Here is a 128367-nt window from a genome sequence, read left to right as displayed (position 1 = left end):
CTCAGCCATGGACAATACAGCCTGTGAGATCTTTCAACATCACTTGAGGTGAAATCATTAAATTCTTGTTGGCGTTTTCTCACCTATAGCTCCAAGTCTTGTAGAGAGAGCAGTCACCAAGAGATAGGTGAGCTGCAGCTGCTGGCGGAAAGGTTACATAGCTTTTAAGTGTATCAGCCTTGTGGTTGTGAATGTGGATACGAGCTGTCTTTGGATGGACAAATGATAACCAGACACCATCTCCTGCATTAGCTGAAAACTCCTCACTAGCTGTCCGCGTGAGACAGGGACTACAGCTGTCAGTTCATGCTTTGTTTTGTTTGCTGAGTGTTTGCTCTTTTATGAGTTTTTTGTGAATGAAGAGAACTCAGTTTCATAGACACTGCTTGGCTATGGGGCACTATACTGGAAAAGAGGCATGGTTGGGGTTTTATGGGTGAACAAAATAATGCACTGTCTACCTGAAAGCCCACCATAAAATGAGAGCAATGTACTATTTCCTCATTTACACACAGGGATACTGAGACGGGTAAAGATGGTTGCCCAGCAATCCTGTGACAGGATGTATTTTATTCCTAATTTTAAGTCAGTTTCAGCCATTAGGTCATTTCTCATTGTACTTGTAGCTCAAAACAGTATTTATTTTAAGGGTGCATGAAATCAACTGTAGAATAAATATGCAGGTGTCCAAAAAGCACTGTCTAAACTCTAAATCTGAGTAAACAGGAAGGTAAAAAACATCACAAGAGAATTAGGATGGATACATTTCTGTCATAGAGGCATTATCTTCTGAAGGGATAATGTTTTCTCACTACATCATTGCTTACAGGACTTTATTTGTTTTATTTTTTTAATTGTCTGATGGTAAATAACACACAAGCTGGCTCTGAGATACTGGAAATGTGACAGGCAAGAAATCACTTTCAGGTGGGCTGTGCTGATGCTTGTTCATGATGCTCCCACCCTGGATTTAATTGTAAAGCTGGAGTCACATGAATGAAGTACATAGATACCACAGGGGCTGACTACTGCTGAGATAAAACATTGTCCTGTTACATGTAGCATTTCATATTATTAATGTAACATTATTTCTCTTCCATCTGGCTCCTGGTCACACTGAGTTCTTCTCCCGTGATTTGCCGTGAGCTGATGGAAATCTGAGCATGAGAAGCTAACGCTTTGATTTTGAATAATGGATGAGAAGTGTCTGCCTTCAATCCCAGCATGTGCAAAGGAGCTGGATCTGGCATTTGTATGAAATGAAACCTAGTTCTCTTCTCAGTCTGCTCTGACTTGATTGCAGATTCCTGCTGATGTCCTTTGGGTACGGACTTTCAAATACTCCTGATCCTACAGACTGGTCCTGCTCCTACTGAAAGCAGCTACAGAACTCAACTTTAACAGGAGGACAGGAGGGTGAGACCCAGCAGAACAGTGGTGCTGTCAGTTCCCCATCTCTAAATTGGATTCACCTCTTTATTATGTTTACTTATTGCCTACAGTATCTGTTTTAGAGAGATATTGTAGAGGGTAATTGTAGAGAACATCGAGAACCAGATGTTGCTTATTTCAATAAGTTACTAGAAACAGCATGAATTACAGCTTTTAAATGCATGTCCTTCTTGTAACTCACGCCAGTTAAGCACAGTTCTGGCACATGAGCAGTCTGTATTGTTCAGATGGGTAACTGCCAAAGGCTGCTCGGTGCAGTGCATATTGCCCTCTGCGATCTTAGCTGCTTGCTTGTGATCCTAGCAGCTTGCTCCCTAGGCCTTTTCTTGAAATCTGTTCCAGTTTTCTTCTCTTCCTTACAGAACTGCACCTCTACATGCTAATTTATAGGGACCCTTAAGAAGGGCTCTTCATATCAAAAGGTGGGTGAGTGTACAAGAACATGCATACGGGCTAAACTCTACAGGTAAACCCATACCTGCCATTTATTGAAAGTTTGTGTGTGTAAGAAATCCTTGCAGAGGGCTGTGAATTTTGCACAAGCTTTCAGAAGGGCCACCAGGACGACCTGTCTTCAGCTGTCCTTGCACGAGATGTATTCATCTGTTCATTCATAGCTTCTTGGCTGTGGAGATAATGCGTAGATCTCTTGCAAGCCATCCAACAATCTCTGCTAGGATGGCAGTAAGACAGTTTGGGTTAATTGAAAACATGGCTACTATTTTAAGAGAATAGTATTATAAATATGCTACAAGTCTCTGACACTCTGAAATGCCACGTTTGTACAAATAAGGTATACCCCATGTTCTGGTGAAAATACAGACATTAACTGAGCTAGTTTGCCTATTCTTTCTCCAAAGCCAGCTTCACTGTAAACCCCATTTTAAAAATTGCAAACTCTTTCTTCATGTTCTTTCTACAGGAATATTCTCCAGCTTTTAGTGGGATGGATTCTTCGTCAATATTTTGTGTTTAGAGGACTTAGGGAATATCTTTCCCTAAGAAAGCAGTTTGGTTATGAAACACAGGCAAGTGGTAGGCTCAGAAAGCACAATGTTGGGGGTTTTTAGATTGCTCTTTTCTTTCTGAAGGGTGGAGAGGATTGGAAAGCAAGCCAAATCCAGTAGCAAGCACTGGCAGGGTTCCTGATATATGTAAATTGTAATATGGAAACATTTATGAAGCATTAGATAGTATCTAAAATGCAAACTTAAAACACAAAAGTATGTTCATCAGCTTCTCAGTGACTGCGAGCCAGTTTTTTTTTTTTTACCATGCTGTTCTTTGTGGTACCTACTTTGTATATTGTTGCATGAAGAAATAAATCAACATATATTGAATGTATGATTTTGCAGGCTCCATACTCGCTGGAAAGTGAGCTGCTATGTGTTGTGATAACTGAACAGAGCCAGCCTTGGCTGTTCTTGTGCTTTGGGTTAAAGCCCAGTTTTGGTACATGTTTTTACTGGGGCATTTAAACCCAAATTAGAAATTTCTCTACTTTCTGCATACCCTGTAGAGTTGCATTTGAATGTGACAGATGCTTGTGCTGGTGGTGGTTTTTATGTAGACCTCATCTGCATCATTTTCTTCAGACTTCAAATTAGGTGGTAATTGCAGGAGCACTAGTCATGCCAGTCTTCCCTTGTTTGTGTTTTGGCTTATCCTCTGATTTTCTTCTTCATCTGCATTTTTTCAAGCTCTAGGCTACTACAGAGAAGGAATACCTTCAGTCCTATGTTTGGTGCCCAGTAGAGAAACTAAGTAAAAAATCTTCCAAACTATTACATGCTTAGGGACATGGTTTAGTGGGTGACTTTGATAGTAGGGTGATGGTTGGACCAGACTATCTTGAAGGTCTTTTCTAACCTTAATGATCCTATGGTTCTATACTGTTGGTTTTAATCCTTCTTACTCTTGCATCTTGCACCCTGTTGTATCTGTTATGTTTACTACTGCCATACTCATTCAAATAACTTTTTTTTCCCTGAGATTTTGTCTGGTAGAGAATGGGTGAAGAGACCAGGTGAAACCAGTGCAGGAGCTGGTAACGCAACATGCTCTGAAATGCAGGAGTCAAGCCAAACCTCTTGGAGAGTTGATTCAGGCCCCTTTTGGCCTGTCATCCTGTATCAGGCACAACTTCACAGTAACTGTGCAATCATGTTCTCTTCAAAACTAAGACCTGGGAAATGTCTCCTCAGGAATTTAGCAGCTGCTGAAGTGCAAGAGAGGTTTCACAAGCACACTCAATACATCAAAACGCACAGAGATACAACGACTGCTGTTGAGTTCCTCGTCCCTTCCATGTATCACTCTCCAAGCAATATATGGAGAACTCTTGAGATTAGAAAAATATGTTGTTCATGCACTTTAGACAGGTTATACAGAGGAAATATGCACTGCATTCACTTCACGGTGGGCTCGGGAGAGTTCAGAAGAATGTAGATACTCATGAGAAAGGCTGGCAAGAAGTGGTCAGAGATTTGCAACCTCCTTGGGGTAAAGGCACCCATTCTTTCTTGCACACACTGCATTTAACAAGTGAGAAATAATTAAAAGTGTAAGCTACCTTTCCATCAGCTCATGGTTTTCTTGGAGCTAAGTTAAGCAGGATTCAGTCAAATTAAGTAGCCAGAGATGGACTCTTGAAGCAAAGCTCCTCGAAATTGTCTTCCTGAAATTAAGATAATTTTCTTCCCTCTCTCTTGAAATTGCAGATTCAGAGCTAGAAGGGAAAGCCCCAGTAAGAGCAAGGTACCATAGCCTGAGCTGTTAAGATTTATATGTGATCTTAACAATCAAATGATTACAATGGTATCAAGGATCTGTGGCCTGGTGTTATTACCAGAGGCTGAGGTTAAATGATAGAAATTGAGCAGATTGCTCTGGGGACACTCCTGGTGCATTTTTAAGTCAGTCTTGTGGGTTGGCAGTCCTGCTGGTTCCTTCCACATGAGATTGTGGGCTATGTGCAAGCTCTCCTCTAGTGCAACACCAGCACAACTGGTTTTCCTGTTGCCGTTTTAATCAATCTGAAAGTGAAGAGTAGGGGACTTGGTTACGTGCTTTGTGAATTATCGCACGTTATGGTGATGGGGACATGAAAAACACTTATGTGAACTGGTTGCATTTAGCTAGAACCTGTCATGTCAGCATGGGAGCTGAGTAAAAGGACCATCCAAGGGCTGGCGAGCAGATACTGAGAGGTTTAAACATCTCTGCACTTCATCTGAGCTGTTCAAGGGAAGTTGCTGGGATTGCTGACTGTGCTGAACATGTCCCAACGACCAGGTGACTTCCTTCCCCAGGACTGCTTGCTGTCTACCTGCTTCTGTGTGTTAAATACACCTTTTTAAAGAAGGAGGTGTGTGCATACGCACAGACATCACTTGAACAGGGAAAAATATTTGATTTTCAAGTCTGCTTTCAGTTTTGAAGTATTGCAGTGCTAACATAAGATTTATCTCTACTCAGTGTGGTGTTCTTGAGCTTAATCAGTCACAAGTCTTTGTTCAGCTAGACAGAGTTTTGGAAAGATTATTTTGTTTTTGAAAGTGTTATTTGTCTTGAGATGATTAGTAAAATGTATTGAAATCCAGTAGGCAGATCTCAAGAAACAGCTGACTTTTATATGCTGATCTTCACAATCTGGATCAGGAATGTTTGGGGTTGGTGGTGTTTGGGGTTGGCAATTTTTTATATTTTGTAGAGCCTTCAAGCAAACACAGCCTGGTGTAGTTCATCTGCTTCTGTTAGAATCACTGACTGATTATAAAGCATTAATGCCTTTTTCTAGCACAGCTTATGTCAGGGGACTTACAGGGTACACACGACAGGGGAAGGGCTGCTTCTCTGTGTAGTATTAATGGCGAAAGCTCAGCTCTCTCTGCTGCTTCTCTTATGGCTGGTGCTTGCTAAAAGTTATTTTCAATCGCATTAATTCTGTTTATGAAAGCCTGAGGACTACTGGTGTCTTGCAAGGCAGGGATACATACAGAGCAAGTACTTGGGGGATGTAGTCTTTCAAGTCCTCCCTGTCTTCGACTTCCCCAAATTTGCAGGTATGCTTGAACCTTATCACTTGCACAGCACTGGAGGCAGACTGTGGGGCTGCTGCCCCCACATTTCCCTTCCCTAGAGAGGCAGTGGTTGTGCATGTTCACAGCATTTTGAGCTCTTCTGAGAAGTCACAATTAGATATTTGACTTTGTAGTACAGGTGCCTTCACCAGCATCCTTTCTTTTTCCTTTCCTATGCGTGTTTTTCTCTCTCTGCTGGTTGCCTTACATTCAGTTGGTTTACACAGGGGATTACTTTGCAGGCTGTAGAATTTCAGCTGTAAGTAGTTTTCTTAAATCCCTCCTGTTTTTATTAGATAGATATCTTTAAGTACTCCCATAAAATATCCCAGTGTTATATATCGTTATTGATGAAGGTAACTTATTAAAGCCTGCATTTTAGCGCTGATAAATTTGTGTAATCCCATTACTTGTATTTCTCTTATTGGTGAATTATATCAAGAAATCTTGCACTAATGAATTCAGACAGTCCATAAAAATAGGCTTCTAGCACAAGAAGGATGATTGTATGCAGGAAATAATCACAGATTTCATCACACCAATAACTGGTTTGAATAAATCCTTGCTACCTTTGATATTTTTCCTTGTACTGTCTGCTTGAACAATGAATCACAAAAATACGATCTTCCTGATTAGTACTTCACTGAAATAATAATCACAACACCACTTAAAAAGATAGCACAGGACTTTGATGCATGACCTTCATTTGCACACGCTGAGACAGTTTGGTTCCTGAGCCTCTGATTGAATCCTTAGGAGGAAGGTGAATAAAATAACATTTGATTGGCATATCAGCCACACTGCTTCTGGGAGATGATCTGTTTGGTATGTTCATATTAAAAAAAAATAAAAAATAAAAAATAAAAAATTTTCCAGGTCTAGGAGACATTCCTTTAACTATATGGATATCTAAATACCCCCTCTGCAGCAAGTACTGCCAGTGGAGTCTGAGCATTGTTGAACATTTATGCCAGCCACCCTCAAAGTCCATCGTAAACCAAACTTCTTAGTTGTGAGGTGTATGGGGATGGTTATGTCACAACAAATCTTGTGTCAGAACTGTCTCGTAGGTAATGCTAAGTCAGACATTCATAAATATATGATGGATTTAATTAACGTCACTATTAGTAATTAGAGCCCCATCCATATCAGCGCATCCTCTGTGTGCTCCAAATCTAATAACACGATCCAGAGTGCTGTGCCAATTCACATTAAATTCACATCTAAATGCCTAGGTAATGAGGCTGCCCTCAACAGACAGGCTGCATTTGAGCTATACTGTGGGCATTTAGTAAAATCCTTCTTGGTATGTTTCTTCATGGTTCAAAGAGCTTACATAGCCTAACCCCCATCGGCTCTTCTCCCGCTCTCCTAAAATCCCCGACTGAAAACCTTTTCTTCTGCAATCTCTTTTCTCTCGCTGATCTAGCAAAGAAGCATTATCCGTGCTCAGTAGCTAGTTAGTAGGGTGATAAATGACTTGACAGGATAAGCTTTTTCAAGACATGTCATAAATGGGATAAGCCTTTGTTCTGGGGAAATTCCAGCCCCTCCAAAACGCAGCCTGTCACCCAGCCCTGCCTGCTCCGTAGGCCGGTCCAATGCAGCATTCCTGCACGGTCCAAAGCCTGCAGTTTTCAAAGCAGACTAAGTGAATTAAGAAATTCAACAAAGTGAATTTTCTGATTCCTTTAAAAAACACGGCAACATACTTTGTTCCCCCCAAAACTGTGCAGCTGTAACAGACAAATCGTTCTGTCCTCTAAATCTCCTGTTTCTCTTGCAGTAGCTGTTTTCAGGAACCTAGAACAGAAGAATGCTGGAAGTGCCTTGCATCACTGCACTGATTTTTTCATGAACTGGCACAAGACTTAGCAAGTATCAGCAGCTTTGCATGTTGCTTTTATGCATATCTGCAGTGCTACTGCTTTGAAAGCATCCAATAATTACTTATACACATGAGAAGTGTGCTATGTATTCACAAATACTGGTGCATGCATCTCTCCTCTACTTTGAGTTAAACTTGCCTCTGTTCTGTGCTACGGAGATTTGTTTCTTTTCTTTTGTTTCAGGGCTAAGGTTGTTCTATGGGTACAAATAACGGGTTCATTTTGTTCTTTGTGTTTATATAAGTGCTTTGGCACTGGTCTACTTGCAAAGATAGAATGCTGATTTGAAAATGCTGATACCATATCTCTGTCACTTGAGATTTCAGTCCATTATGCAGTCTAATGTGTTCCTGTGTTAATTTTTTTTTCTCTTCTTATAAGGGCTAGATGTTAAATGTCTTTATCCCGTACAGAACAGCTATGCAAGCCAGTATGAAGAGCTGAACAGGACAGTAAAACATCTGCCTGCATTACTCTGCCTTCTACTGCTGTGTTCTCCAAGACTTTGGTCAGTCTCTTGTGAGGGTCACTGTTCTCTCCTGCACTTCTGCTCCCTAAAACTGGGCATTTACACTCTGTTACTTCTCCCCAGCCAGCCGCCACCTTTCTCAGCAGATCCTTTAGTCACAAAACAGGACTGTCTGGGCATTAAGAAGACTGTGGCTTTGTGGAATTCATTACAATTCATTTGTATGGTTTCTCAAATCACTCAGATCATCTCTTGCCCATTTTTGTATGATACAGATCATGAAATTTATGAAGGGTAGCTTGGTAAAGAGTGTATTTTAAATCCAAGGCTTTGAATTACAGACTTCAAATGATGGAGAGTCTAGTGCTTTACTTAATAAACTATTTGAATAGCTAAGTATGCTGTATTAAAAATGTTTTAAAAGAATAAACCAAATCTGCTTAATTTCCAGTCTGAATTGGTCCAACTTCAGCTTCTAGCCACAGTGCTCGGTCGAGTCATTGCCTGCCAGCTACTGGATGTCTTCTCTTTGTGTATGTACATACATAGCAAGCTCAGTTCGGCTCTTAATAATTCAGCATAATGGATCATGCACTTTAGGTCTCAGCCATTTCTGGGGTTTGTACTGACTGCGACAGAGCAAGAGGGCTGTCCATTAGTAAAGCCTGCAAGCGAGCTGGTGCCAGAAGCTCTGAGGTGACTGTAAGCTCTGTCCCCAAACACGGACGATGCTGTGACGAAACCGCGGTGGAATTGTTCAGTCTTTCATTAATTATCTGCAAACAAACATAGCATTGATGATTACTGAGGGTGATCTTTTCTTCCAGTTGTTTTGCATTAGGCTTAGGTGCTGTATAAACATTAACTGCTGGGATTTAAACACTTATGCAAGCACCATCCTTGCTGAGTAGAGACCATACATGTCTTCAGGGGAAATGGTTATACTCTCAAGTACTGTACTCACGAGTACCTGTTTGAAATATTTAAAGGTCTACAGAGGGGTGGTGACCCCAGTGAAAATATATTTTATGAGTGTGCCTCAGGGACAGCCTGTCTGGACGTGCTCAGGGGCCAAAAGCTCCTTCCTCACATAACACGGCACTGGACACGAGCATTCAGGTGACTCGGGATTTGCAGGTGTGAGAAGGCAGGGCCATCAGCTGCGCCTGGAACTGTGCTTGCACGCTCACTGTATCTATAGGATGGCTGAGAAGCAGCCCTTGAAATAAAAGATAGGCATACTCTTGTATGTGCGTTACAAGTATGAGGTCCCTGACCCCTGAACCTGAAAAAAATGGTGAAGTCAGCATGCTGCTTTCACAGCATGGAGTTAATTCTTCATATGGCCATTCACAAGTCCTAAGTTTTCTGGCAGGTAAATGTCAGTGTCTGCAGTCTGGCCTTTGTTCATACCATCCAAATAAACTTCAGGTAAAGAAAGAAACAGTTGGAAGAAAAGGTGTAGGGAACATAAACAGCTAGCTTTGTATTTTCCAGCATTTGGGCAGTAACATTTCTAATAACCAAATCCCACACACTCACCCATTACTCAGTGAGTGACTTTAGTTCCAATTGGTATTGACTTGAGATTCATTCATTTTGGGGTGCCCAAGCTGCAAAGCCAAACAATTCCCGTGTTCAGCAGCCCTATGTACAAACACAGATCCTTTATGGATTTGCAGAACAGACATTTTGAAAATCCAGGCTTCTCATCTGGTTTCTCTCTCTTGCAGCAACATTAGAAGAGCCAGGAATCTTGATCACAAAAACCACCTTTACTTCACAAAATACTGATTCACATACACAGTCATTTAACTTAATTGATCATTTGGCATGTTTACAGTGTATGTCACTAATAAAGTGCAAGTCAAGGATTTCTGGTTTGGGATAGTGTAAATCAGTTTTCCTGTACAGTCAGGTAAGCTGTCAAAGAGTAATGTATATTATTAATAATTTACTCTAAATACGTAGCTCAAAGCCTATACCTCACTGATTCCAAAAAGCCATTAGGAAATATTCCAAATATTTATTTAACACTTGATTTAATGCTTACTAAAAGTACCTCATCCTCGGATTAGCCCAGTGGGATGTCAAGGGTGAGAATATTTGTCCTGAGCATCTGATACCAATCTGTATTCCTTACATTTGCCCCAGGTTCCAGAGAAAGCACAGTTCCTTTCTTGCCCTCTTCAGAATAAGCACACTCATATTTCTCAGATCACTCCGTAGTTGTTAAAAAACAGTCACTTTTTGTTGTTGACTGAAATCTGCTGATGACCAATGAAAAATTTCAATCACCTTTTATTTTATATATTTACTTGTGTGACTTAGCTAAAAGTAAAACAACAAACAAATCAAAGTAAGTTTGACATTTGAAAAATTTAGGATTTGGAAAGGGTGAAGGGAAGCTGTATTTCAAAACCAGAAAAACAGTGAAGGAAATTCCAGTCAGCTCTGCTCCTTGGTCCTGTGAGTCTACTTTAATTAGCACTCCAGCTGGCCAGATTGTTGCTAATAAGTTAGTTATAGAGAGCTCAGTCAGAAATCTCAAATATGTTGATACCTCAGGATTTGAGACCCAAACCAGCTTAAATGGAAGAATCTGTTAATTAGATATCAGGACACTTCAGGAATAAGCCCTTTGATTAGAAACATGATAATACTTTTATCAGTTATTTTGCTTTTACTAAAACATTTATACCGAAAGGCTTCGATACTTCACTTTTATTTTTCAAATCACAGTTTACTTCATGATGAGATGTATTAGTTGACAAACAAAGGTAAGAATCTTGACTGATGTTTGAAAGGCTCACTAATCCTTCCCTTGAAAGGTTAATTTAAAAAACAGAAAATGAGCCACCTTCTTCTCTCTTGGTAGTTCTGTAATAAAAGGTTGATTGTTCAAGTGGCAGCATTCAATTATTTTGCTTCTGATGCTATCTATGCATAAAAAAACTTAACTAAGCTGAGATGGTCCCTGCAGGCTTTTCAGTTCTAGCCTTCAGTGCAAGGATGCAAAACAAAAAACAAGAGCCTCAAAGTAAACATTCAAAATGTAAAGGGTTATTCTGTCAAGTTAGAGAATTAAATTTGCTTCATGGAATACGAGCAGTATAGAAAAGCTTCTATAGAGTGTTTGCCTTGTGTGTGTTTTTTTTTCTTTTTAGTGAAACTCATTTGTTGAATATATTTGCTGGAGAAAAAAATGCTAATTAAGGAAGTCAGAGTGGCAGCCAGCGTTCAGAGAAGTTGCCCAGAAATACAGTCCTTCAGTTCTTGTTGAATTAGTCCCAATATTTGACCTCTTCAGCAGACTTTTTAAAAGAGTATGCTATATTAATAGTTTCAATACTGTTGAAAGAGCAAACAAATGCCTCTCTATTTGTATTTCTGTTTTACTTTTCTTCAGAGGACCTGGGATGCTCAAATGATAGACATAAAGACCTAAAGCAATGAAATATCTTAGTCTGATGTGTGGTCAAAAAAGAAACAACACTGAGCTCCAGAAGTTTAGTGAGCACAATATACAGTTTTAGTACTATACATCAAAGTTAAGCCCACTGAATATATGTCCTGGAAACTCATACATGGTAAAATAAATCAGCTCTCAAAAGGAAAGTGATGCGAATTACTCAAACTGTTACCTGTAGGTTCATGCCTGGTGCAGCCCGCCAATAAGCACAGAGTCGGAATCCACACAAAGGTCTTTTAATTAAATAATTATAATTCAATTTACATTACTTAACATTGCTATTAAACATTAATTTAACATGATTATTTAACATTAAATAATCAACATTCTGAAACTCATATTGATTGCTACGGGCATGAATTTTAGCCCCACATTTCCTCACTTACTGATCTTATGGATGAGAAACTGAAAAGACAAGCGTCGTTCGGAGAAATAAAATCAGTGTGTTACAGTGGATCCTCACGAAGAGCAACAGGGGCATCGCAAAGTGGTGTTGGCATTGGAGTGGAGCTTGGCAGCACTGAGCGATCTGATAACACACTTTTTATTTGCAAGCCAGTTGAAGCTAGTCTCTAAGCAGACCAGTGCACAGATGTATTTTTTTTTTCCTTTAACAGAATTGCAGTCAAATGCTCTTATTTACATCTTACTACATCTCAGCTCTTATTTAAAAAAAATGGGTAAAATAGGAGTGCAACCAATCAGAAATGCAAATAACGCCACAATAAAAAAAAAAAATGGTAAAAAGTGTAAAATCTCTTAATCACGACTGGGATGTTATGTTTAAAGGTTTCAGCGTGTGGTTCAGTTAATGGTCTTTCTGTTTTTCCTCCCAAAGCAAGGTACCTCTGTATCATACGCATCTCATTCTGATGGCCTGCAGCTTCTGTTTGCAAATCGCTGCCACATTTTTTCTGGCACCTTAACGCAAAAAAGCCACCAGTGCCCGTGAGTGACACCTTCAAAGAACCCCTGTGGAGCCTGTGTTGTGACACACTTAGGCACAATCACATATGAGCAGCAATCCCTTTGGGTAATTCCTGTTTTCCCTATTGCTGGGAGAAACTCGGCCACCTTCCTCCTCCTTCTCCAGCTGGTTTGCTCCCCTGCTGCAAGGTAATACTGCAAAATCCAGCCTTTGTTAGCCAGCAGGCCAGCAGCAGTAAACAATTCGAGGACAATAGCCACCAGACATATGGAAAACACTTCAGTTTCCCTGAGTTTGCCACATCCAAATGCTTTGCTAATGAGAATTCCTGAAGGTTGAAAGGAACCATAACCTGCTGGCTTGTTGTTAAACACTGTACTGCTCTCTGTGGAGTGAAAGATTGCTCCAGAAGGTCTGAAATGACCCGGAAATGATTTTATTTTATTTTTTAAGGGGATGCTTAGGAGAAAGGTGGAAAGTACTAAAAAAATACAGGTTAGGGAACAGCTCCGCGCTGTCAGGTGGCAGATAAATGACGACCTCATACTTTCCATTTCTACTGTCCTGCAGGGTTTGCCTTTTCTAAAGGGTTTTACGCACTTGAAGACTCTTGTTTTTTGTTGGTATTTTGGTGGAAGATCCCAGCTGCCTCCCTGTTTCACCCCTCAGAGGGTGCAGCACAGCCACCGCCGCGTGTCCCTGCCCACACACGGGTGGGCGACAAGCGTGGCCCCACCAAATGGCGCCCGACCACGGGCTTGTCTCCTCAGGCTGTTCTTCCACAGGCTCTCTCAGCCCATCTCACCCTCTGTGGGACTACAAGCTCCCAAACACCCCACAGTCAGGCGGCTTCAGGCGGCCCCACACACACACAGCCCCCCCTGGGGACCCTCCCCTAGCGCTGGGGTCCCCCCGAGCCCTGCTCCCCCCGGGCCCTGCCTCCTCCCCGCGGCGCCGGGGCCACACAAAGCGGGGCGGCGGCGGCGCCCGTGAGGCGGCCGCCCCTGGCCCCGTGTCCCTGCCCCCGTGTCCCTGTGTCCCTCTCTCCCTCTCCTTGAACCCGTGTCCCTATCTCTGTGTCCCTGTCCCTGCCGCTTGCCCCCGCCCCGCCGCCGGGCTCGGGCTCGGGGCAGCCCCGCGGCGCCCAGCATGGAGCCGCCGCAGCCGCCGCCGCCTCAGGAGCAGCCGCCGCGCCCTCGGTCCCACACGGTGACCACCACCAGCAGCTCCTTCACCGCCAACCTGTCCGCCAGCTCCAGCACCCTCGCCTACGACAGGGAGTTTCTGCGGACCCTGCCCGGGCTCCTCATGGTGGCCGAGATCGTGAGTGGCGCCGGGGAGGGGGGGGCTCCGGGTGTGTGTGTGGGGGACGTGGTTTCGGGTCATCGCTGTAAAATGTTCCTGCCCTGTTTTGTTTTCACCCGGTTCGCCGCCTGGAAGAAACAAAAAATGCGTATAGCAATAAGTAAACAGGCGTTTCAGCGGTGTGGGTGAGGCAGCAGAGGCGGTGGGTGCCCGCAGGTGAGGCGCCTGCGGGGCTGCTCCCTCACAGGGCAGCCCTCCGAGGGAGGCAGCGCTGCCGCCTGCTGAAAATACCTCCACATTTGCGGTGATAACACCTCCAAATTATCGGTGAAAACACCTCCAAATTATCGGTGAAAGCACCTCCAAATTTTCGGTAAAAGCACCTCCAAATTACCAGCCTGTGTACAACTAACACGGGGCGAGCAGCCTGTCGGCTCCTGCAGCCCCTGAGGTACCGTCAGCCCCTGTAGCGGGCAAAATTTGGGCTGATAACTGATTTTTGGAGGCTTTTCTTAATGACATTGATTGTACACGCTTTATAGTTTACGGTGCACTGATAGCTGTGACACGAGAGTTAATTAAGCAACTTATCTTCACTTTGTAGGTCAATAAAAACCATTTCCTTATGCTCCTGGTGATTAGATAGATACACATATGCCAAGAGGGATATGAGCCTTTTGGATGTGTCAATAGTTTTATTTTTTTGCAGGTGCTTTATAAGGTGTGAACGAATACACACACGGGCACACTCTGGGGTTTAGTCGCTTGTCTTCGTGGTAGGTAGCAAAAAATACAGCACCAGGGCTGCTCTGTGGGAATGCCTGCCCCTCAGATCAGTGTGTTAAGCAACAGATACACAGCATCTCTGCTTAAAAACAGTACATCTGTTTTAAGTCAGCTCATCTACACTATTAATAATTAAGGATCTCAAAGAGTCTGCTGCCCCGGCCAGTGTTTTTGAGTTTCCTGTGTGATGCTGTGGGCTTTGATGATGATGGAAATATTACTGACTAGACCAGATTCGTTTCCAAGGCTTGAAAGTATCGAGCTTCACTCCGGCAGTGACATGACTTCTGTTTGCTGGCTTTGAAGTAAAATAACCAAGCAAAGCTTCGGGCTTACGTGCGATACAGAGCCTCCGGCTGGAGCAGTGCCCTTGGAGGGAGGATGCGTGTGACAAGGTGCCCGCTGCTGTGCGGACAAGGAGTGGTGAGCGCGTGAAGGCAGCGTCTGCAGCCAGCTGGAAACTTGTCTGGCAGCATCGCTGGGACTGCTGGCAGTCATTAGTACGTAGTTCATTGTAGGCAGGTTTCAGCTGTTAAATACAGGGGATGCTTTGCTGGCAGGGCTGTGGTGGATCCGTGAATAAAGTGTTAGTTTTCGAAAGAAAAGCTTCTTTCTTTTCTTTTCCAGTTACTAATTGCAACAAAATACTGAACCTGTCTCATCTTTTATCTGAAGAGTGATCCAGACTGTAAATTACGGGAGGGATGCCCCTGTTGGAATACCACACGTTCAGTCTGGCTACAGATGCTATGTCAGCTGTGCTTATGTTGACCTACATGGCCATGAGACATGGGCAGACTCTTGTTGACCATTCCTTGGAAGAGTGTTTTCCAGTCTGGGTTGACAGGCGAGGATATTTGTGTACCTTTCCTTTCCAAACAGAGCAGTGGTGGTTTCTAAAGGTTTTTGTTTCCTATCAGCCATTCCTGACTTGCAGAACTATTGTAAGATGATTCTTCAGCCACCATTTTGAGTGCTTGAGTCCCTCAAATATTGACTCTGAAGGCCAATTTTGGTCTAAATTTCAAAAGTACCTCAGGGAAAACATTTTTACCGGCTTCAGGAAGAACCACAAAGCTACCTGCTTAGCTACACACAAAGCTACTACTTAGGCTAGCGCAGAGTTGTGTCTCCACTGCCAACTTCCTCTTACGTACTTGTATTGACCAACAGCATGAAGACATGCCATCCCTGGCCAACGGAGCCAAGAGAAGTCTCTGAAGTAGCTGAACTTGTCCTGGTTTCTAAAGAAGCATTTGAGAGAATGGAAGACAATTTTAATATAAAAAGCAGTAAGGCAGGCTTTATAGAAGTAGAGTATGGCTAGATACCGTCGTTGAGGAAATAGTGTTGGTTCTTATTTTAATCACTTGGCTTAACCCAGCTTATTTTAGAGCAGGTAGAGTGGATGTTTTGTGAAATTAAAGGAAAATTAATAACGTTTTAATGAGTACTTTTAGATGGAATTAACTTTAGATGGAATGAAACCAGTTATTAAATCAAAGAAATGGCTTTTATATTTACGTATGTATATATTGGGCAGTGGATTTTGGTCAAACATTTTCCACTAGTTCTGCATGTTTCCTCTTTTATGAGAGGAACCGTGCTTTAGCAGAGCATGACTAGCTTTCCACAAGATCTGGATTTCAAAATTGGCCCTGAATCAGCCAGTTCCTGCCTGTTACGATCATCCCATACACCCAAAAGTTATGGCTTGCCTGCAGAGATTGGCTGTGCAGGGTGTTTCTGACCCTCAGCGCTGACTCAGCTGTCAGCACGGTCCTTCTGCTAACAAGTTGTAGACCTGTAAATGGGACGGACTGATGTGCATGTCTGTATTTCAGTCCCAGGAGCTGACAGCCTGATACATGGCTTTCCGTCTGCGCACCAAGCTCTGAGCTGCATCAGCTGTGGTAAATGCAACCTGTGCTTCTGCTGCCCCTGCTCTGGAGACACCTGCTACATGGACCGGGAAGAGGGCTGCTTTTAGGAACTTATTTTAGCCCTGCAGCTACTCATCAGCCAGACCAGACTTTCGTTAGGATGCTATGTTAAAGCTAAGCCAGGGGTTTGGAGCAAATCTCTGCTATTCTCCAGCCAAAGAGAATGGAAAAGCATGAAGTTACCACAGTCAAATCTTCCAGTGCATTAAATGAAAGACCTTGAGCAGGTTTTGCCCCTTTTTCCCCGATTTGGGTGCTGTGAAGATGATGCAGCTGCTGTGTGCGTTTCCAGATGGGTTGCTAACTAGAGGCAGTAAATTCAGAGTTACCCTCTCCTCCAAAGAGGTTCTTTGCAGTGCTGCAAAACGCTGATCTGCCATTGATCCGATCTGCTGCTCCCAATTCGTTCAAAATGAGTTAGCTTTACGAAGACAGGCTTTGCGACGGATGAGGTATTACCTGTCTTTGTGTAGCCGCTTTAAAGCCAGCATAAATCTGGGGTGAAGCTGACCATGGAAACTGAGCAGTAACAGAGCTGTGTACCCAAGCCTGGTTCAGCTGAGCGTTGTAGCCCTGCACACATCCAGCTTGGGTGAACACGGGACTGCAGATTAAAGCGTGGGTTGTAAATCACCTGGTGCTGACAGATTGGCTTTGCCTTTTACATCTGCCTTCGAGTCCAGAGGGCACACAAGGCTTTCCCATCCACAGGGGAAAGAGCTGGGGTCAGTTGATTTCCCTGCAAAGAGCAATAGAAAATGCCACTGGGTTTCTGAGAGAGGCTTTTGGGAACAGGCATAAAGCACAGCTTTGGTGTGTGGAAGTTTATCCACATTAGTTTTGCGTAGAAGTGATGATGTTTGTTGAACAGGGCAGTGGCTTCTGGCTGGGGAAACGTGGATTCACTGGCCTCAGTTGGCCAGGTGGCTCCTGACAGGTGAATGAATCTCTCTGCATCGCCGTAATTTCTCTGAATGACTTTTCTATTTGTAGAATATGGATACAAATCCTGGTGAGGCACACCGAGACCTCCTGGTGAAAAGCAGTGTGTGAGACATAGGGCACGGTACATAAAGTCCCTAATTCAGATGTCGATCGCCTGAGTTAGCACTGCAGTAAAAATACATCCTGTAGAAGGTAAGGGATGCTTATTCCCATAGTGCAACCCCCCCCACCCCCCAAAAAAAAGGGGGATTTATATTTTCAAAGGAAGCAAATACAGCAATTTCCAGAGATGTCTTTTGAGCATTTCTTTCTGTACAATGATGGCCCAGGAAGACCATATATTTGTCTTCCTGGGAATTTTATGGCTAAGATAAATGGTGGCTAGCGGTACCTCCTCAGCGCTTTAAATCAGCTTCTCAAGTCAAGCATTATGGATCACTTTGCAGAAGTGGAGAGTTTTGTGGTTGCTATGGATGTAGTTATAAAAATATTTACTTTCTAGTACAGCGACATTGATTCCTTCAGACTCTTGCTTCACACCAGCGTGTTGCTAGATACGGTGTCTCTCTTAAACTCGCCCGGGTGATTTTAGGGCTTGTGATGGCTATTTGTCCACGGCAAAAACAAATATTACAGAGCTGGAAACGGCTTGGAAGGTTGTTATGCCGCAGCTGCAAGTGAAAGCTTGTGGTGGTGTAATTTTGAGGAAATTGTGATTGCAGTCATGATTCTTTATGCTATTCCATGCGTTATTCTTTGAGTGAAATGCCCAGAAAAAAAATATGTGCTTGAAACAGAAGCCTGATAGGAAGTTATTTACATTATTGGCACCGCCTAAAATTGGGATTCAAACTTACATTTCTGGACAATAAAAATAATTTTGATTGCTGTTTCTTTATTCTTCAAATGAACCCTTGAAGGCTTAATTCAGGAAAGAAATCTTGTATAACTTAATTATTCCAGCAGAGCGGTGAGCCTCAGAATATTAAATAGGCATTGAAAGTCAAGTTAGACTTGAAATACCGAGGTTCCAAAACCAGAACAAATGGTAATTTCCAAGTGTTTGTTCAAAAAATTGTTTTTCTCCCTCAGTAAAAGCCTAAGAGATGCATCAAAACCTTTAGCAGATTTTTGGGTTTTGAACTGTTAGCAATAAAATTATATAAATGTTAGGAAAAACAATACAGTGGGAGCATGTACTGTGAAAAACCTACAAAACAAAAATTGTGTGTATTTCTTAAAGCTCTCCTTGCGTGCTTTTTTTCTGACTGCAGTTCACTTTTCTGCCTGGACACCGTGCTCTTGCACCTCCGGTTCTAGGACAGCCCGCGGAAACACAGAGGGAGAGTCATAAAGCCCCTTCCCTTACCTGAGGAGCAGGAAGACTTTGTCTTCCATCTGGAACAGTAGAGATTTATTTATTTATTTTCCTTTTGCAGTTGATACTGCACTCAAGGCATGTCTGCTTGCAGGAAGGTGACGGCACTGAGGCATCTTCTGATGTGTCGAACAAGTGCTTTGCTTAGAAGAGTCGCGCATACGCGTGCTCTGAAAATGATTCACTTTGAATTACAGTGTTAAAGCTATTTGTAGTCATCTACCACTTCATCCACTAGCTTCATCTTTCTGCACATGAACAAGAAAACAAAAGCCCAGGCTCTATCCTTTGCTCTTGATCAGCTACAACTCTCACTGACGTCGGTTCTCCCTTTTTTTGGGTGCTGTCATTCCACCGCTAACCTGTGCCGTCCTTGGTGTAGTGGATACACACATCCGTGTGATTTCCAGCTTTCTCAAGGATCGTATCACTCTTTCAAGTTCTGTTTCCTAAAGCTCTTTTGTTCCCTGGGTGAGGTCAGGGTGTTTCCTTGGGAGGAGAGAAGTGCTTGGGTGACACACAAGAAAACAGAAGCCTTGGAAGTGGTGTGGAATGTGCTCCAAGCGCAGATAGAAGCGCTATTGGGACTAACGTGGTACGAGGATGAAAATGCCTCTGAAAGTGAGTGCTGATATTTGACAAAAGGTCAGAAATGCAAAATATTCTCCATACCTCAAGGTTAAGGTGAACTATGTGTGAAATGTCATTATCTCTTCATGAGAAGAACACTTTAAGACATACTTAAGCATTGATGTTGTGGTAGGGTAGATAGTAATTATAAATCAGCTCCTTCTCCCTCACCCCTGCTAAACTCTAGAAGTGAACCTTTCTCTACAAAAATTCTCATGTAATCCAACGTTAGTTTTGAATAATTTTTGGCCTCCAGTAGCCTCTGTTTATTTTGGTGTCTGTCTATGTGCAGTCCTCCCACTATTTCTAATGGAATAGGTATGGCTTCCTAGTTGCTGAGATTTAGCATGGTGCTGAGCGTGTCACCCGACAGGTGAGTGAAGACAGTGGGCAGTGGTATTGTCAGATGCAGCAAATGATGGAGATCCTCATGCTGCTTTCTTTCCTAAAATAAATACAAAAACTGTACTTGTCTTTGTCTCTTTTCTATGTATTTGGGGGTTGTTTTCCTTTTCATGTCCCATTCCGGTTTCCCTTTTCTGCACTGGGGCTCCTGCCTTCTCCTCAGAGTGATTTATTTCATGCTGGTAAGACCTCAAGTGAGAGGATCTTAAAGAAGTGTGTGCCTGTCAAAGAAACAGTTTTCCATGCCGTGCATGATGAAGAGGTGCATGTGCTGGCAGGGTGATACACATGCAAGCAGAGAAAGGAAGACAAGGAGGTTAATGGGCTGTGAGTCACACGGGACTCTTGCAAAACCATAAAAGGCCCCCAGGTTTCTAACCCCTGGTCTGAGCCATTAACAAAGTGCTTCTTCCACAGCAACAGCAGGTGCCTTTCGCTCCTTGCCCTAGGATGAGGGAAGCCCTCCTGCCTGCCTGCCCAGCCTGCTCTGTCCTCTATCCCACACCGACAGCACAGCAGCAGGCAGGGTTAAAGCCCTGGTGGCACAAGGATCCTTCTTAAATATTCAGTTCTCAAAACCAAAGAGAAACTCTCACGGGGACTCTGAGCCCTTGCGAGTGGAAAAACCTAGCAGGAATTATGATGCGCTCCCCTCGCTTGGTGAGTGCCTTCTCATTCAGCTTCTTCTCTCCTGGGAATAACGGTGCCATAAATTCAGTTTCTAATGGCCCTGCATATATCTGTGTGATGGTCTTTTTTTAGTTTCTTTTTTTCTTTTGGGTAAAGTACATATAGTAACAGAGATGTATTTCTGCACTCGTTCCCATTTCTGTTCCGAAAAAGCAGTAGAAAGAGCGCCTGCAGGAAGAGCACCGAGCCCTCTTTTCTAGGGCTGAACTGCAAATAAATTTCAGCATCTGTCAGAGCTTTGGCAAGGTGCTTCTGCTCAGCAGTGCTCAGAGCCAATTCCTCTGGAAGGGGCTACGCCGATTCGCCTGCTTCTGGAAGGAGTGGCTGGGGTGTAGGACTGCTAAAACTGCAGAGAGTAATGGAAGAACCAAATGGGAGCTGGGGCTGGGCAAAGGAAGGCTTGGTGCTGACCTTACCAAGTGAAATGAAAGAGCTGGGGCTCGGTTCCTCATCCAAGGCTGGATCCAGGCCTTACCAGATCACTACACAGACTTGGATCTGTCCTGGGCACGACTGCACTTCTCCCAAGCACAAGGATGAGCATTTACACTCTTCATTTGTCCAAGGTACGTGCGTGCGGATGGTGCTGGTGCAACCACAGGTTTGCTGGGATAAAAACCTCCGAGGCAAAACAAAAAGAGTTGCATCAAATTGGTGTGCTTAGAGGGAGGTTGTACGGGCAGTTTGTTCTGGGCAGCCACAATGGTTTTGGGCCAGTCTGAGACGAACTAAAATCAGAGTTTGTAGAACTGAGATTGTCTAAGTAAGCGTGGTGATAAGCAGCAATTTGTTGTCACGGTCTGTGGATGTATCATAATCTGGTTATAAAGAATAAATCTATTAAATATCCTCCCTAGGGCTGGAGGGAGGCCTTTTGGGGAAAGCAGTCTGATCCTCATCTCTGGTAATTGCTGCTTGTGGTTAGTTGGTGGCCTGGTGTGCACAACTTGAAAGGGATCCTGCCAAGAACCTCTGCTCCATACCCAAAACCAGGACTGCTTGGTGTCATCAGCTCCAAATGGGGCTGCTTTGCCCAGGCCTGTGTTTAAATAGATTCACGGTGATTCTGCACAGGCTCCGTTTATTCAGCCTTGAAATGAGACAGCCACTAACAGGGTCTTTTTTTTCCTTTATATGTATGTGTAGCCATTACATTAAAGAGTTTCTTTAACGTGTATTTCAGCAGCATTGTCTCTTTTCTTCAACAATAGCGCTCTTGCCAAGGCTGCAGCTCCTGCAGCAGGTAATAGCTGAGCAAGGCTGAACAGTTTGAAGAGAAGTACGAGAAACTATGCGAGAAACTCAAAAACACGGAGACGTGGAGAGTGCTGCAGGCAGGAATTAAACACCGGGGGGCAGGGGAGCAAACAAAAGAAGCCTCCAACAAAAGGCAAACCTCTGCAAGGTGTCTTTAAAATGGCACTTCAGCTGATAAAATCAGCCTTGGCTGTCTCCAGCTGCAGGGCAGAGCCTGACAAGGATCAGGTGAGGGGAAGGTGACTGTGGTTGGGTGCCTGTTACCACTGATGTAGTTTGAAGGCATAAACAAATGCACAATTGCCTTTTGTAGGCTCAGGGCACAGCCATGATATGTACAGGGGAGGATGGCATTTTTACTTCATCCTCAGCAGGGAAAAACACCCCAAATTGAAGCATCTGCATTGATTTGGTCTTAGTTTAATATTCAATGAGAAAAGATGCTCTCCTGGCTTATAGCTTCCTTGGAAGATCTGACTTTAATCTCCACCGTGTTCCTGTGTGATGCTAAATGAGGTGAGTAAGCCTGGCCTTTCAGTGTGCTCGCTTCTCTCCTTGTTTTCCGGGCCCCTGACTTTGGGTCCGAGGGGTAGAAGAAATGAATATTTGCAGTTGCAGCCAGGCCAGGAAGAGCTGTGCTCTGAAGAGGCAAAACACAGTGCCATGTTAAGTATTGTGGGGGGGAAAAAGCATTTTTCCAGCAAAATTTGGCAAGAAGTGAATACTTTTGACCTTATTTACAGTCTTTAAAATTCGGAGGGCTGCGACCCGTTCTGTTGCTGCATGCAGGTGGTGGTATGGAGAAAGGGAAAGTACGTGGCCGTGTCATTACAGACTGTGCCGTGATGTATATTTAGTAGGGATACAATGAAGATGGATAAAAAACTTAATTTCTTGCAGGGTTTCTTGCTGAATTTCTTGCTGAAGGTTTGCTTCCCAAGGTCTTCATCAGGAGGCTATTGGTGAATTGTTGTGGCACGTTTGGTTCTGGCATTGCTGAAGGTGCTTTCTTTTAAGTAAACCAAATGCTTTTGGCTGAGTTAACCCTAAATGCTCCAGGCACGGGGAAGATTGGACAGACTTGGTTTTCATCAGACCTACCACAATCTTGTGGGAAGACTTTAGAAAAAGGCTAACAGGTTCTTCAATACAAGACATTGGGATATGTGGAAAAGTAGGATTTCTGTTAGAATTTCTGTTTTGAAGCCTCTCTGCATGCATAAGCAATGTTCATTGGGACGTACGTTACAGTCACAACAGCTATGTACTGTTGTAGATTGGTAGTTGACCTCCAAGACAAAAATATTTCTTCTTCCCTATGGCATGACTAAGATGTAGCACGGTACAAATCAGTACGTTATTAGTGTTCTTTTTTTATTTTTTGTCCTAATGCGTAGGAATTCGGCTATTGTCAGAGTCTGGATACCAAATAAAATTCCTACTGGGCGAAAAGATAATTTTCATTGAGAAACACTACATTTAGTTTTGGAAAACCAGAATCCTTACTGTTTTGAGTAAATTCTTGTATTTACTTCACTTTAAAGGACAGTGTGCAAGAAGGAAATAATGAGCCACTTGAAGAGATGGGAGCTCTTGTGGTGTGACTTCTGTTTGAACTATGACTCCATGGAAAGATGTATAAAACCAGTTTTAAAAATGTGACACAGACCTACACCACTATAGTTGAATGATGAGACTTTAAATGAGCGGAATAATGATAACCAGCTTTTCATGCTGGTTATCATTATCATTATCATTCATCACATCTTCTTCATTCCTTTCAGTATATTTAAAGAACTTTCCCTGTTCCTCTTCTCAGCAAAAGTAAGGATGGGAATGTAGAATAAGGTTTCCAAGCATTTTGTTCACTTTGGGGATTTTCTTCTAGACTTTGGCCATCGTGAAACATGACCAGACACTTGTACAAGGAATTTGACATTCTCTTTGTGCAGTAAGAGAGGATCACCTAGCAAATGTTTGCCTGAAGTAAGCAAGTCAAGGCAATGTGTTAAAGATGAGATGGGGAATCTTAGAAAGCGTTTTGCTAGGTCAAGTTACAATTAAACAGAGTACACAGCAATAAATGAGGTGGAATTCTCCAAGCTAGGTTACGTTCAGTTTTCATTTTCTTCCTAAAGTGAATAGAGGAATGCAAGCCCCCAAAAGCCCCAGAACTATGCCCAAAGTCATTTTCACTTCAAAACTGTTTTCTACTGAACTTTTTTTTTTTTTCCTGGAGGATCTCTTCAATTTGGGTCTCATTTAAAACAAAATATTGTAGAGAGCAGCATTTTGGAAGAAGAAGACATAATTCTGACTTGTGGTGGCTGCTGTTTCCTTCACTGTTATATCAGCAGTGTGTGTAAGCAAGAAGATGAGCCTGAGAAGAGGTGCGGAGTCCAGAGGAGTTGATGGGAATGAGATCAGACTAAGATGTAATGCACACAGAGGGTGTTGTTATGAAGAGAAGGTAATAGTGAGTCAGTTCTTGTTACTGTTAAAACCTGCCCTAGATTTCCCCCTGACTCCAGGCATGCCGACGGACCCGGGCGTGACACAAAAACAACATGAAAGCCGAGCTACCCAGAAGGTTGTACGCACTGATCGGCACTCGAATTGTTTGTTGGGCTCTTAAGAAACAGCAACTCCTTTCCGATCCTCATTTCCTACCCACTTGTTAGCATTTGGTGAAGGATCAGCTGCGTTGTTCCTTCCGTTCGGTGCTGAAGAAAAGCATGTGCCCAGAAGCTTTCCTGGAGAGCTTGTTGCTTTTGCCAGCGCTGTGGATTAGTCTAGCACAAGAAATCCCCTCCCTTAAGACTTTCCTCTCCAGTACTGTCAAAGGAGGAATTTACATGGTGCTTTAAAGCTCCCCTATTGTCATGTACCCCACACTACGAGTGAGCATCTTCCTCTGTGATGAAACATTAGTTATTTTGTTAATCCACATCACTGTAACTTCATGATGCTATTAGATCCTAGGCTTCAAAGCAGCTCAGCATCACAGAAGTCAATCCAAACATGTCCCAGCCCAACAAATGAATGTGTCCCATGGCTTTCCTGCCTCATCCCTGGGTTATCAAGCAACATACGCCTTCTGTATCAAAAGCAAATCGCTGTGCACGCTGTGTTCTTCCTTTTCCTTTTGTGTGAACTTGCAAAACTCCCACCTAGTGATGGTTTTAAGTGGCCTAATTGCTTTCTGCTCCCTTGGTTTTATTTGCTAACACAGGTAATATTGTGTGGCCTAGGAAGTTATATCATGTGTCTGTCTGTTCATCATAGCAGGCTGAGTTTTCAACGTGAGCATCTGTGCATTTAGGAATAGTTGGTAGCTTGAAGGAAGGGATATCTCTAAAATACAATTTGTGTTGTTTTTTTTTATTATTATTATTATTTTCCCCCAGTTTTCTAAGGAATTTTCACTCTTCAATTTGAATTTTCCTTCTTTTATTTGAAACTTTTGGGGAAAAATGTACTAAATATCTCTGTCTGCAGGCAAGCTTTCTAAACCAAATGCCGCGGTGTCGCTGTGCGGGCTCCCGGCCTTCCCTTCCCCCTCAGTGGGAAAACAGGAACTTCAGAGCGGGAGGTAAATAGCTGAAATTCTCAGCAAAGAGTATTTGAACAAAGGCTGGTAACACCTCTTCATTCTGCCCGCTCTCTCTCAGAGGTCCAGGGCGGCTGAAAATCCTGGCTAGCAAGCTGTGATCTCAATCTGGGACGAGGGAAAGGGGAAAGGTGTGGAAGTGAGCTAAGTAAATAGCACTTAGGTGGTTGTATATATCGGGGATGTTATAAACAAAACTACAGGAAAAGGCTTAGATTTTTCAGAAGGGCTGTTTGGGTGGGAACGGAGCCTGCTCCTAGACCAGAGCAAGCCCTGTAACCCCCTCGCTCCCTGGGTGTTGCTGTGCTACGTACAGCTCTCTCCCTGACACTTGGCATGCAGGCTGCATCGCTTGCTGTTTCTGAATTGCAGGTCAAATGCAGGCAGCCTTCAGAGTTGGTTGCTGCATTTTTTGGGTATCGGTACCGCCAGGTCGTGACCACCTCCACCCAACCAGTGCCTGACCCCAGCACAGGTCCTGCTGCCTTAACCCGTGATGAGCTGTGAGCCGAGCACAGCAGAGGCAGCTGATGGATGGTAAGCGATTGGAAATTTGGTGCTGAAGGCTGGCAGGGTGACTGCCCTCTGCCTGGCTGACTGCCACGCTGCCCTGCTGAAGGTCGGCAGTGTGCAGGGCCATAACCTTGTCCTCTCTGCACCACAGTTCAGTCTGTGCCTACGCATGAAACCGTGCCCTGAGACACAGCCAGATGTCTTGGCCTTCTGACTCCACTTCTGTAAGGGGTGAGGACCAAGCTCAGTAGGGTGAGATGAAGAGCAAGCAGTGCTTGTGTTTTAGATTGACATTCTGAGCTCAGGCTGAGATTTGCCTGTCTTCTCTAGGACAAAATTCCAGTCTGTGTGAGGGAGGTGGGCCCCCTTTGCTAGATTAATTTGAGAGTTGTACTGCTCTTCGGGCTAACAACCTGCTTGTCTCCCAGAAGAAAGTGCCATGCCTGTAGAGGAGCTAGAAGGAGAATGTGTGGGGAATATCTTTCCACTGCGACTTGGAATTGCTCTAAATGCTTCTCTTCCAGGCATATGACACCTACTAATCCATAGCCCCTGTAGTTTGCAGCAGTTCTGAAGTCTGGGAGCTGTATTGGAAAATAAGCTTTAGAGGCAAAAATGGAGTTGAATATGCATGAAACCCAAAAGCTCTTGTGAGAACAGAGAAGCACAAATGCCTGCAGTGAAAGCAGCAGCCGAGAAGGACTTGTCCTCTCGCTTGTTTCCTGACTTCTTGTTTCATGTACTCCAGGAGGCAAATTCAGAAGCTCTGACTCCAGATCAGTAGCTCTGCAGCGCAGACAGCTGAAAAGGTCTCCATGCCTTGCTGTTCACTGCAGTGCACAGCTCAGGGTATGGTGATAACCCAAGCCAGAGATTTGTTTACCTTGGCCCTGCTGGGCAGCAGAGTGCAGTAGTTCAGGAGCAGATTTGGGAGCTGCTCTTGCAGGGCAGCAACCTCTGACAGAAAAGCAAAGCAGACATCTGAGGGGCGTTAAATCACTTCTGTTCACCTCTTTAAACCTGAAAAAGCCAGTGTCTTCAGGCCTTGATTTTTTTTTCTTAATTGGAAGGTTGTTTTACTTGAATTAGAAAGCTGACATTTGCAGCCAGTTGTTTTGTTCTTTGTTTACACAAGGCCCATTGAAGCAGTTGGGGAACATTATACCCTGGCTCACACGCAGGCATATATACTTAATTTATGACTTGGGTAGTTTGAATTTCAAGTGTCAGGTATCCCATGGAGCTTTTTACTTTGTTCTCTTATGCTGCATGCACCACTCGAGTATTCATCACAAAAAGCTGGCTGCTTGTGGGAAGTCCTTCCAGCTTGTGGGCTTTTTTCTCCAGAACCTTAAAAATACGAAGTTATGGAGCATGATGACAAGCAGTGATCTAAAAGTATATCTCATCCACAGTGTCTGTTACTTGTTTGTCCAGCTAATTTTCTTCCCTTGGCATTAATATTTTCGCTTGTGTACAATCCTTCATCTAAAAATTGCTTTTTCACCCCGAACTACTCTGCAAATATTAATTGTGGAACAGTGGTAACAGCTCTTAAATAGGTCTCTAGTGAAAATTCTCTATTAGCCCTGGTGCTGCTTCCTTCAAAGTAAATCCCTTATACTGCTACTAAAGAAAACAGTTTCTCTCTTCATCAGTTGTGTCTTGTCAACAATTTTTAACACAGGTTTTAGTGCAATCTTTAATACAGCGGTGACAAATGGACGTTTGAGAAAAGGATGTCTGAAAGCTGACTTCAGATGAATTCAGATTAGAAGTGAAGCTGAGGTTTTCAGCAACATGAGCAATTGGCATCCTGGCAGCTTATGTAGAAACAAGGTGAATCCCATCACGTGCTAAAAATCTACACCAAGATGTCACCTCTTTCCAAAAAGCACTCTGTAGGTTGAAGCCTTTGCACGATTGCCCATGTGGCCAAAAGGGGCCTTTCTGACTGTGAAGTCTGTGTACACAAATGCCTCCAGAAAAGTATATGCAAATGTAAGATATTTACAGACATTCTTTGTTGTTGTTACATTAACTGCAAAATGTATTCGAGAAGGAAAACAAGTTTGCCAGATCAGAAAAAAAAATTTCCCATGAATGATGTACTGCTACGAGCATAATGGTTCCTGGGGTTGAACTTTTATATATGGGACTAGATATTGAAGTAGTCAAGAGGTACAATAAGCTTCTAGGTAGGCAGACAACAACAGATCTGGATGCAGTCTCCTTTTCATATGTCTTCTGTTTGTCAGGCAAGAACTGCTTCAACCTTTGATGACTGGAAGGCTTCCTCTCACGGGGAGCAAAAATTTTGTATTGTACAAAACCAATTTCTGTGTGTTCAGCTGGAAATGAAAAGATATTTTCAGTCTAAAAAAAAAATAAATAGAATGAGCATTTAATGTTTTACTCATCTTTAAATGGAAGTAGAATGCAGCAATAGGCTTTCCTATTAGATATTCTCTTCGTTTTTCCCATTCTACCATGCCTAGCTTGATGACTGTGTATTGTAAGTATAGAGTAAAATAAAAGTTATTCCCAAAGAAGTAATGAGTTTTCTGTTGTAATGTAGCAGCAGAGATTTGTGAAACAATACAGTGCGTCCGCTAATTATAGGCATCCCTATTTACATGGCCTAACAGGAAGATGGAAATGTAAAAATAGCAACAAAGAGATGGTGACACTATTAAAAAAGCAGCTGTACACAGCATTGTTCTCTTGAAGAACGTAGACAGCGTTTAAACAAAGTTCACTACATAAATAATCAGTCATAATTCATGAGTAACCATGGCTAGGAATTCTCTTTTAAAAATAGTTCACCTTATTAATGTACAAATGATGGCAGAATGACTCTCTTTGTGGATGGGTGTGTTCAGCATGTACACATGCTCCGATTCTTAAAAATAACTCGTACAAATCATTGCAGTCTATTGAGAAACCAGTATTTTTCTACCCCCAGGAGCCTGAAATCTTTGTGGGGAGAAAGGAAGATAGAGTACTATAAAACTTCTTCCAAAGGAGAATTCTGTATGTAGCTAGAAGAGGTGAGATCAATGTAGAACCTAATGGTAAGTCAAACATCTTTTCATTTATACAAATGCATTAAAACAAAATAGCAAACCCTCCTACCATTAAGTTCATTAAGAAACAATGGTGCTTGTAGTAATAATAATAACAGATATTAATAGCCATACTGGGGAAAACACATTCAGCCAGACACATATGACCGTGTATCTTTGAAGCTCAGACTTCACTTTTGAGCTTTTCCTGTTTAAATCATGATAAGAAAGAAAAGGAGACTTCTGGCAGCTAGAGATTACTGAAGCTGACTGTCTTTCTTTCTAATTTTTCTCTGAAAGCGGTGTCACTTCCTAACAGTATCAGGGACAAGCGTGTATTCAAGGTATGCAGTAGGTTAAACCTGCACACTCACAGTTTGTGCATCATCAAGGAGAAATTATATCCAGAGCACTAGGACTGCACCATGGTCTTTACCTCCAGAAATACATCTTCTACTTGAGGTGACAGTTTGCAGCCCTTCTCAGAAAAAAAATACCATATCTTTGTGGACAAATGTTAAAAAGCACTAATTTTGCACAAAAGAAAGGTGGTATGCTCAGCTTGTTCTCCAAAAGCCCTAACCCAAAAGCTACTGGGCTGGGGGGCACAAACCCAATCCCACAGGTAAAACTGCAGCTGTGCTTCCGAAACCCCTTCTGTCTCAAACAGAGAGAGGAAATTTGGTATCCATAGAGATTGCTTCCCTTGTCCAAACCTCAACTTCAAATCTCAAAATAAGAATTTAAAAAAAAAAAAAAAAGCCAGTATGTTTTCCCTGTTTGTTTAAATTTTAAATGAATGGGGATATTTTAAAATTGAAATCGGGCATCACATGGTTTTGGTGATAGAACTCACAAAGAAACCAGCTCAATGAATTACTCGTGTGTCTCATTCATGGGTCACATGGGCTGTGTTTTTGCGTCTGTACTGCCTGTATGGGGCCAGGACTATTCAAATGACCTGTTTGTGAATGTTACCCATCAGAGAAATCAGCTACAACCTTTACAAATGCATTCATATTTGCATGTTAAATACAAGAACATTTAACCTTGGTTTGCCTATTTTGATGATTTATGACAAGGGTTTTAAGAGAAAAAAAGAACAAAATATGGAATTTATTTGCTAGTTTTAAAACTAAAGGTGGTTGTATTGGATCTTCATGAGTATTTTTTCCTAAAAAGCACATCTAGAGGCTGCACAAAAGCAACTGTTAGGAAACACAGAGAAATATTTATCCCATCTAACATGTGTTTGTGTGTGACTATTTTGCTTTGTAATTTTGAAGTTCATCCTCAGGAACAGCGCTAAGTGAAATTGCCTCAGAGAGTACCTGAAAAAGCAGATCATTTTGTGTTTGGATCTAACAAACTCTTACTTTCCATGTTCCCTGCCTGCTGCCAAAGAGCAAAGCCCAGCAGGAATTCAAGTGAACAATGCCTGGACCCACAACACCATCAGCTGCAGCCCACGGCGTTGGCCGTAGCAGCACCACTTACTTCTCCTGACGCTGTCAGGAAGCTGTGGAGGCAGTAAAAGGTGAATTTGAAATCAGCAGCACTGCTGCACAATAGCAAGGTGTTTCTTGTGGAAATGCGAGGTGGTGGGAGTAACCCCTGCCGTGCAGGAAAAGGGAGCAGCAGCTTCCCTTTAATTCACATCTGTCACCGCTGTTGGAGAAGAGGCCAGGCGGTCTCCTTGGCTGAGGTCAGGTTTAGAGGAGGTGGAGGTCATTGCCTTCCCCCTGTTCCACCAAGTGACCTTCCCGAGAACTAGTTAAATGCTTTTCTTGTGCAGGCTTTTTGTCTGCAGCGATTTTTTGCACCGCCCCTCTTTATTTTTACGTTAAATTCTGCCACCGATGGAGGAGCTGATAGCAGGAACCAGCGTGTTCCCAGTCAGCTGCGGCAGCTCCGGGTGTTTGAGGACAGAGGCTGATCCCAGATCTTTCTCCTGACTGACCTGGGAAGGACCCATCACTCTGTCTTCTGCATAAAATGTACTTTTGTCAGGTAAAGGAACAGTACGGGCAAAGGCCAGGGTGTGTCTTCTGCTTAGGGAGATAAAGCGATGGCTAGCGAGGGTATAACAAGCTAATATGTGTAATGCACAGCAAAGTGCACTGCCGATATAAATGTCTCCGTGTGCGCAGCTCCTCAGGCAAAACACGAGCATTAAGCTCGAATTTACAGGCATCGGGAAACCGTCGGTAAACAGATGTGTGCTCTGAATGCAGCCCACGAAAACCTAAAAGCACTTAATGTGGAAAGTGCCCTGGGACACGGACCAATCTTTATGCTTTGTACACATTTTCATGACCTGTTAATGATCAACCACTGCTCTGCTGAGAAGATAGATTTCATAACGATATCATTCAAGCCGCTTTCTTCGCCGTGGCGTAAGCCTGTTCCTCGCAGCTCTGCTTTAGAAACAAGTGGTGGTATATTGATGTGGCCTGCACCTGATCCATCCTATCCCATTAACACTTTTGCTGCTTCCAGTTCTCAGTTGCCAGGGTCTCCTGCAGGAAGGCGAGGCCAGTTAAAGCCATCAGCTGGTCATGGTGGTTGTGATGGATTGGCTCAGCAGCCCCTTTCATCCAGCATTCTGCCTCTGTTAGCGACAAATATTGAAAACCTGGAGAAGAGTGTAAGAAGGAGGGCACACAGAGCAAGATCCATCCTTGCTGTAGCTTTAGGGCTTTGGGCAAGTTGCACATTTAGGGATCTCCAGAGCTGAAGGCTGCCTGTTGTCTGTCATGTATATAGGTCATAGCCATAGTCTGATCTCTCTTCCAGGGCCTGGTGTGATATTTTTTAAACCTCTCATATTCCTGGTTTCCTTAACATGCCGTAGCAATGAATTCTGTAATTTGGTTATGTGTTTTTTTCTTCTTTTTATTTTATTTTATTCTATTTATTTTATTTTTAATACCACTCACTTCTGCTTGTATTCCAGCTTTCTGCCCGATAGTCTAACTGGATGCTTCTTGCGTTGTGAAGCCTAATCCAGCCCTTACTCCCTTCTCTATGCCACCCACCATTCTGCAGGCTTCCATCATATCCTCCTTCGGCCTCAAATACAAAATTGGAGTTATCTTTTTTCAGCCTTACATTTCTTTCCTTGCAGGAGCCTTTCTCTGCACCTTGATTTTGACGGGTGATGGGACACCCTGTGTTTTCCAGGAAACATCTTTGGTTGTTTTAATTGAAGTTTTGTCTTTTGGGCCTGTTACTGGTGTTAGCTCCAGTCTAACACATTCCACGCCTGTTTCTCAGGTAAAGCAAGGGCTTAACATCATAATTTGCTGCTGGGACAGACAGGATGATTTCTTTACTCCCTCCCACCCCTGAGATATTTTTATAAGCTTTTGACTGCAGTGAGCCGGAGCACTGGATCTCAGAAGACTCCTCACATATGAGTTGCGGTGGAGTCAGTGGCATCAGCCGTGGAGGCGAGAGGAGGAATGCCTTTGTGATTTATTCATCCGAGCTGGTGGTAGACTCCTTAAGTCAACATGAAACTGGGGTGTGCTACTGCCTTTCGCTGAGGTATGATTTTGTGCCCAGGCAGCACTGCAGCATTGCACGCCCTTTCTGATCAGAAAAGTAAGTTTGCAACTTGGTGCTCCAGGACTGGCTCTTCTCTACTGACTCAGTTGTGGAGAGGTCTGGTCTGGTACTGTACACAAAGGCACTTTTGGGCTCTTTTCTGGGGAATTGAGGTCATTGTGGGAAGACTTCTCTGATCCTTGGAGCTGTGGGAAATGCATTGGAGGACTCTGTCAGCTCTTGAAGGACATGGTCTGAGTTCTCACTGTAAGACAGGCGTCCTCCCTCTTGAATGAAATAATCTGTCAGTGGGTGTGAGGTTAAACAATTTCAAGCCTGGGTCAGAAGGTTTTTCTGTGTGGCCTGTGGTAGGATTTGGACTAAACTCCAGAGAAAAAGAGGTCACTCACTCTGTCGGGAAGGCATACTGCTGGAGTAGGCTTGGACACTTGATGCTTCCAGTAGTTTCCTCTCAAGTGAAAGCTGTTCTCAATAACAGTTCTGTGGGAGATTTCTCCTTTCAAGTAACGGTGAGCATTGCCAGCATTTCAAGCTCTTATGTTTGGCCTTTCATGAGGGGTGCTTGCTGCCATGGAGCCAAGAGTGTGACAGAAAGTTAGAAGACTAGCGAGCAGATTCGATGCTGAAACTGCTTTGAAACAGTTTCAGAAATGTTCAGACAGTGTTCAGAAATTCTATGAAAGTAAAAAGTGCTGAATTTTGCACGTTTTTATTCCAAATTGTTGTAGTGTTTCATGTCAAAAAAGTGTTTGCAACTGGGGAAGAGAAACAGAGGTCTAAGACAACGCATGGCTTAAATTAATACAGAGTACGTTAATTAATGCGGTCTGTGAAATTTCAACGATAGTTCAGGAAGGATCTGGGATTTCTAGAAACTGTAGCTGAGAGATCTCTTTTGAATTGATTTGTCTTTGCATCTTCACTGAGCGTTAATAGAAATCCAACTTAAATTTGAATCCTTCCAAATCCTTCCAACCCTTTCAATCTGTGAGGTTTCAGCAATGTGTGCAAATCGCCCCTCTGGCATTACAGGGCCATCGGGGTTATTTTGGTAGATTGCTCTGTGTCTTCCCCCTCCACCTTTCTCTCCTGGCAGGTGATTCTTGTGCGAGGAAATAGAACTCCCACTCTCGCTGATGGTGCTAGAGCTTTTAAAATATTTTTTCAGAAAAAGCAATGGCTGTGCTCCCTCTAGTGACAGACAGTGAAATTGGTGGATATCCCTTCGTGTGCTAATGGCATGTATGGGAGCTCAAAAACTCCAATTAAAGAGAGTATTTAAATGCATTGCAAACATTTACTCCATTTCATCTTGGCTGGAAGAAAATATCATTCTGTATCTGTCAAACATAGGGCAAATAAATCTTCCTGTTACTACAACTGCCTGCCCTGGTCATGTCTTACAGGCACAATAGAAAAGGAATTCCACTTTTTCACCTTTTTACTTTTTAAGTATCTATGCCCACTATCTCCCTTCCTGGATATTTCGTGGTATCAGAGCCTACATTTTGGTGTCTGTGAAATTTTTGTGCTCTCCCAGCCCACAGTAGAACCCCTGGGATTTTTTGCAGGCAGAGGGCAACCAAAGGAAGAAAAGGATGGAGGCTGAGACATTCACAGGCTGCGTGTGCTGCTGCTGCGGTAGCTCTTGACTGGTGATTTAATAGTGAAATAAAGATGTGCAATAATTTAGAGTGGTCTCTCTTTCTTCTTGTAGTAAATCTGCTTCCTTTGGAAGGAGATGCAAGATGTCGTGCTGCAGCCCGTCCATGTTTAGGTGGCTGAATACAGGAGACAACTGTTTCTGCAAATGCACAGCTCTTCTGGTCTCCTTCTACCATGATTTCCATCGATGCCAGTAGCAACACTGTATAAATCCTGTAATACTTATGCATACAGCAAGCTGAAATGGTCCTGGGAAACATCTTTAGGATAAAGAATATGAAAAGCTTGAGGCAAACATGCCAAAAAGTTTTTATTTCATGAAGCTAGATGAGCCTTGGGTTTTATTCCCTGTCAGTTCTGCCACAAAGAGACTTCTTTTTTCCTTTGAAAGGGACGCATAAACATCTTTAACTGTGTTGCTGAGTTAACCAGGCAGGATGAATGCTGCAGTTTTTGTAACGTTAACGTCACTGGAGAGGAGTCACGGAATATATCACAGGCGTTTTAAATATAGTTTGCAAGTACGGTTTTAGTTCTGCAATTTTCAAGCTACTTCTGAAAGCAAAACTGAGTAGACAGATCCAAGCTCAACACCTGCTTTCGTACCTGCTCGCTTACAGCAGCAGCAACACGAGACAAGATCCATCTCATCTACTAGGCAACAAAGCCTTTCTTTTTAAAGTAGTCTGATACTTCTGAAGTTCTCAGCATTGCAGAAAAAATATGGCACTTATTTAAGGGTTTGAATACGCAATTAAGCATCTAATTTTAAACTTGCCCGCTCAATAATATCGGACGTTGCTACCAAGTTATTTCCTTTTTACAGTATCTGCCAACTGCTGAAGTATGCATTAGTACCTTTGGCATATTAATGCAGTCTGGTAATGGAGGTACCAGATCAAGTGGCAGCCAAATGATCACAGAATAGATGTCTGAGGTAAAATCATAGACTGCAATAAACAAGGGAAAACTGCCTGCCTTTATGATTTACTGGTGAGTGAAATCCATACCTGACTTGAAGAACTGGACCCTTACAGTCTGATCAGCCAGCCCCCCCCTTTCAGCAACTACCACAAGTACTATTTCTTCTCTCTCCTTGGTGTTTTTTCCTTCCTTTCTCAGAGTCATTTCAGACAGGATCATGGCATGTTCCTGTAATTCTCAATAAGAATATCCTGACTTGCTCATAAGTTCAAATCAAATACTTGGCTATTACCAAAGGCCTTTCCCAGTTCCTGAGCAGGGCTTTCTCCATCTGAAGTCCTGAAGCAAGCTGTGTGCTTCTGTACACATGGATGCCTGTGAGCACTCCCCAGGTATTCAATTGCTGGTCTTTGCTTTACAGCATTGCATACCTATCACTCATTTGCCATCTCCTGTACACCAGAAGCTCACTGAGATGGCATTTAAATATAGCCATAGGCCAGTTGTTCCCAGCAAGGAGGTTTGTTATCAAGTCATCAGGAGAAGTGGTGCTCTTGGCTCCAGCAGATTCACCAGTGCCATGCAGTTTGTACCTGATCTGTTGAACAGTAAACATAATGCAAGGGACAGTCAAAATATTAGGAGACGGGCTTTAACACATCCCAAGCTATCTCCGTACTTAACGTGCTGAAAAGACAAGCTGATAATGAAAGACTTGTCTAGCTGTCCATGTTCCTTTGACTCCTTAGATATTTGGTAGATGCTGTTGGCCAGCATGAACTTTAAATCAATTTATTGCCTATGTAAACATGCGCAATAAAACCATTCACCATACCGTTTAACTATACACAGAGTGAATTGTTGACCATGAGCTGCTCTGACCTTTTCAGGTCTAATCAAGAAACGTGAAATATTATTTCAGCTTGTCAGCTCCGGTAATGTGCAGTGAGAGTGTCTGGCTCTAACCGAAAATGTCAGACGCACTCTAATCTGCAACCCATCAAAGTTACGATGCATATGAACCAGGAACTGGTTAAGAATATAAATCTGAAACGTCCACGGTGCTTGGATAAATTGTTCTGCCATTTATATGGGCTAGCTAAAAACACGCATTAAAAGTAATTCTTCAGACTACGTGCAAGATATATGGCCATTTGTGTATTAAAATGGTCTTCAAGGAGAGATGGTAATAACACGTTAGAATATTACTGGGGAAAAAACAGTTAACAGTGAGAATACCAATGCTCTAGTTCATGCCTAGCCGGCTTCGCTCTGTGGCTATGTGAGGTTGGTGGGTTCCTGTACCTTCAAAATTGTCCTTCTTGGCTGTAAGAACTTGCTGCTTGTGAAGTTTTTGCTGTTTTCAGAAATAACCCATTGTATAAGCTGAGATGTTCTTATCAATCTTGTTTGGGTTGAATTTAGCTTAAGCATTTTTCATAGTCTTGTGCTTTTTATTAAAAAAAATCTGGTTATTTTTAAAAGCTCTCTCAAATAGCGCACTGTTGTCCGTGGGTGTTTAATGATGTTTCATTTCTTTGTTTCCTTTGTCTCTTCTCCCAAGTTTCCTTTGATGGTATCGTACCAGACACTTAGATTGAGGATAAATCTCTCTTTGAATTTGCTGAGTCCAATTATTCATTGATTTAATCTATGGGTGATGAATTCAAATGTAGATTAATGTGGATGGACACATCAGAAAGATACTTCGTATCCTAAGAAAAGGGCATTTTGCGAGCTCAGTGGTCTCTCCAGATCGTATATTCTGAAAGCAGTTGTTGCACTAAAACTCGAGTTGTTTTTTAATCTAATCATGTGTAGTCTGTGCAATTTAAGGCATTATTAACTGAATTGCTACTATTAGTAAAATGTGGTTGGGACTAGAATTAGAGTGAACTAGCAGAAGCATTGCTGAGACAGTAACTTTCTATTAAAAGAGCAGGGCCTATTTTACATCTATATAACTATTGAACTATCTGAATCGTTCCTGTGAAGCAATGCTGCCCTCCCCTGGTGTGCTGCAAGCACTGGGAATTGTTAGTCTTACTCAACAGGAATGGCTGAAGTGGGGAAAATGGTGAAAAACTGCCCTTAAAAAAAAAACAACATTATTATTTCTATTAAAAGACAAAAATAACCAAAAAAATTGGGTGTCTTGTGGTGCTTTTTATGTATGCATGGTGCAGATGTGGATGAACATACAAATAATACAAGGGAATACCCTGTGAATACACGAGACAACAATTTGAGGGCTGAATTTTGTTTGGGTGATAATTTGGAAGGGGAAATGAAGGCAAAATAAGTAGGTATCAGCTGCTGAAAGTTATCAGGATGAATCACAGTAATCTTCTGTTTAGCAGGAGAGTTTTGTCTTGCATGTATTGTTTTGAGATTTATCATCAGTGATTACACACTAAAGACCAAGAAATATTGTTGTTGAGTGATTTATTGTTATATACTTCTTCAGGCAGCTGTTATTAACTACTGCTGGAGACAGGGTCTTGGGGTAGAAGGTTCTCCAGTCTGTCCCGCTATGGCTGTTGTCTGTTCAATAAGTGGGTTGCACCACAAAAGTGCTTTCTAAATATTTATATATACCTATATATGTATGGAAGGTATAAAATAGTCCTTTCCTTTTTAAAATTAAGATTTTATAATTGCTGGAAAACCTGTAAAACACACAACTTTTCTCCCCTTGGCATATCTGCTTGGCTTCTGTTTTGTTTGCTCCCCATCCCCCTTGATGCACCGGAGATCAGCTAACGCTGGAGAAACTGGGGAGACTCTGTTAAAATCCCTGGCTGATGTATTTTGTTCATGACTTGGTTGTGAACAGATTGCCAGATTCAGGATCATGCGGGAGGTGTTTTTTGTTGGATTTTTTTTTTTTCCCCAGACTGGTGGGCTAGGAATTGCTTGAATGTGTGTTCTTGTCTGCTTCTGCTGGTCAGGTCACCTGGGAGGTGTTTTGAGAACTGTGGAAAGCGGTGATATTCCCAGCCTGACCTGGGATATTTCACTACTACCTGTATTATAAGGTCTTGGGAGTTGGTTTGTATCCCTGGTGCCTGACAGACCACAGAGCACGTGTTTTATGGACTGTTTTGACCTGGACCCAACTGCTCAGTTACCCGTGATTGTGGCAGGTGGCACCTGGAGACCCCAGTGGTACTTCACAGCCTTCTGTTTCTAAAGCGACTTTGCTGACTGCAAAATCCTACTACTTACCTTCCTGCATGTAAGCTAGTAGGCTAGTATTCAAACACAATTCACTGTGATGTCTTTATAATATTTTTTATATTATCTATAATGAGAGATCTTTTTGAGAGCTAGCTATAAAACTGCCACAGCTACGGCTCCGTAACAGTGAAAGGTGTTTCTCTTTGTGACATCCTGCCACAGCAAAAACACTTTTATTTGTTCTTTTTTTGCTAGATTAGTACTATGTCGGTATAGCACCCCAGCTCAGCTCATTAAATGGTTATCTGAATGGCAGGAGCATTGTTATTTGACCCAGAACAAATGTATGAGGTCTAAGACCGTGTAACAGTTTTCTTTCTTCTCCATAACTTTTGCAGGTATTAGGGCTGCTGGTGTGGACGCTGATTGCTGGAACTGAGTATTTTTTATATCCAGCCTTTGGCTGGGTGATGTTTGTGGCTGTGTTTTACTGGGTTCTCACTGTCTTCTTTCTGATCATCTACATGACCATGACCTACACCAGGATCCCACAGGTGCCATGGACCACGGTGGTAAATAAACCTTTTCTTTGTTGTTTCAGCTTTGCTGTGTTGTGAAGAGAATAAAATACCGATGCTTTCTACAGCTGTAGTTAACCAATTGCACTGGTGCTTTTCGCAATTTTTCCCTACTTTCTTTGTGTCTGCACACCTGCCGTGTCTAACCTTCCTACTACCCAGACACTACTACCCTTTTAAAACACTCTCCCTATGATGTTTCACCTTTTTGTTCATCGGTTGATCCAGTGACTTGATTTTTAATAGTCTGTGTGTGACTCATATTTATGCACAGTGGCCTTTTTTGCTCCCTGTAATGATTACACTCCATGAGGCTGTTGCTGCCTCTGAGCTAACAGATCCAGCCATATGGCTTAAACAGTAGAAATCTCCACTTGAGTCAACACCATGAATTGGGACCATGGATCTTAAAGCATGAGTCTTCCTCTGCTAAATCAAAAGAGAATGTGGTTCAGAGCTAGCAGTAGTTGGCCTACAGTGAAAATGGTGCTGCAAGTTATTAGTATTATATATATATATGTAAAATACATGCCATGTGATCCTTTGCTTTCAGCTCAAGACTTTATGAAGATTAGATAAACAAGTAAGGTAATTACAGAGAAAAATTTCACAGGCCCTTGAAATTCAGATCCAAGTTTTGTGGTTTGAACAAACCCTGCTAGCTATACATGGCAGCAGTATATTTTTACATGATTTTCATAACACGTTGGTGTTCAGGGCAGTAGATCCTCAAAGTCATTGTCACGTAAGCCAACTGCTATTTGTTACCCATCCGAGAATTAATATAAATTTGGTTTTGCATTTGTGTGATACAATTAAATGCTATTTTTTTTTCTCCTGACTAGCTAAAGACTACTAATGAGAATTCTGTTAGTTTTATGGAAAAAATACATTTGACTTCTGTGTTGCAAACAGCTTGTTATCGTCTATACTGTGTATGTGACTAAAATTGAACACACTTCTCACCTTCCCATTTGTTGCTGTAATAAATAGCCAGCTATAGCAATTACTAATAAGAACAAGCAGGATTCTGTTCAGACAGCTTCTCTGTTTTCAAGTTTCATGACCAGCAATTACCATTAAGGCTATAACAGTGCTATAGAAATGTTGGGTTATTTCAATTACAGCAGTAATGTGTCTGGATACGTTTAAAGGTGGTGTCCCACCCCCATCCATTAGAAGTAAGTACATTCAAAAAGAAAGCATTTTCGTACCCATTGGGATACTGTTCTAGTTATTACCCCTCTTTCATCAGTTTAACAATATCATCAGGCAACCGCTGCAGGTAAATGGGTTGCCCCTGATCTATGAGGTAGACAAGTTGGAGTTTTTGATCTGTTTCTACTTGAAATTGAGTGCATTTCTTGCTCTGAGTTCCAAATACATTGTAGATAAGATCACCCAAATGTGGATCCAAAAGGTAGACTCCCTTTATAGTAAAAGATAATACAAAGAGAAAGAAATGCAAAACCAATCAAAGATGCTTGCATTTCAGCTTCGTTTGCCCTAGGGTATTAAAAGAGCAATTGGGAGCAGCCTGTGAAATGAACTTCTGCTACTCCTGGCTGGCCAAGAGTAACACTGGGCCTCTTTTCAGAGAGATGTTTTTAATGTCTTCATTGAAGGGGGCAGGACAGACACACCCCTTTTGAGTGAGTTTATATCCACCTCCCCCCCATTTCCCAAAGTATCAGTCTCTGCTAGTTATTGCTCTGCCTCCTTAGGCGACACTTAGCTCAAACTGTGCCGGTTGTCTGCAGTACCCAAAATTACATCTGGACTTCTTTGTCATAAATTCAGTTTTTGCAGGTTAAGCACATTACCAAATTGCTTAAGATGCAGTTACTTTACTGCAAATTAACCCAAAGGATGTGCTTCAGGACTGACTCTCCTTAATAATGCCAGTTCTTTGCTAAAACAATCAATGGAAGCTTTTAAAATCTGGTAAATCTGAATTTAAGAAGCAGATGGTAATTTAGCATGAACCATTTGGTTTGAGTAATATATTGGCAGTAAAGGCCCAATCAGCTTGCATTGCATTCCATCTTCCCCAGCAGTGTTATTTCCCAAAGCAGCACTTTGAAAAAATTATGTGCTTTTTTTCCTTTTCTACATGACAAGATATTGCAGGGATTTGTAGCTTTCCAGGGTAATTGAGTCTTTTTGGAACAGGAAATTTAAAAATAACAACAACAAATACTCCAGGCAATCAAATTTGAAGTTTGAAAATCAGTGCTTTACAAAAGTTGTGCTTGCCAGTTGTTGGCACCCTATCCTAAAATTGACAGTTTGAGATTTTATTACTGTAATACTTAGATAGGAGAGATGAGATTTACACGGAGAGAAAGCATGTTTTATTAGATGACCTGATAGAGGTGAGATACCACTCATGAATGAGCTCATGAATCAAACTGAACTCCCCGGCACTGGACTCCTTCCCTCCCTTTCTTTTTGTCTTTTTGGATTGTGCCAGAGTTGTTGCCTGGTGAATTCAATACTGAATAATTGATGTATATTGCCAGCGTCCGCTGGGTCACACGATGGAAATTAGTAAGTTGGAGCTGCACCAGTCTGGCAAGGCTTGGAGACAACTGGGACACCAGATTGAAGGGTTATGATATTTGCATGGTGCTCGGGTACAAAGACAGGCCCAGAAGCTGAAGGGAGCAGATCATCTACAACAGTAGGACCTTGTCTAAATTGACAGTTATTAATTCATGCAATTGTAACTAGGTGCAAAGAGTGTCAGGGGTATTCCACTTAAATACAGCACCTGTGAACTAGAAGTGTATTTTATGGCCAAATTCATATGCCTTAGACAAGCAGCAGGGGGGAGTTTTAGGGGATTTTTTTAAAAACGAGAATGAACTTCCTAGAGCCATGACAAAACAGTGAGTAAGTAAATGTCAAAGTATTAAAATTATTTTAAAGAAAAAAAACACCTCATACCTTTTTGTCTCTCCTCTTCTCAGGCTTTCGGCCTCCTTTCCTTTTCTGTTCTCTCTCACATGCAAAACCATTGTTGTTCATTCTCTGTAGTGTTGTGTAAGATCAATGTTATCTGCTTTGCTTCTTTTGTAGTAATGAGCGTAGATCCCTGGAGACATTTCTCAGCTCCTTAGAAGAGAAAATGTAGCATCTACCATGGATGGGTCTTTTCATCATTCAGACTGTTCTCCTCCTTGGTTTTATGTTTGTTTTTTGTTTGTTTGTTTGTTTGTTTTCTCCTCTCAGAAACAAGTAGAAGGGAAAAGTACTGAATGGTACTAAGAATAGTGACTAAAAATTATACCCTCTTTATTTCCTTCAAAAGCAAAAACAAAGTTTTGGAAGCATCATAAATATTCTTCATATGGCCAGGAACCATTCATTCTGACAGCGTATTTTTTTATAGATTAGAAATGTAATCAAACTGTAGTTTTGTTCCCTTCCCTTCCCTTCCCTTCCCTTCCCTTCCCTTCCCTTCCCTTCCCTTCCCTTCCCTTCCCTTCCCTTCCCTTCCCTTCCCTTCCCTTCCCTTCCCTTCCCTTCCCTTCCCTTCCCTTCCCTTCCCTTCCCTTCCCTTCCCTTCCCTTCCCTTCCCTTCCCTTCCCCTTCCCCTTCCCCTTCCCCTTCCCCTTCCCCTTCCCCTTCCCCTTCCCCTTCCCCTTCCCCTTCCCCTTCCCCTTCCCCTTCCCCTTCCCCTTCCCTATCCCTTTCCCTCTTTTTCCTCTTCCTCTTCCTCTTCCTCTTCCTTTGTTTTTCTTTGTTTTTCTTTTTTTCTTTGCTTTTCTTTTATCATATAGTGTCATATTCTTACTGCTTAACATCTAGATTGTGATAACCAATCTGTGTTTCTATTTTGACTTTTGGAAAATCACTGCACACCCACTTTAAACTAAACTTTTAATCTAAACTTTTTTTAAAACTAAACCTTTCTGGATTTAGTGTGATGGAGAGAGCAGTTGGTCCAAACCATGCATTAATATTTACAAATGTTAAAAATGAGCAGTTAAAATCTAATCTTACAGATGGAAACTTGAAAGAAGGTAAAATCATTGAGGAACACATTTTGTGTGTACATCACATGTGCACGTTATGTTTCAGAGGAGAGCTTTGTAATATCTCAACAGAAAATGGTGACAAATGCTTTGTCATATGAACTACTAATCTTATCTTGTTTTTCAACAGGGTCTGTGCTTTAATGGGAGTGCCTTCATTTTGTACCTCATTGCAGCCATTGTAGATGCATCTTCAGTTACCAAAGAACTGGACAGTCACAATTACAACAGTTGGGCAGCTTCTTCAGTGAGTTCATTTTTTGCTTCAATCAGTTCAATGTCTAAGTTATATCAAACAAAGGCCCTCTGGAAGTGAGGGTTGGAATGCACGTATTCTGGGTTTTTAAAAGCTGCAGACTGCTATAAAAACTCACATACACAATCTATAGATAGCTGTAATTTAGTTCATAGTTTTTGGAGACGACTAGAAATTCAGCCAGGAGATGACTGTCACGTCTGAAAAAGGCTGCAATGCTTTTGAGGTCATACAGCTGTCCCTTCCGTGCCCCAGTTTATTACTAGCTTTCTGGCAGAAGTTATAGTCTGTACATCAGAGTAGACAAATTCGGTGAGCACCAGGTTTGCGTAGTGCATTTATACAACTTCAAAAGCAGTTTAAATAACTCAGCTGACTTTGCGCTGGTGTGGCTAAGGTATGTTTAGCTTTTTGTAGGCTGAGCCATACACAGAGCCCTTGTGGGAAGGCCCTGAAGTGCTATTGTCATTTTTACAGTGATCTTCCTGTTCCAGCCTCACCTTTTGATAATCCTTCTGAGCTGGGGGGGCAATGCTTGAAAACTCTCGAGTGTTTTAAAGTGGATGCAAATCATTAGTGTCTGACATTACTGTCTTACTACTTAGATTTGGGAATCTGGAGCTGTCAATGTGGATAAAAAACAACTTTTTAATATATAAATAAGAGCTGTGTCACTTAATGAGTAGGTGAAGATATTCTCTAGCTCAGTTAAGGGAGTTACAAAAGAACTTTTTGCATGTTTTGGCAACAGTAGAGAAATTGAATTTTACAGAGTAACCCTGAATTACAGCTACCTTGCTGACAGTTAATGCATCAGCAGTTGTCTTTTCTGGACTATTCGTGAATCCTGTCTTCCATCTGAAGCTTATTTTACACAGCGATGAACACAGAGACCTGAAAACTGCTCTGTTTTTGCCTTGGGAATGGTATATCCACATCCCTGTCACTTCAGTGCTGTTCAGGTTCTTCTCCTCTTCGCAGTGTGTAATTATTGATCAGTTACTCAGCCAGTGCTGTTGATGGGAACTTGCTTGCTGCTAGATAAGCTTCCATGCTGATAAACATTTTATGCAAAATGCAACAATGCTCAGTGTCTCATGGGATATTTGGAATCTCTTCTAATACCCCGTAATAGTGTTTATCTAATGCACTGTCTAAATAAACTATTAAATTTAGATTCTTGCTCTCCAAACCCATTAAGGGTTTCGTGGATAGATGTTTGTGATAATTTAGCGAATCATCCATCTCCTACAGTTGCTCTCTGCTGGAAAGATTTTGGATGGAGCTTTTATTTCCTAAGAAACAATAGTCTTGTGAAGAATGCTACCATCTTCTACTGTAATCGATTTTTGCATTATCATCTACAGGTTTTGGTGTCACAGATTAAATTTACATTAGATCAGACTCACCGAAAGTCCTCTATCGGAGGGCCTAGGTTTGCTGGCTGTTTACATGCCTAGCAATGCCTTGCTCTCAGAACAGAGTATTTTTCGGCTCTAGAGGTCATCTGGTCCCACCTGGCCTCCTCCAGACTGCTGAGGGCCTTGGCCAGTTGAGTTTTGAGCATTTCCAAGGATGGATGTTCCAAAATGTCTCTGGGCCCCTTTTGTCCTATTTGATTAATCTCCAACTGATTTTTTTTTCCTAATATCTAACCAAAGTTTCCCTTCTTGTAACTTGTGTTTGTTCCCTCTCGTCCCTATCACTGCTGACCTCCAAGAAAAGTAGCGTTAATCCTCTCTGCAGTGTCAGCTTTATTTGGTTCAGTTACCAGCACAAAACATTCTGGCCTTATCATAAGCTATTTTGTACAGCATGCAGTCATTAGCAGGAACTTAACCACTGGCACCAAATTGGACTTTATCAGTACAACTGAAATAGTTCACAGCTGTTCTTTGGTTTCTGGGTGCATATGCTGCAAGGGCTGCGGAAGCAGCACCACTGATACTCTGTAGTTCTTAAAATCCTCCAGTATAAAATAAATCTAGCCCGCTGCAGAAGGCTCGCTCTGCAGTCGATTTCTGAGAAAGCAGTAATATCTCACCATGGTTGTTGTCACCATTATTTGCACTGAGGAATACCTTTATTCATTAATGGAGGACCACTGAAATTAGTAACCCAATTGATACTGCCATTTGAGAACGTGCCTAGGCCTGAATTTTAAATCCTGGTCTCTTCTACAAACTACCTGGATGCAAGGTGTGCCACGCTTGGGCATGGGTGGGCTTTAGGCAATTCCTGGAACATAGCAGCATTGTATTTATTTACAAAACATTCCCATGGGCTATCCCTCAGTCTTTACCAGAAATTGGTGTTACAAGCTGCACACGTAGGATTGGCAGGCGTCTGGTCCACACCATCCATACTAAGGCAATATAATGTGGAGGTAAGTGTTGAAGTAGTCCTCCTTTTGGCTGCTTCTAGGCCCATATTTCTTCATAGAAGCTTACTTAGACAGTGTTGACTGTTGGCAACCCAAGTATGAGGAGGCCAAAGAGCACTATTTTAGTAAATTTGATACTTTTCCCTTTTCCAAATGCCATAACTAATTTTTCATAGAAATTAGAATGCTCTCAAAGACTTCTTTTTTTTTCTAATATATATATTTTTTCCCCTCTCTCTACAGTTCTTTGCCTTCGTGGTTACCTCCTGCTATGCTGGAAATACATATTTTAGCTTTATATCTTGGCGATCAAGAACTTTGCAGTAAATACTTCGTTAAAGTGAATTCTGTAGTATGAACTACCTTGAGGATTGTACTCATTTGATGAAAGCTTGGACGAGGGATCGGATCTTTTCGAACATTTCTGTTAGAACTGGCAATATATTTTAACTGAGATTAAAATGGGTATTTATAATACAATATCATATTTAGTGACACCTAACATTGACATTGTACTGTATAATAAAATTTCATACTTCTTTTAAAATTAACATGGTATTTTTCTAGACATTGTGTAGATCTTATGACTAAACCTTTAATAAACTTTGCTGAAATGATGTGCCAATTTTGTAAATTTAACTTTTTAAATGTGACAGTTGTATTTTGATACTGAATGCTACAAATCAACACTGAGGTTGATATTGTCTAGTTACTATGTATAAAAAGTGGCATTGTGCAGAAGAAAAACCCTAAAAACTTTAAAAATAAATAAATAAATGACCCAACTTTGCATGTTTTGTAACCTGGGAGTACGGGTTTGTTTTTTATCTCTTTTTCAGTGGAAAGTATATGCTACTTGGAATTCCAATGATGCTGTCAGTTTACATATTTTAATAACCTCTTTTAGTCATGAGATTGGTTCTGGAACCTATTAATGTAGGTCTGAAGCTTGCTGGAGGAGTGGTGCGTCTGAAACACATTATCTCAACAGGTTTCTCAAATCCAGCAGGCTCCAAGGCATAAGTCTAGACAACAGGCCTGTAATGCTCAGTGTTTAACCTACTGAACACCTACTAAAGGTATAATTTTTGTTTCTCTGAGAACTGTTTCTTTTTGTTCCTTTTTTTTTTTTTTTTTCTCTCCTCAGATTAGGCCAGTAATCTGTCCTAAATAAAATCTGGGTATCAAAATCTTATTAAATGATACAAAGATGAAATCCCTAGAAGAATTGTCAAGACACTAGTGGATTTACTCCCTCCTTCCCTCTTTATTGGCGTCATTCGTGAGTTGTTAGTTTAACAAATGAAGTTTTTAATTTGACTCACATTTAAATATCTTTGAGTCAAACAGAAGTATGATGGAAGATTATGACTTTCAAGACAAATACCTTTGAAAATGACTTTCAAATAGAAATTACCTACGGAATCTTTTCCAGGAATTATGTGAAGAGAAAGATTGTGATTACTTTGTGATATTATTTCAAGTTTCATGTAAAACTACCGGTAAATCCCTTATTCCTGCATTAAGAGGATTTGGACTCTTCTGGTCTTCGAAGACGTTGTTGAACTAATATATTTGGTAGTAGAGAAATCTTGCAGCTTCAAAGAAGCATTTCTCCCTGTGAGTAAATGGTGTGTGCTTACTTACGTGCATGCCCTGCAGCTAGGGAGATTTATCAGCTGCCAGCTAATTCTATTCTCAATCCCCTTGGTTTGTTCTTGATTATCTATCGGAGTCACAGGATTTCAATATAAGGGAAGCCAAGATATTATTTAAATACCTATATTTGTCTGCAGTTGCATCTGGCCTGCGTAACAAAGGTCAGGCTGTCTGCTGCTTGCTAATATTATCCCATCCTGAGAATGAAGAAGGGCTACCAACTATGCATTTTATCTGCACAGATAAAATGTGTCATTAAAATCCCATATGCTCTTTCCCATTGCTGGAAAAGAATCAAAGGCATAAAATGATACAAATGTCACCTGATTAAATGTGACTAGAAATATAGCCAAAATTAAAATCTCCTGAGTGATTTCCCAGCTGTGAAAATGCTTGAGTAGTAATAGAAATTCTTTCTTGCATGATATTTGACATACATATCTAAGTTCAAAGAACATGACTGTGTTTGCATGAATGTTTCATGACCTTGTGGTAACTGTGATGGGTGATCCAACACCATAACCCAAACAACATTTGTGGATAGAGGTAGCAAGAGGGAGAAGAGCTACAAGGGAGTAATATGTTTCACCCAGTTTACCAAAAAACTGTGTGTTAGAAAACAGCCACTATATGTCAGAGTAAACCCATTAATGAAGGTTACAACCACAATATTGCCAGCCAGGGAATGCTCCTGGCAAAATGTCTACCTCATCTATGAGTCTTCAGCCCTGATCCTCAAGGGAAGACGTGCAGAATGTCTTCCAAAGGCAAGTCTGGGAATTAAATTTTTAAATCTGCCGAGTTAAAAAAAAAGATAAATACATACTAGGCACAAATTTATTGTGTTTGGCCTTGCTTTGTTTCCCAAACCATAACTTATCTGCCTTGTTCTTTCCATTTGAAAAGATAACCATCTTACTTCCCATGCTATTTCTCAATTTTCTCATTTCCCATGTCTTCCCCAGCTACCAAGTGATTGTTTTTCAAGTGATCTGCATGTCTAGTTAAAATTGGGTACAATACAAGCTGAGAATTACTTCTGAAGGTTTCTGCTTCTATTTCAGGCCTGAAAAAAGGCAAAAGCATCCGAAAGGTCATGGGTTTCTTCCAGATGTGTTAGTCTTAAATAGTGACTTGCCAACTATGACCTGTGCTTCTGCATATTCTAATGTTGATAAGGAAGATAACCTAGCTGTGGTTTATCATGTAACAAGAGTTGTATGGCTGTAGACATTTGTTTTGGTGTGTAAGATAGAAGCCTTAGTTAAAAGTAAGCTGGGAAGTGATGAAATCCTTAGCAAAATTCTTGAGAATTATAATCAAAACTGGAAATTCAGTGGTGTTTTAGACTTGAGTCTGTGACAGTGGTTTATGGAAAATGCCATATCTTTGAGTAGAAAATATGACTATTATTCTACATGCATTCGTGTAAAGGTATTTCTGTTTCACTGGGCTAAACTCAGATCAGCAGGGTCCCAGTCATATACATACTTTCATGAGAAATTAAGAACTAGCTGAATCAGCAGGCAAGAAAAATATATTTCTTAATAGGAAGTACAGAAATTACCAGAGCCTTCCTCCACAGAGCCTGCAAGGAAACCATAAATGTGGAACAGTATGGAAAATATAAAAAGCTGTTAAAAAATTGCTTTCTCATCATTTTCCTCGTGTAGATTGGTAATGTTGCAGCTTTGATATCTAATGAAATGGGCTACAAATTGGTGGGAGAGGTAATATCTTTTATTGCAACTACTAGATAGAAACCAAAACCTCTGCTGAGCTGTTGCCTACACCCACAAACCCCGTCTTGCTTGTGTAAATGCCTTATGCTAGACCCTGTATCTGTGTTGAAGATCACCTGAACTTTCCTGTCCACTCCTAAGACAATCTTAGTTGCTCAAGGACCTGTTAATTACTAAATATGAACAGAACACACATCCTAACTTCAGAACAAAGCGTATGATGGGGTTACTGCACTACCGAGTGTAGAAGCTCCGTGTGCCCAGCTCAGAGGCCTCCTCTCACCCTGCTTATCAGAAAGCAAAACAAGCTATTTTTAAACCCTAGGAAACATATAGCTTCCTTCACTGAGCGCTGTTTGCAACTCTGCATGATTTCACCCAAAGCGTGGCGCCGGGGCGTTCTGCCAGTTTTGCCTGCCGTGCCCCATTTAGTGCTAATAATGTTTGGGACAAATCGGACGGCTTATGGCTTCTGTGGTGCTTTGGTGGGGTTTCTGTGGAGATTTGGTGCTTCGTTGTGGAGATTTGGTGCGAGAGCACGCTCCGTGAGGGAAGATGTCCCCTCAGCGGACACCTCAGCCAAGCCACCACAGTCCGAGGGGGACCGAGCCGGCTCCTCCTTCACCCCATATCCCTCCAAACCCTCCCTCGGCCCTCTCCCCACCCCAGCCGGCCGGGCGGGGAGGCTCGGCGCTCCGCCCTGCCCCTCAGCGGCCCCTCGGCGCCGCCCAGCCCCGCCGCCTCCGTGCCGGCGGTGGCGGGCCGGTGGGCGCTGAGGGGAGCGGGGCCGGCAGCCATGTCGCACGGGGCGCGGGTCATCCGCACCGGTGTCAGCAGCGCAGGGCCGGCGTCCACATCGCCTCCCGCCGCTTCTTCCAGCGCCTCAGCGAGCTCGGACGGGGAGCTGGTGGACGGCGCCTATTTCCGCTCGTGTGCCGGCATGCTGAAGGTGGCCCAGATGGTACGAAGGCAGGGACGGGTTGGGGGGGGGGGGGGAAGTCGTCGTGCCTCGGCTTGTGGCGAGGTTTTGTGGGGAAGGGGCTGGAAGAGGTGCTGGGCTCGAAGGGGTGGGCACCGCCGCTGGGACTGACAGCAATCTGGGAGAAGTATGGCTGGAAAGCAGAAATTGAAAGGAGATGGAGCTTCGCGCCATCCAGGTGTGGAGAGGGCTAAGGGATGGGGCAGCTCCTTCTCCCTGCTGGGGCGCGCACTTCGTGTTAGTCCCTGAGGTGATTTGCCTGCTGGATCCCATTGCTGGCACTGGGTAACGATGGGCACCTCACGGAGGTGTATGAACAGTTACCTGCCGTGTTCTCTTCGCTTGGGTTGTTCCCAAACCACCGTGAGGATCTGCGGTATCTTTCCAGGGGCCAACGTGGCACGCTGTCGAGCACGAATGCCATGCTGAGCACAAATCCACACTGCAAGTGAACCTACAGCTAAAACTTGTGCTTTGCTGATTAACTAAAAGGCCATTTTTCATTTCACTTTCACCACTTTGGGAAGAACAGTGCCTTTTACGGACTAGAAATACCGAGTCCTCTCTGAGATCCACCCTGCTGCTGCTGCACTTCACCGTTCCTCCTAAAGCTAGCACAGGCACGCATATTTCTGCTGAAGTTTCAGGTTTGGCACACATGCAAAGCGTGTGTGTATGCTTTACATACTCTACATATTTTTATGTAATGTATGTAAATGTATGTAATAATGCAACACTTACTTTATATCAGGTACTATTTTATCAATGCTGTTCTGTATCAACTTCATCAGAATTTAAGCTGGTGATTTTCTGTGGTGGCCTTAAAAGTTAAAATACCATAAACAAGTTCCCATGAGCAGCTTTACCCTCTTACATTTTTCTGCTTTCCAGCTCGCTTGTAAATAACATCACTAGAAATTAGTTCAGATATCCAAGGGACTTTGGGCAGATGAAACACTTCTGATGTGATATCATGATAATGTCTTACTCTCAAGCAATTTACTAAGAAAACTAAATATTTGTGCTGCGGTGTGTAGAAATAGGCTAGTTTTAGGTGACCTCCTGCACCCAGTAAGACACTTTCGTAACATTTTATCTAAAATTTATCTCTTCTCAGAGATTTCTATATCCATGGATGTAGTTCTCCTAGTGAAAAGTGTTTGCAGTATCTGTGTTTGAAAAGAATTCTCTACGGTAAATCTCAAAACATTCCTGGATTAGTGTTAAGGCGTCTGGTAGGACTGTAGTCTTATTAGGAAGGAGAACCATTATGCTGACTGAGGACGAAGATAAGGTCTTTTGGGACAGACATAAAACACGCTTCGTAGCGTACTGGGCTTCTGAATGGCTGTGGCTCTGAAGCGGGAACACTGCAGTTTCTATTTTCTCTTTCTTCCTCAATCCCTTCTACCAAGAAATAACTATGAAAGAGAACAGGAAAGAAACATTAGGATTTCATCATTTATAGTAGTGCTAAGGGCTGTTTGCAGTACCTGTAAGCCAAAAAGTTAACATATATAATTTGATTGTATGGGTATGTGCATGACATTATCTTAATAGATGTCATCAACACACCAGGGAAATTATACCAAGGAAATAAAAGATAATGGCACGGGTTTTCTTCTGCAAAAAAGATCTTAACACAAGGCCTAAAACTCAGCAATCTTTGACAAGTTGAAGAGATTGAAAAATAGTGTGCCACCTGTGTGTTTTACATGGCAAGAAGGCAGTCGGAAAGCTGCTTTTCATGCATGAGTATTACTAATAACATTAGTAATAAGTAGGAGCTCCGTTTTTCAAATGCAGTCTGAATTGCTGCTGTGGTTTTAACAGGAGGTTATGAAGTTATCTTCAACATCTACCAGACTTCAGCTGCTGTAACTTGAACGCAGCTCGATGGTACTGCTGGCACGTTTTGTAGTGAGACTTTCTTGGTAACTATCTTACTCTGCTTTTGGCAGACCTCAGATGAAGGGTGGAAGTCTTTTGAGGTTTCCTGTGCCCTTAAACACGGCGCTATGCATGTGTTGTCACCGAGGTGGCTCGGGTGGCATCGTTCGTAGATTGAAGCAGGTCGGTGTCGGCTGGCTTCCTGGCGGAGCCCTCGTGGGCCTTTTGTGTCTTTCCAGCTGAAGTCTGGAGGATGGCACAGACACAGCGTTGGGCTAGGTCCTGCTATCAGTGCACATTTGCCAGTGGAGGCTGCAGAGGTGTAACACCACCTTAAGCAGCTACCCAGTGGGAATGGCCGTGGCTGCGTCACCTTTCCAAAGTGTCTGATGCAGCCATGTGCAAGAGCACGGCCGGGACAGTCTGAGGAGAGAAAAGTGGGTGAGTGAGAGCTCTTGGGTCCAAGAAGAGCCAGCACAGCACAGCATGTGCTTGTGTTGGTCTCTGACTTCTCAAACCATTCTCAGACTGCTCCTTGCTTCTGGACCCTGAGAGGAGCAGAGGAGGCCAGTAGCCTGTGCCTTTCTGGCCCCTCCTGCAAGGAAGGAGCTTGTTCCTGGAATAACGCTGTTGTTACGGAGCAGGCAGTGGTTCTGGCGTGGTGAGCCCAGCCTCAGGATGCAGAGTGCTTTAAGCTAAGAGCCTTGCCTGTTCTTCCAGCTCAGTATGAATCAGGAAAGAGTAGTTTCACCAGACAAAAAAAGAAAAGAAATCTCAAGACTGGGGAAGAAAATGACAAACATTGCAAGGTAAAAAAGAATAAACCCAATCAAAGTTGACTTAATGAAATCATTTCAACTTGTTAAAAATGCTAAGGCAATAATAGTTGAAGCTTTTCTGCTGAGTATATGTTTTATTTCCAAAGTGTGTCTCGACAAAAGCAATTATATACTTGATATTGTAGTGGCCAACAAGGCATCTCTAATTCTGAGCGGCTTTCAAGTTTGCTGAAACTTCCCTGGATTATTCGTATGCAGACATACAGTTAATAATGGTGTTCAAGAGAATATTAATACATCTAACTCTGAAAGATAAAAAGTGTTGGTAGTTAGCTTGTTAAAACCAAGATCAACTTCTCAATGTGTTGGATGACATCAGCCAAATTTATTGGAGAGCTACATTCATAAAATGTTAAAATATGAAAAGAAAGCACAATCTGCTAGTGGAATTAAGAAATTCCTAATCAAAACCATTGATACAGGACGAGGAAATGCACAAAAGCAGAAGCTGCTTAGAATGATCTGAGAGCCTCTCAATCCTTCGACTTGTTCTTGAGCCTGAAACATCTTTTGTCTACGGAGCTGATTGAAGTATATCACCTAATTCTCTGCAGCAGTGTGCTGGGGATGTATAATAATGGCAATAATGCTGTTCAGTCAGAAGAGAGGGATTCTGGTGATATGAAGAGAAGAAATTAGAATAAGCAGTAAGAAATTGGACATTTTTTTTAGCAGCAAAGTTACTGTTTTCAGGAAAGGCCAGAACTATATCTTGTAGGTGCTAATTGCTAGAAGCCCCAGTGAAGAGACCTTGCTTGGCATGCTGGCCGGAGAGAAGGAATTTGTCTAAATCGTAGGTGTCTCCAAAGTAAGTGAGAGCATTTGAGGGAGGAATGCCCGAGCCTACTAATTAAACCCAATCGGTCTGGGAAGCCTTGTTATTTCCACTCTGAGATCGCTGAAACCGGCTGACTTGCCTGGTTGTGTTTTTTCCATGCCTCTGCTCTGGGTGGCCGTTTGAAATTTTCTGCCCAGGTATTTGCGTACGAGCTGGGAGCAAACAGTGAGCTCCCTGTGTGCTGCCGAAGCAGTGCCTGGTGGTAGGCTGACAGGGTTTTATTTCATGGGACAGAACTTCACAGGCAGCCCCTGTGTGAGGAATTTTCCCTTTCTGCCTCACCGCAGTGCTGCAAAGATGCAGAGTACACCAAGCCAGGGACCTGGGGTAGCTTCATTGCAACTCTCCTTCACTTTTTTCTTTCTCTAGGAGTTTTTAGGGAACAGTGCAGCCACAGAGACTATTGTCAGCAAGAGCAAGTGCCTGGGATATAATGGCAGGAGCTACATGAGCCTGAATTGGTTCCACGTGCTTCAAACCACAAGCTAAGAATTTAGTCCTTTTCCTTTCTTTTTTTTTCTTTTTCCTTTTTTTTTTTTTCTCTTTTCCTTTTGTTACAGGGAGGTTTAATTACCAGGTTATGGTCTGTTTACTTTCTTTTTTTTTTTCAGCAAAAAATGATATTAGTGATTTTTCTCGATTTTAAACTCCTCCAGAAGGCTAAAAAATCAGCTCCAGTCCATTTCGTAGAAAGGCAATGCGGTTACTGTTAGGAAATCTGTGTTCCAAAGGTGTCAGTGACTGATTTGTATCCCAGAGGAGGCTTCCCAAGAGCACAGAGTGGGAGCTCCCATCCATTAGGATTCCTTGCGAAATCTTCATTAGGAACTTTATTGCACGCAGTCCTCTTGGTACAGACATGACTGAACAAGGGTGAGCAGGCGCAGCTTCTGAAACAATAACAACAACAATAACAAAAAATAACAGGAAATGAAGCCTAGAAGTTTACCACATCACCTGAGCCCTGTTCAGCACGCTTGAAAGAGCGGAGTGAAGTATTGGCAGCAGTTTCCTGACATGTACGTTTAACAGGAAGCTAGATTTGCAGTAGCAATTAAAATCTTAATCAGGTATACGCGGTGTCCTGGAGTGTTAGATGTGAAAAGCGGATTCTTACTGCTGTTGCTTTGCTTTATGAAGTGCAAGGGGGTTTTATCTGCTCTCTTGGGAGGCAGCGTCCCTTTGTGGACATCCGCCTCTCCAGCCACAGAGAGCAGGAACCAGTGGAGCAGATCTTCCTCGAGTACTGTGTTCAGTATTGGGCCCCTCGCTACAAGAAGGACATGGAGGTGGTCGAGAGAGTCCAGAGAAGGGCGACGAAGCTGGTGAGGGGTCTGGAGAACAAGTCCTACGAGGAGCAGCTGAGGGAGCTGGGCTTGTTCAGCCTGGAGAAGAGGAGGCTCAGGGGCGACCTCAGAGGCTCAGTGAGGGCAGCGTTCCTGGCCACGTGAATGTCAGGTAACAGCCCTGCATTACCTGGGCAAGGTGGTATCGTCCCCAAAAGCCAGACAGCGTTCAGCCACTATGAGTAAGTGTTTCCTCTGCTCCCTCCCAGGGGAGTCCTTGCGAGGCACTCACTCGGCCCTGCGGCTCGTTGCCTCCTTCGTGCTCTCGTCACGTCGTGTGCGCCGTGGGCTGGCCCTCCTGTTTTGTGGTCAGGGGTAAATATACGGCAGCCAGAAATTGCTGCTTTCGGTACACAGAGACGAAACTTCAAAATTGCCGTGATTTTCTTTCCCCCACCTGGTACCCTTCTTTTTTGCATAACTCGGGTTCTTAAGGTGATTACAAGATCGAGAAGCTGCTTCAAGAGAAATTTACTTGGAATGTTCTTGGTAATGGTGTGGTGTGGTGTTTTTTTTTTTTTTTCCAATGCTGTTTCTGAGAAACATCAAGAAACAAGCGTTCACAGCTGGGAGAAAAATGTGCTCTTAACCTGAGATGACCAGCAGGCACTGCAGAACTACAGAAGGACCCAGCATACATTCCTGCAAGTCTGTAATCACACCCACCCTGGGACTGGAAGGCCACTTGAAGAAGTCTCTCATCTACAAGGCAAAAACACGATCCCACACAATCCCCACACACTCCAGTGGTGGGGTTTTTCCTGATTAAACAATTAGGATGTGCCAACACATCTAACAATGTGGACTTCAGAGAGGTAAACAGCCCTCCTCTCACCTGAGGAGCCTGTAGCTTACGGCTTCATTGCCACGGCAAACAAAGCCTTTGCTGAGCTGACAGCTACAGACTTTTCAACTGCTGTCTGTGCGATTGCCAGATGTCAGCATGGCGTTCTCTGGGGCAGGGAGAAGAGCTCACAGGTGTTAACTGCAGGAGATGGGAATCAGCCAAGCAATAAATGCCTCAAACAACAGCAGGTCGTGTTGTCAGCAGCATTGGCGAGGGCAGGGGCCGAACAGCTTGCTTGCTGAGGGCTAGGAGGCACGGAGGCTTTCCTGAGCGGTTTGCAGGGTGCTCTTTGTTTCAGCTTTCAGGAAAATGAGGAAAATGTTTCAGCTTTTCAGGAAAAGGACCTCTTTTGATAGATCCGCGGGGAGTTTGTTGCCACGAGGTCCTGGCTTTGTGTTACACCTTCCCATCGGGTTTAGAGTAGGTGTGTGCTGCTGGATATGCATCAAAAGGGAAACTTTGTGGTTTGTCGTGTGGAGTTTGTGGGTTTTTTTCACACTGTGTGCCTCGGGCTTCGAGCAGCCAGCCTGTCTGAGCCAGGCTTGGCTGGGCAGCCAGCGTGGGCTCCTGCTCTGTAGGTGGTGCTGCCATGCATCGGTGCTGTAGCCGCCTTCAGACAGCTGTGACCTTTATGTGCAAGAGCTCTGTAGCTCACAAGTCAGGATCAAGCTCCTCTATCGTGTCTTACTTATGGTATAGGACTTCAAACAACTCAGTATATGCTGCGTATGGCTCAGAGAACTGGTTTCAGAGGTGCCTTGCTCCTCCACTGTTAATAGATGGGCAAGCTGTGAGCTCACGAAGTGCAGAGCTCTTCTGGCTTCGTCCCGAAGGGGACCTTTGGGCTTTGTCTTCCTCCCAGCGCCGTGTGCTGGCGGAGCAGGCAGCTTGGAGGATTGCTGCAGGGAGCTGGCTGAGCTGGCAGAGGTGGGATCGACGCCTTGCTCACAATGGGACGTGCACAATCACCACCTAACTGCAGCTGGCTGTCACAAAGATTTGCCCTTTTGGTAATCGTGGCTGACATCCTGCAACCAGGGCTCATTAATAACATCATTGACACGCTGCTTCTGCGATTACCCCGCGTCCTCTTCTACCACCGAGGCCTCTTCCTGAACAGATAGATAACTTTTTGGTAGATAAAGAATGCCACTTGCTTGTCCTTTATCTGAGTCTTAGAGGGTCTGAACAAGATTATTTTGCCTTCTTCTCACCCTCCCACTGTTTTTATCTTCAATAAATAGCCCGTGGATGGCAGCGCACAAAAGAAGGTGCTTATCAGAGGTCAGGCAGCCTCCGTATTTTTGCAAACCAGCCAGACAAGAAGGAAATCTGCCCAGACACAGGGGCTGAGAGATCGCTGCGCGACCAAAGACTGACTGCTTCACAGAGCCATGCACTCGAGGGCTGCTGATTTCATCCGTCATTAGTGAAGTTTTAAGTGGGCTGGGTTCTTTATCTCCTTTTTCTCTTGTTAGCGGGGGTTCGGCTGTTCCAGCCACGTTTCCAGCACCACTTTTTTGGAGAAAGAAAATCTCGATTGCAGCATCGGCCAGCTTTGTTGCTTAAATTAGTTGAACCAGTCTTGCATGAATTACGCTTGTAACCTTGGCCCGAGCTCCGCTTGTCTTTCTGTTTTGGGAAGCTGCTCAAAAAAAAAGCGTTTGATTCTGTCCAGAAATACGTAATGAATAATAAAGGTGTTGCTTCACCGCCTTGAGGTGTAACTTCTGGAAATGCACGGTGACAGTACAGCTGCAGTCAGTGACATTTCTGCTCTGTGTGGGACACCTAAACAGGGCCTGGTTATCCTGCCTGGCACGCGTAGAATGGAAAATTCCACTTAGTATCTTGGCTGGTGTCACAAGCTGGAAACTTTGACTTTCTTTTTTCATTCAAATAAAAGAAGCATTTAGCTCTTATTATGTTGTTTTTTTAAAAATGCTGTAATAAAACTTCAAGTGAGTCACTGCTGTCCCTTGCTCCAGATCTGTAGACAGACAGCTGTTATACATTTGCTCACACTAGAATTTGGGTAAATGTTAAGAGAGTGGAAATATGGTAGTTTTTATCAGTTTCATGGATAATAATAAGGGTCCTCCTGTTCTTAGATTCAGGAGGAGGGAGGATTGAAGTAGTACAGTGGTTCATTAGTACATTGTTGAAGCTCTCCTTTCAATTTTGTTCACAGCATCCAAGAAAAAAATGCTGTTTCTGTCTTCTAGAGGGTTAAATTGTCAAGAAGGATGGACAGGAACATCACTTTCCCGTGTTTCAGATGCTGCCAACTGCAAGCTGGAGACTGGTAAACCAGAGCTGCTGCCTGCAGTGTTTGTACAGGCCTCGTACCACGCCAAACCCTGTCCCATGACACTTTTCCCCTAACAGTGCTCTGAGATGATTCCCTGTTTGCCTCTCCACCTGCTTTTTAAATGGTGCTTTGGCTAGTGGGCATCCGAGGCTTGTATTTCCATGGGTACCTCGGGTGGCCGTGCCACCCAGAAAGAGCATCCTTGTGTCCCCCTCTCCCAGCTGCTTGTGCCGCTCCCTCTGGCACCATTGTTCTTACATGGGCGCCGCTGCTGCACTAATTATAGAACAGACAGCAGCTGGAAAAATAACTCACACAGGGAAGGATACGCAGATGGACAGACAGAATCAGTCTGTTGCTCTGTCAGTTCCCCGATTCCCTTCAACCCCGTAATACTTTGTGCAGTTTTTGACTTATTTTTTGGCAGTTTTGGCTTAAATGCATCAAGCCGAACCTCTCTGCTGGAAATATTTTGTTATGCAATTGCAGCGCGTGGCCTGATGCAAGGCAGCAGGGAGGACAGCTGGAATACATTAAGAGTGGGAATTGTTGTTCGTTCTCATGTGAATGGGGAAATCAGGATGCTGGGTACGTGGAGGCTTCCTATCTTCCTAGGAAGTTTTGCTTCCTATCTACCTCATCTTTCTTCCCTGCAGTTTAGCTGGCACTTCACATCTTACTTTCTCTCTATATATATTAAAAAAAACACTATTTTTCATAGCTAAAGGTCACACAGTAGGACAGCAGGCTCAGCCTATCGGTGCAGGATACACCCTTGGGATTTGCAAGATCCACGGTCCCATCCCTTCTGCAGTGAAGGCTTTTAACACTCCCCCTGGTGCTGCTGCAGCAGCTGAAGTGCCAGGCAGGGAGAGCCACCTGCAGCAGGTTGACTCCAGCACCCACCCTGGCTCTCGCACTCCCCTCTCCTGTAGGGTTGGGAAATAAATAGAAGCAAGGCAAGAGGCCTCATGGATTGAGGTAATGACAGTTTTATAAGAGAAGCAGGCACTGTGCGTGCAAGCAAAGCAAAAAGAGGGGTTCATTCACTGCTTCCCATCGCTGGACACCCAGGAGCTTCAGGCTCTCAGCACTCCTGAGGGGTGCTTGCTTGGTCACAGTCGCTAATGGGATTGTGAAAGAGCAGCTGGTACAGGCCGGTGATAATTTGGGGGAAGGAACAGTCAGGAATGGTTAAGGGATGAGTAGTGGCCTCACAGGTTATGTTTCCAGTCGGAAAACAGGAGTTTACTTGGGATGTCTTCTGGATGTTCGGGTTTTTTGCAACGCGTGATATCAGTCTACTGTAAGTAAGTAAGTGATAGTAAGTAAAATGGCAACTAACCAACCCAAAAGCAACCCCCGAAAGACCAGCCTTTTCCTACTCTTGTTCTGTGATGCTCTGCTTGATTACTTTAGGGCCATTCCCACAGATTTTTACATTCGTCTGCTACATCAGTGGTCAGTTGGTGGGATTTTTGCCTCATTTCACATGTCTGAGGTGTTCTGAAGGTGCAGAGCTTTAGCACAAGTCTTTACTGGGATGTGAAGGAATGGCACAAAGCTGGGCCGGGGGAGGTTGAGGAAGAATTTCTTAACATGAAGGTGGTCAAACACTAGGACTGACATTCAACTCCTCCCATCTGTCAGTGTGTGTGTGTGGAAATGTCTTTAACACTCAGAGCATCAGGCTTTCCTTCGTAGCCTCTTGTTGTCAATAGTGGAGATCGAGGTGGATTTATATTTGTGCAGGTAGCTGGTCTGAAGAAAATTTAGTCCTCTCCAAATGTTACAAAATAATTAAGCATTGGTAATAAAATCAGAGCCTTATTTATTACGTCCATTAAAGCAGGACAGTAGAAAAGGACTGTATAAAGCACTCGCCCAGATTTATTCTTGGGTTATAAAATCGTTCTGTGGTCAGATAAACTACAGCCTCCTACCACCGGATCAGAAAATGCTCAGAGGTGCCAGCCAGCATATAGGGAGAGATGTGAAGGGCACAGCCTTTCGTACATTATGGTTCCCTCAGGGCACTGGGGAGGAAAGCAGTATCTGTAAGCTCTTCATTTCTGCCTGCCCTTTCCTTGCAGCAGGTGATTTGAGCTTGCAGGGTCGGTCTAGGTTCTTCTGTCTTTGCTGATACATTCCAGCACCTTTTTTTTATTATTATTATTTATTTGTGCAGGGGACTTGAGCCTATTAATCCTGAGATGCAATCTCTTCCTAATACAAAGGCGTGACTTCTCTCCTTCCCTTTCTGTTGATTTTTCCAGCAGTGGAAGGATGACTTCCTTGAAGTCCTGCTACACATTTTCCTTGTTTTTTACTGAGCGTAACGAATGGCCGATGGACTTTAGGTGCTCGTTACTCCATTCTTCGACAGGGACAAGAATAATCTGGGAGAAAAACAGAGCACATTTTTAAAGAATAACAGTATCGCTGGGAAACACTTCAAGCAGCGTTTTATAGCACGAGGAGAGAGAATTTATGACTCTTGTCCAGTCCTTCCCTCTCCTCTCTTCTCCTGCCAGAGGGATGCAGGAGGAAGGTGTGGGCATCCTTAGAGGTGATCCTTCCCCTCTGCTGAGCACCGGTGAGGCCACCCCTGGAGTGCTGTGTCCAGTTCTGGGCTCCCCAGTACAAGAGACACCTGGAGCTACTGCAAGAGTCCAGCACAGGGCCATGAAGGTGATTAAAGGACTGCAGCATCCTTCACGTGGGGAGAGGCTGAGAGAGATGGAGCTGCTCAGCCTGGAGGAGAGGCGGGTCAGGGGTTCTCATCGATGTGTGAAAGCTGGTTCAAATCAGGGTGGTGTTTAGGCTTGGGAACTTTTGTCAGTGCTATTCAAGAGCCAGCATTTTCCACAGGCACATTGCTGAGGAGATGACTGACTTGTCTCCAGCTCAAAATAGAGAAGGGAATGTGGGCTCTTCCTATCTCTCTGTTGCAGTGTCTGTTCTCTCTGGAAAGGTGTTGAGTGCCTCCTGGCAGTTGCTGACTGCCTTCAGCTCACGTTGGCTTCACTGAGAGAGAGCTGCTGAAATATCCCAGTGTTCCTAAACATTCCTCATGGCTTACTTCAAATATCTGCTCCAGCAGAAAGTCAACTTTAAGCTGATCAACTTCAGTGAAACAGGGTAAATATGGAACTTAATTTAAACCCCAGAACTGCCCCTTGGAGTTGACTGATGCATATGCTCTTTGTGTTGCTTTTCAGAAACCAGAAAGCACTTAAATCCTAGTCTCCTGCAGCGTGTCCCTCACCCCTTGTGGACTGCAGGTCTGGAGCCTGGTTCCATTTTGTGGAAAGCCCCGAAATTTTCCAACGAGACTTAGCATCAGTTGACCTGTGCTTCTGGTCTGGCTGGCTGTGGGGCACAGCCTGCAGCTTTCACAACCGGTGAAATACGATATTGAAATGGAATTGGCAATGCCCTGATTTTTTTTTTTTGTGCCTCAATTTTTTATTTCCAAGATGTATTAACCTGTTGCCCCGCACACATATACATAAAGAACATTCATAACACTTGATCATTTTATTACTTTGCCATTCATTTTTCTCTCTGTCCCCTTATATATTTATGTCTGTGCCACAACCTGAATTCTGATGGATGTTTAACTGTATCTCAGACGGTTGCATATTAATCTTTTCATTGCTCAATTCCAAGTCTTCTGGGAACAGGAGTTACACGAAAAAATAGATACAGTCATTGCCTGCTCTATCATCATATATTCCTGGTATAGCATCATAAACTCTGCTATCTGGTGGTGGAACTTCGATATTTGTCACTTTTAAAAGAGAGAGAATATTCTGTGGCTCTGTTTGCTGCACTTGCTGCTATTCTTTTTGATGATTGAGTTTTAAACTCTGAATGTACCCGTTAGCCACGTAGGCAATATTGTGAGGTGAGCGTGGAATAGCTTTATCTAAAGTTGATGATCTCCTCCCGTTTGGGCCTGTCCTGTGAAGTAGCATTAGGTGCCTCTGAGCAGAGGACCAACCCTCTCTAGAACACGTGGGCCAGTCTTGTGTCATGAAATTTATGCCAGGAAAGGAAATATTTGAGAGAAATACCTCTTGCCCCACAGTGATTTCTTCCTGCCTGTGGAGGGATGCTGAGGGACACTTGAAAGCAGCAAAGGGAGAATCTTTGCCAATTGTTTTTGGGAAGTACAGTTGGAGTGGAGAGCCTGGTTGCTCAAATCCAAGCTTCCACCTTGTTCTTGGGAGCTGAACAGCTTCTTCACAGGTCGTTTGGTACCTTGGATCTTCTTACTTTGGAGGAACATAACACCTCAGGTGAATTTTCTGATCTTGTTGTTAGATGGCTCACATTCGTCTTTCTGCTTGTTCTGAAATTTTTAGACTTTCTGTCTAAAGGAAGTAAAAAAAAACACTTTTGTGCTTCACCTTCAGAAGTTGAAAGAACCAGCTCTGTTAAAGCAAGGCTCCCCAGTGCTTCTTGTTATTTGGCTGGTGGTTGTACTTCAAGGCCTCCGTCCTTCTTATCCTTTGTACACGGTACAAAAGCTGCTAAAGGTAATGGTTCAAGCGTGAAATGAGCCAGTAGGCCGATCTAACGTTTCTCTGAATAGCTTTTTTCTTGATTTTCAGTGTAATTGAAGCTGATAACTGGTTGTTGTGAGAGCACCTGAATCAGGGAGGCCTACCAGTACACGACAGGGACTGGAGTCAGGGTGGTAAGGAGAAGAAGACAAAGGCTGCTCATGAAAATAGATAGGGCAAAGCTCCATTAAAATGATCTCAGAATTGAAGAACTTGGCCAAAAGTCTTTAAACAGTGGAGAGCATTGCTTTGGTGTCTTCTAAGAAACGTAACGTCTCAGAAACCTCCACCGTGCACAAAATACAGGACTTTGTGCATTTAGGAGTAGCCAGTGGCCAAGCTGTGAGACCTGGACTGAGGGGCAGAGAGCAGGCGTGGTGCAGGCAGGGTTACGTGCTTGGGAAGGGGAGCACACCTGGGAAGAAAGGAACTGGAGGGTGAGTATGTTTAGCCTGTCCACTTCCAACTGAGCAGGTGAAGTTCAAAGATGAAGCAGGAAGAATCTGAGCTATGTTGTTTGGGTGCTGAGTGGTTTGCTTTTTTCCTTTTAATCTAGTTAAATTACACTGCTAATGGATGCAGCTTAGGTTAGGGGGTTGAAAGCTGGTTGTGCACAGAAGTATGGTGCAGTAGTGAAGAGCAGGCTTCCTCAGAAAGTTTTTTCATGTCGTGGAGAAACTCTTAAAGTGTGAATCATGACTGCTCCTGGCTGAGCCTGGATGAGCTGAAAATTACAATGGCTGAAAACACTCATTGCCGAAGTCTGTAATAACAAAATATTTGGGTATAACCTGGGTAGATTTATTTTTATCACCCAGTTTATCTGGGTTGGTGCAACCTGCAAGATCAGTAAAATAAACGAGTAGCTTTAGATTAAAAAAATAAAGAGATCTCTTGTCCTTCTGTCAGCTGTAGACTTGCAAAGTTGTACATTAATGTGTTGTGGTTTCATGTAACCCTGTTAGCATATCAAAGCTTTTCAATGACGGTGTTCGGTATGGGGTGAATTAATCAGTTCCTCCAAAGTTTGTATTATTTCTTGTGGTACAACTTTGCAGCCTGCTAATACTCCTCCTGCGTAGGTGGTAGAAAAGGAAGGGTGAAAATTGGGTTCATTTGGAGCCCAGCCCTACGATTTGGTGTGAGAAATCTCACAAAATAGAAGTAAAGGTATGTGTTTGTGGGTTCATTTTTACAGCATTTGGTGATTTTGACTGTACTGAGCAATCCACACCCTCCGGAAAGTCCACGCGGTTTAGGTCCTTCAGCTGCTGCTGCAACTCCTGGCTGTCAGTGCCTCTGCTCTATCTGAGGCCTCTTGTTTTGTACACAGAGACTTCTTCAGGTTGGATTCTTCAGGCTGAGATTGCTGCCTTCCTTCTAGCAGCTGGCTCTCTTCCCACTCTTAGTGGTTGCTTTAGTGGATTTAACTGCAAATTTTAAAACATTATTTTCGTGCTTGTTACTTTGTCCTCCATTTCGCTGGGACCATGCAGTTGACTTTGGATGTTTGTCTTCTGTTTCTAAATGACGTTTTGGTGTGTTTGAAACCATCTTCACTCTAAAAACCATCTTCATCAGCCACTCTAAAAACCTTTAACGTGCTTTTTGTCTTTCAGATCTCGCTGCTGGTCGCATTCATCAGCATAAACAATTCTCAGTGGACGAATTACAGTGCATACAGCTACTTCCAGATTGTCGCCATGTGCGACTTGGTTATGGTTTTGTTCTTCTACATCATCCACATTTTCAGAATCTACAGGATGCTCACTTGTGTCAGCTGGCCCCTTGCGGTAAGTCTGTAAGGCAGTCTGCGTGCCTTGCTTCTCTTGTGGGTCGATGTCTAGATTATACAGTCTGTTTTCTTGTGCTGTCACACGTCGATAGGCTCTCTTTCATGGACAAGTCCTTTAGCTGCTTTTGGTGTTAGTATGCAGTTCAGCAGACATTGTAATTCTTTTAGCTGGCCTGGATTGGCTCCTGCTCTCCTTTACACAGATAGAAATCCAGATTTCCTCCAGGGAAGGCAATGGTGTGATTCTGAGACAATTGAAAAGAAGTCTCAGCAGGTGGGCCCTAACTCAGGTCATTTATAGTAGCTACGTGGCTGTTAGAGAACCAAATCATTGCATTAAAATGGATGTGCTACATCCTGTCCCAAAATAAAGTCTGTGTGTGCTATTTAAGTCAAATTTGACTCTTTTTGGTAGGGTTGGAGGTAATTTTAAATAATAGCAAAGAATGGGAGCCTCAGACTGATTGCCGTAGCCTGGCCATTCCTAGGATATCCTGCAGGAAGTTTCTGCCTCATTCCCCTGTTTCCCCTGCACATCCATCTCTCCTGTCCTAGCAGAGGACTAACGAGCAGCACAGAAAATGAGAGACCTGAACTTCCTCGGCAGCTTTGATCAGGTCAGCTAGCAGAAGAGTCCTGAGTCCTGGTGTGGGATCACAGGTTTTAATAAGGTCTTACAAACATCTCTCGGATGCATAGTGGCGTGTTAGTCCCACAGCAAAAGAACTGATGGGGTGGAAAATGCCAACCAGGAGAGATGTAGAGCACATTTTGAAATTCAATAAGCAGTTGGATGGCTTTTAATAGAAACTACAGTAAGTAATTTACAGATCTGAGATAACAGTTTATCCAGCCAGCCACTTCTAACCAGAGAGAAAAAAAAATATTTTTAATTGAATAATGTGGTTAGACTTGCAACACTTCTTAAAAATGCATGCCTCCATTATCTGTCTCCAGAAAGCACTTCTGTCTTTATCTAGAGGCAGTACAAATTCCAAGATAAATACAAATGAAAGAAGCTGCTAAGTGACAGTTTTGCCAAGCACCACTTGCTGTGTGCACTGCTGTCACAGAACCCTGCCATTTGGATCTTTGCATTCCCTGCTTTTTGGTTTTGTTGCGTTTGTTCATTCCAAAATGTGCCAGTCACCAGTGAGTTTAAGGCACTGCAGACTGTGGCTGCTCAGCCCCAGATAGGTTTAACAGGATGGGATGCTTATACATTGCTGCTCTTTTCCAACCACTTTCCTTTTCAGTCGAATATTTAAGTACCTTTAGAACCGAATAGGAAGGCCTGTAAGAGACTTGGGGAAACTAGGATTGGTGTTTGGCTGAGTTTCCTGGCAGGATCTCTTCATTGCAGGGCTGTGACTTGCAATCAGTAAAGTCGAAGTGGTTCGAGAGGTTGCTCTGCACTGACACCTTTTAAAGCTGGAAAGCATTTCTCCAGAGGGGCACTCTTCCAGTCCTGCCAGGGGTTGGTTCTCCGTGTAATTTAGCCTTTGACAATTCATTTACACCTTGGCTCCATCTGTTGGGCCCTTCAATAGTAGTGGCCAGTGTACACTGCTTTACTGGGCGTCTCTGAGGAGGCAATGGCATGCCTGATGCATTGCAAACTAGCCAGAGGAGCCTCCTAGCAGAAATACTTTATTCTAGCAGGTGGTATGATATGACAGACTATTTCTCTTCTGGGATTTCCTTGAAAATCTATACTCTCTCCTTGTGTTTGAGAAGGAATCGCCCCTCTCCCTACACATGGCATTTGCTTGGCTCAGGCTGGTAACACAGTGCAAGTAGAGTGAGCAGAAATCCCTCCTGCCCACCCCAAATGGAACAACCCCTGTATGGTGCAGACACCCATATCACTTTGCGAGGATTGAAAGTCCACATCCACAGATGACTCCAGTTTACAGCATGGCAAAATTAACTCCTGGAGTGATACTTGACACATGAGAGAAAATCTTAAGTACAGTGCCTCAGTGCTTTCTCAGGAAAAAACACCTGCTTCATCATGTGTTACTTACATGTACTTTGTTAGTAAGCTGCAGCCACCCTTACAGACTTGGACTGATTTTCTGGAACCTGATATTGCTTATGAATGTCTGTACAGCTGTGCTTTTTGTGGGTTCCCTTCTGTTTCTAGTCGAGGTTGATGAAAGTTGTTAGTGAACTAGCTGACTTTCCGATGAGAAGTAGAAGCGTTTGCATTTCCTCTGCCTTCATTGCCATGTCATGTATGTAGACTAGAGAAGTGCCCCCTCAAAACTTCTTCCTTCCTCCAGAACTGTCTCTTTGAGTAATTTGACACAATAAAGGTAAATGTTTCACCCTCAGTAGTGTACCATAGTGAGCTGAAGGGACTGGATCCTTACCCAGTAAGTAGATCTTATTCCAGTGACACTAGCAGACCTGCAGCTTGCCCCTCCCTTTTGAACAGAAGGTCAGGTATGGCACACTGCCTGACAACTCATAAGTTGTTTTTTTGTCTCTCTTTCTTTCTTTTTGAAACTTTTTTTTTTTCCTTTTGACTGTTTTTTTTTTCCCCTCTGGCCTCGAGTAACCTCTGCCAACTTGTTTTGATTCTGGTGCATGTAGAAATACTTTCCTGTTAAGTTTCCCTACTGAAGCAACCTGTGCTTGTCTTTACAGGAGTTTCTTCATTATTTAATTGGTACCATTCTGCTCCTCATTGCATCCATCGTAGCAGCATCGAAGAGTTACAATGTGACTGGCCTTGTGGCTGGAGCGGTAAGTCTGTTTATTAGTCTAGACACTTTTTCATTGCAATGTATATTAACTAGGGCATTAGAAATCTCTTGTTTGTCACTTTGTTTTCTTATTGACTTGCCTTGCTGGTGTCTCAGTTGGTATACTGCCTTCTAGCTGATTTCATTGGATGTTCTGGAATGTAATGCCAGCAAAGACTCCAGCGTTAACACATAGGGACAAACGTGTAGAAGAATTAAGACAATGCAGGTTTCCCAAATGTCTGTTGGAGCAACTGGAAGCACTTCACCCTAGTCTTTTGCCTCCTCCTGCCCAGGTTCAAGATAATTTCTTCTGAGCTAAAACTGACTGTAGTCTCAGGCCTCCTCAGTGGAAGATGCACTCTGTCTCTGTTGGCTGTGTTGGCAAGGGGGCTTTTAGAAGCATGACTTTTGCCTGTGGGCAACAGTATTTTCACAGCAACAGGACTTAAATTACAACCCCACCAGAATAAATTGCTTTCAGGAACTTGGTTCTGGTGATGTTGTATAGATGAAAATGGACTAGAAGACTTGCCTGAGTTGTTTATTTGGCAGATGGCAGAGAAAGACTTGTTTGAGTGGGGTTTGCCAAAATAATAGGAATTGGAAGTGTTAGAAAAGTATTTTCTGTGTTGCAGAATCCTAATGAGAAGTCTGGCAGGTGAGACACTGTTGCTGTCCAGCTTTTTCTCTCCCATGTATATGATTCTCAGTGTATCTTCCAGACATTGTTTTGTCAAAGCATAAGCTGCTATTATGCTATGGATTATTATTTTTTATTATTGTCATTAAGCATATTGGCAGATTGGAGGAAAACGTAACTCCTTTTGGTCTGTTAACATCATAAAATATGTAGGTGAATATACAAGAGTCCATACATTCATGGAATGTGTGTCATCTAGTGGTAAATATTTGTGGTTTGTTTGTTTTTCTTCCCAGACTTTTGGATTCCTAGCTACAATCCTTTGTGTTTTAAGCATCTGGTCATCCTACAAGGTTTCTTGCATTACCCAGTCAACAAGTAAGTATCATGCTTAGTGCCTGCCAGAATGCTTCCCAAAATGAATATTTATATCTTCCTGTGGCAGCGTCTACCTGGGAGGTTTTATTAACAGCCTGTTGCTTGTTACTCAAAATTCCTCACAAAGCAATGATCCCATACTTTCAGCTAACATGTGTATCACAGCTACTGACAGCTTTTAACAACTAAGCAGTAGAGCAAAATAATTTGCTTCTAGTAAGTAGCAAATGTGTCGGTGTTGTCTCTTCTTCCTCTCCCACCCTCTACAAAACGGAGGTTTCCTGTGTGCTCTTTAATCGAGTGGGTTCATTTGTTTGTGGCAGTGAAAGTGACTCTGGCTTCCTTTTCAAAGATGCAGCTGTATGACTCCTCCATCTCTGCAAGAGGTCTGCCTTACGAAATAGTATACCATAGAGGAGCATCCACCATGGAGAAGAAAGCCTGGGTATTTCATTAGAAGCCTGGACAGCCGGTAGCCTTTGAAGATCTACTTGAATTCCTATGCAAAACAATGTTGTGAACCAAAGCTGTTTTTTTTCTCCCCCATCCAAAAAGTTTGCTTTCCCCCCAGAAGAAGTTTATAATGGAGAACCAGCTTTTTCTGAGCTTTACAGAGAAAGACTACTTGTGTCTCTCAAGCTGGGCTGCAGTCATTGCCAGTCATTTGCAATAAGTACTACAAAAAAGACTAATTTGGAGAGTTGCTTGATTCTCCTTTCAGAGGGATGGAAGAATTGTTTCTAATTTCCTCCATCTGTTTACAGAAGGGAAATCCTGCAAATTCCTACCTGATTTTTTAACTTCCAAGGATGGTTTGTTTAACAAAGGAACTGTTACAAACTGATCTGTGCCTGGATAAGCTGACCCAAGTCTTTGTTACCTCTTCCTACCAGAGCCATGGATTTTTCTAACAGCAGCTCAGCCAGCGTCAAAAAGTACCAACTGCAATTTGTATAAATTACTGCAAATACTCTCTTCTAGCCCCAACAGCACATGATGACATTCGTGGTTTTTTTGTTCACAAATTTTAAGTTTATTAACAATCAAAAATTATTCTTAAAAGCTTCCCTCTGCCAAATGCAGGGAAATACCTACCCAAGAATAAGCGTTTAATGATTTGCTAGGTCTTTTTCTTTCTTTTTCACAAATACTTGGTGGAATGGACATTCATAAGACTTGCTGTATGGGAAATTTCTGGTGAATTTCCTAGAAAGGAAAATACTCTCTTAGGAGGCTAATGGTGTTTATGGAAAGCTCATTGTGAATAGAGCAATCTATCACAATCTGTCTAGTGCCTCTTTCTCCCTCTTTCATGTGTTTTTTCCCTTCCTCTGCCTCTGCTGGGATTGATATTTTCAGGGGTTCTGCCCAAAGCCTGGACAGAGTTTTGTCCAACCTGACATTGTTGTGAAGCTTTATGTAACTTTGAGGCTGGGACAATGCTGCTACCTTCTTGGCACCTCTGCCCTTTTGCAGTCCATCTCTGATGAGCTGGAAACTCCTTGCAGAAAAAAGGGAAGCATAGGCTCCTCCTCCTTGGTGCTCTTCCCTTTCACATCTAGCTGTGAAGTAGAGCTGACACGTTTAAGTTGGTCTCTTACGTCAGGACAACTGCATGACAGTGCAGCAGGTTTCTGCAAAAAATAGGATTTTTAGTTTACCAGGTCCAATCTGGAGGAAGTGTTTTCTGGCCTGCTATGCATTTTTCTATTTGTCTGAAATTCTGCATAAATACTCCTAAGTAATTTAATGATCTGCTTTTAGAAAATGCTTTTTGTGCCCCTTTACAGGTTATCATGCATTGCCATTTGTTGCCACCTTAATTTCTTCTCTCGTCCTATCATGTCTTTGGTTGTTTTTTGGTTTTGTTTTTTATTCTTTAACAAAGGAAATTGGCCAACTGCTAAAATTCTTTAAAAAAAATGAGAAATTAAATGGAAATAACTGAGCAGAAAACTTAGAAAGGCAGAAATCCTCCTTCTCATGGTACACAGTTTCTGTGATTACTACTGCTGTTCCTTTTCGTAAGTGACTTATTCCTAACAACACAGAGCAGGAAACAATTGGAAAGCACAGAAGTCTGCTATATATGGATGAAGATACCTGTATTCACTCCAAGATAAATTGCTTTGACATTAATGCGGAAGATTATTCAAATAAAACTATTCACTTTGAGTGAAAATACCAGCAGAAGGTAGCGATATAAGTATATGATAGGGGGGTCTCTTTTTCATTTTGCAACAAAGGTGCCTCATCACCTGCCAATACTGACTTGACCACAGTTTTTGGAAAACGATCCCCTGGCTTCAATTTGGATTGACAAGATAGCTAGTTAAGGATACAATTTCTTCTGTTCCCCCAAAGGAAAGAGAAGTGCTCTGTTTCTGTTGGTAGCACCTTCATCTCTTGAAAGCAGCACTCAGATGGATAGTAGGCACCTTCTACAAGCTTTCACCTGCCTTGGCAATCCTGTGGGAAGGAGTCTTCAGCTACGCGTGGTGTGAGTGCAGCTGGGCCCACAGAGCAGCGCTGGCACTGGAGAGAAGCGTCTGGGGCTGGAGGCTGGGTTTGCAGCGAAGAAAAGGCTGTTTCCATGTTCTGCTGGGATCGTGTCCCCTCTGCTGACACTACGTGCTCACCCGTTTTCAGCCTCCCACGGCACTCTGTCACTTGCTCCCATGGCGTGGGGGAAGCCTTTAGGGGGAATTTCTTGCAGTTCGACAACCAAAGAACTCCTGGATGATGCAGTGTGGTAGCCCAAAGAATATATTTTGCTCTAAGTGCACTTGTTTATACTGGATCAAGGGACATCAAGTACAAGTTTGCTTCTGGTTTTGTGCCTTTGAGGCTGGAAAACTGACATTTCTGCTGGCACAGCTTCCTCACTACTCCCAAATCCTTGTGAAACATACCCACCAGGAAAAGCACAGCTTTTGGTGAAATCACCAGCTCTACCAGCAGGTCTGTGAATGACAGCTCTGTCTGACAAGGACTTTGGCACTTTACTACTGTAGCTCTGCCAGCAGAAGTGTTCTAACTTTCCTTCAGTGTCAACCCGGTTCTGAAATCTCCATCTGTCTGTTACTTTGTCAAATTTGGGATTCCAGCTCTTTATCTAAAAATAAACTGTTTGCTATTTGGAAGATAAAATGGCTTTGATAATTGGATTGTTATCTTGCTCCTTTTTTTTTTTTTTCCTTCATTCCTTTGCTGGAGCAGTGTTTTCTGTCTGGGAGCACCAGAAAGTCTCTTACAACAGGAGGACAAAAGCTGTAGAAGCTGCAGGAAAAAAAATATTCCCCTTTTCTTGTGTGTGGATACACTGGTCTCTGACTAGCCCACCAAAAGTTGTCCATCCTCTTCAGTCCCGAGATGGGGGCAGTAGTTCCTCTGAGCCACCACGGGTAGAGTTTGGGGTTCAGTTTCACTGAAAATTAAAATAAAAATTTTGGAGGAAGAAAAGGGGTAGCACAAACTGTTTCATGCTGAATAAAAAGATGGTGACTGAGATAAGCTAGAGAATGACTAATGCCTTTGTGAGGGTAGAAACTGGGAAGGTGAGAAGAGGAAGTGAAACTTTTACACCAAAAAAAAAAAGAGGAAGGGGGAGAGGGAAACCCCCGTGGCAGGAGAGTGCCCTCACCCCAGGGCTCTAGGATATTCTTGAGCAGGGGCCCTGCGCAAGCCTCCTCTTTGGGCTGTGTCAGTTTTCACAGCTGCAGGGTCTGCACCTCGCAAAGGCTGTTCCCTGCTGCTGGGATCAGGCAGCTCCTGGTTTTGGTCCCTGGTCCCAAAACAGTTTGACTGTGCTGCATGGAAAGAGGTCAGAAAGTCGCACTGGTGCTTGTTGTCCTCTCCTGGAGAGCTATGGTTATTTTTTTTTTCCAGCACAGCAGCTGGAAAACAGGAAAAGCAATAAGAGCTGTTGGCTGCTCCTTTCTATGGCCATCCCTTCTAGAGGTCACTGATTACCCACAGCTGGCTACTCTAGAGCCTGTTCCCCATGTCCCCTGGGCCAGCACGCTGCTTTCTCACATGGTAAGTACGTGCTGTTGTTTATTACTAGGGACTGACCCTATACGGTGGGTTCCCACCAGCCTGGAGTTGGAGTCCAAAAAAAAAAGTCCATAAACAACTGGTGAAGTAGCTTTATGCTCTTTTTGGTTGTCGTTTCTCCTCTGCGCTGATTTATTAGGTTAATAACTTGACAATTTATTAAGTATCACACAAGATCTCATCACCTGCCAGGACCAGCCCCTCTGCAGCACCACAGGAGTTTTCTGCCTCAAGGCTGAGGGAGCTGCCAAGAGATTTCAGCTTTACGTGGAGACAGAATTCAAATACCAAAATCTTTGGTATTGCTCTTCTTTGTTTTTAAATCTAGGCTTTAAAAAGACAATGTGGAGTAGCCAAAGGCTTGATGCTCTGGCTGCTTGTTGTGTGCTGGGACAGCAGTATGAGAGGGAGGGGTAATAACAAGGAGGCTTAGGGCAACCCTGCCTTTTGGGGTGGTGGGGAGTGAGGAGAGCAGAGCACGAAAAGAAAGCAGAGATGAAACCAAAATTCTGTGGATCCTTGTTTGAACGAAGTTAAATTCAAGACGCCCTAGGTGTTGTAGATTTCGTATCTTGATCTTTAGCTTTTTACAGGTCCAGAGTAACAGCACTGCACAAAGCAACCATTCAAAATTAATGAACTGCATCCTGAAACATTAGCAAACGAGCTGCGGGCCTTCCCTCCTCGCTGCAACAGGAAAGTCAGCCAGCAGTAAGTAACACTGCAAGGGCCCGCTGCTACGAAGCCCACAGATTACTGGGGCTGGCCCTAAAATTATTTTAGCCCTGTCCTGGTGTAGAAGCACTGCCATGTGCCTCTCCTTCTGAGCCCTTCTTGCCTGTGAGCCCAGAGGGTGTGCCGTGGGCAGCTGGGTGGCAAACCAAGCACCTGGGGAAAAGGGGAGAGCATAGAAGGAAAGGAGAGAAGCGAGTGCCTCATGCTCGGTGTGTTTACATGTGCAGAACACTGTAAGGGTTGTGGTGAAGGAAACACCTGCACGTTTCTGTGGCTGATGAAGGGGCTACCCGAGAGACAAGAATAGCCCAGCGATTGAGGTGGAGCTGGTGTATGGATGATGTGGTAGGCCAAGCAGAGGGGTGGGACATTCCTATCTGCCACAGGAGAGTACCACCAAACCACTAACAGAGTCATCTCTAAATTCAGTGCCTCTGAAACTTGTTCTGTTCTTCAGTGTTTGCACTGGTGCAGGTAATCAGCAGCAGACAGGCAGCCCTCTCAGCACAGGAGGAGTTGCACCAAGGCAATAGAAACCTTGAGGAAAAACCCAAAACAAAAAAACAGCCCACAGGTGTAGACTTAGAGGCACCTAACCCGTAGGGATAGGAGGACAGACTAGGAAATTGGGTCATCATGCTGCCTCGTTTTTACAGCCCAAAGAGAATAAAAGCACCGTGTGTCTTGGAGGATATTTGCATAGGACTGGCCTTAATATCCAGCCATTCTCCCCTGAGTATTCAACAAAGAAAGAGGAGGGCAGAGAATGATTCACAGCAGCCAAGGCTCAAGAGCAGGAGTTAACCTTTCCACTCTGATTCAGATGTGCCTCTTCCTCCACCAGCTACCAGAGTGGAACATCTCAGGGTAGGGCTCCTTTTTGTTTTGTCGTGTGGATCTGGGGCAGAACACACACCTAATTCCAGCACTTGCCTCTCAGCTAATAACACAACTAATGCAGGGTGGGTGGGAAGAGACCAGGCCAGGAGCTCTGGGTATCACCAGTCTATGATACCATGACCCCAAAGCATCAGCTTGCAGCTTCCTTTCATTACATCTGCTAGCCTGGCCACAATGGCAGGGCTTGATTTTTTTCCCCCAAAGTACAGCCCTGCCAGCACACACAATTACAGAGCACAACTTTATTATTATTATTTTTTTTAATTAAGATTGCTGGGGGTTGTACAAGGCAGAGCAGTGCTGGTGGCTTCCCCGACACGGGTGTGAATTGCAGCTCTCTTGGCATAATAGCGTCTTCTAAATCAGAAGAGCTTTGTCCATCCAACACAGTCTACTGTTATTTCTACGTCTGTAAATCACTCAACATAAAACTTAATGAGCTGCATGCCCCTTCTTCATGAACCCCAGCCAAACAGGAGCACAATGCTGCAGCTGTAGCTATTAAGCGATGGTGGCAGCAAAGCACTCCATTAATACCTCATGCTCAGCAGTTTGTGATGCATGAGAGCTGAATAATTATGCCCTTGTTACCCTCAAATGAGGCGCAATTGCCAGAAACAAGAGTTTACAATTAAAAAAAAACTGTACCAAGTCAAGGACAACATTTGTTCATTCATAAAACAAGCCTTTCTGGGCAAGAGGACTGTGAGGCAGAAAACTGCCAGGCTGACGTTAACTAGACAGCGGTTTCTAATGCTGTGTTGTACCTCCTTGCTAGACCTCCACAGGCACTTTATCCCAGCTGTTTTGAGAAATCAGCAGAGCTTTAGCTAAAGCACTTCTTACTGTGCAGTAGCAGCTCCCTGCCTTCAGTTAGTTGCGTACAGGCGCTACAAAGCTGTGAAGTAACCTCTCCTTCCCTACCTACAGCTCAGTGGGAGTGAGGATTTCAGGATAATGTCTGCACTGAGATTTTGGAATGACAGCTGGTTAAAAGGAGGGCTCTGTTGAGGGTAGACAGGCTTGCGTTATTTTGGGCAACACTTCACCTAATCCAGGGTAGGGTGTGTAAAGAAAATTGTCATGCTTATGCCTTACAACATTACGACATCAGTAAGTCTTATGACAAACCCAAGTGATGGCTAAAGAGCATTTTGCAGCACTCTCCAGACACAGCACTGCAGAATACTACCCGCTTTCATGCAGAATATCTAGCACCAGATACCTAGCAGGATACTTAGGGTGTGCTGTTCTCATCAGGCTGCAAACAAAGCACGTTACAGAAGAATGTGCTTGTGCTGTCACCTCCTTGCGAAGCTCTGACTCTCACCTCAGGACTTGCCAACTTCAAAACAGCCAAGGCTGTTTTATTTGCCCCGTCCTGTTCTATTATTCAGCCAAGAGATAATAGGTCGTAAGAAACAAACTGAAATGAGTGGTCAGGACGTGCGGGCTGGGCAGAGCAAGTTTCGCTGTGGTGCTTGGAGAGGACTGGAATTGCAAGAAGCCTTGTCTGGCATGCTTTGCGGCTGTGGCTGCCAACATTTCTGTTTCTAGACCCTGAATTTTTTTCCAGCATGCATCATTTGCATTTTTTTGATAATAAGCTTCTCTCATTTAACTTCCCCAGAGTCCAAGAAATGCTCGGGTACTCCCCATTCCTTTCTTCTGCCTCCCGCCTACCCGTGAGCCACAGCCCTTTCATTGGAAACCACAGCATAATACAGACCAAGGAAATCTTCAAAGCTGCAGCATTATAAGTACAGATGTCATGATGCAGCTGAAGCCTGACTTTATAATAAAAATTAATTTTTAAAAAAGATCTCAACAGGTTACAAAATAAAAAGAATAAAAGCAAAACCTTTACCGTATCTCAACTGCTTAGATGAAATATCTCCTTGAGACAGCATTTATCTATTACCAGAAATCCTTCAGGCTACATTTTGGAAAATAAGCAGTTGGAAAAAATATCACTGAAATACGCTCTTCAATTTATAGCCACACTGACGAGAGGAGAGGGCAAGGGGGCTTTCAGTGAAAATCCAGGTGGGAGGAGGGCGAAATGCTCCAGGCCACATCATTTCAATCCCAGGATCATCTTTGCCCTCTTGTGGGCAAACTTCTCTCCTGCAGCTTCTCAGCAGCTTTACCAGCTGTCTGCGGGGAGCTGCACCGTGTGGCCAGCACAGAATGCAAAACCATGACTGGACTTCCTCGTGTTCCCTTGAGCAGGCCAAGAATAGCTATCCTGAAGTCAAAGGGAAGTCAAACCCACAGCCCAGCCACGTAGTTAACCTTGCTCGGTTCCTGCAGAGCCGCCTGAAGAAGGCTGTGTGAGCAAGCAGGTGGCTGTCGTGCTCCTCCCTCTAAGGAGAAAGCCCAGCTGAGAGCAAGGAAAGATGGATGTGCCTCGAACAACAGGCAGGCAGCAGCACCCAGGTGCTGCCTGTGCCACTCACAAAGGAAACATGCAGACTCCTAGCCTGTGTTCTGCCCTGCTGTAGTGTTAATTTACAGCAAATTAATTTTGGATCTCACTGCTGAGAAAGGAGTCACCACGATTCTAGCAGTAACAGCACTGAAACTGTGTGGTCATGCTCCAAATTATTCAGTCTTTCACATTTCTTAGATCTTCTCAGTTGTCTTCTCAGGCTTTGTAACTCCACCACTGACGTACCCTTTTAACACAACATTTTGCTCTGATTGCTTGCACCTCGTTTTCAAATTAAACTTAATTAATAGCATTAGAGACCTTTTCCCCTTACAATTATGTTCATCTCTAGCGACTTCATCGAGAGAATTTCACCTTTAATATATGACATACAGAAAAATACACTGTGTCATTCCAGTTTCGGTGCTGACAGCTTAAAGTGCCATTCTCCTGCTTACAAAATATGCAGGTAATAAGCAATCTGTAGGATTATAAAACAAAAAAGCTATCTTGTGTGCCAGAAAGCACACAATTTCCTTTTCCTCACCCCCACTACTGACAATCAAACAAACACTTTAAAAAGGTCAGGTGGCTTCTCCTCAACCTAGTAACTCAGTCACCTGCATTTTTCTCCACCAGCAGATAGGATTTGCTTGTGACACCTTTTTCCTGGTTTGTGCTACTGCCTTTAACAAGCCTACCAGTTTATTCAAATTTTCAGCTCCAACTTATCAAGACAATATGAAACCAGCACTTAAATTACTCACGTTGCAGTAACATATAGACCATGATAGGTGCAAAGCCTGTTACAAACTAGCCTGGTTGTACCCCACGGGATGAGACAACACCAACCTTATTGGACCTTTCCTCCTGGAAACATCCACTGAAAAGACTCAGCTTTGCAGGTTTGCAGGCTGGACCCTCTTCCCCAGTAACAGGCAAACACAATGCAAGCTCCTTCCTCCAAACCAGGAACAAAGCATGATGTTATTTCCTATGGTTTGTTCTGGGAGAGCGATATACTGACACCAAGCACCAGCAGTAGAAACGAGAAACACATACTTAAGTCATGTTTTATTTTAAAAATGATTACAAAATATTTTTAAAAGTTCTTAAGTCCAAAAGAGCATAATACATTAAAAAGACCACAGGCTTGGAATGGAAAAATAGTTAAACATTTCAAAATTATTTTAATGGAAGTTCAAGGCAACAATGACTGCAAAACTGTAAAAAAAAAAAAAAAAATTATTGTATACAATATATAAAACCATCGTTATCATCCTGATTTAATAATCATTGTCACTTAAATTCTCAAAGGTACAAAAGTGATAGTTCTGAATGACATAAAATTTAATCTAGAAGATTAATTTAGATTTAATCTAAAATTTAATCTGCTGCTGCTTACAGCAATAAAGCAGAACAAAGATGAATTTCCATCTTGAAGGCACTACCAGCATCTCGATTCATTACAGTTTTATGTAACATTTTTAAAGTCTCACCAAAGCTTCCCTTCAGTGTAGTAAGTTTGGTATTTTTATTGCACAAATTTGAGCAGAACGAGGATTACCGTGCTGGCCATTATGCAAAAACATCTTGTGCAGAGCTCTGAGACTTGTGTAGGACAACTTGCTGTAGTTTTGAGTCAGAGGGTGCAAAGGCAGACCTGAATTGTAGAAGACCACGATCCTCCCCTGCTGTTTTTAAAGCACAGAGCACAAGCAGTAGGGCACAATTCCTTCCCATGCTTGAATCCAAAGGGCATTGCTAGCATCGCGATTTTAATGTGGGCCAAATGCAGAACACACATAAAAAAAAAATATTCCCAGCCTACACAAGGCACCTGCAGATTTTCAGAGGAGAAACTTGCAGACCAGCCCCTTCATAGCAAGTCCTCACACGTCCTGGAGAACCCTCTGCACCGATTCTCACGGCACTGTAAACAAGGCCCGAAGTTCAGTGCACAGAGTGTTTTTGGACAGGCTCAACTGGAAAAGGCGAAAGCTTGCAATGTGTCTGAGCAGGCTCACGACGCCACTGCCAAGCACTGCGGTGAAGATGGGAGAAGACAACCCTCAGCTTGACGCGTGGCCAACTGCTCCTGTCCCCAGGTGTTACTGTCAGCTAAGGTTGTACACGGATGGTTGCTTCGTGAACAGTAAGAGAAATTTAGGGCAGTTCCTCATAACTGCCCTTCTGCCAAAGCTCCCACCACTCTCCTGAACAGACCCTCAGTCACAATCAGCCAACTTAAATTTAAGCAATTAAAAAACCTGCTTCAAGTAAAGCAGGCTGGTTTCATCAGAAACAGGCTGGGAAACGTGCAAACTGCTTTGCTGACAGAGCACGGGAGGGTAAAAGGCATCCAGCCACACACAGCTCCCACAAAAAAACACGTTTCATCCAGGTCCAGGGCCATCCTCTGGGATCGGTCCAAGTGAGAGACACTCAGAGCCTGGATCCAGCACCAAAAGCATGACAGGGGGCACTTCAAGAGTGCAGGGGGCCACACCACGCAGCTTTGGGGGAGGGAAATCTCTCACCCTATTAGTCTGTGAGGGCAGAGGTGCCAGGAGGGACACAGGGATAGCATCTGCCCCTTCATCTTGTGGAACTGATAAAGCAGTTTCCAAAAAACTACCCACTTGTTTTCATTAGCTGATGGCAGAGCATCCCTTTCAGTCAGTGACAGAATTGGATCCTCAAATCCATACAGGGATCAGTGAGTCAGTGAGAAAATGGGTAAAAGCTACTTGAAACAGCTACAAGGAAAACGGCACACTCCGTTTCTCTGTAAAGGATCAGCAGTAGACACCACATAGATAGGGAGGCCAAGGTAGAGAGGTGACTTCACAGATCCCTCTCAGTACCGGTATCTCCAATTCGGGAGTGGACACCAACAACAAAGCACTTTGGTGGGGAAAAGTCTTTCAGAGAAAGCAATCAAAACCTATAATTCCTGTAACATATTTTCAAGGAGGAAAAAAAAAAAAAAAAGGAAAAATTACCCCATGACACAAGCCCCACCATAGTGCTGCATCATTTAAAAATATCAGCAACACTGCGTTATTCTTACGCTATATTTACAGCTTTTGATTATATATCAAGATTTAGAAACTGCAGGCTTCTTGATGTGCATTGATTAGATAGAATGCCAGGCAATAAAAATAATTATAATTAAGAAAAATAAGAAAAATAAAACAACCCACAAAACCAAGCAAAACCAAACCCAAGCTTAAAATATTAATTATAGCTGTGGACACAAACCCCAAAGTAAGGCACTGCAAATTGCAGCAGAGATATTGAGATATTTCCCACTGTGGCCAGCTTGGTAAGCAGTAAGGTTGCTTGTAAACAAAACCATCTGAAAACCTACCCAGCTTTCAGGCACAGCTACAGCAGGCTCTGTACACCTACACCGAGATCAGGTGTTAGTGCAAATGGACACTAATAAATACAAGGAAAATCAATTCCAACCTAAGGAACATTTCATCCTCACAAAGCAGGAAATTAGGTGAAGGAAAGTCTGTGTTTTATGCACGGTTCTGAAACCAAGCTGCAGCTTAAACCTCACAATTCACACCAGCTGTCAAAATGTTACACTGCCCAAGCGAAGTGTAGTGTTAAGGTTAGGTCTCAGAGTTTAGAGAGACAACATCACAAACTCACATTCGTCAGAAAGTAGCAGTACTGGGAGTTAAAAAAACAAAAAAAACAAACACCACCACCAACAAGAAAAACCTTTGACCCTCTTTTACAATGCTTTGTCTTACAATGGCTTCCTCATCCTTTTCCAAATATAGCTCTCAGACAATTTCTGGAGGGCTTACTCTCAGTGCTGCCACAGCAGGTTACAGGACTATACATTTTTCAGACAATGATGCCTGGAAGACACGACAGTTGTCACGAGAACTCAAACACGGACTGTTTTTGCATAATCAGCTTTTTCCCATTTGCTTTGGCATTTTGGAAGGTCTGTTGACACACAGCAGTTCGCCCTACTTTTGAGGGCTTCCCTCTAAATGAGGTTTAGCAATTTTGTTTCTACCTCAGACATCTGCAAAATGCCTTTTTTTTTTTTTTTTTCCTTAACCACTTCACTTTTTACACAGTAGCCATCAACATCTAGTCTCTCACTGGTCTGATACACCTTGCATCAGTAGTGTTTCTTGCAGTCTCCCGGCCCCTTGCTTTTAAGACAAATGGAGGTTACGAGTGCTTATTTACCTGTTTACCAGCTGAGTTAGCCAGCAGCAAGAAGTCTCATACTAGTGCCATAGATATCAGCACAGAAAATGGTGCTGCCAAAACCAATCTGGTAAAACTATGCACAAACAAGCTGTGCATGGTATCAACCCTGCAAATGATAGTCGATATTACAACATGCTGTAATCGTTCTCCCACTGATGTTCAGATTGCTACTTCTGGGTGACTTTGTGAAAATACTTAAACTTTTTCCTCTCACAGATGCCAGTCCATTTTTTAATTTTTTTTTTTTTCCCCTGTGACTTTTGTCACTTTTGAAACAGTCTGAGGGAATATTCTGGCATACAAGCCTGAACTTGAATAACCATAGGGTACAAAGCTGTCTCCTAAAAAAAAAAAAAAAAAAAAAAAAAAAAAAAAAAAAAAAAAACTTGCATAAAAACTCTAAGCTATTTCATTGAACTGATCTCCAGAGACAGAACTAAAAAGTGTAGTTAGTAAAAACAAACCAAAAACCCTTACATAAAGATAAGCATTTTTGTAAAGCTGCAATTGGGTATTATCCCTTTTACACTTACTGTTTGGCCAGTGAGTACAAGAATGAGTTCTACCGTACTAACTTGTAACTAGTAGAAGATATGTTTGGTCCAGTTCATACAGAAAATGTCTTTAAGGCATAACTGAGAATTTATGCACCACAGATTATCCTTTCATAGTCACTCCTACCAAAATTGAATCAGCACAATGTTGTCCTTGTGTTATTCTATTTAGACTATTATTTTTTTTTAATGTATGCCACCTAGAGAAATGGCAGAACAAGTTACCTACAAAATAAAATATAACATGATGTTCAAGGTGATGTTACTTGACCTAAGGATCCATTTGTGATGAGCAAAGTATAAAAAATTGATTCAAAGGAAGAGACAGATGTTTTACCTACAGAACATTGAAACTTCATTTTAGTTTGCTCCACTGAAAAAAAAAAAAAAAGGAACTAATTTCAGAAAGTTCAGCTTTACTTATTCAGTGGGGAATCTTCTGCGGTGCCCTGAGTGTTGCCTGAATTTTGAGGGTGTTCTCTGGTGCTTTGTTTCCGCCTGTCCCAATACTCCATCCCAACCTCAGCTAAAAATGCCATACTTGCGAAAAATCCAAATACCTGTGAAAGTGAAAGAAACATATGAATTAAAAAAGTACAAACTTTGACAGTATTCTATGATTTTGGAGAGATTTGCTGCACTATTCATATATGTTAATAATGCTGGTATATTAAATCAATGGTTCCATTTAAATTAGCAACAGATCAGAAGTCTTAATTCTAGCATATTCAATGCAAAAGTTGTTACAATTCTCATTCTCTTAATCAAGTGTGAATCTTAGGATGTGTTCTAAACAGATCTTAATAGTAGAAATATATATTTTATTTTATTTTTTTGCAGTAAAATTAGTAAAGAAGCATGGCAGTGGTGGTATAGCAGATTATTTATCCAAGAGATGTCTGCTCTTTAAAGGGACTAGGTGAAGAAGAGTAACCCGTGGAAGGTGAAGGGAGATAAATTAGCAGAGCCTATGCAAGTCCTTGCTGCATCAGCACGTGGGGCTGACGTGACCTTTTGCTAATGACAACTTTCATTATTAGTCATAGCAACGTAGTGGTAAGCAGACTTTTGGTTTTAGCAGCTTCTTTCAAGCAAGGAAGTACACGCACACATTTACGCTAACTTTTAAATAAAATTAAGCAGCAGGTTTGCCCCCAAACAATTAGATACTATGAAGTCTTGAATCCCAATATTTTTGTTTTTCCAGCTCTGGGACAAAAACAAACAAACAAAAAATGCACCACCACCACCACCACCACCAAAAAAAAAAAAACACACAGCAAAGGAAGACTAATTGAACCATTAGGACTGTATATATCAGCATCACAACATATGACCATACAGAAGTGTGTATCTTCAATAGCTCACGCTGAGTACGGAACAGAATTCACTTTTTATTCATTCAAGAAGAAAATCAAAATTTGATCTTTAATCTCACGTATTCACAATTCCAAAGTTATTCCGAAAGAGCACCAAATGAGTAAGGAACTATGACCCACAGCTTCTACAGTGCCTTGTCCTGGGCCTCTGTTGCTCTTTTATTTTTGTCTCGTTCTTATTGCAACCTTTACAAGCCAGCGTTCTCTACCTATGCTTTATAATGTCTGACAAAAGATGTGGTTTCTTGCTGACTTTGCAAGAGGATAGCATTACAGGAGCACAATTAAGGAAAAAAGTTGGCATTTCAGAGGCGAGTATCAGAGAGCTTGGGAGGCTGTGAGAGATGACAGTCCTGTTAACAGTGACAGATGCCAGGGAGTAGGACAGAGCCAAGGCAGTGAAATGAAGTGAGGAACCAAGAAGTGAGCCACAGCTGCTGAGGAGCTGCAAGCAGGACTGCTGGAAAGTTCTGCAACCAAGGAATGCCCACTCTTTGGATTTCCTAAGCTAAGTTTCAGAAGCTCTGAAACAGCTAGCTCCTCCTAATGCACTGAATTCTGTTCCCTGCCCAGTTTTTTCCCCACAAACTGGGTGAGGTTTAAAGGGTAGACAACTTAAGATACAAGATAAATGCAAAGTAAAAGATACAATTATAAGACTTACATATGCCATAATTGCAGGAACCGGTGAAGAATTTGTTGCAGCAAGAACTATTGAAGCTAACAGGAAAATGACACCTATGGCTAGCATGGCCCAAAAGTTCTGGAAACATAAAAAATAAATGTTACAGAATTGTAGGTATACTACCTGAAAAAGAACAAGCATCCTAACAGCAACCGAGTTAATCCACAGTGAGTTTACAATTTGAAACTCTGATGCTCATGGGAGCTTCAGAAAATCATGGAATCATACGGAATGGTTTGGGTTGGAAGGGACCTTAAAGATCACCTGGTTCCAACCCCCCTGTCCCCCTGGGCAGGGACACCTCCCACCAGAGCAGATTGCCCAAAGCCCCATCCAGCCTGGCCTTGAACACCTCCAGGGATGGGGCATCCACAGCTTCTCTGGGCAGCCTGTTCCTCTACCTCAACACCCTCACAGTGAAGAATTTCTTCCTTGCATTTAATCTAAATCTCCAATCTAAATCTAAAACAAAACAACAAAAAACCACTCTTAAAATTATTATAAAGTTATATATAGTTACATTTAACATCTTAAAGTTATTATAAAGTTATTATAAAGCCTTAAAGTTATTATAAAGTTATAAAGTTACTTATTTATTAACTGTAATATAACCTATGATAATTTACCCTTTAATTAGAGAATAATAAATGATTCACTCTGCATTGCCTTTTTACTCTGCAGTAGTCTTTAAGCACTTGCATTAAATGGTTTGTTTTTTAAAAAAAATAAATCTTACCACTTTCTCTACTTTATCTTTCCCGAAGGTTTCATATGCAACAGTGCAATACACACAGAGGATCAGGAGGCTCAGAAGAAAAGCAGTGCAGCTTGTGAATTCAAAGAAGTAAAGTCCACCACAATTGCTACAATCCTCCACAATTTCCTCAAAAATAACAGCCAGAAGAGAGAGAAACTGCAAACAAATAACATACTTGTGTTAGATCAAGTCACCAATATCGTTAGCAAACAGATGTCTCCAATATTAAGGTTAATGAAGACAGAAATAAAACAACAACAACAACAAAAGAATCTAAAAAAGAACTTGGTGAAGTTCTGCACTATTTTATGGTTATTTACCTATGGATAACACAGGTAGAAATACAATGACACAGTTTAGGCTTGATGTTCAAGTCAGTCAACAAACTCCATTGGGTTAAGCTCCACCATCTACACACTTTTAACTGAAGCCTTCCCATTTGTGGCTTTGAGCAGTAGGAGAGCGGGCAGACAGCACGAGAAGCACAGCTTCCAGTCAGAACAAGCAAAAATGCAATTGCTTACCACTTACAACCACATTTAGTTTTACATGCATTTGGGATTGGGGTGGATCAGAAGACTCTGACCCAGCCATTTAGCTCCCTGAAAGCCTGCAGCTGGTGTTATCTCCCTCGATAAACTTCAGAGAAAGTACAGCTAATGGCTCGTGTGTTTATGACCAGTAACAACAGAAGCTCAATTGCAGGAACCAAAACTTCAAGCTATGTTTAAACCACATTTAAGCTATGTTGGGCAGTGTTTAATCTCCGCAGAAGCCTACGTTAGCCTCCCTGCAGCAGTATTTTTTGAGGACAGAACATGAGTTAACTCCCATACAGACACCAAGCATCTGCTGCTGGATCTTCTACCACCTTATTGTACAAGAAAGGATATTGCTTATTTTATTTTATTTTTTAATAGTCTCTCATTTTGGCCACTTCTTGCTGGTTTTCTTCATCCTAAAAAGTTGACAGAGGATATAGATCCTTGCAGTAAGGAGTTCAGTGGACTGGAACAATTATTAGGAATCAGACTCAGCCATAAAATCAAGACTGATACAGGGAGGATGATCCTATTTTTAATGACAGTATTTGGGCAATAATGGAGTTGACAGCTCTTCTGTGAAAAAAAATCTAATTCTAGAATTCAGAATTGTCATTTTCCAGTTACTAGCACGTCAAAACAGCTGCAGATGCTATATCTGCATCTTATTTTGGAAAATAATGACCTGTCTTGAGTTTCAGTTTTCTGACAGTAAAAATAAGAAAAGTGACTTAGCACGTGGGAACTGTAAATTCACCAGCTAAGCAAGACCTCAGAAAACATCGTGCTTTGAATACACAACGGTGTAAAGTAAACAGGATCTCAGAAAGGGAAAAGCACACACGAGTTGGTAAACTGACACATTACAATCAGCCCTCCGCATACTTCCCTTCTCTCTTGTGCTTGGCTGGCAAAGCAAATTTCTCAGAAACCCTCACGCCTAACCCAGTGATTACTGCAGATGCCCAAGGAATATTTTTCTCCCCCTCCCTTCTGGGATTTGTATTTCTACCTCCTTGTATCAGCACTGAGAGCTGAATGCCATCACTTTCACCAGAGGCAGAACAGAAAGGAAATAAAGGTCTTTTTGGCAACCTGCCCTAAAAAGGCTTTAGAAGCCCAGGTAACCATAATATGGTCTAAGTAACTGAAAAAAAAAACCTCTCCACTGAGTGTGCAAATGAGTGGGAGGAAAAAAATAAATCAAATTTGAGGAGTACTTTTAAAGGATTTCATGTCAAAAAAATGGGGGAGAAGGGAGGACTGATCTGGCATCCTTTGTGGGACTTCTCCAACAGTATTCAAATTTTTATTAATGAGGTGAATAGCAAAAGAGTGCATCATTAAAAAAGCTTTGATGTGAAGAACTTTGCTTGATGTAGTGTATCAGCTGCACATCTATAAGCTGCAGAGTTCTGCTTGGGTTTGTTAATTTGCTTCTTGACATCTCTATAAATAAACATGAGAGGGCTCTGTTGTTACATTTTCTTCGGTTTCCCAGTTCTGCAAGCACAGCCACATGCGTAGGTCAGCGCAGACCAGTACAGGCTTACATGAAGCAGCTGAAGCTTGCTCTGTTGTATTTTTATGTTTGCTGTCTCCACACTGAGCCTGTGGAAACTTCCCAGTGGCAAGCACCCAGAATCTCACTATGGGTTTATTTGAGCAATGAGCAGAGAGGGACAGCTCAGGAGCTCCTCATTTTCTTCAGAGCTAAACCTTCAGGGCAGAGCCTCTTTCACACCAAAGACCGAGGAAATACCTGAGGACACAAACAGGCAGCTGCCACCTTCCTTGCCTCTCATGCAGAGCCCCGCATTGCTGTGGATGCAGATGAGTCCCAAGTGCCCTAACACACACAAGCCATTAAATAACTTCCTTGGTCCTCTGCCAGCAGGAACTTTGCATCGACACTGATGCTACTGCGAGTTTCTGCACAAATGTCACGTTTCTCAAGTAAATTTAAGAAGTGAAAGGCTACAAAAATAAAGCAAATCAATGAATTTTCCAACAGGCCTGTTAAAACAGAGCAGTGGTGTTCCCAGCACGAAACCTTCCCATTTAGCAGCTCACCCGTCTGATTATCAGTGTGCAATCCCCACAATAACGAACCATCACTGTTCTAACACAAGGCTAATAGATGTTAATGACCACCACCATCACCGGGGCTGCCAATAAAAAGAAACCAATGCTTTCCTAAAACGGGAACCTTTCTCCTACTGGAAATATTGAGGCTTCCACCTTCAGTAATTTCTGGAGCTTGCTGTAAGTGCTTTGGCCAAGAGCTGAAGATCCGTGCATTTTGGTAAAGTGAAACAAAAGGATGGAGGAACTGTTGGAAGTGAGGAAGGTGAATGATTGTAATTCAATTTTATTTTTCCTCTTATTGAAAGACTGTTATAGGCCATAAGCTGCTACTTCTTTAGGAGCCTGTCAAGCAGCTACCCATCCTTGTCAGGACAGGCCTTAATAACTTACCTTTTTCCTTCCTAGAAAGCTTTTTAAACAATGCCTCTGCTCAGGTAAGCAGTTGAAGACATTGCTACACCAGTAGAGTTGCATATGCAATAGTTTGTTTTATTTCATTAAACTACTGATCTGTAACGATCTGTTTGTTTGGGAGCAACATCCAGCAGATCTTTGTTAATCTCCAGAAGATGAAGTAACATTTTGCATCCTGTTATATTTAATATAGGATTCTTGGGTGTGATTTTTTTTTAAACAGTCTTAGAAAGCATTGCTTCGGGCAGCATTAGCATTACCAGCACTGCTTTCTTCAGCTTTCAGGCTTTTGACTCTGTGTGAGCCAAAGTTTAAAAACCGAACGTCCTCTTTTCTGCACAGCGAATTAACAAGAAAAGGCTGGAAATCACCTATGATTCCTCTCAGCATGAGACATCTGACTGAGAAGCCACTGCGATGGAAAATGTTTGCTGACACATTTACAGTCAGCTGCCCTTTGCCGCTGTGGTTTCACTGCTCGCTGCTGGTACGTGCACCCAGTGCTCCTCACATCGCTACCAGCAAGCTTGGGAAGATCCATCACTGAGGCTGGGAACACACAGGAGCATGATCCGGTGTCCCGGTGCTGAGCAAATCCAGGAATAATGTTACGTGTGGCAAAAAGCAAGCAGAATATGAGCCCCCGATTCCAGGAGAGCGTGGGGCTGCCCGGTACGAAGTGAGGCACTGCGGTGTCACACACATCCAGACCGGCCACCACCCAGCTCACATGTTTTGGTGTGCTTTCTGCCAGGAGGTTTGCTGGGGGAGATGTGCTCCCCGAGGCAGTGGAGCACGGCACAGCTTGGTGCACTCATGGTCAGGCTGTGGGGGTGACATGAGGGGAACCCAGCAATCCCACAACCTTACAAAGGTTTCTACTGCCTGTTTACATCCAGCGAGGCCCTCAGAAGAGAGTACGCTATGTTTTCTGTGAGGATGGCCTCTGATTTTAAACCCTGAGGATGCCGAGCAGTGGACCCATGGTGGCCACAGCGCTTAACCTCAGCCATGCGAGGCACACAACCAGCAGGTCGGTGCTAGCACGTGCCCCTGCAGCCGGACACGAAGAAGGAGCAAGCCCATTAGTTCCTCACCACAAAACAACCTCAAGCTGCCCAAAAGGCAGTGGCACCGCGGCCACCTCAGCCTTCAGTTACCGATTTGTGCAGCTTAGCAAACAACAAGGCAGGCTTTGCCTCTGCTGGGTGGGAAGGGAAGGGAAGGGAAGGGAAGGGAAGGGAAGGGAAGGGAAGGGAAGGGAAGGGAAGGGAAGGGAAGGGAAGGGAAGGGAAGGGAAGGGAAGGGAAGGGAAGGGAAGGGAAGGGAAGGGAAGGGAAGGGAAGGGAAGGGAAGGGAAGGGAAGGGAAGGGAAGGGCAGGGCCTCACCGGTTGCAGCACTTTGGCCGGCAGCCTCCAGCCCTTCAGGCGGTGCCGGGTGCAGCCGCAGGGCCGGCGGGGCTCCTTGCAGCGGGGCTCGGTGGTCGGGCGGTACACGGCCCCGTTCTCCATGGCCGCCGCCAAGCTGAAGGGAAGAAGCGAAAGCAAAAGGGCGAGGCAGGAGGGCGGGGAGGGAAGGGAAAGGGAAGGAAGGGGAAGGGGAAGGGGAAGGTGGAGGCGGTCCCAGTCCCTCCCGGCTGCAGGCTGGTTGCCAGCCTGGCCCTGTCCCCGGCCTTGCTTGAGGAGGAACCGGGCTGGTGCTGGGCGCTGGAGGCGGCTTGGGGCTGAGCAGAGCCTTGGGCTGCTACACTATTCACCTCTCAGCCACAGAACTGCTACCACCCGTCACAGCCAAATTCGGCTACACTTCACTTATTTAAGTTTCTGTCAAACGTAATATAAATGGCAATTTTCTTAACCTCAGCTTTGTATGCACGCTGGTTAAGTGAAGCCCATACTCAGGATCAGGTTGCTCAGCCCCCATCTCTCTTCCAGAGCCAGCACAAGGAGCAGGGAGGATGCATGCGGCCACCCAGGAGCCCCAGTGCCTTTTGTAAGCCTGCCAAGAGCCACCAGGATGGCCAGGTAAAGTGGGGTGGCCCTGCTAAAAGCAGTCAGTTCGTGCTCTGTGTTGAACATTCACCAGCAGGCCATAAGCACGAGCCCTCCCAGTAAGAAAACACAAGCGAGAGGAACGCTGCAGGGCCCCTGGGCAGGGCAGCACAGGCTTGTTTGTGCCACAAACAGTGCCTGCTGCAGCAATCGGCTTCAGAGGCAAATGAGGAAGGCAAGTCCCACCATTCCCATGGCATGGGAGTTTCCAGTAAAATAAGCAAGGTATTGCCACGAGGGCAGCGTAGCTTCTGCCTGGGGTTGGGATGAGTCTAATGCAGTTCTGCTGGCAGCATCCCCAGAACACAGGGCTGGGCACATAACATTTACTGTTACCACTCAGGAGTCTGCCTTGCCTTTATTGCTGTTTTTCACATTAGTACACCATAAATAAGATTATATTACAGAGGCTGGCATCTCTTTTCTGAAGGAATTTCCCTTGTTTTGTTTTCTTCCTTGCTAGTATTTTGTGTGTGACTAGACTGTACTTTGGTCTGAGGGAGACAGGGCTTAGGGAGATAGAAGAAATTGTGAGTTTTCCTTTTCAGGTGTTCACTAGCATTTAGGGATATTCGCAGTTGTTCCCATCTGAATCTTTACCAGTGTCTTAATGCAGCGTTACTAGATTATGAACAGAGATGTAACTATTGAGTTTGCTTTTCAAGGAGTCATATAAACACTATCCAAGTCAAGAAAAGATAAAATAGATTGCAACCTTTTTCTACTTACTGTTGTCTTTGAGTTGGTTTTTCGGTTCAGGCTTTTTCCAGAAAGTACATGTCAATGATGCATGAATTATAAAGGTTAGCTTGCCACTTAAATCCTAGCTTATTTAGCCCGCTTTATTTATTTATAAGGGAATTCATGAAAAGCAAAACAGTAACAAAGTTCCAGTAACTGTAACAAAGAAGGAATGAAAAGGAGACCAGGTAGGGCCTGGTAGCTTAAAAATACTTCAGGCATTGTGTTAAAACATACAAATGCTGCTGTGCACACAAACTAAAGGTGTTCTTTACCCTTTTCATTAGAATTGTCTTTCAAGTACCTCACTCTCCTTTAGAGGGAAGGCAGATCAAAACAATAATTGCGATACATAACATGCCTGCTTAATGCAAATAACTGTAATTACCTGCCTGTGATGCAATGGAAATCCCGTTCCAGGTGTGCATCTACTTCCTTCTGTTTACCTGCTGATGGAGCTTTCCAAAAACAAAGCCTTTCTTACCCACACAACCTCTGCCAGAATGGCAGAACCAGAGCTAAAAGCAGGAGCTTGCAGCAGAGAGGCAACCCTGGAGTTAGATCTTAAACTACCACAACATCTCCATTCAACCAAAGAGCTCGTGGTTGGTGGAAGCAGATTAGTGATGAGTGACCTAGTTTTCTCCCTCATTGCATCTTCTCCACCATAGTGGCCAAAAAGCAATACTTATTAAGTTGAGAAAGCTACCTCATTAGGGGAGATTACATTATAGTTTTATGACATGGCTATCACCCCTTGCTGCACTGAAAAAAAACTTACAAAGAAGTGTGACTTCAGCTCCTTGAAGCAGTTGAGTAAATGCCAGCCACTGGAATATAGTGGCCACAGACCAGGGCTGCATCCCTGTTTTCATAGTGAAGCCCCAGTGACCCTTTGGAACTAGCTTCGTAGTGTATTACAGATTTACACAGATTAAGCTAAAACCAAAATCCCTCACAATCAAAATTAGCAGCAGGGCTCCATTGACCTGACTTGTCACACTGATATTCCAATTTTCCCATGTTCATAAATACAATTGTGCCCTTTTGTTTTCCTTCAAGGAGGGCGAGAGAGAAGGAACTATAGGAATGGGAGGGTAGTTTAAAAGTCCAAACAGCTGAAGGAGACAGGCTTCATTTCATTTGAAGGGTGATGAGGTTCATCACCATGGAACAATTAAGTCAGCCATTTGGAGACACAGCTCTCCTCCTGGTCTCATTTCTGGTATTCCCACACAGGTATCTAACAGTTTTCTTTCGTCACTCTGGCCCTGTGTATTGCAAGCATTAAGTACGGTACAACTAGCTAGCAAGGGGAATAACGTAAGTACTGTGACAAAGAACTCAGAAAAGCCTTGCACATGTTGCATCTGCTGAAGATTCCTCTGCTCTCAAGGCTGTATTTTTAGACTCAGTATTGCAATTGAATTCACAAACTCCTATCTTCATACTGACCAGCTAGAATGTGTGATTTTTACACAGCTGAAGATTAAGGATTAGTGTTTTTAATAACTATGTCTAAGCATCCCTTATGACACAAGAAAACAAACCCTCAGTATTCCACATTTACCTAAGCTAACTCTTGTCACTGTTTTTCAGCATTTATCTGCATAAAGAGAATCACAAAGCCATAAGGTATTTGACAAGTAATGGTTCTACAGCTGCAGGTGTCCCACTGCAAATTAAGTTTGCTCCCCATAAAAGGACTGCAACCCAACAGGTTAGTACTTAAGTTCCAGATGTATCACTAGAAACTTAAAAGTTAGTGTATGTAGTATGGTAGCTAGTCCATATAGCTCAGATATCACACACACATTTCAGAGACTGACATATTTTCAGCTGAAAAGTAAGAATAGTCTGGAAGGAAAGTGGTCTTTTACCCCAAATTTTTCAAGCTTAAAACTGATAGAGTAAGCTTATTACAACCAGTATACTCAAAGAACTGATGTAGGAACATGAAGGAGAGAAGGAGGAAGATTTGTAAAAATCCCCCTCAAACATTCATTTTGGGGCTAATAGTTCCTTATCTACACAGAACTAGCTCTGAAAATACAAAGCAATTTACTTGGTTTATTTACTTTATAGCATTTTTTGTAGTATTCCACAAAACATTGTTGTTGTGGTTTTTTTTTGTTGTTTTTTTTTTTTTTTTTTTTTTTTCCAATGAAAAATCATCTGTTCTTCCAATACTATCTCTAATTTTCTGTGTACTAGACTAAAACCTTGGACCCAATTACACTAAACGCATTAAAGGCACACAAAAGTGATTAGAAGTTACTCACGCTGTTATTCCTTTTAGAATCCAGGTCATAACAAACCTAACACATCTACAGGTAGGGCACCGAAGCACAATAAAGGATAACAAAGTAGTATCCTTTCCAAGCATCCTTCCATTGTTTTACCCAACTGGTTACTTTGGTGCCTAAAAGAACAAGGACTAACTGGCTCTACATTTTGTGAAAATAACCTTCTATTACATAGGTTTGTTTTGCATGATAGTTCTAGTGACACCTTCATCTTGTCTTCATCTTGACACTGCTGTCAAAGCAGTAGTCAGGGAAATTTCAACTCAAAGCCAAAGCCAGAAGCCAACTAGTCTTGGTCTCACTGAATGGAAACAAGAAGCCAAAGCCACCAGGCTAAATGGAAACAAGTTCTCATTTTCTTTTTGCCATAAAAATACCTTAAAGTCTTTATTCCAAAAAGCATAAAGCTGGGGATAGTGACAGCAGCTTTAAGGGAATTTTAACTTTAAGGGGGGAGGTAGGCTACTTCAGCGTTGTAGAATAGAAAAGCCAATGTTCTTTAAAGATTTATTTTTTTATTTTTTTTTAATAAAATAGATAAAACAGCTAACAGGCTAGGGAAGAAATAAATTTAGAAGTTTTAAATTTGCAGAAGTGACATTTATTTCTAGAACTTTGTTTTATGAAGTGAAATTCTAATGAGTCATTAGTAAGGTTTTCCCCTGTCCCTGCTTCTGAAAAAAAAGGCCACCTAGTTCAATAGTTCCTAATATATTTCTGGAAAACTAGAAAATATATGGGAATATAACACGTCCGAGTTTCCAGCTTCAAAAAAGATACTGGGCTTTGACAGATGCTCAGATGAAAAATGCAGAAGCTAAAAGTTTTCTTTCCAAAACCTGAGCAGTATGAAAGTTTAGGATATTGTCCTAAAGTCTGAAGTTTCACTCCACAAACACGTACCACTGCAGCTCTATGTATGAAAAAGCATGCTGCTGAGGTTAGGAACAGCACCTATTACCACTTAGAGTTATGTTTAAAGAAGTTTACATGCATAAGCTACTATCAGAAGTGTACTGATAGGGAGGCATTTCTCCATGCATCAACCTCTTCTTCATCAGGGGGTTTCTGAAGTTTTCTAAAGAGTTGGAGAAATTAATGTAAGACTATTTAAAAACCTAAAACAAACGACCAACAATGAAAACCCACCCTAAACGCATTGAAGAGGTCACTTGGCAATTAGTCAATAAGGATGTACTTTTCACATTTACTATCCTGTAGCCACAAGTAGGAAGAGACTGTAAGCTTAAAAGAGATCAGTAAAGGGATGCTCAACATCTGTGTACTGAAAGCTGAAGTAAAGCCCTAACCTCAGTCAACTACTTCTCGTACAGTATACCGAAGGCATCAGCAGGATCCTTAGTGCAACTAGGGTGTTTTCAGAATACGTTACAGCAGAATCCACACAAGTCTGATAAGCTGGTGTTACTCCTAGCAACAAATGCAGCAGACTTCAGACAGTTCCTTCCAGAACCAACATTTTAAGGAAGTTTAAATCTGTCCCAGTGATCTTATTCACACAGAGGTTAAAGATAAGAAGCATGTTTTAAAAAAATTAAGTATGCGGTATAAAACGTAACTGTAAACAAAGAACACCATGGCTTCAATGAAAGTTACTTAAATTTGAATGCAGAGAATACTTTATTAACTGATTACAGTTTTGATGACCAATTTTAAACCATAATTCATGTGGGAAACATAGTGGGGGACATTAAGGCCGAGCCATATATATAGACAAATCTGGATACTGATTATCTGTACATTTAACCTCTGCTTTTTCTTTATACATTGTTTATTCAGTGTCTGAAATTAATCAAACAACCAAAAAACTGGCCACTAATTTGAAGACATATCTGGAATGAAATTTTTGCATGGGTTTTTGAACGCAGTGTTAATCCTAGGGGAGATCAAACAGATTTGCAAACGTACTCCAAATGAAGTGTTCAAATATATTTGGAGTTTATTGTTGTCGTTACAGTTTTGTGCAATTCATTTTCTCTTACAAAAACTAGCAGTAGTTCTCTCCTTTAGAGGTTAAGCTCTACTTAAGATGGTATTCAACCTGACCACCAGGTCGGGAAATCAATATAAATTAAGTGCCTGTGGTGTGTATCAGTTTCCTGCTCTAAGCAACCTTTACCTGATAAGTGGACATACTTGCCAGTTTTACAGAATTATGCTGACTTTTCAACAAAACCCAAGAAATTAAATTTATTATTCTTGCACTGTGAACAGCAGTCCTACATGATGTGATACCATTTTCCATCTGTACAGCTCCCTTTTGTTAAGTTGGGCAACACATGAAAGAAAGACAGACATAAACTGTTTGTGTTCTGAAAAGATCTTTCAGTTCTTTAGTTCCAGTCACTGAAGGAAGAGGCAGAGGCAAGTTTGAATTATCCCAGAAAACTGAACAATTGGTTTTATTTGGTGTCTTCAAGATGCTTCACCTTCTGTGGGAGATGTAGGGGTTGTTGGAGAGACCATGTCAGGTTTCCGTGAAATTCTGTCCAATTCTGCCTGAACATCTGTTAAAACTGGCTTCTGACCTACAAAAGAAATGCACGTCATTCAGTCACGTTTATGAAACAGTTCTGGGAAAGCCTGTGGTTTCTTTAATACTCAAGAAGCACCTGTTAAACTGAACAACAACAAAAAAAAGATGAAAGAACTACATTTTTGCTTCAGACAAATCCCAAATATTGTTACTGGACACTTGGGGTTGCATAGTAAAGACTTAAGGCCAAAAATCAACAGCGATAAAGTCACATCCTTCTATATTCCAGATATCTCAAAATAAGTTCCATAATTATAATATAAATTGTCAGCATATGGAGAGTTAATGGAAGGTTAAAAATACGTAACATTGTTTAGAAGGATTCACAACTGCTAGAAAATATACTTTTCTCTTTCAGCTGTATTTTACACTAATTCTGAATGGCAATCAAGGCTTTCACCACAGACCAATAAGGTCAGTTTCACACACTCGGTCAGCTTAAATCTGACACTACTGCAGCTGGGCGCATGCACACCCTCAGGTGGCAAGTCCCTTTCTCTCCTCACCTGCTTACCTGCTTTGTATCTTGGAATGGCACAGACATTTGTGCAATCACACTTAGACCTGATTCAAGCTTAACTTACACCATATTTTTCCACCAGGTCATTCTTATCACTCAGTCTAGGTTTCTATCTGCCACGTTCTACCACAAGAGAGGAAAAGATGACATAGAAAAAGGCAGAGCAGAACTAGAGGCTCTCCACACCATAACAAGTAGACACAGTACCTCGGGCTTTAAAGGACAACTCTGACATACATAGTGTTTTCGCACTGTCTCAGCATCCTTGCTGAAGATCCGACTTCATATGAACTATCCATACAGCTTATCTAAATGTCCTGTGCTGCTCTTCAAATCATACTCAGATCCCAAACCAACCAATTTTCAGATGAAAAAATAAGTGAGTTTTTATCAATAACACTAAACACAGGACAGTAAGCACTGATGAAGGTGAGGTGACATGGTAACTCCTTGAAAACCGAACTACATGCCACATTCAACTGGATACCCCTTAACCCTTCATTTGTTGCACAGTAGGATATTTCTGAGAACATTTTTTCCTCCTTAACGGTTTCATTTTATTCTTGAGATTTGTGCCATGGCTCTGATGCACCACTTCTCTGCAGTGCTGCCCTCACCTGGCTGAATTTAGCCAAGCCACCTGCCAGCCACTCCCCAGGGATGTTTCAGCAGGTGTTCTGCTCTCTGCGTGGCACACAACAGCTCCTTTTACAACGCACTCCATACGCTGCTCCAACTAGCATTGCAGACTTCCCAGTTAGGAAGTACTTCTGTACTTTGCTCAGCAAACTGAGCTTTGCATACAGGAGGAGGAAGCGCACAGATGGAATAAAGCTTATCTCCGGGTCAATCTACACAAAATGTAAGTGGGGAGCCAGGTGTTTTTTTCTCTTGCTGTCTAAAACATTATCATCAAGTACCAACGAAACACAAGCATTCATACTTCTGATGAGCTGTACTAATAAGAATGATGCCACAGTTTAGGTTAGAAATTGATCTTTCATCATACCTGACTTTTTTGCTGATGGTGGTAAATTGCTGCCAGCACCACCAGTGCTGCCACCTCCAGGACTGCCACCAACACCACCAGGGCCACCAGGGGAACCAGTTTTCTTACTCAGCAGACTGTTGAAGAAGTTAGCCAGGACTCCTTCACTAGTAGCTCCAGCTACAAGGTGGAGGGGGGACACAAAAAACACACAATTTATTAGGTTTAGTAACACTGATTTAGTGTTTCAGTTATTTATGCTAAATAAGCACATTAAAGAAAGGAAGTAAAACAGCTGTTTTATTTCCCCAAATGCATTTGTGCTTTCAAAAGAAAAGGTACCTTTCATATTGGGATCAATTTTTTTGGACCCAGTAGGGATAGGTGTAACACTGGCGACATTTGATGTCACAGATCTATTTGGTGTTCTAGGAGATCCTCCGGGAACTCTTGGTGAGGCATCCTACGCAAAGAAAGAGGATGAGAGAAAAAAAAGCCAAAGCTTGAAGTGGTCAATGTTCTACAGAATTAAATCATGCATGAAATGAAGCACTTGTTTCGCAGTTCTCTTTTTTTTTGAAACAACGTAGTATCCCGCACAGCTGAAATGACACAGAATTTTCTTGAAGCACGTGATTTCTTCCACACTTGTATGACATCATTAGAAATATTAACTTCAGTTCAACTAAAGCAACTAGTGAAGCTTACTCCCTCCCCACTTCAACAAGAAGCATTAAAATCCACGTGCTGTTTAGTAGTGCCTCTGACCATAATGAAAACTGTACTGATGAGATTACAGAGGAACTATTCCAACTTCTTGCAAAGACAATGCATGCCATAGATACTGTGGAAATGACTAAAGGTAGTCCAGTTTAAAAAAAAAATGCTTCAAAGATAACAAATCCTTTTTCTGTAAAATCGCAGTTCATCTAAACAAGATAAAGCCACCTTTGAAATATCACATGCTCTCTATTAAACTGCTAACTTTTTAGTTATTTTAATAGCATTTTAAATGTAGTTGTTGTCATAGTTCTCATTTGACCTTTTTTTTTTTCTTTTCTTTTTCCTCTCCAGAGTCTCAATATTCTCAGAGATAGTGCCAAATTTAGGAAAAATTTCACCAAGACAATTCAGCTGAAATGCCGTTTGCCCTCTGGCACACTCTTTGGATGGGAAGGTCAGTCAAGTAACCGTTTAGATGTTCTCTAACATACGAAAAATAAAGCCATGACATTTAGCCCTTGCTGCCAATACAAGTTATGTCTAACTGTGAAGAAGCGTCATCATTTTAGAGCAGTGTTAAGATGTAGGCCTTCAACACTACATAGTTTAAAAAAAAAATAGATGAAAAAATATTTGATAGAGGGTTGCTTGCTTTAACTGCACTAAACATATGAGAGTGGATCATTTTCATGTGATGGTATTTAAAATTCTTCTTACTAACCACTGGCCTTCCTGCAGCAGTAGGTGGTTGTTTTGCCAACTGCGACTGCAAAAGAAAACACACAAACCCATGTAATGTTAGATATTACAGTAACTAAGAATACAAAACCAAACTTCTATCAAGGATCTTGTTAAATGGCTAATTGTTTTTTAGACAGAAAGTTACCTGCTGCTTCATAAGAAACACTTGGTCATCCTCTGCCACAATTTCTTTCTCATGAACAAACTGCAATACAAAAACCAAAAACATCATTTTAACTGGAAGAAGTATTCTTTTTACACCTCCGAGTCAATATGACCAAAGCATTCAGTAATGAATGAAACGTGATCACCATGTTATATTACACATTTTCTGTATTGAAGACTGACACCTTGTAATTCCATTTAAGCTACATTAATTGGAAGTGAAATTGACCTGGCTGACATAAATCTAGATGAATCTATGGAAAGATCCGTTTTATGTTCAATAAAAGAGAAATGACAAGTGATTACAAGGTATGTTCAGGGCGTGTCAGAATCATCAAGGAAACAGTTTAAAAGGCATTTAAAGTGTGATACACAGTTACGTTTCTGGTCACAGACGCAGGCTCTCCACAGCACACTCCCTTGTCTCTGTTAACTTATGCAGACCTAACCTTGGTGTTACTGTTAGTAACTTTTGCAAAAGTGACTCTTCACCTGTGCTCCATCAGACTGGTCTATAAAATGGACAGAGATCTTAGATCCCAGTTCAGCGCATCAAGTCTCAAGCACTTTTCCTCCAAATTAGCTCACCACAAAAACTTTGCCAAAACAAACATGGCAAATACCAACATCAAAATTTTTAATCCATGCCTCAAGTTTAGAAGCATGCAAAAAGCCTGCCGCTTGTATTTTCCTTGGACACTTAGTATTTTAGATAGCATTGTATGTCTTGATTTCTCCCCTAAAGATTACAGGAAGGACATAGTATTAATTTTCCTGGCTAAAGTAATTCACATCTGGATATATGATCAATCCCAAATTCTTAGCTTTGTTAGAAAAAGTCACAAAAACATTTTCCTTGAATAGCTTCTGTACACATGGGGTCCACTGCTGCTGGCATGTAGTTCTGTCAAGCTACATACTTAAAGAGTATGAGAGAGAAATGTACTGGTTATACTGTGGAAGCTGCATAATCACACACAGAGTGTTTTGTTTTGTTTTTGTAAATAAAGAAGAACTTTGAGAACAAAATAAGCAAAAACAAGTTTATCACAGTCTTGTGATAAACTGGAAGCAAAGTCTCAAGGAAACACTCCAAAAGCTGACAGAAATAAGTATGTAAAAAGCTGAATGCCAAAATGTTAGGAATATTTATTCTCCTTTTAAAACATCTTAATTTACCTTTCTGACTGGTGGTTTTCTGATGTTATCTTCAAAACTGTCTTCTGCTTTTAGTGTTTGAAAGTTCTCGTGCAATATTCCTATCTTCTTGTCATTATCCCAACCTGCAGGACTAGAAAAAGGATCATTTGGCTTCAAATTCTATGGTTACTTCAGGTTATTCTAGTATGCAATCCTCAACTGCACAGAGCTGAAAGCCAGGAAAGTTGTCATCCTTCTCCCTATCTTCCACGTAATCAGGTACAACTGGTTGTAGATTGGGACTGGTCCACCGTAACGGGGAAGAAGTGTCTCCTGGATTAACATTTCTCTTTGGGGCAGTATTTCTGATTTCAGCCCACTGGCATTCACAAACCCCAGCTTATGAGAATCTTACAGTGAACTTCAAAAAGCATAAGACAAAAAGCAGGCTCTAAATGCTGTTACACATAACAATACGGGTAACTTACATAAATACCGCATCTTTTTCCACAACAACAGCTGGAACATTGAAAGGAAACCCATACAACTTCTGGACTATGTATTTATACACTAAATCAATGTTTTTGTTCTCCTTTACTGAGGTGTAGATAAGTGCTGCCCCATCTGAACAAGCTTGTTAAAGAAAATTCATTTTTAGCAGTTGGTAAGAGATAGTGAATTGCGCATTTTTGTTGCTTTAAGGGTTACTTCCTCCATAAAATTTAAAGGGGGAATGCAAACTCATACAGGTCAAACAACTACCAGCACTATTTTTGAAATAAGCTTTTTAGTAATTTAAATCTTTCTTCCTGCATTTATTTTAGGGCAGCTCATCTGTTGCTTTTAAAGCACAGGCTTTTCTCACTCTCAAAGCTTCCCTGTGATGTCTTCAAAACTGTTGTTTTTGTTTGTTTGTTTTCATAGGAAAATTTTCATGCCGTATCTTTATCTTGTTATTATGCTATCCTGCAGGACTATGTAGAGATGTGATGCACACATTACTGCATTAACACTTGTAGCTTCAAAAATGCAAAACATCCTCGCTTTCCCAGCTGTGTTTTTAGATTAGGGGCCTAAGCTCTAAGAGAGTGCTTAGTATTCCAACATGGTTCGATATTAAAGTAATGCTGTTTATACAAAGGATTAATAAAAGCAGCCAGGGAAGTTTTAAGTAATTTTCACTTTGGGATTATAAAAACGCCAAATACCCTAACCTATGTTGAATTTCCTACATGTATGAAATTCAAATTCTGAAAGAAGAACGTAATCTAATCTTATCCAATTCCCATTCAGTGAAGTTTACAATGGAATTCCAAGTTACACATGGCATATTCAATTGCAGGGACTAATTCCTACTAATCTTTCATATTCTTCCTCCACCTACGAAACTTATTACAATTACCTGTAATTCCATTTTGAAAAATAGTTCTTAAAAGCTTTTTGAATGAAGTGCCATCTCCATACTTAACTGAAGTGCCACGTTCCTGAACTATTTTTTCCATCTGTTAACTGCTCTCTCCCCACTGGTATTTAAACTTCCCTCTACCACAGCACAAATGATGATAACATAATGAAGGCATATTATTAGCATCTAAATCTAGTTCTTGGCATGTCTAGCTGACTAAATGACACTAACCAGTGTAATATACATATTTAATTTATAAAAAAGTAATAATATCATAGTGACAGCTTATGTATGTTGCATCTGCACCAACACAAAACCCAGTGGATCTTTCTTACAGCAATTCAAACTGCTTTTCTCCCCTTATCACCTTCTCTTGTGGAATTAACGAACACTGAAGGGACTGCATATTTGGCCAAAAAAAAAAAAAAAAGTCATCTTATGCACATCTGATGTGATTTAATGTTTATATGAATTATCTTCTTGCTGTGTTAGGGACATGTTGGCTTAGTCTTGTTGGCTAAGACTTACTGATTTAGGAACTGACTCCTAAAATGGAAACAAAGGCAAGTAAAGGAATTCGTGGTAAGGGGGACATTCTAGGCTTTTAGAGGTTGGTAAAAAAAAAAAAAAAAAAAAAAAAAAAAAACACATTAAAATCAATCAGCAGAAAAGTTTAGTTCAGCAACGTCTGCGGGGGAGGTAACTGAAGCAGACTTCCAGCCACAGTAAAGGAGGTGTGTACTACTTTGGTACAGATGCAAATACTCTTTTAAGCTAGTCATAATTAATGAAAAAAAATGAGTTCTTTTTGTCTTTATGATGCATTTAAGGATACATTGTAAGCAAAACCGTCTGATATGTGATTGAATGAAGTCAAAGTGTTCATCTCTGTAGTCATGCTCTTTTTCCAGAACACTGATGGCATCGCACTGTTGAGATAAGCAGAGAATTAATATACCACTCTCAGTTATCTGCTGAAATAGCAGTAGTGCTGCACCTCCAGTGCACAACTGGGGAATAGGGGGTAGAGTGGGGCAAGTGGCAGAGAGAAAAACAAAACCCCAAAACCTGCTGAGATCATTTAAAAGCTGTAACTGAGCAAAATCTCTTAAAACCGATACATAACTTGGCATGCGTGTACTGTGATCAACATTAAATTGAGAGATTAAGCATTTGCCACTTCTCATTCCCTTACCTCCTGCCACGCTATATGACAAACCCTCTGCTGAACACTGTCTCACTGAATGATACCACCATTTTCTGCACAATGTTTTTACACAGTGGTATTACAGAACACCACCTTTCTGTCCAGTTACTTTGCAAAAGGGGGCAAAAGCAAGAAATATGGAAGCAAGAGGCAAAAATGGTGCTGGTGGGGAATAGAGAAAAAACATGCTTTTCAAATGAGAGGGTTAACCTTCCAGCAAAGTAACAGCATATGCATCAAAACGTTTACTCTTTCATTATGGGCCAGAGGCTGCAGATGCAGTATGCTTAATGCCAATGAGAACTGAAGAGCTGGGGGACACACAAGAGAACCACAGTGCTTTCTTTTCAGAATAAAAATGTTACATATTTAACACAAACCAAAACAGGCCACAGAAACACCAACAACTGAGAAGAGTTAGTACAGCAGCACCAGAACCCTAAACCTTTTTCACAGAAAGAAAAAAAATATTTAAAAATTCAAAACATTGTTTGCAGAAGAAAGGAAGACTGTGATGATTAAAGGGAATTTTAGTTGTTTGCTGACTAGCTCACTTCTGTGCACAAAACTAGGTCTGAAAAATATCTCAATTCCCTGAAAACTGGCATAACCACAGGAAAAACTACTTCCAAATTAACATGCAATCAGGGCTTCCAGAAGATTCCCAATCTTTAACATTAAACATGTTTTAAAGAATTCTTATCTAAAGTATCCATAATGAACTAAGAACCATGCTTTTCCCCAACCCAAATCCAGAATTGACAGAGTTCCTTAAATAAAATATGCAGAAAAAAACCTAAAATGTGAAACAAACCTTTGTACAAACTACTACTACTGGAATGCCTAAGTTACATGTTAGTGTATCTGCACCCAGGGGTAAAATCACACTGTCATCTTTGTCTTCCTGTAATGAAGTATTTCTTCTCTGTGGAGAAGCTGGAAAATCCTCGCCTGGTTCTACATATTCCTGGAAGTCTCTTACCACTGAAAGTAAAAAAAGTTGTATTAAAAGATCAGCTACTTTATTATTTCAACATTGATTTCCGCTGCCATTGACCTCTAGCACTATCGATTGTATAGTACTTTCTGCTTCTTTATTTGGAAAAAATTGAACATGCATTGAGCACCACCCATTTCTTGGCTTTATGTAGCACGAGAGAGAACTAGGAAGTCAGATCTGCTTTACTGACAGGCAGAAGAACACAACCAGATCAGTGTCCGCAAGGACAACACTAACACGTCTTTATTTTATCACCGTGGGACCACTAGGCAGTTGCTATTAATCATTATTGCTTGATATGTCTCCTAAAGAACATAAGTTTCCTTGCATTCATCTTGGTGAAAATAATTAAAGTTTGTTAGAATAAACATAAGAAAGCCTTACACATATTACTTAGCTGCTATCTTATACCAGCTTTGACCTAAAAATCTCTTGACTGTAGAGAGAGAAGTGTGGACAATCTACAATACTACTGAACAAATAAGAAATTAACTATTGGCTAGATGCATTGTTAGCTAACAGTATATTTAATATTTGGCATGATTTTCACAATACATCAGATACTACTTCAAAATTTAGCTAGGAGGATAAGTTGGAACACAACAAGAATTGGAAGGAAAAAAAATGAGGTTATAAGTATAACTTTTGCAAGGTTCTGCTTGCTGCAAAACACCCCAGCCTCTAATTGCAGGGTCACTTCATATTCCTGCTGCCAGGGATGCAATATTAGGCATCAGATGTTGTACTTTCACATCATTTGTCCTGCTTCACATGGCAGAAACAGTATTTTACCCAAAACCAGCACTGATTACTTTTCCATGAGCAGTGCTCCCTGATTCAGCTAAGAACTCAGGCAGCAAGACAAATTTAGCTGCATCATGCAAACCCACAGCTAGCTGCTCTTGTACTTCCTCACTGCTTTGTCCTGATTTACATTAATCCATCCTTACTTCCTCCGAACTGATTGGAGCCCTGAGTTCATACTTAGAAAAGAATCAGCTGATTTAACACACCACTGAATTATTGGAGGCCCTGGAGGAAGACCTGAGGCTGAGGTTACTCCATCCTTGTACAGGTCTCAAAGTTCACGCTAACAAAAAGCACACGTACAGATTGTCACCTCTACTTCAACAGTCAGCTCAGGCTCTTATTCATGGAACACTGCTGCTTCAGTCTGATCTGAGCACCTCCCAGAACGATCGTATCTTAAACCCTGATCTCCTCTCACCAAGATACGTCAGCTGGTCAAGGGAGCCTCTCTCAAACAGCATCCTGTCTGTTCTGGGAAAATCACATGCTAAAATAAAAATCACACTACTCCAGCGCTGGCAGTCCTCTGGCGGATTCCCAGAACTCCTGCTGTGTGATCATGATATAGTTGTACTCATTTGGGTACAAAAAACAGGAGAAGAAATGAATGTTATATTCCACAGCCTTTGAGCTGTGAGGTATTATCTCGGGTCCTCCTTAGAGGCACAGTTAAAGCAACCACGCAATAGGGCTGCTGAATTCAGCAACAGGAAGAGCTCTCACAACCCTTCATACCCAGCTGCTACGTATCCCTTAATGCCTTCCATATCCGTCTTGGTTCTCACAGGGTCCCTTCTTTGAGGAGGGTTCAGTTGCTAAAACTGGAAGATGAGCACAGCAGAACACCTCCAGAAGACTAGATGCACAACCCTGTAGTAGATTTCAGTGCCATTAGAAGTTAAACCAGCTCACAAGAGCCTCTCATGAGCAATGAGCCTGATACAAGAACAGGACTACGTAGCCAAAACTCAGGCAAGCAAGATTCCTCCCTCCTTTTGGCAGCAGCAGCAGCAGCCTGCTACCCAAATGAATGCATGAAGTCACATCGTAAGAGGCTCAAATTCATATTCCAATTCATATCTGGATTGTGTCCAGGGTTTCTACTATACCCTGCACACAGACCATCGATGTCTTTAAGTATTAAACCAGAAACCAAACTCTTAATGGATAGATGGTTTCTTGACTCACTTAATCTCTTTTATTTCCTAGATTTTGTAAGATTTCATGCTATCTGATCTTGACACACAGCTCTCCCAAATGTTCACTCCTGTAGGAATTTCAAGAGGTGAAGGGGAAGGACTCATATGCTTAGTATCCCAAGTGAAATACAGTGGATGCCCGAAAGTAATAAGGAGTAATGACATTGGACAGTTTCATCAAATAGTTTAAGGAATCCTGCAAGAACTTTGTGCTCTGTATATTTAAGCTAAAAAGACATGAAACTGATAGAGCTACGTAGTATCTCAAAACCACACACCATATAGCTGCATTAGCATCAATAGTAATGTAACACCTCAAGTAGAAAGGGCCCTAAAACATTACTATAGTAGAGTCAATCCTTTCAACATCTACACTTTCATTAGGCAGAGAAAAGATCCAAAATTCTGTAAGATTGACTAGCTACAGGAACAGGTAGAAGACTGATGTAATGTAGAAAGACCAAGATTTGCCTTTACAATTATTAAATAAAATAGAAAGCTATGATTTTTTTTTTTTCATTTGTCAAATCTTACCTACAAAAATCTGTAAGAAACAAGATTATAAACTCGACCTAGCTGTGTTTATTCTTAAAGCTTTTTGTTTCTTTAAAGTACTTCCATTAGAAACAAACACTAGTATTGGGCATTGTTCATATAGTTACTTAAGACTTATCTGAAATTTGACTTGCTTGATCTGGAACTCCTAGCTTTAAGTCACCTTTCCAAACAAGAAAAAAACTGCAATGGAAACATTAAGTGGTGCAGAAAGCATTAAGCATATTTGATTTAAATAGATTCCTATATATTTGTGCAATACTCACACTTCTGTTCCATTTCTTTCATTTCTTCAGGCGGAATTTTTAACTTGTCAATGTGTTCTCTTACAACACTTGCCCATTTTTGTAAAGAATCCAGAGCAGTCCAAGGTCTAGACATGTCTACTACCAACATAATTAGAGTGTCCTTTAGAGAGCTTGCATCCATTGCAAATTTAAGAAGACCTTTGTGATACAGGTCACCATCCAAAATCCATACATTACACCTTGTTTGGTCTACAACAAAAGCAGAAACATTTTATGAGATTTACTCGAAACAGTCCACTACATAGTAGCTATTAAATCTGAATTAGACATGTAAAATACAAAGAAAAAAGAAAATGACACATTTTATCAATCAGTTCAACACGCATATGTAACAACAGAGCAGAATGCAGCTTGTGGAGACCTGCCCCTCTAAAACCCTGAAGTTTATAGAATCTAGTTTAATGGCTGATATCTGAAGATCTGAAACACATTACCTGAGAGTGAAAACCCCAAGATGGAACTCAACATTTCCATTTGAGAGGGATACTGGGTTGCTTCAAGAAGCAACTTAGAAAGGGGAAATTGGAGTTTTTGACAGGGAGGTGGCAGTCTTTGACAGGTGAACAGACCAAGGGCTGAGAAGAGATGGCTGAATTCACCCAATGTGGTATGTCTACATAACTCTTAAAGAACACATGGTACCTTGACCTGTCAGAAACCTAGAGCACAACTGCAAGTTTTTCTTCTAAGTTTTAATGAATTAGATGGAGAGTGAAAAGACAAGGAAGTTATTCCTGAGGTTTGCAAAAGGCCAATCACCACACAAATAGAATATCTTCCCCCAAAACAGTGTACTTTTATATCCTATAGACACAACTTCAGTGATAAATCAAGAGCTGGCAATTCGAAATTAGACAGCTTAGTATATTTACACTTTACCTTTAGGTAAGTTTTTCCTCTCTCATTACACAAGTTCTGGTGAAGACATTCAGAACAAACTCCCAATACTCTTAACCTTGGTCAAATCATCTCTGAGAACAATACCCAAATATTATCCATTCCATAGGTGCAGATATTTGGTGTCTGGAACTTAAAACACCTTTTCTTCTAGGTCTGAGAAGTGTGCTTTTGCCTAGCATCCATCCAGAATGTCACAATAAGACTGTTTTCCTGGTCTTTTCAGCCTTTTCACTGGCTCCTCTCCTTTCATGATACATACTAAAGGAGATTAGAATGAGAAACTGTATCATGAGATATAGAAATCACTCATTTGGACTAAACTGAACTCCTGCAAATAATCAAGAAAGCAAGCCATCCACTTTCATTCCAAATATCACACTATTGAACTATTACTTTGGTTTAAGGCATTATTACGAATACAAACTTACCATCTCGATCTTCATCATGCACATTTAAATACAAATATTCCATTCCTCTTCCTTTCTTGTACTCCTCTATTCCTTGAATTTTTCCTATTAAGCTAGTTTTACCTGCTCCATCTTCACCTGGAGAGACAGAAGTTAGAAACCACTCAATCTTTAATCTCAGTTACATATTAAAAAACACTTGTGGCAAAAAAGAAACATTGTGCTAACAAGATGACCAAACTCATTAAAGTTTCAAAATATAGAGGGTTTTGCCCAACTCTTCCATTTGTTCGAAGTCTGTGCTTCTCCTTTAAATCTTATTTCTAATTTGTTATAAACGCAAGCATGGCAGTGACTACCCTATTTGAAACAAGTTTTTATACACATTTTAAGCCTTGTTTAACACTCCAAACAATTTCAGTCTTTTAGTAGCAACTGAGGTGGTAACAAAGTCTTTACTGAGTTCATGTAACAGTAAGCTCATCTTACAATCAGAATACTCTCCCCATCAAGCAGGGCAGAACACCAGGCTGAGCAAGGCAAAACAGTTTCCTTCTCATTTTCTGGGTGATTTCTTCAAACCCTCTCTTCTACAGCTCTGTCACTTCTTTAAAGTTTCTTCAAACCATAATTCATTGCCTTACATTCTGACCAGAATTCACATACCTTGGTACATGCACAGCCTGCAATCCACATCCATTCACCGCACTGTTAACGCCCACCCAATTCTCTCCCCCAAAAGCGAGCTCAGATAACTAGCGAACCTTACACCATAAGCAAAATGTAAACAGCTCAATTCCTGCCAAAGAGGCTCTTCTTGAAAATCTTCTAAGTATATGTCCTAGAGCTCAAAGACTTTCTGTGCATTTTTTCCAGTTTGAAAGAGTCATCAAACTAAATGTGAAGTCAGATCAGGGTTCTGCTTCTCTAGTTTAATAGGAGGATGGGTACCTAAGAGTTACTGAGGACAGACATTAGTAAGTTCTTGGAACTCGCTCACAGGTTATAAAATTAAAAGCAACTTCCTAAGAAGGGCCTTATCAGCTTTATGCCAAACAGAGTATTTGACTCTCCTATACAGCAAAACTGTAAATATAAACACTACATAAAAAATAAAAGTTCAAGGACAGTAATTTTCACTGTTACACATACTGAAGTTTCCACTTCAAAAGAACTTGACCATCATCTTCTAGACAGCATTATGGCTACATTAAGAATACCATAGGTATAACCACAGAAGAGAGCAGAAAAGGTGGCAGATGAACTGGCGTTGAATTTCCCCAACATAAAATTCCAGAGAGAATCACATGAAATATTCAATTTAGAGTTCAACTTTAGGTTCAGATTTGACTGACAGTGTAGAAGCTACCAGAAAGCATAATAACTATTTACTCTAATTAACCCGAACGACTTTTCTTTAAATACTAAATTCCTTCCATTAAGTAAAGAGAAAACGACCAGAATTGAAGTACAAGATCTGGATAACAGCAGAGCAGTTAAAACTGAAACATGAAGTTGTATCAGTTAAACTCTGTCTATCTGAAAAAGTTAGCTAGCTAGGTCCTTATATTTATTAAATTTAGATGCACCTAAGAAAACACAATCACAGGTAATTTACAGGAAACACTGGAAAGGACAGCTATTTTCAGTTCATCAGTGTTCCTCTTCTTGTGAGGATATTCTTTCAAACAAGAAATTCTGCCTGAAAAGTGAAGAACTCAAGCTTCTTCACCACAGATGAAATATAATTGCTCCCTTACCCTCACCCAAGTACTTATCCAAATTTCTTCTATTTGTCACCCAGAAATAGCTGAGGAGACCCTACTACGAGCTGTTACACTGGCAAGCTGTGCTGCTGAAGGTGCTGTTACTTCTGCCAAGGTATCTGTCCGAGTCATTCTGTCATTTCACCAGGTAATAAAAGCACACACGAAGGTACCTTCAATTCATTTGTGCCATCAGACTTCTCAAGAGACGAAACAAAATGTTGTTCCTTTTGCAGAGGATTGCACTTCACAGCTTTCCTAGTTTCTCAGGATAGCTGACCTCTAGCTACATTATCTTGCCTTCTATTGTTTTACACATGTGGTAAGAAAGATTACAACTTGTTTGTGTTGGGAAAGTTTAGCACCTTCTGCACACTACATCTGCCAGTTCTTAACAGAAGTGCCTAAAACTTAAATCTAAGAAACATCTGTGGTTATGAAAAATTCCAACCATTTCCAAAGGTACACTCAAGAAGTCTAAACTAAGCCATACTTGCACCAATGCTATCTGTACAAGTTTGTTGTTTTAAAGAGCCCAAGCTAAACAATATAGACAAACTTGAAATCTACATCCCACAAGCCCCCTTTTCATGGCTGTGTTATGTGCTCTGCTACTCCCCATGGTGCCTAACAGCTGAAGTAAAGACAAATTCAGTGCTGTAAACCTCCTCTGGGGAAAAAGACTTTTATTATCACTCCTAACATTTCCCAGTAATTATCTTCAGCACACACACAGAAATATGTATCAGAACAGCATAAGACAGGTTGACTGGATGTAAAATTAGTGCCTTTGAACACATGCGCATGCACAGTACGGAGTCACAGAATCATGAAGGTTGGAGAAGCCCTCCAAGATCGCCTGGTCCAACAGTCCCCTACCACCAATGTCACCCACTAAACCGTGTCCCCAGGCACCACGTCCAACCTTGCCTTGAACACCCCCAGGGATGGTAACTCCACCACCTCCCTGGGCAACCCTTCCCAATGCCTGACTGCTCTTTCTGAGAAGAAATGTCTCCTCATTTCCAACCTGAACCTCCCCTGGCACAATTTGAGGCCATTCCCTCTGGTCCTATCGCTGGTTATCTGCAAGAAGAGGCCGACCCCCAGCTCCCCACTCCTTCCGTTCAGGTAGCTGTAGAGAGCAATAAGGCCTCCCCTGAGCTGCCTCTTCTCCAAGTACTCATTTCAGCCTCTCATCATGGAATTAGTGAAGCCTGATCAGAACATTCTTATCAAACATCCACCCATTTCAAAACACCAAGATCAGGTAGGTGGATCACTGGCACATATAACTATCCTACAAGTTACTGCATGCAGAGAGTAGTGCTTATCACTCACTACAAAACCAGAATGATGCATCACTGGGGCTTAAAGGGCTCACAATTACTTTAACTAATTACTCAGGTCAATGAAGAGAATAGGGAAGATTGCAGATGGTATAAGGGAAACCAAAATATACACAGGGAAAAGCATTAAAAGGCATCCTGACAAGCAGTTCAAAACAAGCAATGCATCAACTAAGCAGTCTACAAACACGACTACTCACTCTCAAGGGTGCATGACAGCTGCCTACCCAGATGTGCCCTACTCCACAGGTGACCCAATCACCTCAAAATATTCATAAACCAAATTACAATCAATATTCTGAAAAAGCTGTCAAAGGAATAACAGGACCATCACATATGACATAAGAACTTTTTCCCCCTTGCCTACACAAATCAACTAAGACTTCAGGTTCCATCTAACTTTCTTTAAAAGTGTATGCAACATCCAAAAAAAACCATGACAGCTGCAAAAACATATTTGTATCTTTGCTGGTTTTTTCCAACCTAAAATCTTCAAAACAAATCTCCTGAAAATTCAACACATCTTGAATAGATAAAGTCATGATGGGAAACAGCAGTATGTAATTTTAATTTGTAGTTATTTTTCAGCATTAATATAAAGGAAAAATCTTAAAACAATGCTCATCTAAAACTCCTGAATAGTTATTAGAAAAAAATCTATTTGCATGCAATGCTAACTTTTAGGACCTCTCAAAACTCAAAGTCTTTTATAGTAATATTTTAGTATGTATGAAGTTTCTGTCTGCCAGAGGCAGAGGAAAATATTTGTGATGAAATTAAAATCTATTAGCTCTTTTAGGTTTGATGGGTAATGCACGGTAATGCAATTAGTGTAAACGCTGCCAGGCACTTATAAGAATGTGTGCATATACTCATTTATTCCTAAACAAGAGTATTTATATACAGACACACATATGGCACGACATTACAAAAATGAATATATTTAAGAATATCTTTTGTTATCTCCAGATGTCTGTGAAGTACAAGAAAAAGCAATGCTGCTTAGTTTCAAACAAAAGTTTGTTCTCCTAAACAAGTTGTTTTATAGTTGATTTTAAAGCTCTACTAAAATACTTCATAAGACAAAGGACTAAGCACCTCCAAGTAGAGTAATCATCATACTCCTCTTCCAAGATTGAGATAGAAAATCCTTTGGCTTCTTTATTTCTATAGCACTCAACAATCAGATTAACAACCAACTTCTACATGTAAGGTCATGTAGTTTCCAACACACAATTCCTGATACAGAACTGCAAAGTAGAATAAAACTCAGGTAGATAGATGCAAATTTAAGATATTGCATCCTGTTGTTTTTTTTAATATAGAAGATCTTCCTTTTCCAAAATAAATCTTGAAGAACTAAAGCTCTTCATCACATCATACTGCACTTGTACTTTAATAATACAGTGAAGAAACAGAAGCCATGCTTGCCAGCAAGCGGTGCTGCACACCACAGCAGAACACAAACACAAGAGGGACAACAGATGTAATTCTTCTGGAAAAGTCAGGCTAGGAAGCAGTTGAAACTAAGTCAAAACAATCTGTTTACACACAGTGTTTCGCTGTCTTGTTAACCAAATGGAAAGCCTTTCATTCAACTAAACAAAAGGCGTTTCATTTCTCTCCCCATACTGCTCCTTTCCTCCTCCCATGAGCTCCTTGAGCTTGGTTTTGTGCTTGTCAAAGCATCTCCGTCCACGGTGCTGCTCCCACCAGGAAGGGCAACGTGGTGCCCATCCTTGTGCTCCTGACCTCCAAGAGAAAGGAAGCACAAAAAACAAGCAAGCAAGACACTTAAAACAAGCAGGACACTGAATTCTCACAGAAGCCTATACAAGGAGTCGCCATAAATACAATTATTATCTCCAGGACAGCCATTGGACTTCTCATTTAAATTTTCTCCACTGTAAACTGTCAAGTATGATTGAAATATATGGCAGCAAAGAAAAAGTGAAACCTTTCCTTTCTGTCATCAGCACTGTTGGTATGTCCCTCTTACGTTAGGGGCTCTGATTTTTTTTCAACAGCTTTGGAAAGCCATGGATGCATCCAACATGTGTAATCATAACGGCACTGGCTCTTTGATGGATTTTGTTGTTTGCTTTTTTAAAAATATCAATTAAAATCCAGCCTCATATGGGAGTTTTACAACTCATCCCTAAAAACAATATTCAGGCACAGCCAAGCAAAACTACAGACAATGGTCCTAGTTAATCTTCTCCCTCCCCTAGAAAAAGGTTGTGGTTTTCTTTTTGTGAACTACCTTTTATGCTTTTACAAAAAGACAGTTTTTGGGTAGGAAGATTCACAGCGTTTAATAAAACACCAGATATTTGTATTGATAGAAGAAAGCCAACCTCTCTTAAATGTGATAGAGCAAAGTCAAAGCTGAAATTGAGTTATCAAACCAGGCAAAGCAGCTTTCCCAGAGTCACAGAGCGACTGATCTCTGCTCCACACCTCGTGGAATTTCTGAAGCTTAATCCAGAGGAGTGGAGACACAACAGCCTTCCTGCTAGAGTCAAGGGCATGTGTACTACAGCTACATTCAAGATAAACACTTCTCTCAAGCACAGGCTAATAACTGCCTTTTCCACAGCCTCATATTAGTGAAAGAGACTTGTTTACACATACTATACTAACTGAAGAATGCCTTTTGCAGAGCAAGACCAAAATAATCAGAGTAAGCCAAATTTAGTTTGCTTTCAGAGAGTTGAGGCACAAAATTAATTATGCTGATGAGATTCCTCCCCAGAATTCCTCAAAAACGACACACAAGTTCACAATAAATAAGTGCTACCAAGTCTTCAAATAACTTGCCACTAAATTAGAATTTACTCATTAGACAAAAACCTTCCTCCTCTGAGTTTGTTCTACTCCACTGAACGCACCTTTTTCCTCACATATCATTCACTTGCTTTTTTTTTTTTTTTGTGGCAGTACAAAATTAAACCAGGAGCACAGTAATTGCGTTTCTGCATAACATGATGGAAAGCAGACCGTAGACAACTGTTCCAGCATGCCTTTTGCCAAGTCCTGCAACACAAGAACACCTGGTCTGACCGTGGAAACAGGTACAGCAGTGTTACTTATGCTTGGAAAAACCTAAGGCAGAGAAAGCCAAACATTGCAGAAATTTCTACGAGTATGAGCAGCACACATCTCGAATGCAAGCACTGAGCCACCTGTAACATCACCTACTAAGTCCTGTAAGTCATCTAGTGCATTTTACCCAGGCTCACTACTGAAATAGAATAATCCTGTGCTGGTATTGAAGGGATGTCTTTATTGGTATTCCTGTCACTATCCTACCTGGAGAACACAGAAACACAATTCCTTCCACGATCCTCACCTTCCGAGTTATTTCTGAGAGAGATCCAGTAATCAGCAGCACCTCTGGCAAAGCAGGCAAATTAAATAAATGCAATTCAACAATTCTAGAACTTCCCATGCTGGTTCTGACTAAATAAGGCTTACTACACAACATTCATTTAATTCTGGCTTTTTGGAAACGTATTATAGCAGGAAGAACATTCCCCCAAAGTACATTTGGGGTTCTAAGAAATGTAGATGCAAAGCTAACAATTAAAATACTACCTAGGTCAGTGTCCCACAAAACAATTGGCACGTTAGAACTATAACTGTTGACTGAAATAAAACTTGTCTTACATCTGGAAGACTTTCATTTCATGCAGAGGGTGGAAAAGGTTGCAAGTTTAGATTTGAAGAGGAAGAAAAGTTATCTGACAACTGCAGGACTAGAGAATTAAGAAGCATTTGAGATGAATGATCAGGATTCCATCAGCAAGCGATGTTTCATCAACTGTAATGATGAAATGATCACAGCGAAACTTTCAGCTATTTGAACAGGGAAAAAAAAATCAAATGGAAAAGTAAATTTGTGCTCAACACTAAATAATAAGTAAGCAGATTTAATGTTGATTTTATATCCTCTCACGACAATTTGCTGTTTAATGCTTAAATGTTGAATGTTGAAGCATGCTATAGTTCAAGGGTCCGCTAAATGAAAGCAGCAAGTTGAAACAGCTCCTTGAGATGCGGCAGCTTCCCACAATAACAGTAATTTCCCAAACACGTGCACACAGAAAAGTGTACCTGTAAATTAGCTGTGGACTGCGGGAACTCCTCGAGCATCCTGACAGCCCTTGGCCAGGAGCTGAGCTCAGAGATTCAAACAAACAGGCCTGGCCCTGCAGAGTGAGATGTCTGGGGTAAAAAAGAAAATGTGCAGCCTGATAGAAAGCAGCCATTCAGTTCACTTGCAAGCTAGGGAGCCTGTTTGCTTGTGCATCCTGGAATGATTCTGAATATTACTGCTTGAACACGTGCTGCAATTGATTGAATTATTGACTAGCCTTGGTCTCTGAATTCATCCCTTCACACATTGTGCAGTGCTATGGATTCCATCCACAACCCGCAGTCTTGGCTTTTTAGCTGTCTCATCTATTCCACCTGCTGATTCAGGTGTAATTACAGCAGGAAGGCAATGAGCATGAGTGCTCCCAGTTGTCAGCATCAGTTTTGTCATCATACTTGACAAAAACCATCACTCTCTTCTGATCAGCTATCTTTACTACGTAAGTGATCAGAAAAATCAAACCAGCAGAAGAGGGGAAAAATATATCCCAGCAACAAAAGCCTTTGGCTATCTGCAAATAGTAGCTAGAAATGGCAACCAGAGCACCCCATTTCCTTCAGAAAGCAGGGACTGTCTTATGTTCTCTGCTGGTATAATTTGCTAAATGAGGTAGCTATCGTCACTATGACAGAGCTGCCCATGAATCAGAGCACGCCTGCTGTACAGAAACGTTTAGGGAAGATTGCATTTTTAGTATTTGTTCATACAATAACGGAAAAATGCTTTTATACTACATGTGCTGCCAAAACCTGAAGTTTCCACAGAAAAAAAATGAAACAATATCGGAGACCTACAACTGTAGGTTGGCCTTCGTTTGCTTTTTGACGATTTTGAGGAGAAAATTATCAGTATTATGGTAACTTTCACTTCACAAAACGTGTCCTATCCAGAGATTAACACTTGGCATTCTGCTTTCCTCTAGTTATTTTCGTGATGTTTTAAAAGGTTTTCCAGGTTCTTAAAACTGAGATGTTAACAAAGCTGAAAATAAATTGCTGAAATAGCAGAATTAGCATGCCTGCAACAACCAGGCTCCCAGAACAATTAGGCTTACAAGTATATATAGGGTTGGAAAAATATAAATGCTGCAGGCAAATCCAAAAAAAAAGTGTCCTGGCAAAAGAAAAAACACCAAGTGTGGGTTGCTGTTTTTTTGTTTTGTTTTTTTTTTTTTTTTAAGATGCAGTTCATATCAAAAAGCATTACTTTGTTGCTACAAATCATGTTTCAACTGGGAAATTTTGACAAATACACTGTTTATACTGTAAATATTGTAACTCCTCTAACTCAAAACAGTGAGAGCTGTCAATTCTCATCAGCAGCTTTACAACTGCTGCTTAAAAGTATTCTAAGAGTGATGCAGCTGGAAGTAGCCATGACAAGAAGTGATCCACACTAAGAACAAAAGTTAGTAGAAAACTAATTAAAGGAAGAAAGCTCAAAAATAGAGGAAGTGTGAGATAACAGAGAAATAGCAAATACACAGCTCAAGAACCTGAAGAGACAAAACTTCACATACTGCACACCTGAAGCGGGCCAGTACAGAATACACGCGACCTCTCCTTTTCCAGAGGCAGTGTACTTCAGGGCCAGCACGCTGGCTTGCAAACGATCAGCCAAGAGAATACATAGATTACATATTCATACAAAAAACATGACCACAATCCTCATTGGCCAGTCCTCAGATCTGATGCTCTTTTTCCTAAATACATGCCAAACTTTTTTTTTTCTGGACCGCATCCTTCTAGAAAATACAACTCTTGAGAAAGCACTAGAATTTCTTCTACAAATCTGCGCATCTTGTTTAAAAAAAAAAAAGAAAAGAAACAAAACAAGAAAAGCATGAGTTAAGTGCTAGGTTTAGTCATTCAGTAAGCTCTACGTAAATGAGAGAATAGCATATTTCTGTGCAGCAAATTAAACATAAGCTAAATGAGTGCTTGAAAACATTCATGATACCCTCTTTAGTTTTGAAAGAAGTCCAGTCTCAATTTGAGAATTACAGATCGCCAGTATCCTGAACAGTAGCCTACGAAGAGCCAAAAAGCCAAGAATGTAATCTTCTTGGCAAGGATCACAGCTTGAAGAAAAAGGAAATGCAAGTTTCAAGAAGTACAGTCGTCCAATTTAATTTTAAAGTATCCACAAAAAGCTGTCAATCGTTATGCAACCTCTCCTTTCTTTAACATCAACACAACCTTTCGATCTCGAAAGCCTCCTTAGCTGTACCGTATAAAAAGCAACAAACAGTGGGCAAGGATGTAACAGGTTCACTAGGCCAGCCCACAGCCCTCGCGCAATTTTCTCCTTCACGAGACGCTGTAGGCCACCACTTGACTTCTCCAGATAGGAAGCAAAGGGTCGCAGCGACGGCTTTAGGAGTGTGGAGGAAGAAAAAACACGCCTGAAAGAACTCAAGGAAATATAAACCACGAGGCTAAGGAGAATCAGCAGGCGCACAGCAGCCACGTAACCGTGTGCAGGGTTATGAGTGTGCCCCCAGACGCTGACCAGAGCTCCCTGCAGGGCTGGAAAGGCTGACAAAGGAGGGGCGAAGCCGCTGATTTAGTGATCCACCTGCTGGTAGCAGCACCCAGCAGCCCTCCAGCTGTGATATCCCCCCCTCACACACACACACAGACACCCATGCATGAAGGCGCCCGCTCCCCCCTGCGCCCCAAAGCCGGCTGGGCGGGGATGGGGGCACACGGAGGAAGAGGAGGAGGAGGATTTTGAAGAGGATGAGGATGATGATGAGGAAGGAGGGGCGGCCTCACCCAGCAGCAGGACGTTTTTCCCCGAGGGCAGCTTGGAGCGGGAGCGCGTGGACACCTCGCTGAGGATGCAGGACCTGGTGCGGGGCACAGAGACAGCGATCACCGGGGGGGAGCCGCTCACACCCGGCCCCCGCCGTCCCCTCAACGAGAAACGGAACGAGGGGGCCGCGGAGGTTGGGATTTTGGGGGGATTTTAGCGGGTTTCGGCGTCCCCCCGCCCCCGCCCCGCCGCCCCCCGTTACCAGAGGTTCTGCCCGTCGTCCTCATCGCCCCCCGCCCGCAGCTCCGCGGGGCCGGCGCTGCCTGCCCCGGCGCCGGCCGCAGCCGAGGAGAAGCCGGCGTTTGAGCCCAGGCCGGCCGCGGAGGCACCGAAGGAAGCGGCTCTCCCCGCCGCCGCCGCCATCTTCGCTGCTGCGGCCGCCGCCTCCCCGCCCCGCCGCCTCCCTGAGCCGCCGGGCGGGCGGCGGCGGCGCCAGGAGCCCGGATGTCGGCGGGCGGGGCCGGGCCTGCGGCCGTGCGGCTCCCTGAGGCAGCCCCGGCCCCTGTGGGGAAGGGGGGGACAGGCTTCAGGCGGGGCTTGGGGGGAGCAGGGTGCTCGCACACCTTGTGGGGAGCAACACCTGAACCGCTTAACACCCTACAGAGCTCAAGACCACCTCCAAGATCACCTGGTCTAACCACCCCCCTACCACCAATGGCACCACCAAACCGTGTCCCCAAGCACCACGTCCAACCTCTCCCTGAACACCCCCAGGGACGAGTGACTCCACCACCTCCCTGGGCAACCCATTCCGACCCCTAACCACTTTTCCTGAGAAGAAATTTCCCCTCATTTCCAACCCAAACCTCCCCTTGCACAACTTGAGGATGTTCCTTTCATCTGTTGCTTTAGCCGAGATCAGGTGCAAACCAGAACTTATAGTTCACAATTCATGAAAACAAATTTTGGCAAGGTCCTTCAGGTATAAATAATTGAAACAGTGAGACCAGTATACTGAATTCATCATAATGGATGCCCAGTTATTGATTAGACGTATTTTGTTGTAGACAAGGTACAGAAAATGGCAAAGTTTTGGTGAAGGTTCCTCATCCATTAAACAGTGACCAGGAAACAGAACAATGCTGCTGAAAAGCCACCAAGGAAAAACGCTTGCTGCATGAACTAAAGTTTTCCTAAGAGAGCAGAGCATTTTAACATTTCACAACCAAAAAAAGGAGTTTCTGCTCCCATCTGTTCCCCTCCCTCCATATCATTTGCCATGAATCCTCTTCTGTTATTTCTGGTCTTCTTCACTGTTGTGTGAACTGATATAAATCACTAAAATAGCAGAAAAATGATTACTAGACAGGCAGAACTTTTCTAATTTAGCAAGTTAAATCAGCTTGTGGAAAGGGCTTGATAAGTGGCAGAGCCAGAGCAGAGGGCAAGGAGCAAAATTGCTTATATAGTAGGAAAGTGGGAAGAGCAGAAGGCAGAGGGAGGGATGAATTAAGGAAGCAGTGGGGTGGGTATGGCCCTTCTGTGATGGCAAACGTCTGGTCAGCTCAGCTGCAAGTGAAGTTGCAGTTTGCAGCAAAAGGAAGGAAGCAGTAAAGCAAGCTTTAGCTTATAGGGAGAGCTGGAATTATGAGAACCTAAACTTCTTGTTTGATTTCTGCTTTTCTCAGAGAAACAATTCTCTTCATATCCTTTGCAAATAACTTAAAGCAACAAAACAGCAGGTCCTGCTATACATCTCTTAACTGAAACAACTTCCAAGCCCCCAAATTTTAGCTATCTACTTCAGCTAAAAGGGATGATACTGGTTTTAACACAATTTGTGTTTTGCTTGACAAATAAATTAGCCATATATTGTTTGCATGTGACCTATATTAAATTGAGGTATGTAAATGGTATTCCCCCAGGTCTTTTTTGAAAACAAAATGTGGATGACAGCAAGTAGTATTTAAATACGTGAAAGTTATAGAAAATAAAAGACTACATGGTGGAATAATAAGAAGAACATATTGTTTTGTGCTGAGCAGGGAACATATTGATGCTGAGAAAAGATGGTGCAGTTTTCCTGCCCTTCTGTTTTCACGGAGGTTAATGTTGCTAGCTGGAAAAAAAAAAAAATGTATCTGGTGATTGCAAATCTGCCAAAGCTTAGTCACAGTGAAAGAAAAGACCACCTCTTTTCTTTCTCCCCTCCTCCTTCCCCTGACATCCATTCACTGTGGAGCCTTTTTAAGGTGGCTTTCACCATCTCATCCTCTTGTAATGGAGGATTTTGCCGTGTTCCTTTGAGAGAGATGTGTGCAGTGGAAATTCTCTGAGGATTCACATACCAGATTTTCCCACCTGACAATTCTGATGATGGTTGGCTGATGTATTTGCTACCTTCACCAGAAGCAATCCCTCCCTCCTATTATTCCTCCTCTCCGTTTTAGTTCGCTCTCAGAAAATAGAGACAAGTGAAAAGGGAAATGCTTGGTCATCCTGCTCTCAGGATAGTTTGGGGAAAAAAAAAAAAAAAAGAACAGCGAGATTCAAACAAACACTGATAGAATCAAGTCTTCATCAACTAGGTAGTACGCTGATACAGCATCTTGAATAAAAAGCAGGGCTGCTGTGCAGTGAGTGTTATTCGTACTCAACTGTGCGCATGCTGGGAGGAGGAAATTTAGAAAAAGCCTGTAACAGAGATGATGTAATGACAGAATAAGAAAGAAAATCTACAAAACATTATTTCCTTTCTTCCCCTGTAAGATAATTTTCTGTCTGCCAAAGATGATCTTGTGAAAATATGGGAACAACCACTTCATGCAGCCTTTACTCCAAAGAAAACTGCAAACAGGAGCTGATGACAATGATGTCCAGCAAATGCAAAAGCCTCATTTTCTGCTGCCTCACCCAACCTGTAGTGATTTACCCAAGCACATTAAATATCTTTCCCCAGTATCAAATTGCAAGTTTTCAAGTTACAAGTCTGGAATGTATTTTCTTAAAATATTGTGATGTCTATGTATATCCAAGCGGAAAATTAGCATTCTGATTTGGTATCTTATATGGAGTTGTATTTACACTTGCAGAGGTAGGTCTGACTATGCAAGACATACAAAATGAAGAACTATGTCCATCGATTATGATGACAATTTTATTTCAGGCGTTGATTGTTAGTGACAGTTTTAACTTGAAAAAGAGATTGTCCATGGCTTAATGACAAGATCCACATTTCTCTGTGAGCTGCCCTGGGGTGATGCCAGAGTGCAGACCCTGAGAGGAGTCAGCTGTACAGCTTTGAGCGAGATGCACTGTGCTGACCAAGGGGGGACCATCAGGGGAAGACACCTCCTGTGCACAGTTGTTAGTGTTCACAGCAGTGGGGGCTTGGTTTCTCATGTGTTCTGTGCCTTTCTTGCTTTCTGATGTGCGCTGGCTATTCTATATTCCTCTGCTTGTTGGCCATCAGTCTTCATGTAAAAAACTTTTGTCTGAAATTAACATTGCGCAAAATCCCCAAAGTAAAGGTCTAGCTTCTCTGTCTGCATGTATTGTCAATGACCAAATACTATGAAATTGGTTGCAAATTTAGAAGGCAACTTTTTTCATAAGCCTATGGAAATGAATTGTTACAGTTCAATTACATTTAAAAGATTCGTTTTAGGTTGTTGGAGAGATTTTGCCTTTAAGGCAAAACTGTCTTCTTAGCAATGTTGACCTTGTTGTTGAAATCAAAATCATAAAGGTCACAGCGCTCAATACGCACTAGTAGTTCGCTGTGCAGAAAGCATCTCTTTGAAAAGGCAGCAATGAAAAAAGTAGAATTTCCAGCAAGATACATTGTTGCCTTTGGCTATAGTTTATTTAAAAGTACAAAACCAAACCTTTAAAAGAAAAAGACGAGTGTGATTTGTCATCATTTGTTGATGTGAATTTGTGTGTGATTAACATTCAGGCAGCATTCATGAAGATGTTAAATGATTTTTGAAAGTGCTTTTTTGTTGTATCTTGAAAGTGAATCACTGGTTATTTTCATGTTTACAACGCTCAAATTGTTCCTTTAGGAAATGGAAAAAAAAATACTGTTTGACTTAGCTGAATAATCAACAATAGCACAAATTGCAAATGGACAACATCAGCACAGGGTGAGTATTTCAACCTGAATGCTGAAATTTCCTATTGTGAATGGTATGAATAATACTTGAGAATAGCAACCACACTTTGGGAGACTTAATGGAATTAATCCATAAGAAATATTAGACAATGACCAGTTTTGTCTAACACGTTTATGTTTTTCTTTTGACCAAGTGCAAGTCATGTTACTCATCCAGTGATGTGTTTTGGCAGGCTGGTGATCTAGGTTCTGTAGAGTGCACAGCAATGTGGCCACTTCTGCATTTCTTCTCTGCATACTTCATCGTGAATTTTTAAAAATGTGCGTGGCCAATTGTAATTTTATGAAGCAGAGTATTATGGTCTGCTGCAAAGGAGACAAGGGAGTTTTCTTTCACAGGAACAGTGTTTTATTTCTTTAATCTAAGCTAGTTAGCATTCTGCAGCTGATGTAGTAGAGCACCTTAAACATAGCCCACCCTGAAATTTACTTGGAATCAGTGGGATTTAAAATGTGCCTTATATACCCGACAAGTAAAAATATGTGCTTGCTATGCACGCATAGAAGACAACCCTGCAGGGTCTGAGCAACCAAGAGTTGAGTGCCTTGCCTGCCCTTTGGGACACCAGGTACATCCCCCTCAAGGCACATTCAGTCAAAAAGTTTAGAATATGTTTATTTTATTTACACAAACCTATGCTATTCCTTCCATTTTTTCTCTTTAAAAGTCCAGTAGGTCTACAGAGCTCAGAAATATGTGTCTACTTCCTTAAATTCCTGGGTTAGAAACTGCTATTTTAGCTAAGTGGTATGTTGTTTCATATGGTGGAGGGAGATACTCTTTTCTGTATTTCTATTTCTCTGAATTATGCGTAATATCTCAATTAAGAATTATGTCCTTTTCAGTAGAACCGCCTGTTAAAATCCTCTTCATCCTCTGAACTGAACAAATGGATTACTTTGGTTAATATTAACAAATTGTGAATGTAATCTGATAATTGATAGAAAAAAATATAGCCCAATAGAAAACAAATAGAAAACAAAAATTGGCAATAGAGGGAACGAGATGGTTAATAGTTGCCTTAGGATTGCCTCACAGTTCTTAAGAAGGTTTTTTTTTTTTTAATGCTTTTAATGTGATAAGGAGAGTAATACTAGCAGTAAGAGTTCTCACTTGAAAGCAAACCTTGAAATATATCTCTATATATTCAGTAAACAGAGCTATGAAGGTTCTTTAGAGTGGAAGGAGGCTTATGTTTTTTGGCTTTTATTTAAATCCTGAAGAAATACATCCTTATGTTGTATCGAGAGGTGCTATGTGCAAAATTCTGCTGTGTAGCAGGTTTGAACCAAGTGTGCCAGGAATATATATATTAGAAATGTGCCTGGGCAATGCAAGATAACATTTACAAAGCAAGGGGAAAAAATCAAAACATGAGTGGGAAAAAATCAGATCTTAGCACCAGGCATTTGTAGCCATCCTTGAGACGGAGCAATGTGATGGCCCTTTGTCTGACTGGCTAAAAATAAACGCTGTGCACTCTTCATATGCCTCTCTCCCCTTAATGTGTGGGAGGACAGAAAAATCCCCACAGGAACAGATGCTTCGCTCTTGTCCCTTTCCCAGCACCTGCCAGTTTCTTCTCCCTGCCCTTCTCTCGGTGAAGCTGCGCTCAAGTGAAAGGCCTGGCTTTAATTCTTAAACCCTGTATGATGGCAGCAGGTTTGTAGATGTGGCTGAGGATTGACCGGTCTTCTAAAATAATATTCTTTTATCTGAATTTAAAGTTTTCAATGGTATGTGATTGAATGTGTTTTCAATGGTATGTGATTCGGGCTTTAACATCAAACACTCTCCTCTTATCACTCAAACCAGAATATTTCATAGATTTATTTACGTCTATTTACTCGCGATAAAAGCAAAAATCTTGCACCTCATGGCAAAATGAAACAATCTCACCTTACTTTGGCAAGAATCTTGCCAAGGTGAAGAAAAAGGATCACAGGATTGTATTTTACTTCAGGGAAGTACTGTGCTATGAAACTCATTCACAGCAAGACTGCCTGGGTGAGAACAGTACCAAATCAAATAAAGGAAGGAAAAAATGTTGTTTTATTCAATATGACATGTTTTATAAGACATTCATGTTGTTTTTTTTCTGCATTCTGTTCCTCACTGGACGTTACTGAGTGTACTTTAACTTTTTTTTCCCCTGGTTGTTTACAAGCTGCCATGTTGCATTTGTGTTTAAGATGATGATTTGTGGTGGAAACTTGCTGACCCCTCACTGCAGGGATACAGTAACTATTTCAGCCACATATTCCTAAGGTTTTGAAATGAATATTGATGTTTATTAACACAACGTTCAGCGTTTTGGAAAGAGATTAACAGCAGCACTTCAGCTGAAGAATTTGTCTGGCTCATGTCATTCAGATTGCATCTGAAATCTCTGATTGCTTTGTTTTGTCTCTGAACAGACATTTGAAATGCCAGTCGGGAGCATTAGGGGTGTATGCATAGGTATATGGATTCAGTGGCAGAGAGACACATCGCAGGGTTGATTTTTCTCTTCTACTGAGTCAAGTGAAACCTCTTTTACAGTAGAGGTATTGCAGCAATGCAAAGTAAGCCTGAAAGAAAGATCAATCACAGAGAGTTTCTGCAGGCTGCTTCCTCTTATTCATTCATTTCTTCAGCGCATGAGGAACACAGAAGCCAGATACAGTGCCAGAAGGACATCCATCACGACAGCAGAAAGGGAGTGAGGAAGGACCACTACGCTGCTTCCTCTGCCGGGCAAATACAGGCAAATTAAACTCCGTCTAATTACACAGTCTGATTTCAGGTATGTGTTACAGATTTCCAAAATACATATATGTTAAAGGCTGCAAGTTGTAGCCATAACAAATTGCTTTAAAAATAAACATTTTGTGGTTTCATATTGTGGCAAATATATGCAGTCTTCATATGTGACTTCAGTAATATTTTATATAACTTCCATAGGAATAAATATTTCATATATGATAGTCTTGTTATGTGGTTATATCCAGTACCAGCATTTAAATATGAGCAGAAGGGCAGATTTTTTAAAATGTTTCTCCATTTAATTCTTTTCCAACATATCCTTTTTCCTAATTCACTGTGTCTTTCACAGCACTTTTCCTCTCACCATGCTAATTAATCTATAAAACATAGGGATATCCCTCATTTCCTTGTCAGCCTAGTCACTCTGAGCCACTGGCATCCTGGAGCTTCTTGTGCTGTCTTCACATTGTGATAAAGTTCTTCCTGCTTCCCTGTGTTTTGGAGCCCTTTTCTGCCCTCAGATTTATTTTTGTTTTTAGCATGTATGCAGATAGTCATGCTGGTCTTCCTTTCATGATTGTGTCAAAATAGAGCTTGCTGTCCAAGCAGTTGCTCTCATTCCCAGTCCTAGATCACTGCCCTTCCTCAATTTAAAAGAAGTACTAACTAATGTGAAAGTGAAGTGTTCATTCAGGTAAGTGGCAGGCTTCCTGAAGTCTGTGCAGTATCTGTTAGTAAGAGTGAGTCGTGATAACAAATCTGCAGTGTGGAACAGAGCCAGAGAAGGAACTAGCTTAGTCCAGGCTAGCTTAGCAAAATGGACTACACAGGGGAAAATTGGAACATGTGAGGAATTAAGATAGACTGTGGGGTTTTTGTTTAAAAAAAAAAAAAAAAAAAAGCAGAACCACTGACAGGTGTTGAGCTAATCTTCATTTCCTACTGCTTAATTTGAATTTCTTCTCTTCTCAGGCATCTGTTAGGAACTCTGCGATGATGATACCAGTCTGCCATTACTATATTAAGGAGGTGTTTCTTCCAGAATGGTAAGAAGTGATGTCTTTCTCACAGTAGAGTCGTCATTAATCTTCAGAATCATTGTGGTGACTCATGAGGCTAAGATTTCCAGCAAAGCTGCCAGTTCAAACTCATTGAAGACCTAGGCAAATAACACCACAATCTTTTCAGTCTTTTTTGTATGTCAGAGATTGTCATAGAAACATTAAGAACTTGATATGTGTGAGAAAATTAGAATCTGTTCTGTGGAAATTCCGCATTACCAAAAGACAAATCAGAACAGAGGCAGTAAGGAGAAAGACAGCTTGGTGACCCATGGGATTAGAAGGGTACCACATGAGATAAGGAGCATAGTTGCACTGCACAGTGAACTGTGGTACAGAAATAGTTGAGCGAACCGCCACTGAACTATTTCCAGATGTGACACTAGTTTGGCATTGAATACATGTTGAGAAAGGCTGTCTGTCTTGGTGACAGGGCTTATGGCTTGAAAGGAATGTGCTAGCACATCTACACAGCTCCTAGAACAAGAGGTGTGTGAGTACAGAGTATTCCGTCTTTGAATATACCTACAGAGATATAAAAGCTCTGTTTAAACAAGGGAACAGCATTGGTATAAGAGCATAAATCATAAGCATAAGAGTGACTAGGAGGAATACACTGAATCTAGAAACTGGAAAGACTTTTCTATGAGGGCAAAGATGCTCTGGGACTGCCATCTGATCGAGCAGTTAGGGGGTTTGGTCAGTTTCTGAAAGAGATTAAGAGATACAACTGCAAGCATAAGACTGGATCATTCACAGTGATTCTGGAGTTCCCTTCTGGCCCTATGTTCCCGTGTTTTGTGGTTATGTTCATGGGGCAGAGTCAAAACTGAATTCCACTATTGAATAATCTGAGAATAGCAGGGTCCTAATTCTAATCTTTATAATCTTCTTTTATCATTTTACATATATTTCAGTCATTGTACATATATTTCATTTAACAGAACTGAAAGGTGAAAGAAGAGGGTTCTCTGGTAATTAGACTACAACATTAAAAATATGCTGGACACTAGCCTTCTTCAGTTGTACAGTTTATGAGACAATTTTGTTCATTCTTGATTCTCTTTAAGTAATAGAGAGAGAACTGGAGATGTCCTGGACAAATTTCTTGTAAAAATATGCCAAATGATATGTCATTTTTTCATTTATTCTAGTCACGAGGACTTGAGAACTGCTGAATTCAGCCAGATGAAAAGCCCACATAACCTAGGATCCCATCTGAGTAAGTAGGTATTTATTTTGTAAAATAAGTAAAATATTGTAAGGAGGCAGTTATGCTTGAAGTTATTTTTTAATTTTTATTTTTTTTTTTTTTATCATGTTCTTCTAGCCTTCAGTGGCTAGGAGACTCTTTTGTTTAATAGTTACTGCTGGACTGCTGAACAGAACTGCTGAATTCATGAAGTCATGAATTCTTTGATTCACGTATAGTTTGGGCCTTCATGATATCTAATGGAAATGAATTCAGTTTATTATTACCAGTAAAATGTTCGTGCCTTCAATGCTTTTATTATGAAAGCTAGTGGATAATTGTTCCCCGTTCACCTTTTCCATAAAATTAGTGATTTAATACATCTCTATCATATCTTCCTTTACTTTTTTTTTTCTAATTCAGCCGCAAACTTTTTGATAATTGAAGGACCAAAACTGCATATGTTATTCATGATGTGTCTCTGGCCTGAATGTATACAGGGCAAAGACTTCTTGTGTTTGTTCTCCGACAATTTTTAGTAATTTCTAAGTGCCTCTTTAGGCAATGAGATATTTCCAGACTTCTTTCCTGGTGATGCTGACTAACACCACATGAATATATACATATGTGTATTTTCCCTTCCTCTCTTAATGTGCACTGCATTTACTGATATCAAATAGCCTCTAGCATTTTATCACCATTCAGTATTGAACCATCCTCTGAAGCTTTTCATAGCCAGCTTTAGATTTCCTCAGGCTAATAATTTTGTATCATCTGAATTTGTCTTTTTGTTATTACGTGTCTACTTTTCGTTTATGAATATGCTGAAGAACCCAGATCTCTCGTAGCTTGGACACTGTCAGTGAATCCTGATGCATTATAATGTGTGAATTTTTTGCTGTGAAGAATAAAAGCAATATAAAATCTGACCTATTAAAATCAATTCCTTCCTTTTTTTCTTCTTTCCAAAATAAATCTTTACTGGTTTAGTTTTATTTTTTACTGTAGATGCATTTTTGAATTCATTTTCAGGATATAGTTCTGTTTTTCAAAGGATTTACAGGATAACGGGAAAATAAGATACCCAAAATTCACTGGTATTTGATGATTTAATTATCACACATGTTGAGTTTAATGTCTCTAATTAACGTTTTTATTTAATCTCAGTGTGAGATTCTGGCACATATGGACAATTGAGAGTGATTGTCAGGCAAGAGTATATATAACATTGTTCTTTTTATTTTATTTTATTGAATATGAGCACATAAAGGTTGTCTTTAGAAGACTGGCTACAATCTTCTATTGGCTTAATCCACTATGCTTACTTATTAAGCTATGAATACCTGCAAATCCTTTAAGGGATTAACTGTATCTTCCTGCTAAGCTTTCAAGGCAGTTAAAAATAACTGCAGGCTGATTCTACTGACACACTAAAAATTGGGCCTACTCTATATTTTATGTTGTGTTTGCTGCCACTTTGACGGATGAAATACTGTCTGTAGCTGCTGCAAACTGCTAGGAAGATTTGGGTTGACCAAGTACTTTTGAAATCCTCCTTATAACTAGCAGCCATTTTCCATTACAGCTTGTAGAGAAGCAATGTTTGTTTGTCTCATGAAAAATGCCGGTGACCAAGGACATACAAGGTGGAAACAGAAATTCAGCTTCATACAGGTGCGTGAAATAAAGGTAGGAAAGGCCAGGGCTTACAGATCTACAAAATGTAGATTTTTTTCTGCATTTCTGGGATTATTATCATGTTCTAATGTAGTATGAGCATGTGTTCTGGATGCTGCTAGATATTGTTAGGAAAGGGAGCCAAACAGAAAAAATCACTGTAACAGAAGACTTGAAGGAATGTGTAGTTTCTCTTGGTGCTCCAGAGAGTGCATGGCAAAGCAGTACATTGAAATGTGTACTGTCTGCCTCTTGGCTCTATTATTCTGTCTGATTGTCTGGGAAGAAAAGTTGGCCATCCCTTTCTTCATAACTCAGAAAAGTTATACTGTGAAATACATGAATATGGAAGGTTTGAGACAAGGCTTTTTGCAAGAGTGTTAGAAGAAAGCAGTGTTCGTGCCACTTCTGGTTCCCTGGGCTCCCTTGAGCCCCAGATTTTAGGTCATCAGGTGTTACTTCTTCTCCCTTGGAACCTGGCCTAACGTTGTCACATGGCAGAGGGATGTAAGCCAAATTATTCCTTAGCATGACGTAAAATATATGTGCTAAAAAAAACTAGAAGGCTGCTCTTCATAGAAGATGAGGTTTCTCTTTGGAAAAAGCACTGAACTCGAACTACATGATTTTAGCTCAGAAATGAATAGAAACAACTGTTGTTGCCAAAATGAAATGAGACATGCTTATCTGTGGTGAGAAATATAACTTGCTCTTGAGAAACTGCCAATCTATTACTCTTCATAAGTGCAAACATCTCTACCAAAGACAGAGGATGAGCAGAATTCTTAAATCAGGACACTTGCTCCCCTGTGCTAACAGTAAAGCCCTAAGAGTGCTTGTTGTCACAGCATGGTTCAAATCATTTGCCAGATATTTACTCTGTAAAGTTTGGTAGTGGTACAACATAAATTCTAGTCTGTAAACCAGTATCGTACATGCTGCTACCTTCCTTCTTGGCAAAAGACAG

General features: G+C 41.9%; 4 protein-coding genes across 6 annotated transcripts; 2 read left to right on the top strand and 2 right to left on the bottom strand.

The window, feature by feature from the left end:
* The first annotated feature begins 13237 nt into the window (after positions 1-13237).
* On the top strand, positions 13238-46217 carry CMTM8 (CKLF like MARVEL transmembrane domain containing 8). Its single transcript, XM_072033445.1, has 4 exons — positions 13238-13615; positions 38557-38730; positions 42907-43023; positions 45659-46217. The coding sequence occupies exons 1-4, from the start codon at positions 13442-13444 to the stop codon at positions 45740-45742; spliced, it is 549 nt and encodes a 182-aa protein (XP_071889546.1). The 5' UTR covers positions 13238-13441; the 3' UTR covers positions 45743-46217.
* Positions 46218-49512: 3295 nt separating this feature from the next.
* CMTM7 (CKLF like MARVEL transmembrane domain containing 7) lies at positions 49513-79841 on the top strand. Of its 3 annotated transcripts, XM_072033443.1 has the most exons (7): positions 49513-49777; positions 64057-64230; positions 66885-66983; positions 67922-68003; positions 68356-72041; positions 72653-72770; positions 73451-79841. In XM_072033443.1, exons 1-5 carry the CDS (start codon positions 49613-49615, stop codon positions 68367-68369), a joined length of 534 nt encoding a protein of 177 aa, XP_071889544.1. In that variant the 5' UTR covers positions 49513-49612; the 3' UTR covers positions 68370-72041; positions 72653-72770; positions 73451-79841. The 3 variants fall into 3 exon arrangements, with proteins under 3 accessions (XP_071889544.1, XP_071889545.1, XP_027306904.2); XM_072033444.1 differs by having other exon boundaries at positions 68356-72770; positions 75325-79841; XM_027451103.3 differs by having other exon boundaries at positions 68356-72770.
* On the bottom strand, positions 77183-88369 carry CMTM6 (CKLF like MARVEL transmembrane domain containing 6). Its single transcript, XM_027451104.3, has 4 exons — positions 88182-88369; positions 83728-83904; positions 82971-83069; positions 77183-81487 (listed from the first exon to the last, which is right to left on the bottom strand). The coding sequence occupies exons 1-4, from the start codon at positions 88302-88304 to the stop codon at positions 81344-81346; spliced, it is 543 nt and encodes a 180-aa protein (XP_027306905.2). The 5' UTR covers positions 88305-88369; the 3' UTR covers positions 77183-81343.
* Positions 88370-93508: 5139 nt separating this feature from the next.
* On the bottom strand, positions 93509-117037 carry DYNC1LI1 (dynein cytoplasmic 1 light intermediate chain 1). Its single transcript, XM_027451105.3, has 13 exons — positions 116810-117037; positions 116568-116641; positions 106538-106654; positions 105168-105398; positions 102152-102321; positions 100966-101059; positions 99214-99349; positions 98765-98876; positions 97566-97625; positions 97401-97445; positions 96299-96419; positions 95978-96136; positions 93509-94440 (listed from the first exon to the last, which is right to left on the bottom strand). The coding sequence occupies exons 1-13, from the start codon at positions 116968-116970 to the stop codon at positions 94328-94330; spliced, it is 1593 nt and encodes a 530-aa protein (XP_027306906.3). The 5' UTR covers positions 116971-117037; the 3' UTR covers positions 93509-94327.
* Positions 117038-128367: the final 11330 nt, after the last annotated feature.

Source organism: Anas platyrhynchos, chromosome 2 (genome assembly GCF_047663525.1).
Source record: "Anas platyrhynchos isolate ZD024472 breed Pekin duck chromosome 2, IASCAAS_PekinDuck_T2T, whole genome shotgun sequence".
Lineage (NCBI taxonomy): Eukaryota > Metazoa > Chordata > Aves > Anseriformes > Anatidae > Anas > Anas platyrhynchos.
The sequence above is the reverse complement of the archived record's forward strand: the minus strand, read 5'-3'. Positions and strand labels throughout refer to the sequence as shown.

Coding starts and splice junctions, on each gene's coding strand:
- CMTM8 (XM_072033445.1), top strand. CDS start 13,442: ATGGAGCCGCCGCAGCCGCCGCCGCCTCAGGAGCAGCCGCCGCGCCCT. Junction 13,616..38,556: donor TCCTCATGGTGGCCGAGATC/GTGAGTGGCGCC, acceptor TAACTTTTGCAG/GTATTAGGGCTGCTGGTGTG. Junction 38,731..42,906: donor AGGTGCCATGGACCACGGTG/GTAAATAAACCT, acceptor GTTTTTCAACAG/GGTCTGTGCTTTAATGGGAG.
- CMTM7 (XM_072033443.1), top strand. CDS start 49,613: ATGTCGCACGGGGCGCGGGTCATCCGCACCGGTGTCAGCAGCGCAGGG. Junction 64,231..66,884: donor GTGTCAGCTGGCCCCTTGCG/GTAAGTCTGTAA, acceptor TTGTCTTTACAG/GAGTTTCTTCATTATTTAAT. Junction 66,984..67,921: donor CTGGCCTTGTGGCTGGAGCG/GTAAGTCTGTTT, acceptor TTTTCTTCCCAG/ACTTTTGGATTCCTAGCTAC.
- CMTM6 (XM_027451104.3), bottom strand. CDS start 88,304: ATGGAGAACGGGGCCGTGTACCGCCCGACCACCGAGCCCCGCTGCAAG. Junction 83,070..83,727: donor AAGATAAAGTAGAGAAAGTG/GTAAGATTTATT, acceptor TTATGTTTCCAG/AACTTTTGGGCCATGCTAGC. Junction 81,488..82,970: donor TTCCTGCAATTATGGCATAT/GTAAGTCTTATA, acceptor TCACTTTCACAG/GTATTTGGATTTTTCGCAAG.
- DYNC1LI1 (XM_027451105.3), bottom strand. CDS start 116,970: ATGGCGGCGGCGGCGGGGAGAGCCGCTTCCTTCGGTGCCTCCGCGGCC. Junction 116,642..116,809: donor GACGACGGGCAGAACCTCTG/GTAACGGGGGGC, acceptor GCCCCGCACCAG/GTCCTGCATCCTCAGCGAGG. Junction 96,137..96,298: donor AATTGATCCCAATATGAAAG/GTACCTTTTCTT, acceptor TCCACCTTGTAG/CTGGAGCTACTAGTGAAGGA.